We start from the raw sequence: 144,179 nt of genomic DNA, 5'->3' as shown, positions 1-144,179 counted from the left end.
CATTAATGACTTATGAAATCAGTTTGACAAAGCAACTACAAGAAAGTGAAGACAAAAAGAAGAAAAGCATAGCTCTCAAAGCTACAACCAAGGATGAAGAAGATGTTGAAGAAGAAAAACCAAGTGAAGAAGATGATGATTTAGCTCTCATCACGAGAAAGCTTAACAAGTACATGAGAGGTGAAAGGTTTAGAGGGAAAAAGTTTACCTCTAGAAGAAATCCCTTAAGAAGGGAATCCTCATCACATGGTGACAAGGAAAAATGGGAAGAGAAAGGAGATTTGATATGCTTCAAATGCAAAAAGCCGGGACACATTAAATATGATTGTCCTCTCTACAAAATTAAGCCAAGAGAAGAATGAAGAAGGCAATGATGGCCACTTGGAGTGAGAGGGAAGAATTTTCCGAGGAAGAAAAGGAGAAAGAAGTGGCAAACATGTGCTTCATGGCAATAGATGATCTTGATGAGGTAAACTCTAACTCTAGTGATGAAGATATGCATGTTATTTTTGAAGAACTATATGAAGATTTTGAAAAACTTAGTTTGAAAAATAATTCTCTTAAAAAGAGAATTCAAGAACTTGAAAAAGAACTTGAGGAAGTGAAAGAAAAGTTTTCAATTGATGAAATCTCTAAAACTCATCTTGAAAAAGAGAATGAGATTTTAAGAAATGAAAATGAAATTTTGAAAAATAAAAATGAATGGTTGACCTCCTCTATTTCAATTTTCTTTTGTGGACAAAAGTCCTTTGAAATGATCTTAGCAAGCCAAAAATGTGTTTTTGACAAACAAGGACTAGGATTCAAATCTTCAAAGAACCAAAAGTATTTTAAAAAATATTTTGTAAAAGAATCCTCAAGTGAATGTCCTTCCACTATTTGTAACTTTTGTGGAAGAGGAGAGCACATTAGTAGTACATGTCCCTTAAGAAATGGTGCTCAAAAGAATTCAAATGCTAAGGTTAAAAAGGTTTGGATTGAAAAATCCAAAGTCACTAACCCTCAAGGACCCAAAAAGACATAGGTACCTAAACCAACTTGAATTCTATTTTGTAGGGCTCAAAGGAGGATAAGTGGTTCTTGGATAGTGGGTGCTCAAGACACATGACCGGGGATGAATCCAAGTTTGCCTTCCTTACAAAGAGAAAAGGAGGATATGTCACCTTTGGAGACAATGCAAAAGGAAGAATCATTGGTCAAGGTAACATAGGTAATGGTACATCCTCCCTTATTGAAAGTGTTTTATTAGTAGATGGTTTAAAACACAATCTTTTGAGCATTAGTCAACTTTGTGACAAAGGTTTTAAATTAATTTTTGAAGCATCTCATTGTATCATCAAGGATATTCAAAATGACAAAACCATCTTCACGGGCTATAGATGTGAAAATGTATATGCTATAAATATTTCAAAATATGATGGCCATGATAGATGTTTTTCAAGCATGCATGATCAAAGTTGGTTGTGGCATAGGAGGTTGGGACATGCTAACATGGACCTTATTTCCCAACTCAACAAAGATGAACTCGTTAGAGGCCTTCCCAAAATTAATTTTCAAAAAGACAAAGTTTGTGAAGCTTGTCAAATGGGAAAACAAATAAAAAACTCTTTTAAAAACAAAAATTTCATTTCAACATCTAGACCTCTTGAATTGCTACACATGGATTTATTTGGTCCTTCTAGGACACCTAGTATAGGAGGAAAATCTTATGCTTATGTCATTGTAGATGATTTCTCTAGATACACATGGGTCTTGTTTTTAAGCCAAAAGAGTGAAGCTTTTTATGAGTTTTAAAAATTTTGTAACAAAGTTCAAAATGAAAAAGGCTTTACAATCACTTGCATTAGAAGTGATCATGGGAGAGAATTTGAGAATTTTGACTTTGAGGAATATTACAATAAGCATGGTATCAATCACAATTTTTCGGCTCCTAGAACTCCTCAACAAAATGGGGTAGTTGAAAGGAAAAATAGAACTCTTCAAGAAATGGCTAGAACCATGCTAAATGAAAACAATTTGCCAAAGTATTTTTGGGCCGAAGCGGTAAACACTTCTTGCTATGTTTTAAATAGAATATTGTTGAGGCCCATTCTTAAGAAAACTCCCTATGAGCTTTGGAAAAACAAGAAACCTAACATTAGCTATTTCAAAGTCTTTGGGTGCAAATGTTTTATATTAAACACCAAAGATAATCTTGGAAAATTTGATGCAAAATCCGATGTTGGAATTTTTCTTGGCTACTCAACTTCAAGTAAAGCTTTTAGAGTTTTCAACAAAAGAACCATGGTTGTAGAAGAGTCCATCCATGTCATTTTTGATGAATCTAACAATTCTCTTCAAGAAAGAGAAAGTTTTGATGATGATTTAGGATTGGAGACCTCCATGGGAAAATTGCAAATTGAAGACAAAAGACAACAAGAAGAAAGTGGAGAGGATCCCAAGAAAGAAGAATCACCTTTGACACTACCTCCTCCTCAACAAGTGCAAGGTGAATCAAGCCAAGACCTTCCAAAAGATTGGAAGTTTGTTATCAACCATCCACAAGATCAAATCATTGGTAATCCATCAAGTGGGGTAAGAACTAGATCATCCCTTAGAAATATTTGTAATAATCTTGCATTCATCTCTCAAATTGAACCTAAAAACATAAAAGATGCTATAGTTGATGAAAATTGGATGATTGCTATGCAAGAAGAATTAAATCAATTTGAAAGAAGTGAAGTATGGGAACTAGTACCAAGACCTTCAAATCAAAGTGTTATTGGAACCAAATGGGTCTTTAGAAACAAAATGGATGAAAATTCCATCATAGTAAGAAATAAGGCAAGATTGGTAGCCCAAGGGTATAATCAAGAAGAAGGAATAGACTATGAAGAGATTTTTGCCCCCATAGCTAGATTGGAAGCAATTAGAATGTTGCTTGCTTTTGCATGCTTCAAAGACTTTATTTTATATCAAATGGATGTGAAAAGTGCTTTTCTAAATGGCTTCATAAATGAGGAAGTATATGTTGAACAACCACCTGGTTTTCAAAGCTTTAACTTTCCAAACCATGTTTTTAAACTTAAAAAGGCACTTTATGGTTTGAAACAAGCACCTAGAGCTTGGTATGAAAGACTAAGTAAATTTCTTTTGAAAAAGGGTTTTAAAATGGGAAAAATTGACACAACTCTTTTCATAAAAACCAAAGAAAAGGATATGCTCCTAGTTCAAATATATGTTGATGATATTATTTTTGGAGCTACTAATGACTCTCTTTGTGAAGATTTCTCTAAGTGTATGCATAGTGAGTTTGAAATGAGCATGATGGGAGAACTCAATTTCTTCCTTGGACTTCAAATCAAGCAACTAAAGGAAGGAACCTTCATCAATCAAGCAAAGTATATAAAGGATCTTCTCAAGAGGTTCAACATGGAAGAAGCCAAGGTGATGAAAACTCCAATGAGCTCATCCATCAAGCTTGACATGGATGAAAAAGCTAAATCTATTGACTCAACTATGTATAGAGGCATGATAGGATCCTTGCTTTATTTGACCGCTAGTAGACCCGATATCATGTATAGTGTATGCTTGTGTGCTAGATTTCAATCTTGTCCTAAAGAATCTCACTTAAGTGCCGTTAAAAGAATTCTTAGATATTTGAAAGGGACAATAAATGTTTGTGGTATCCTAAGGGTGATAACTTTGAATTGATTGGTTTCTCGAATGCCAATTTTGCCAATTGTAGAGTTGAAAGAAAGAGCGCTAGTGACACTTGTCATTTCCTAGGACACTCACTTGTCTCATGGCATAGTAAGAAGCAAAATTCGGTAGCTTTGTCAACGGCGGAAGCTGAATACATAGCAACTAGTTTGTGTTGTGCACAAATCCTTTGGATGAAACAAACACTTAGTGATTTTAACTTGTCTTTTGAGCATGTTCCTATCAAATGTGATAACACTAGTGCCATAAATATTTCAAAAAATCTCGTGCAACACTCTAGGACCAAGCATATAGAAATTAGACATCATTTTCTTAGAGATCATGCACAAAAGGGTGACATTACACTTGAATTTGTAAGCACAAAAGATCAACTTGCCGATATTTTTACAAAACCTCTAAGTGAAGAACAATTTTCTGATATTAAAAGACAACTAGGGGTTATTTCTCTTTGATCTGATGTTTGTATAATGAATTCTTGTTGGAAATCCATTATGATTGCATAAATTTCATCTCATACGCATCATATAGCAATTCCTTAGGAAATAGGTCAATTTTTGACCAAAATTCAAAATTCCCTTGGCATTGAACATAAAAAATTGGGGATTTCAACTGAAAAAGCCAGGAGGAGGATCACGAGACAAGAAAATGCAAGAAAATTTGGAAAATCTAACCGTTGACCGTTGACCAGGCGGTCGACCGGTTCGTCGGGGCTGGGAATTTAAAAGGCCCCCGCGCGTCAGTTTTTTCCACTGTTCTCCACAATTCCTTGAAGACTCTTCATCTTCTCGCCTTCAGAGACAAGTTTGGGCTATTCCTTGGACCGATTTCAGGTTTTGGAGTGACTTTTGACACGATTTTGAGGCTAGGGTTTCATCTCTGGACGGATTTGGACTTCGGATCTGGACGGGTTCCTCTCTGATTGCGCGCCATCTTCTGGTTTTGTTCCTTTCCCGCGCGCCTAGGGCTTATTCGGTTTGGTCTTCTCTCTTTCTTGCTCGCTTCAGTTCTCCGAGCTTATCTCCATTTTTTTGGATTTTGGATGGCTCCTCGAAAGGAGATGGGTACTTCCAGGGCTCAGGGCAAGTGCCCTGCTGAGACATCTCAGCAGCCTGAGCAGACTAAGGCTCGCCGAAAGGCGAGGTACGACATCGCACTCTTCAGTTCAAATGAGGACTATTAGCACTACTAGCAAAAATTTGCTCAGAGGAAAGTCGTCCTAGGGAGAAGTGTCAGTTTCTCCCAACTTCAGCACTTTGGCTTTGAGGGGTTGTTCGGACGGATGGGATGGCTGCCCTTAGTGACGATCTTTGAGCCGGTCTTCTCGACTCTGGTGCGGGCTTTCTATTCTTGGGCGACCTACGGGCTTGGAGGACCCGTATTATCCACTGTGAGAGGCATTGAGATTCGTTTGAGTCTCGAGAGCATCTGCCGCATTCTCGACATTCCTTCGGTTGGACTCCATGTTTATGAGGCCAAGGCATGGCCCATTGTGCCGGGATTTGAGCCTAGAGAGGTTGTTCAGAGGTTGTGCGGACTTGCCGATCCTCAGGGGATGGGCAAACCATCGGCTCACAGCTTGACAGTGACTAGCCGAGTCCTTCACCATATGATTTGTTCAATTCTCTTGCCACGTGGAGGACATCGAGACGAGGTCTCCTACCTCGAGGCTTTCATTGTTGACTCGATCCTCATCGAGAGACGGATTCATGTTAGCTACCTTATGATGATGCATATGAACTCCTGTGTTGAGGCTCGACACAAGTACTCTCCTATGGCCGCTTCCTTACTTGTGCTTTCAAGGATGCCGGGGTTGACTTGAGTAGAGAGACAGATTTTGAGGCACCCACCACCTATGACACGTATGATGAGCAGTCTCTGGGGCGCATGAAGTTCGAGAAGGCTCCCGATGGCTCCTAGGTTAGGAAAGCCGAGCGACAGGCCCGGGGACATGATCAGATACACCCCGGAGTAGAGGAGGAGATCGAGATCAGAGAGATGGAGGATGGGTTGGATCCTTAGAGGGACTTTGAGCAGAGAGGGCCCGAGCTTGACATTCCGCCTCCACATCAGTCAGAGGGCATTCATGTTGAGGCTACCTTCTCCGAGCCTATGATGACTGAGCCGTCCTTCACAGCAGGCCCTTCATCTCAGCCATCATTTACTGAGCTACCATCTCAGGCTCCTCATGCTCCTGATCATCCATCTTGGATGGATTTGTCGGCACAGATCAGCTCTCTTGGGACTCGTATGGAGGAGTTAGCCGTAGTCCATGATACTCGCTTTTCTTCCATGGAGGATCGCATCGATCAGTATCAGGCCGGCTTCATATCTCAATTTGAGCATCTCGTACAGAGGATTGAGCGTCTTGAGAGCCTCCAGGAGAGTCAGCACGAGGAGATGATGGCTTACCTACGTTCTGTGTTTCCACCACCACCTCCTCAGCCTTGAGTTTGTTTGGGATCCCCCTTCGTTTCTTTTTTATGTTCCCAAAGGGGGAGATATGTTAGGATAGGGACCTTAGGAGACTTTTTCATTTTCATGCATATCATACTTATGCTTTCATGTACTCTTGCTCTTGCTTATATATGATATGACACTCTTATTGATTTACATTGTCTTCTCGCTTTAAATTTCCTAAATTTTGTGTTGATTATCCCATGGTTGGTTTGAGGGGGAGATTTCTCTGTCTCCTAGATAACCAAGGTTTGTCATCATAAAAAAAGGGGAGATTGTTAGCCCAAGGGTTCTCCTAATCAGGTTTTGATGATTACAAACCATGGTTAAGTGACTAATTGTTTTAAATTGTTAAGAATCTCAGGCATAATCTCAAAAATTCATCAAGGACTAAACGAATACGGGATTGAGATCATTTGGAAGACTTGTGATCATAGGAAATGAATATAAGATGATAGCATGAGTGCACTTAGGATGTTCATACCTTTTCATGCATTTTAGAAAACTCGGTTTATTCTTTAAAACTTAATTTTCTTTAAAACCCGAGTTTTGTCAAATATATCTTAGGCAAATTGATTCAAAATTGGCATATTAACTCACCTAAAGACCTTGCCTAAGTGTTAGAAAAGAAAGGAATCAAAAAATAGGTTTTTTGGGGCCAAAAAGGGTCAACCGGTCAAGGTTATGGCTAACCGGTTGAGGAACCGGTCGACCGGTTGAGGTCGTCTGGTTGAGGACCGGTCGAGGAAGGTTAAAAACCTTCTCTCTCTCCCAGTAGACTTGGATATTGCTTTGGACTCCTTAAATGTATGAAATAAATTATGTTTGAACCTAAAACACTTCTTTCATTAATAGATTTAATTTAGTCTTTTAGTAGATACAGTTTAAGAACTATTTTGGACACCCGAAATGTCTTTACAACATTAAATTATTAAATGACCTCTTTAATTTATTTAGATATTTTTTCTTTATTCTAGACTTCTTGAATTTAATTTTAGATACATACAATATTAAAAAATTGTTATTTTTTCTTTTTGTATGTACTACACGGGTTCTCTTTTGAAGTTGAGAAATGTTTATTTAATTTTAAATATGTTACGTACATGATCATGTCTTGGAATTATTTTTCCTATATATAAAATAGACATTTTAAATACATTATACAAATTTTGGTAGGATTTTTGCACATCTCTAGGTTGGTTAAATAAATTAGTTTCTATATGTCATGGAAAACTACTCTATTCTGGACTAATTGTGATTTTTGTGAGAATTGGTACTAATTGAGCCATAATTAATTAATTTGATGTTTTAGGTTGTAATCTAAACACATAGGAGAGGTTACCTATTTTTTTCATGGTAAGTTTCATCTTTAAATAATTTTTTAGGATTTATTTTGCAAAGTCTCTTGTTTTTGTCACATGTTGATTTTTATGTGTAGTAACCCACTTGTGATTTAATTCATATTAATTGAGATATGATTAATTAATTCAACATTTTGAATAATGATTTAAACATGTTAAAGATGCTACCCAAATTTTATTTTGATGAAATAACAACTCTTGATATTTATTTATAATTTATTTTGTGAAAACCTCTATTCTGCCCTGTTATTGATAATTCATATGTTTTTGACAATTTTGATCACTTTAATTCACATTGTAGATGGATTAAGTATATTAATTGGACTTTTCTCTAGATTAAAATCTTTCCTTTGATATTTTATGTGAATTGATTCTTATAGATGAATACAAGTTAGTCAATCTTAAATTTGTAAATAATATACCTTTTTCCCTTGAGTTTATTCATTATTATCTTTTATTCCTTGAATTGAGGCATGCTATGTATAGATAAATTTAAACTTTGATTTTTTAAGCTCATTATTATCATTCATGAATTAATCTCATCTTTATGCACGCGCTTTACATGCCAATAAGGTATGTGTCTTCCTTTCTTTATCCCCTTATCTTCATTAGTATAGATGTTATATTCTCATGACTAAACCATCTTGCTTAGCTTAATGTTTATGTTGTCCTATCCTTGCTTCATGATTTGGGTGAAATGCATAATTAGACATATTATGATATTATTGCTTGTGAATTAACTCCTTTGTTTTATGGAAACTTTTAACAAGCTAACAAGGTACACTTTTTTCCTTTGCTTTGTTTATTGATTTATTGAGTGTGCATGGCTTGACTGGATGTTCCTTGATTATGTTTTTGTTATTGCCTTAATATATTTCTTGATTCATGGTATCCACTGGTTTACATATCAATTGTCATAATTATCTCAATTTATTTAGTAGAAACCTGTTTTAAGGCTTAGAGGGATGTTACCTTAATATTTTCCTTATTAATGTTTATTAAATGTAAATATTGTGTAAAGCATCACATGGTTTATATGAAAATAACAATGTTTAAGTTATTTTCTTTGACTTATTGAACTTATATTTAAATTTAAATAAAAAATTTAAAGCATTAAAAGAGAGGGATTACGATGTGTTATCTTAGTAAAAGTTCCAAATCCAAAATTTGAAGGACAAGCAAATTATTGTTTATGTCTGCATTATGTACATGAATTGATATTTTGGGTTGGTAAAAATCCTTTTTCTACCTCAACATTGAAGTTGTGAGATACTTGTTGAGTTTTGAAAGTGAGTTTCCATGTGACATCTTACCTTCAACTAAATCTCCATATATTTTCAAGCTTGTCTAGTGCATAGAAAGTGAGAGATGACAAATATGGAATCTAAATGACCTCCCAATTCCCTTTACCCCCCACCACAAGTAAAGTTCAAGTTAAAATGGTTAAAATGTTAATAAAATTCAAACAAAGGAGTGTTATTTCAGTTAATTAATCAATATTGAGTCAACTCAAACTTGACATTTTGGCAACTTTTTTATTTTTTATTTTTATTTTTATAGAGCTTTCTAAAATCAAACAAAATACTTGCCACTGATTTAGTGAAGTTCAAAATTCAATGCACTTCTTAACTATTATGCAACATTGCTTGCATCTACAACATATTATGATGCATTAGTGTGTTATTATACATTACATATTCTTTGGTTTTGGGTATTTGTTTGAATTTGTTGGGCTAGCTAACATGCCATTTGATTGTAAAGTGTTAATAGACTTGTCTTTTATGTTCTAAATTTGAATAATTTCTTATTATTTATCTCAATAACTTTTTTGTGTTCTAGGGTGCATTTAGTTGCCAAGCTAGGTTGTATATTTGTTGCTAAAAAGTTGTTTGGTGAAATGTCTTAAATCGGTTAGTATGAGTTGAAATTTGGGTTTTTGGGTGATCTACTTTTATATATAATAGGTTGTTATATTTCTTTATCAATGATCCAGTGTTTTAGTTTTCTATTGAATATGAAATCTTTGAAGAGAATGTATGTTTGTGATATAATGGATTCTTCAACTCAATTTGTCTGCCACATAAAATTTATGATATTTTTTTTTCTTTCATATTTTCACTTTTGATTTCTCTCTTTATGAGTTTTTTTATATCCATAAGAGTCTTTAAAGAAGCCAAATGGGGAAACAAGGAAGAAAAAGGAATCAACTCTCGTCCATTTAGTTCTATTGGTAAAATATTCAATAGTAATGAAGAATCAGTGGGGACAGGTCAGTGTTCATAGTGTTGCATGAGAATGGTTCTAAACTTTTCCTCACTTATTTGATAATTTTGTATTGTATATTTCCATTTCTTCAACTTGTATTTTCTTTATCAATTTTTATCCTTGAACCTTTTTCTTGCCTAAGTTCTTCACACAACCTCTTTCTTGTATTTTCTTGTATAATTTTGTTAAGTTAAAACACAATGTTTTGAGTTGCAGAATTTTAAACAGAAATGAACCAAAATGACATTGTTTTTACATTTCTTTATTTTTATTTTTCAAGGGGCAAAATCATGTTGTTTTGGCATTTTTTTTCTTTAAAATTCTAATGCTTCAAATGTTGCACTTTGACCTAACAAAATGAAAAAAAAAAAAAAAATAGCCCAAGCCCTAAATTACGGTTTCTCGTATCTCAAGTGTGTTGGCTACCACTGAGTAGAAGAAGAAGAGAAGAATGAGAAGAAGAAAAAGAAAAAAAAATGCGTACCTTTCCAAGCTTATTATATAAAATTATGTATGTAAATTAGGGTGCACCTCATTTGACAAAAGCTCGAGCCTTAAGCATGCCTTACGCCTTAGGCTTCAGGAGGACTTTGCACCTTAATGCCCTTCCAACATTTTAGAACTATACTTATAGCAATCATTACCACTAGCTTCACTACCACGTCAAATACTTAGGATATTAAAATCCTTGCTAAATTGTTCCTATTTCCAAAAGAAATTTGGCTCCTGATTTAGTTAGTTTAAAGCAAATGAAATCAAAAACAATATTTTAGATTTCAATTTTGTGACTGAAGATATAACCTTTAAGCTTTAGGGATTGAAACCTTAATCACTTTGGATTGTTGATCATTGTTGTTTTACACAATATTGAATTCCCTCAAGTTTTTCAAAAATGTGTCTCCAGTGATGGAACCAATCCTTACAAATATGGTAGTAAACCAATTGGGGTTTCCACCCAAATATTAGAACCTTGTTTTGTGAATAATTTTTCTATCCATAAACAATTCTTAGTTCAAATATGGTCATGCTTATCATAATTTTTCCTTACTTATTTGATAAATCTATCAACCATAAGATCTTTTTTTCCTTTTTCAAGAATAAGCACCACTAAGATGTCTATACCAACCAAAAAATGTTGATAACTCAAGTAATGAACATGGTCATCATTTGAGTAGTGGTGACATTGGTGGCAGTAATGAGTTAGGCCTTTTTGAGCAACCTCATATTTGGCAAACCATGGATTTGCAAAATATTGTGGATCATTCAATACAGTTGCATCTTTATTAGCTTTGAACAGAAAAATGTATTTATAAATTTCTGAAATCACCTCTATAAGTTGAATCCTTACAAATACTTAGGATCCTTTATAGATGACTTAAATATAAGACAGGGGATATTGTAAGTGGCAGAGTGGTCTTGCTGTTGTGATCCATTATGTTTTAGCCTTATGTCATTCTGATTCGTTCCCCCTCCCGTAAACCACCCTACAACACTCTCACTCCATTTTCCCCGACCGCGACTCTAAGGTTTAGAATCCTTTAGGAAGGTGCCAGGTATGCCTCCCCCCCCCCCCTTGACCCTTCAATGCATCTGTTGATTGCACCCCTCCCTCCCCTTCCTTTTTTCCATGACGCTCAAGCCCTTTAAGACATGGACAAGGCATGGAAACATGAAAACTTGGAAGCATGATTGTTCAATCGATCTGTTGGTCACCCCCTTCCCAAGGGTGAGGCACATGGAAACACAGAAGTAGGGAAACTTAGAAAATGGTGGTGCCACGACTTGAGCCAAGACACGTGACGGCTGCAATGACACAACACATCACACATGCCACTGCTCATTCCATGATGCGTGCCATGGTCCCTAACATGGTGCCACAACCTGAGCCAAGACATGTGACATGGTGCCATGGCCCGTGCCAAGACATGTGACGCATGCAGGCTCATGCCATGCCATGTGCCACAATCCCTAACATGGTGTCATGACTCATGCCAAGAGACGTGGCGCTTGCCATTGTCTATGCCATGATGTGTGCCATAGCACTAAGCATGGTGCCATGACCCAAACAATGACATGTGATGCATGTCACCGCACATGCCATGACATGTGCCACTACACCTACCAAGGCGCTATTACCCGAGCCAAGACATGTGACTTGTGCCACTGCTCATGCCACGACCCTTGCCATGGTTCCATGCCCCATGCCAAGACATGTGACACATGTCACTACTTATGTCATGACGCATGCCACGACCCGTGCCAAGATACATGATGTGTGCTACTACCCATGCCATGACGCATGCCACAGTCTATAACATGGTTCCACAGCCTATGCCAAGACACGTAACGAGTGCCACCACTTGTGCCATGATGCATGACACAACCCCAAGCATGGTGCCACGACCCCCATGCCATAGTGCCACAATCAAAGTCAAGACACATGACGCATGCCACAAAATGTGTCATGATGAATGTCACGACCCCTACCATGATGCCATGACCCAAGCCAAGACATGGGATGTGTGCCACCGCTAGTGCCATAATGCATGCCATGACCCCCACCATGGTACCACTATCCATGCCAAGACACATGACGCATGCCACTACTCATGCTAAGACACGTGACGCGTGCCATCTTCCTTGCCATGGCCTATGCCATGTTGCCACGGCTTAAGCATAGACATGTGACGCATGCCACAACCCATGTCACAACGCGTGACACCGCCCCTACCACGGTACCATGGCCCAAAACTATACACGTGTCGCATGCTACCTCCTATGTAATAACGCATGCCACAACCCCTTCCATGGTGTCATGACTCGAGCTAAGACACATGATACGTGCCACCTCCCATGCCATGACAAGTGCCTCGTCCCATTTCATGGTGCCACTACTTGAGCTAGGATATGTGACGCGTGCCACTACTGATGCCATAACCTATGCCAAGGCCTGTACCATGGTGCCATGGCTCGAGCCAAAACACATGACGTTTGTTACCACCTGAGCCATGACCCCTACCATGGTGTATGACTTGTGCCAAGATGTGTGATGCATGCCACTACTTATCCCATAACCCATGCCATAATCCCGGCCATGGTGCCACAACTTGAGCCAAGACATGTGACATGTGCCATTGCATGTGCCATTACCTGTGCCACGACCCAAGCCAAGACATATGATATGTACCACTGCTCGTGCCACGACCCCTGCCATGGTGCCACACCTCGTGCCAAGACATTTGACCTGTGTCACCGCTTGTGCCATGACATATGTCACAATCCTTGAAATTGTGCCATAGCCAAAGCCAAGACATGTAGCACATGCCACGACACTTGTCAAGACACGTGATGCATGCCACCACCAATGTCATGACGCGTACTGATTCATGCCTAATTGGTGTCTCAGCTGATTCGTGTCCAGCTGGTGCTCCTTGATTGAGGGAGTAATCAACAAAATTTATAACCTATTACACCATTTACTAGGGTAGCAAAGACAAAGCTACTATAGCATAGTGGCTCTAGGATCGTTCACTGGGATGGGTTTTCACTTCACAAATGATGTTAATTCAAAGTTGAATTGGTGCTTTTTCATTTCAAGGTTAGCTTTAAAAGAAAACATAAAGATGTTTGAATGAAAAAAGTTTGGTTTTAAACTAACCAAAAATAGTAACTGATTTTACTTATAAAGAAAAATGTTTCTTGGAGTTTCAGATCACTAGGCTCAGATTCCTCATACAAAAAGGGAGTTCCGGTCACTTGTTTCTTTTCCTCGCATTAGAGAATTAACATATAGTTCCTTCTCCAACCGGTGTTGTACAGATGCTTCCCATTAATGGGTTCAAACACTAAATCCCTCTCACTGATGCACCTTGCAATGGCTCATGCCTCTCACCTAGCACTTGCCATTCAAGGTGATCTTTAACCTTGGATTACCCGTTAAAAGCTCGCAAGAGATAACTAATGGATGTCTCCTTGGAGTCCAAAAGCTTACCAAGTGTTGGCAATTCTAGAAAATCCTACCTTCAAGTCACCTCCCAAAAGCTCGCAAGAGATAAACTAGTGAATCTCCACGGACGGAGATCACTTGCCTTACCAAGTGTTGGCTCAGGTGAATTGAAGGCGTTTTAAGTTAACTAAAAAGATAAAAACCATTAACGGGTCACACTTTCTCTTCATTAAAAACTAAAACAACAAAACTTCTAATTTATGCATATGGAAACTTACCTGGCTTTCCTTACTCCAAGAGACAAAAAGCTTAGCCTCTCATCCTCTGAGGAAAAATCCTCAAAGTTTGGTTGGCTAGAAAGAAAACTAACGAGAAAACAAGAATATATATGAAAAACAGAGCAAGTGCTCTGTTTGTTGATTCTATATATGCTATATCTATATATTGATCGATTACATTCTTCTATATCTATATGATTTACAATGGATGCAAGGGAATATATATAGAGACGTTTTTCCAACCTTCCTAGCTAAGAAATCTTATGGTTGGTGGATTACAAGGAGAAGAATGGAAATTTATACAAAAATATCTGAAGAAAAGATCTAAAAGAGTCGGTGCACAAATATCTGGAAGCACTAAGGACCATTTCGCAGGTGAAAACGAGGTCTGCGAGATTTCGCAGATGCACAAAAAGGGCTGCGAAATCATTTCGCAACAAAAGGCTAATCTCGCAGTGCTGTGAAGTTGGCTTTCATCTTGAGGTGCTCAACTTCCAGCGTGTCGCATATATCGGGTAACTTCAGGAGGAATTTCAAAACACTGTACAAAAAGGTTGCGAAATCATCTCGCAACAAAAGGGTGATTTCGCAACACTTTGCAAATTTCTTCTTTTAGCTTGGAGTGATCGGCTTGCAATGGCTGTAACTCCTTCATTTCAACTCTGAATTGCGCACCGTTTGAAGAATTGGATTCTTGAATTCCTGAGCTTTAAAATGGTATATAGCATGTAGAAAATGGACTTCGGGAAGTGCTCCAAAAGTGCGAAATAAGACTGCAGCTGCTGTCCTCTGTTTTCTTCACTCTGTTTTCCTCTCTCCAGTGCTCTTTCCTTGCATACTTTGAACGACTAAGGCAAAGGACTATGAGCCTCTAAAGCTTGGTTTCTTCATGAATTTGAGCTTCCAAAAGCTTTGCCATGAACTATATACAACTCTCCCTCAATCTCGGATTGCTTTGGTGATCAAAAAGCTATCAAAACACCAAAACTTAACATAATTTGATTAGAATTGATTGCAAGGGTCCTTAACATGTTAATTGGGTTAAAAGGAAATAACTAATACTCAAAAGTGTTTAAAAGAGTTAATTACAAGCTATCAAATAACACTTTTTGAGTAGTAATCACGTACCACTGCTCGAGTCAAGATACGTGATGCGTGCCACCACCTGTGTCATCGCTTATGCCACAACCCATGCCATGGTGCCATAGCCATACCTAAGACACATGACACGTGCAACCACTCATGCCACAGCCCGTGGCAAGACACGTGACATGTGACACCACTCATGCCATGATGCATGCCATGACCCATGTCATGGTGCCACGAACCTAGCCAAGACATGTGACGATTACTATTGCCCATGCTAAGACACATGATAAATGTCATCGACCATGCCATGACATGTGCCATGGCCCATGCCATGTTGCCATGGCCCATGCCATGTTGCCATGGCCCATGCCATGTTGCCATGGCCCATGCCATGTTGCCATGGTCTGAGCCAAGACACATGAAGCGTGTCACCACCTATGCCATGACCCATGCCACAATCCCTACCATGGTGCCACGACCCAAGCCAAGATAAGAAAATGACTAACCTATTAAGACATAATAATCATGCTCATATCTATATGCAATTAAATAAGTTGGGTATTGAGTAGACAAGTTCCATACTTTCTCAATTGTTCTTCAAGCTATAGATTCATCCTAATTTAATGCCAAAGGTAGGTCATATGATTGAGACCAAAGAACTACCTTTGGTTCAAAAATAAAGTACCTAAGGTTAACAAATGAAGTATCTAAGGTTCATAAAGGTAGTACCCAAGGTGCACTTGGGTAGTACCCAAGGTTCATTAAGGTAGTACCCAATGTGCATTAAGGTAGTACCTATCATCCCAAGCTTTCATTGTGTCTAAAAGACACATAATCGAGTACACATAAAATAGTAAGCATGATTGGTAGTCATTAGTCTCAGTTCACCCAAAATAGTAAGCAATGACTTCATTACGCTATGATATATATATTTTAAAGAAAATAAAATAGATATGTAAAACTTTTAAATTTTATATTTGTCTTATTTTTCAATTTTTGTATAGAATAATTTGTTGAGAATTTGTTACAAAAATAAGTTTTACAAAGAGCAAACCCTATTTGACCAATTTTTTTTTTTATAAAAAAAACAAAGGTTGTTTGCTTTCAAAAACAATTTTTTTTTAAAAAATAATTTTCTCTACAAATAAAAACAATCTTTATATTTTAGTTTTTTTAACAAAATTTTATTCTTAAAAATATTGATAATTTTTTTTTGAAAATTGTTTTTTAAAATACCTAAGTTTTGGCTTAAAACTAGCTTTCAACTAAAACAATTTTTTAAAGAATCCATTCCAAAAAAAAATTAAAATAAATTTAAGATGTTTAGAAAAATACTTTTTTTTCATATTTGGTTTTAACGGAGAAATTTATTCTTAGAATCAAATAAAATAAAGTTTTTAAAAATTAGATATACAATATTGTATCAGTCCCAAGAGCACAAGTTATCAACAAATAAGATAACCACTTCCACATTATAAAAAAATTTACAAAATATCCAAGTTTTTAATAGTTTTTAACATTCTTAAAATCAATCCCAAGAGCTATTGGAATTCCAATATATATATAACATAAGGGGTTCTAAATATTCAATCAAAATTGGGAGGCCAAAAAAACCATTGGATGAAATAGACCATTTTTCATCATGGGAATATTTAGAGTAGCATTCCTACACCTAACAATTTGAATCTTCAGTATCTTTATATTCCTTTCCTACAATTTTCCAACATACCAAACAAGAGGTCAAACACATTGAAGCTTCAATATTGTCTTTATATTATTTTCTCAAAATCCAATGAGAACTAGCATTCATAAAACATACCATTGTATGTTTTGTGAAATTAGTGCTATTGAGATACCCATAAAGATTTTTAAGGTACCCTACTAATATCCCTCTCTTTTAGTAATTTTTAAGGGAGTTCTATGACTCTCAGGTTTAAACACATACAAACAAAATGAAATAGAAAAAAGCTAATTAACTATGGTTTCTACAACACAAGATATATAAATAATGCTTTCATACTAAATCGATTCATAACAGAAGAACAAATTTATTGTGGTTTTGAACAACACCCATAACATAAGATTTAAGATTTTGAAGGATTCATGGTCTGTTTTGAAGCACTTGAACTCTTGAACTCTTGAATAATGAAATAAAGTATAGATCATGGGTGAATCAAACATATATGGGCTCATAGTGTAAGATTTTATTAGGAAATTATGGTACCTGAAGATAAGTGAAATGAGATGGGATTTATAGGATCTAGTCTACAACAGCCAAAGCCTTTTTCTCACACTAAATAATCCGGCTTCAAAATGTATAAAATTCACTTGTGAAAGCTACAATCCTCATTGTATCATGGAGATGAGAGTTTATGGCCTTAAGAAAATAAGAATGACAAATGAGAGCAAGAAGCGATGCATTAGGGTTTTCGCATTGTCAATCTTTTTAGATAAACACAAAGGTTAGTTCACTGGATTTCAATTTTTGAGAATTAGAGAAAGAAGAAGAGAGATTAGGCATTCATGGGATTTTGGGACTTTGGGAAAGGGTTGAGAGGTTAGGGTTCATGGGATTTTGGGTTTTCTAGAAAAAGAAACAGAGAGTTCATGCAAAATTAGTTAAGTGCTTGGTGAAGTTTTAAGTTTTTGTTTTTGTTTTTGTTTTTTTTTTTTTTTCATACGTGGCAGCCTTAGTTGGAGGCTTGATTGGCAAGGTAGCTGACAACTTCAGTATTGAAATACATATCAGTAAATAGTGCATGAAATTCCAAATATTATGGGAGTCGAATGGGTAATTTGAAATATATAAAGTTGGGATTCCATTTTGCTAATATTTTCATATTAGCACATGAAAACCTACTTTTCACTCATTTTATTTTATTTGATTCATTATATTTTTAATTACTAAATAATTTTTTGCCATTTAAAAGTTAAAATAAAATGCAAGCTTCAAAATTTATATACTTTTATTAAATTTTTAGAAATTTCATTTATTTATTCAACTTTAGAATTGTTAAACTCACATAAAAATATCAAATGACTATTTTTTTTCTTTTTTTTCACTTTTTATCAACAACAAGCTTTTTTTAGATTTAATAAAGAAAAACTATTTTTATAATTAATGACTATTTTGTATAATACTTTTATAAATTGTTAAATATAAAATATTAATTATTTAATAGTTCTATTTAATTTTTAATTTATTATATAAAAAGTGGTGTATATATAATTAAAATAAAAGGTAATTGTCTACTACAAATTAGAATGCAGAAAAAAAGTAGAACAAAAATTTAAATTTATAAGTATTTCCTTATATATTTTTTTTATTAGAAATAAGTTTGAACTAAAAAGTAAAGTTTTTTGTAAAATGTCACATATTATGTGAGAATTATTCTTATCTTAGTTTTAAAAATGAAATGCAAATTTGTGGCTAAAAGCGATATTTTTTGCCACAAATGATTTTGAGGCAAAAAGTGGAGTTCATGACACTATGTCATATATTGCATGAGAATTATTCCCGTCATATTTTTAACAACAAAAAGTAATTTTGTAGCAACAAATAATATTTTATCATAAATAATTTTATGGTAAAAAGTATTTTTTTTAAGAATTATTTCAACTATTTTTAGTGACAAAAAAGGAATTTGTGGCTAAAAGTGACATTTTGCCACGAAATTTTGCTTATGGTAAAAAAATTCGTGCAAAAAGCGATATTTGTTGTAGTGTGTTATTATTTTCATGAATGTTTCCAAGACATGCATTCAATGGTTGGGTCTTTTTTGGATAAGCTTACCCATCTTCCAATTTTCTTCTCCAACAATCAAGTTCTGTATATTGTTGGTATATTAACTTGCCTAGTCTATGCATTATAACTATAAATTTGGAGAGTTGAAAGAACTACTTGTACATCATATTGCTATCATGATTGAATTGTTGGTAGATGCTAACATGCACATGAATTAGATGTGGGCATTTGATAGACATGAAACATAATGAAAATTAAGTTTGAACTCAATTTTTGTCTCCATTCTTTGCAAATTTATACCTTTTTATATAAAGAAAGCATATTTGGGAAATATCATAAGTTTTTAACTATTGTTTCATTATATTTCATTTCCTTCTTTTTTCTTTGATAAAGCAAACAAGAGAACATGAATTTCCAAGATCCACATAGATGGCTAGTTTCCTAGCTAAGGTGAAAATGGGCTTGACAAGTTTTCTCTAATCTTGACTCCAACTAGTTGCTATTTCTTTTCCTTTTTTTTTATAAGTAAATGGTTGCTATTCCTATAATTAACTCTTAATTAGAATAGTAATCAATTAATTATTATTAATTCTACTAAATAATAGGTTCACTCCTAGACAAGATACAATGAAACCCAAAACTTTGTAATTATTTCAACTATGCCCATCCATCAACTAATATCCATGAGTGACTTTGGAAGGAGATAGATTTTTTTTTTTATCAAACTAATATGCATCTACATCTAATAATACTAGAAGCTTAATTAAAAAAATTTTAATCACCGATTACATTTTAATAAACAATTCATTAAAATCATTGGCTGGTCACTAGCAATTTATTTAGTATTAGCTCTTGGAATACTTTACTCCCTCCTAAGAGAAAGGGTGGGTTCTATACAAAAAAATAAGTGTTGCCATAGTCTTAACATGAGCTATGTAGGTTGTTGAGGTGTTTATCTTGGACAATTTGCTTGTTAGTAAAACAAAACAACTAATAAAAAGAAATGAGTTTATTACTTTTATGAAACATAAGATCTTATTGAATTTAGCAATTATGAGAATTGTTGGAGTGCATGATATACATTGTGTGCCCAAATCTTATAAGCTTAAGCTTTTAGGAAAATTAGTTGTTCGACATGGCATCAATGTCTTGTTTGGCGAGAGGTCATTTATTTGAACTCCATCGCATGTTTATTTCCCCATTTTATTAACCTAGAGGATGATATTTGTGGCTTGTTTGCCTATAGGTTTGTGTATTTCTCCACTAGGTGTTACAATTACTTCTAGTTAGTGTTAAGCTTTTAGGTGTTAGGAACCTCGGATTACTCTATTCCCATGCCTTGGATTGTGTAGGGTGCATGCAACAATCCTTAGGGCTCTCTAGATCTATTGCAACAAATAAACAGGTATTAAAAAATAATAAGGATACCATAGAAAACATAGATTTAGAGAATAAAGTCACACACCTTTGATTCGAATGTTCTAGGATTGATTCCAATCCATAGATAACTCCAAAGTAGTAATGGATCTCGTAAACATCATAATCTTCTGCCCAATGAATCTTCCTTGTGTCTAAGCATTGAGATGGTAGAAATCTCAAAGATGGAGGGTAGGGTTCTCTCTCTAAATTGAAGGAGAGAATGGTAAGACTTGGAAACCCTAACCCCTAAAGGGGTATTTATAAGTTTCCTACTAGGCTTAAGTGACTTAAGCCCACCATGGGCTTGGGTCACTTAATCTAGCCCAAAAAGGTTACTAATTGATTAATTAACCATACAAGGTCTAATTAATTAATTAGCCTAATCTAAAGATACCACTCACTTATCCCTGTGCAACCTTATGTAACTACTAAAATGCCCATATGCACAAAAGTGAACTAAAAACCCATTCAACCCTCATAAGTTGTGCCAACAAGGAATATGAGCTCATGGCGAGGACCACTAGGACCCATAGGTGTACTAGCTCCCTCAGAATCAAATTTTGAAATTGACTCAACATCCCACTACAGAGAGTCAACTACACTCCCATGTCTTATGTATATTACAACGAAACGCCAAGTGCTCAGATCTGTGACCTACTATCCACTGTATGCAAACTCTCCATGAATTGGTGTTCATAATCTAACAAGGTAGTGTTATCACCTATCAAGATTAGCTCTCAAATCCTTAAGTTACAGATCCCACTTATTATGTGATCAAATGACATACTCTAATTCTAAGGAGCATATGTCAAATTCTACTAAAGGAATTAATGTGGCCACATATTTTATGATCACATGTTCTTTGGATCACCCAAGGGGACACACTGTCTCAATCTCATGAGATATCATGGTACCTTTATTGAGAATACCTATTACCACCGACCTCTATCAATACTGACCCAATCCATATGGATATATGACCACTTTAGTGTCTCACCCATAGGTCAAAGTCTCCTATTGATTTTGGCACATGCTCAATATCCTCTTAAGGTTGAGAGTCCATGCAATATAGTAGCTTGGTGAATCATGACAGTTGTTAACCTTGCATCATGATTCACCATAGGTCTCGTCTATTGTTCATCACATACACTCACCATGAGAAACTCATCCCAATGACCAAGACAAGTCATCCCTCTAATTAGGAGGTGGTGCACTACAACCTTTATTGGATTGTCCAAATCCATGAACCAACTATGGACAACTTATCTGCTTACAAGGAACCGATGACTTGTATTTTCTGTGCAACTCCTAATGCATCCAAGTCATGTATAATGTAAAAGACATGAGTTGAATGCTCAAATCAATGCCAATATACCAAAGAGATAGCAAGAGGATAGTTAAGTCTAACTTTGTTACATCATGTCGTGCTTTTTGAGGCTCAATCCCAACATTAGGAAGTTCATTTTCTATGAGTATGTGGAACTGGAACTTTCACTTTATATTAGTTGTTTGGTATTGATTTGTTGAAGTTGAAGTTATGCTTCTTTTTATGGTTTTAAATATTTATGTTTTACTATCTATTGTTGTCTAGAAGAAGCTTATTTTTCATATTAGAGTGATATATTTGCTACTCATGCAGGTTTCTACTAAAAGGAAGGTTAATAATAGGAAGAGAAATGTTGCTAAAATAAACGAGTCAGGACATGTATCCTCAAAAAATGGGCATAAAACTACATCATTGTCAAGACTTATAGTATCAAAATAATCATTGGTTGTTAATTAATTAATAATTATTTCTATCAACAATTTACTGAATGGTATCATATGCAAGTGATTTGCATATGTAATGACCTATATGCACCTACCTTGAGGTCTTTTGAGTTAGGTAACGAAGTGAGTTTTTCTTACTTACCGCAAATAACATATTATATGAAACTTATGTTGGCTTCTCTTTGTCATAATTATAAGAGGCTATAATAGGGAACTCTAGACCTCCTATTTATCGAGGATGGATGTGTGAAGAAAAAATTTAAAATAGCAAATAAAGGCACTACAGTAGATACATTTCAGAATTGTACTTGTAGTTTATCATTGTATGTTGCATAAAGTTAGGTTGGGTTCCTAATATGTGTTATGATTTAGCTATGGATTATTTTTTCCTTGTTAAATCAAGTTTGTGTTTTGGCTAGTAGAAAACATAGGCTTAATATATTTTGTTTAAAGAAATATTTCATCTAGTTCTCATTGTTTTGTGTTGTGATCCCTATATCTTTTTGTGTTGTTTTCCATAAATATAAAAATATTGTTGATATGTTGAAGAAGTTCTATGCTCAAACATTTGAAAGTACGGTTAAAACAATGTTTGTAATTGGGTTGAAATGTCATGTCATGCTTTGTCCAATTGTGTTGTGTAGTGCTAGATCGGTTGACTATTCATATTAATGCTTCACTTCACCAGTTAATAACAATAGTGGAAAGGCTATAGCTATGAATGGAGTAGTGTATCTTAAAAATGCATTGTTTCCTTATGGTAGTGATCTTGGTATGATAAACATAATAGAAATTGGTTCAAATAAAGCGTGATACTTTACCTGTGACTCAATCAATGAAATAACCTCTCTCTCCAAAAAAACATGTTATTTTTTTTTTACCACCCCACACAGAAAATATTTTCTTGTGAATGAACAAAATATTAAGGAATAGTCTATATGGGCTTTTTCCACACAAAAAAGGAATATTTTGTTGTAATAGAAGCAGAAGCAATGTGGATTATTCAAGAATTGAAGTCGATTTTCTTTATAAAAAGAAAATATCAATGAACTTCTATTAAATGGTTTCATGGGATTTAATGAATTGTTTTGATTGTGGGATATCATTGACAAATAGGAATCCATGTTATCAAAGGATTTCCTACAATTATTTCTACTATAAAATGAGTCAATCATCCTCTTTGGTATTTTGTTAAACAAAAACAAGGATATTGTTCCTCCATTGATAAAAAAATTTGATTTTTGGGAAGTATCATGATCATCCAATAAGAAGAGTTTCCATTTTTTCAAATGTTATAGCATGTTAATAATTGTTACCTTAACAAGTGATTGTTATAATTACAGGGTTCACATTTTTGTTCAACCGATAATGAGTCGCAAGTAGGTAATGATTTGCTAAAAACCATTACTGTGCTATTGTCAAGTACTTTCAAGCTTATCATGGTGCCTTCTTGTTGAACAACAAAGTCATTTATTTACTTAGGTTTAGCTTGAGACTTGATCTTGGCCATGGTATCATCAAAACTCAAGATTAGTGACATTACTCAGTTGATTTGCTATGAGTTATGAAATAGTAGTAAAAAATGCAAAAAAAAAAAAAAAAAAACAAAAAAACAAAAAAACAAAAAAACAAACAAAACTAAAGCCGGTTAAGACTTTCGATTCATCGTATAAAAGAGGAGTAAAAGGCTCAAGCTATGCACTATAATGTTGATCTTGAATCATGATAACATATAATATTTAAATAACAAATATTAGTTGTTATTTTTTTTTAATAATGAGGGATCCACCTTGATGGCAAGACATTTATCTTGACTGCTAGTGAATAAACTTTGGGTGACATTGGCTCACCCATTTATGTTACACCACTTAAATACTAGGGAGGCTTGAACTCAAGACCTCCAATTCATTACTAGAGTGCATTATGGCTTAGCTACACCTTTGGGGGCTGGCTCTTATCAGAATATTTTCATATGTATGGCATCTTATTTTAAAAACCAAATTGACCTTCCTTCATTCTCAAGATAGGAAATTATTTTGAAATAATGATGTTCAATTTTCTCAAAGAATCTTCAATTTCTTTTCTTGTTTCAGTAGTTTAAGGGAGGGGGTTGGGGAGGATAGAATCTTATTTCAGGCACTTGGGATTAAATCATTGATGAGTTGATTTGAGAATGGATCTTTTTATTATTGCTCACAAATTATCTAGTGCTCCTAATATTGTTTTATTTTTCCTTGTATTAGAATGTGTTAGTGGATAATATTGGTATTTGCATAAAGTATTATGGCCTTTAAGTATTGAGAACTTGCTTGAGGCATTCTCTATCTCTATTTCTCTCCCCTTATCTGTTTTTGTCTCTTTCTCCCTCTCCGTCTCTCTCTCTCTCTTCTTTCTACTTATTTTATACATACTATAAATCTAAATCAGATCTAGTTAATACCAATATGAGTTAGGCAAACCATCTTGGTATTAGCTCATACTCTCTATAATGAGTTTTTAGTGTTGTCTATTTCTCATTTTTACTATCTATAAGACAAGTTCCATGACACTTACTGTACTTATAGAGCATACTGGTCAGTTACTGTCTACTTCCATTCTATTACCTGATTTAGCCAATCAAGGTATTGAAGGTTGAAGTAAGAAGAGAAAACAAAAGATAAAATGATAATAGTAAGAATATACAGTATGACAAAAACCATGAAACAAAAGACAATACAACTATTCATATAAAAACTTGAGGTTTACATTATAAAACCGTCAATTTTGTAAATATAAGAATCAAAGTTCAAAATTTTTTAACGACATTACTTTGATTTTATAATAGATCTTAAGAAAAGGGGATTTCTTAAATACTTAAAATGAAACCTTAAAAATTAAAATCACTAATGATAATTTCTAATATACCCAAATGAAACCCTAGAAATTCAAATCACTATAAAAGGAGATTTTCATATGCTCAAAATAAAACCTAGAAATTGAAGTCATTGTAAAAGGAATTTCTTAAACAAAAATGAAAATCTCTATAGAGAGAAATAAATTAGCATACCTTTTGAAGAAGGGTTTTCTTGAACTTCTCTATATTGCCATTTATAAAAAAGGATAACAAGACCACAATGGCAAGAAGATCAAAAAGTGAAAACTTAAAGCTTTATTGTGGTTTCCTTCTCTCTTGTTTATAACAAGTAATATGCTGGTTGAGTTGCAAATTTAAATCATAAAGTGAAGCAAAGAAAGATTTTTTTTCTTCTTCTCTTATTTCTAATAAGTTAAAGTTTAAAAAGTCATTCAAAGGGTAAAAAAGACCAATAATAATTTTAGTCCTTTGTGGGAATTTAAGAGATAAGTAACCCTTTCGAGTCATTATCACCACCAGCCCACCCTATTCGATAATTTTCCCTTAGAGAAATGCGTCCTTATCTACTATAATTATAACATTCTATGTTATTAGATTTGGATGAAGTTTTCTTGTTTCCCTTATTCTTCGTTGAGTTCTTCTTTCCTTAGAGTTATCTTTATTGTTTTCGTTCTTTTGAAGTTTCATATATATCTTGAATTAGTTGCATTCTTCTTTCCTTTCTTAGAGTTATCTTTATTGTTTGCTTTCTTTTGAAGTTTTCATATATGTCTTGAATTTTTTAGCAAACAAGATATTTCTAATTAAGTCAGAACTCGCTCACTTTTATCCTCAAACTCTACTTTTTTTCTTTAGTAGAAGCTTTCAGGGCTAACCCTTTAGAATTCTTTGAAGAGGTAAAAACACATTTCATAAGTTAGTAAAGATCTCCTAACTCATGTACTCTTAGGGTGTCTATATTCTTATTCTCTTTCATGATTGTAACCTTAGGCTTAAATCTCTTAGGGAAAGATCTTAGAATTTTTCTTATTACCTTAAATTCATGAACCTTTTTAAAAGATTAAAGCATGAATTTACAATACCACTTGATTCAATATAGAAATTTGTGAAGCTTTTATATTTTTCCATTCTAATGCTCTCAAATTTGGCACTTAAAATTTGTACTTTGGACAACTTCAAAGAAAGTCCCCTCATAAGTTTCAATCAAAATGTCAAAGGCTTCTTTAGGGTATTTGCATGCTAGTATTCTACAAGTAGGACTCACACCATTGAAAATACATGAAAGAGCATTGTCATTGGCCTCATTGCCTCAATAGCAGTTTTATCACATTCTTGTTTGGTTTAACATCACTAGTTGATCTTGCATTTTTTTTTTTCCATAAGAATAGGAGGTAACCATCCAAATTCCACTGAGTTCCATACCTATCCACCTTGCATTTTTAGGAAAAAAAAAATCATTTGAACCTTCTAATAGGGGGGTTATTCCCATTAAAGAATTAACAACAACTAATGAATAATCCTCCTCTTCAAGATTTCATAAGTCAAGATCCAAATATATATATATATATATATATCTTTGTGTGTGTGTGTGTTATATATTTTATTTTATATGACCTTATTTTATATGTTCATTTATAACATTTTATAATCATTAAATAAATAAAATACTTATACATACATAATATTTGATTTCAAATATATATATATATATATATATATATATATATATATGAGATAATGTTTTATTTAATCAATATTTTTCTTTAATATATATCATATTTATATTCCTTTTATATTGTAGGTCCCATGAAGTCTTCTATATGATTTTATTCCTTTATTTGGTTTTAGCTTTTAAGACAACATTTTTCACTTTTTTTAAGAAAATTTTGAAAACATCAAATTGGCGTTTTCATTTTTTCCCCCATTTTTTGAGTTTAGTTTTCTAGAAATGAAAAATAAGAAAGCACCACTCCAAACAAGGCCTTGGTTCCTTAAATGTTTTGTTGCTATGATACTAATTGAAAGTGTGTTTTTAATTCACAAAAATACCTAGAGGAGGAAAATAGGTGAGGGGTGAATAAGTAGTATAAGCTTTTTAATGTTAAATTTTAAAGTTTTTATAAGCATTTTTTTTTCCACAACTAATAGAAGGTTACATTAAATGAGGTAAGCTATGTGGAAATTTTCCTACATTGTCTCAATAGAAACTCTATAGGTGAAACACCATGAATCCAACAATTATAGGTAATATACACTAATTATAAAGAGAAAGTAGACGAACCAAATACCAAGTGTCGTATACCATCGATCAGTACTTACACTTTTTTTCTCATGTTCTTGATGCAACATCTTGTGCTCCTTAATGGATTACTTGAACCCCATGCTAAGGCATGTGGATAAATATACTAATGCCTTCTACCAAAAGATTTTCCAAGACTCATTCTTGAAAGCTTTTGGAAGTTTGAAGATTAAGGTAGAGCTTTTGGAAGTGTAATTTTACCAAAAGATAATTTTATGACATTTAAAACCATAATTTTCCAAAATAAATAAATAAATAAATAAACAAAAAAAGAAGGGAAAAAAAAAAAAAAAAAAAACCTCAAACGTTCAAACCATTCAAGGGGCATGTTTGAACTCTGAGAAGGCATTTGAATGTTCCTCACGGGAACATTCAAACACTGGGAGGACATTCAGACGTTCTGAGGAAGGCGTTCAAAAATGCCCCCTAGCAACTTTCTATTTTCAGCTTTTTCTTGTGATCTTCAACGTCATTTCTTCATTTCATCCAATGAAGTAAAGAGGGCAGAACTGGAACAAAATTATCAACCTAATATAAAACATGAACAAAAACTATATCGTTTATTAGTTAAAGAACAGTGTCAGGTTAACCACTTAGTGAAGTTTGGACTAATAGGGTGTCAAATCCCTCTTTAATCAAACAATTTTAGTAATCCTAAGTATCTGCTCTTTAGGTGAGCAATTTTAGCAATCAGAAGTATAGACGTAAAATTGCATATGTTGCAATTTCATGGCCCAAGAGGCATTTCCAATATAAGAAAATAGTGTAGGAATTCACTGAAATGAGTCCTCAAGATCAATCACAATGATATCATGACTAGAAGACGAAGCTCGGTGAAGATGGATTAAAAACAAGTTCATCATGTTGATATAGAGGATAAAAAGGTGGGAATCATGGCCACAGCAAACTTGGAGTTTGGTACTAGTAAACTCCATGTAGTTGGAACAACATTTCTGTCTACACTTGAGACAGCCCAACATCAACATTGAAACCAAAAATTCTCCATGCTTTTGACTCTAGAGTTTTGAGGCCATCTTCCCTGTCAAGAATTTTGGAACTCTCACACCACCTTTGCCAATGTGTTATAAACTTAGTGTTATGTTTGTTTGATACAAGTTAAGACTACATCTCTATGGCCAAAAGTGGTGAAAAACATAGCTTCAAACTTTTGAATTTAATTTGATAGTTTGAGATCACAAATATGAATCTACAGGCTCCAACTGACTCTTTAGAACCTCAGTTGCAGTGTTGAGGTCAATTTATACTTTAAAGTTCACAGGTAGTAGCATGCTAAATAGCAAGGAAAAGAAAGAGCATAGATGAAACTTGGTTGGTAGCCTATAGGCATCCAAAATGAAATATAAATAAGAAATAGGTATTGACATGCACAACAGGGATAATGAACTATTCCCTTTTACCTAAAAATTTTCAATCTCGCTAAATAAAATGAATGCCTGGATACTACAGAAATTTCACCTGCAAAAGATTTTTTCTCTTACGATGTTAACCTTCTGATTCAATAAAAGTCTATATGTTTTGAGGGAATATTATTCCTAGGAAACTAACTGAAATATTTTAACTTTAAGAGGATTTGCCTCAAAAAGCTCTAACCTTCTGGTAAACACTGATTTGCATGCACAGAAGTTAACACCGCTTTTGTACCAATATAATAATCTGCAAAGGAAATCAAGGATTAGAAGCTGTGTTACTTTGTATATCTCCACCTAGCAACCTGGATACTCCAGTTTTTCTCCACTATTGACTGCCTCTCTATCTAGAAGGAGAATAAGAGTGCTGCTTCAGTTTTTCCTTTTGGTCCCCAGGACGATCAGGAACTAAATAGGCCTTGGAGTTTGGAGATGCTTCATAAATTTGCTTCTGTTTTGCAGAAAATTTGGATCTCAGAAGCAACGAATTTGTCATGACCCCTACTGAACTCAAACCCATGAGGGCTCCAGCAATAGATGGAGTCAGCATGGTCCCAGTTATAGGCAGCAACATCCCAGCAGCAATTGGAATTCCAACCTGTAAGTGAATATTTGGTGTGTGAGACCAGTTATTGTTCAAAGTGTAGCAAATCTTATCTTAATTATCAAAAACCTAAATGAATAAAAATGAAAAATGAAGAACAAAAAACAGTTTCAGACATCCCTCTCCCTGAGAAAGGAGGACGATGCTTGATCCATGAAGATCATTTGGCACCTTGTGGATTGTAACTATACTTCATGAGCAAACCAAAAAGATTTTATCATCTGATGATTCATATCAGCTGATTTTTGTGATTTTAAACTGACCTTTGATGTGGATTTCAGTTTAAACATCCCTGTGAACAGGAGGTTCCCTCATATAACAGCTTCATTAGTAAATGTCGTACTTGAAATCAAAATACATTAAGTTAACCTTCACTTTAAGCGCCTCAATAATGAATAAGCAGTTTAGATAGCCTTTCATCTTCCTTACAATTCTCTTTCTAGATTGATTTTCTCATTGCACAATTTGACCCCAATCTATATTGGGTTCATAAATCGAAGCATAACAGTTATCTCAATGAAAAGCATGGCAATTTTATTTCTAATTTTGTCCCCATTTTCTAATTACTATTTTCAAGAATAACTTTTCTTTTTCCAAAAAATAACCAAAAATAGGAACAAAAAACAAAATGTTTCATCTCAAAAACAACTATCATCTAAGATTTCTGGACTGTGGAGTTCAACTCTAATGGGTTTAGAGAACAGAAGTTTCAAAAGAAAGGCAAAATATGGAAGCTAAACAGCATACATAATCTCAGTAAACTCATTATTTCTGTCACGATAAGAATTCTATCCTAATTCATAAACAAGTATTGATTTGGCTCCAATTCTGAAATAAGGAAAATCAAACACTAGAAAGCAGATTAAAAAGGGAAAGGGGAGAAATGTGAACTGCTTGATTATTTTCAAGGCACTTATTAAATAAATAAATAAACAATTCATTGTTATTTGGGTAGGTTTCAACAAGGAGAAATGAGTAGATGAAATTGTTGTATGATGGAAGCATATGTCCACAGAGATGTGTAACTAACAGTCCACTTCTACAGAGAGGGTAGCTCATAGGAAAGCATAACAATCAGATAACTAGAATCATTAGATGAGAAACTCAGGTTTATTCATGAACTTCCTCTAGAAAAGAAACCACTGAGAGCAAATAGTAATATGGATCAGATCATTAGACGCAAAGAGTGATCACAGGTTTTAAATCTTATTGGGTTTACCAGTAGATTTGAGGACTGAATTTAGCTACATGAAATCCTATAATCAATTTCATAGTCCTACTTTTGGGTTCTTCCCCCTCAAAAGTATTACAAAAGCTTTTTAATCATTTGGCAATAACAAAAGGTTGCAAGTTACAACAAATTCTCTACCTCTTAAAAATAGGTTTGGGCATAAAAAAAAGAAATGCAATATACTTGTATGTTGCAAAAGAACTTACAATGTTATATGCAAAGGCCCACCAAAGATTTTGTTTCACGGTCTTCATGGTTAGTCTGCTTAGTTCGAAAGCATCAAGCAACTGCACAAGGAGATCCAGGTCAATTTTTCATAGCACAGTATAGGGCCCTAAATCCAGAAACTCATTTAGGATGAGAAGCATCCACATCAAACCAGAGGTAGAAAAGAAGCTTGAGATAAATAAATATTTTGAAAGAAAAAATTAAAAAAGATAAAGAAAAACAGCAGAAAGACCTACATATGAAGACACATGTGTAGATCTTCCTTACTAAATCATTATCAATCCTTCTTTCTCACCCATAAAAAATTGCCTCAGACCTGGCCCAATCAAAGAGAAGAGTCTGTATTCCTTTCTGTTTGAAGTAACCGCTTTTGCCTTTTCAAGAGTCATGTTCCCTGGGCAATATATGTAGTTTTTTTTTTTTTTTTGAAAAGGCTTTGTTTTTTATCATGTTTGGTTGGAATTAATTTCCTCTTCTATATTGTTTCGTTAATTTCTTAGTGAAAGAACATACAATTACCAGGAAAGGCTTGTCAAATTGAAAGGATACATTGACAGAAAATACCTGTGAAAGCCTGTTGCCCATCAGGACAATAGAAGACACCTCACTAGCAGCTCCAACACCCCCACCCATAGCGATTCCAATATCTGATGAAGCCAATGCAGCAGCATCATTGATTCCATCACCAACCATGGCTACTGTGTTATGAGCCTTCTGAAGTTCTCTTATGAACTTACTCTTTTCATTTGGTTTAACTCCAGATAGCACCTGCTATCCACAAATTATTTCTGGCATTTAATCATGTAAATCCTCTAATGTTCAAATATTTTTTTTGTTCTGAAACATGGGTTTGTTTAACAGCTTCAAACTAATTTGTCTAATGCAAAAATCCACCTTTCTGAAGCATGAGATTTTTAGGATTCTAGTGCTTAAAATATGGTGGCAAATTCCATACCACAAGTATGTGATGAAGAGTCAAATTTAACATCAACCAATTAAATAAGAGAAATCTTTGAGGATTTGTCCAGGATCCATATAACATTGAAGAGACCATTGCATCTGGTAAGTGACTTACAGACCTTTTGGTCACTTATTTTTAAGTTAAAGGTCTTAACTAAAGCAATTTGAAGTTGGTTGAAAATTCAAAGCCAAAAGCAATAAAGTTCTTAGAAATTTAAAGCTCCAATCAATCAATTGAAGGGGATGTGCTCAACCAATCTAACTAGTACTCTCCAATCAATCAAGCCATGTCTACTGGTTGAAACACTTGTGTTTCAATCTAACCACTGTTGAGAAAGTGAAACAACAATTAGAGAAACTTGAATCTCCAAATCAAATGGATGAAAGTTCATGTAAGGACTTTGCAAGTAACCTTCAATTGATTGAAGGGGACTATGCAAAGTACCCTTCAACTTTTAAAGTTTTCAAAAATTTAAAGCTTCAATCAATCAATTGAAGGGTATGTACTCAATCAATCTAACTAGTACCTTTAATCAATCAAGCCATGCTTATTGTTTGGAACATGTATTTTAATCCAACTGTTCTTGAGACTTCTAGAGCCTTGCTTTTTCATGATAGAGATTGTTTTAATCCAATTCTGTTTAATCCAACTGTTCTCTATCACCTCTAGAAATAAAGATGATAGAGATTGGACATAAGAAAAAGAGAAACACAATCAGAGAAACTTGAGTCTCCAGATCAAATACGTGAAAGTCCATTTAAGGACTATGTGAAGTCTATGACAACCTCTTGTTGAAAATCTTGAACGAGAAAGTTTGTGAGAAAAAAAGTAAGACTTGGATTTTCATCCCTTAGTACTTCAGGATATCAACAGGTAGAACTAGAAAACCCCAGGCTATTGTTTATTTCTTGTAGTTTCGAGCTGTGCCCATGGACTCAAGAGATTCAAAAGATTCCAAATTGGATATAGTTTTGCTTGGACAGATTATGTATTCAATTTGAGGTGCAGTGTGGATGTGTGCAATTGGAAGTCAATAAACTCATGATGATAGCCAAGATTTGAGGAAGTCCTTGTTGAGAGAGAGAGAGAAAGGAGAAAAACCTTAATTCTCATTCATATGTTATCTACTTACAATTGAGAGATATATATATACAAGGCTAGGAGACCTAACTACCATACATGTGACCTATATTAACAAGGAAAGATAATATACTATAAATACATTATATTCAACACTCCCCCTCAAGTTGGAGCATATACGTCATATGCACCAAGCTTGTTACAAATATATTTAATCCTAGGACCTCTGAGAGATTTAGTGAAGATGTCTGCTAGTTGATCATTTGAATTAACAAAACTTGTAGCAACACATCCTGATGCGATCTTCTCTCTAATGAAATGACAGTCAACTTCAATATGCTTGGTCCTTTCATGAAAGATTGGATTGGATGCAATATGTAATGCGGCCTGGTTATCACAGATGAGTTTCATCTGTTCATCATTTCCAAATCTCAACTCCTGAAGAAGATGTCTCAACCATATGAGTTCACATGTTGCCAAAGCCATAGCTCGATACTTGGCTTCAGCGCTAGATCTGGCCACTACATCTTGTTTCTTACTCTTCCAAGATATTAGATTACCTCCAATAAAAACACAGTACCCTGAAGTGAAACGTCTATCTGTGGGTGAGTCAGCCCAATCTGCATCTGTGTAACCAACAACTTGAGTATGACCTCTGTTCTCGTACAATACACCTTGGCCTGGTGTACTTTTGATATATCGAAGAATACGGATTACGGCATCCCAATGGCTATCACATGGTGACTGTAGGAATTGACTAACAACACTCACAGGAAAAGAAATGTCTGGACGAGTAATGGTGAGATAGTTCAATTTACCTACGAGCCATCGATATCTCCCAGGGTCTCCTAAAGGCTCCCCCTGTCCTGGTACAAGTTTGACATTCGGATCCATAGGTGTGTCTACCGGTTTACAGTCTAACATACCGGTTTCTTCCAGGATGTCTAAAGCATACTTCCTTTGGGAAAGGACCACACCAGAACTGGATTGAGCTATCTCAATTCCCAAGAAATACTTGAGTTTCCCCAAGTCTTTGGTCTGAAAGTGGGTAAAAAGATGTTGCTTTAGTTTCTGAATACCATCCTGATCACTGCCTGTAATGACGATGTCGTCCACATAAACAACCAGATAAATACACTACCCCAAGGAGTTATGATGATAAAAAACTGAATGGTCTGCTGTACTGCGAAGCATGCCAAACTCTTGAACAACAGAACTAAAACGGCTAAACCATGCTCGAGGAGATTGTTTCAAGCCATATAGAGAACGGCGTAACCTGCACACTAAACCAGACTCCCCCTGAGCAACAAAACCAGGAGGTTGCTCCATATAAACTTCCTCGGCAAGATCACCATGAAGGAAGGCATTTTTAATATCCAACTGATAAAGAGGCCAAGAACACATAGCTGCCATGGAGAGAAGCAAGCGGACAGAAGCAATCTTGGCAACAGGGGAGAATGTGTCACCATAATCAGAACCATAAACTTGAGTATAGCCTTTAGCAACTAAGCGGGCCTTAAGGCGATCAACCTGACCATCAGGACCAACCTTAACTGCATAGACCCAACGACAACCAACTGTAGATTTACCAGAGGGTAAAACAACAAGATCCCAAGTGCCATTAGAGTGCAGAGCAGCCATTTCATCCACCATTGCCTGTCACCAGCCTGGATGGGAAAGAGCTTCATGGGTGCTCTTTGGAAGAGAAATAGAGGATATAGCAGAAACAAAAGCAGAATAGGGTGAAGATAATCGATGATAACTCAAAAAATTGTAAATAGGATGAGGATTACGAGTAGAGCGAGTACCTTTCCGAACAGCAATGGGTAAGTCATTAGGAGAAGGCAGAGCCGGGGCAGGTGAAGCCGAAGGGATAGGAAGTGAGTCAGCAGGTGCCTCAGGAAAAGGGAGAGGAGCAACGACACGAGGGCGACGATGATAAACCTGAAGTGGTCGAGGGGGCATAGCATCAGGTGGGGAGACAATGAGAATGGGCAAGACTTCAGAAATAGGAAGAGACTCAGAAGTGGTGGAAAAGAATGGTGAGTCCTCAAAGAAGGTGACATCAGCGGAGATAAAGTATCGATGAGTCTCAAGGGAATAACAACGATAACCCTTCTAAAGTTTGGAATATCCCAAGAAGAGGCACTTCATGGCTTTGGCGGAAAGCTTGTCCTGTCCAGGAGTGAGAATATGAACAAAGCAAGTACAACCAAAGACACGAGGAGGAAGGAAATAAAGTGGTTGGTCAGGGAAGAGAAGGGAGTGAGGAATCTGATCGTGTAAGACAGAGGAGGGCGTACGATTAATCAAATAACATGCTGTAAGAACAGCGTCCCCCCAAAAACGAAAAGGAACGTGACTATGGAGGAGGAGAGTACGAGCTGTCTCAACAAGATGTCGATTCTTGCGTTCAGCTACCCCATTTTGTTGAGGAGTATGGGCACAAGAAGACTGATGAAGAATCCCATGATGAGACATAAACGAAGTAAATTGGGCTGAAAAATATTCCCTGGCATTGTCACTGCGTAACACACGAATAGAAATATTGAACTGGGTTTGGATTTCAGTATAAAATTTCTGGAAAATAGAGAATAACTCAGCTCGATTTTTCATTAAAAATAACCAAGTACATCGAGAATAGTCATCAATGAAAGTGACAAAATACTGAAATCCTAAAGTAGACGCAGTCCGACAAGGACCCCAAACATCAGTGTGGACAAGCTCAAAAGGAGACTTTGCCCGATTATTCAAACGCTTTGGGAACGAGACACGAGTATGCTTCCCAAGCTGACATGACTCACACGGAAGCGACGACAAAGTGGAAAAACGAGGAACCATCTTTTGGAACTTGGAGAGACTAGGGTGGCCCAGACGATTGTGAATGAGGAGAGGAGCATCAGTGGAAATGCAAACTGCAGGAGATGAATCTGAGGTGAGGTGATAGAGGCCTTGAGACTCACGTCCTATGCCAATCGTCTTCCCCGTACTCCGGTCCTGCAAGGTCACAAATTTATCAGAAAAGGTAATAGAGCAATTAAGAGTACGAGTGATTTTGCTGATGGAAATAAGATTAAAAGGACATTCAGGAGTATAAAGGACAGAAGTGAGAGGTAGAGAAGGCAGAGGAAGGGCCAAACCAATACCTTTAGCCACAGTTTGAGAACCATTAGCTAAGGTAACAGTAGGTAAATCAGAGGTAGTAGTAATAGAGGAGAAAAGATCCTTATTACCAGATAGGTGATCAGATGCTCCAGAATCTAGAATCCAGGGTCCAAGAGAAGATGTGTGGGTAAGGCAGGCAGAGGCATTACCAGGCTGGGCAACAGAGGCAATAGAAGCCTGAGATGTCTGAGATGCGGAGGAGCTCGGAGGCTGAGGCAGCGGAGAATCAGAGGACTGGGCCATATGGGCAGTGCGAGGAGGTCTTCCATGTAACTGATAGCAACGATCGCGAGTGTGGCCAAGTTTATTGCAATAGGTGCAATGAGGACGTTGGCCTCTACCTCGGGTACCACTGCGTCCTCCTCGAGAGGTAGTTTGAGAAACTAACACAGAAGAATCTGAAGCACTATCAGATGACAAAGTCTGAGTGGACGAGATACGGAGGAGGCGAGCAAACACATCATCCAAGGACGGAACTGATGAACTACCAAGAATCTGATCACGAATAGGCTCAAGATCCGAACGGAGGCCAATAAGAGTAAGGACCATAAAGAACTTGTCAAGCTGTGTTTGTTGAGCCCCAACATCAGGAGTAAGAGGCATCACAGTCAAGAACTGTTCCTTAAGAGAGGCAATCTGACCAATATAAGTAGATAGATCCAAGTCCTGTTGGCTGATATGGACAATAGCAGAAGCCACCTTATAAAGGCGCTGGATATCATTCGTGTATAATCCTTTGGCCTGAGTCCAAAATTTAAAACAAGTTTTGTAGGCCTGAAGATGAAGAAGAATCCTGGGATCAACCGATTGCCATAATACACTACATAACTGTGCATCTATCTTCCTCCACTGTACGCGGTCAATCTCAGGGATATCTGCCTCCTGGGTAACCAAGTGATCCTCATATCCTTGACCCATAAACCAAAGTTCAACAGAGGCAGACCAGGAGCGATAATTCTCACTGCCAACCAATTTCTCTGAGGTAATCATAGGAGATCCAGAGATAACAGAGGTAAAGATCTGATTTTTTGTGGTCATATTCACGTATTTGGATCGAAGAGAGCCCTAAGACGGGTTCAGATTTCGGCGGAGAGAGAAAAAACAGTGAAACCACGGCTGTGAGAGGTGCAATCAATGGAGAAAAAAAGGTCGTGACGTGCCTGGAGAGGAAGAGAAGCAGCACCCAAGCCTCGGAGATGGAGGGGGAGCCCTGTCGGAGATGGCCGGAATGGCAAGAAAGCCAAAAACAGGGAAAAAATGGAGATGCAGGGCTTGGGGAGGACTGCCGGAGGGCTAGAAGGCCAAGACGGCGCCGGACGAGCCTGGAGAGGTGTCGGAAGTGGCTGGAAAGTGAGCCACGCGCCGTCACGCGCCGGCGCGTGGGTGACAGTCTGGAGGAGAAGAGCGGCGCGTGGGGGCGCGTGAGATGCCGGTTTCCGGTGGGGTTTCCACTGGCGTGTAGATCAGCCTCTAGCGTTTTGGAATATGTGGTCGTTGCCCGGAAAATAGGTCGCCGGAAAATTTCGCCGGAAAAGGTTGCCGGCGTGGTGGAGATCCGACGGCGATGAGGTTGTCCGGAGTGATTCGGGAAGAAAATGAGGGGACCGGAGTGAAACACGGTCACTGGACGGTTCGCCGGAATTGATTACACGGCTAAACCGAAAAAAGATTAGGTTTTCTCCTTTGGCTCTGATACCATGTTGAGAGAGAGAGAGAAAGGAGAAAAACCTTAATTCTCATTCATATGTTATCTACTTACAATTGAGAGATATATATATACAAGGCTAGGAGTCCTAACTACCATACATGTGACCTATATTAACAAGGAAAGATAATATACTATAAATACATTATATTCAACAGTCCTAATCTCAAGTTCTCTTGTAGACCTTGTTCTGATATTAATGTGCTTCTAGACTGTAGGGTTGGCACTTCTATCCCAATTATCAGCTGGCCTTATTGACTGGTAAAGATCTTGTCTTAGACTATGATACTCCAACCAAAATACAAGGAGCCTCAATTTCAAGTTCTCTGACAGATCTTGTGATGATGCCAGTGTGCTTCTTGACTGTAGAGTTGGCACTTCTAACCAATGATTAGTTGGTCTTATTGACTGGTACACATCCTGTCTTAGACTATATACTCCAACCAAAATACAAGCCATAATGGCTAGGGAAGCTCTCATTCCTCCAGACAACTCTTCCAATAACTTAATTCCCAGATGGGCCTTCCATCAAGGGTCCTTGTCCCAATGCTAAAATCTAAGTCAGCAGCACAATAACCTGTTGTGCCAGTGTGCTTCTTGTAGAGTTGGCACTTCTAGCCAATGATTAGCTGGTCTTATTGACTGGTTTACATCCTGTCTTTTAGACTATATACTCCAACCAAAATATAAGCCATAAGGGTTAGGGAAGCTCCCATTCCTCCAGAAAACTCTTCCAATGACTTAATTCCCAGATGGGCCTTCCATCAAAGGCACTTGTCCCAGTGATAAAATCAAAGTCAACAGCACAATCACCTATTTTGTAATGAAAATACTTTAAAGACTTGTACCACTGATTTCACAAAACTAATATTTCAAGCATAAGGTTTCCAATCAATTTAGATATTGAAAGTGGCTTGGAAACCTTAGGAAGTAAACTGCATAAATCAAATTGTATAACTATTAATGTTTTAGTGGGATTAGAATTCAAATTGGAGCAAAACAAGCAAGTTTCTGGCACTTCAACTTGAAGTAATCAATCTTATGCTTGGATCAACCAGAGACACATTTTAGGTGCTACTAATGTATGTTATGCGCAATTACTTGAGCAAAAGCTTAGGTCAGATTGACCGAGTAATTACTGTATGGATCTTGCCCCACTGAAGTGGCCAAACCTAGTAGGTTTAACCTTCAGATGTTCTGATTTCTCTAGAATTCTATTCTAGTTCAAGTTTCTCTCTGTTAATGTCAGATCTGAAAGAGAATTAGTGAGAGAGACCAACTATTTTCACAATGTAAAAATTGCTCCATGCTTAAGGAGACGACACATTTTTTTAAGACAATTAAATATTCTCAAACTCCTTAGATATACAAAAAAATCTGTGGATAATGTAGAGACATCAGACAATTTCCCATTAATCATGGATTCAGTTTGCCTGCTGATTCAATTATCTAGATTGCTAAATCAAGTGCTTCATTATTTTTTGTGGAATCAAATGGCTGCTCATAGATTCAAGAATAGGTCTTATGGACTCTAAACTGGTGAAGCTGCATAATACAGGTTGTGGGCTCAACTTTCTACAGCACATGACTCGTGTTGGAAGAGTTGAAGAATTCTTCAAGGCAGCAAATTAGATAATTAGCCACACCAGTAGGTATTTCATCTTGTTTCTTTTTTCAAACCTATTGCTTTAATCTGGAAAGGTCCAGAATCCAACCTAGCAATGATCATTCATTTATGTGCTTTTGTGTTCATGCAGTTATCTTTTGTACTACTCTGTTCCAAGAATCTTACAATTATTTCTAGTAATATACATAGAGCTTCACACATAACCATCATGACTGATACCAAGGGTTCATTAAAAGGTTGATTTTAAAACATAAAACTTAATCGAAATCGTACCTTGTCTTTCGGGATGCCAACACTTGATGCAACATGTTCAGCAGCATTTCTTTTGTCACCAGACAACATGTACACACTTATTCCTTGTCTAGACAAAGATTCAACAACATGTCGTGCATCGTCCCTGATCTGGTCCTCAAAATAAATAAGACCAGCAAGTGTGCCATCTACTCCCACGTAAACAACAGACTGATTCTTAAGCTCATCCACCTCTTGAAATGGATTCTCTTGAACTCCATGCCTGGAGAAGGGGAAAATATGACCAAAAAAAAAAAAAAAAGAAGGAACAAAAGAAAGAAAATGCTCATAATCTAAAAGTAAGATATGTCATGCATTTTAGGAAATAAGGAAGACAAGAAACTTGTGGCCATTATGGGGGAATCTTTATTCTACTTCTGAGTCCTTTTAGATAAACACATAGGCAAGAATCTTGGACTGTATATCAGCCTAGGTAAAAATTTTGAATAAACACCTAAGCAAAAACATTAAGCTAATTAGGGATGGGCTAACAATGCATATCAGCTTCATGCTAGCCTCCTTCCTATGTAGGCTCAACAAATGGGGGAATAAACAGAGAGAAACTCAGAAACAAGACTTCCAGGAACAAAAATTCTGGATTCATGTTAAACTATCAAGTAGCCCAAAAGCTTAATTATTATGAAATTAGCAAGCATTTTTTTTTTTTTTTGATGAATAAAGAGAAATATATTAAAAGAAAAGAGGCACTTCAAGGAAGCACCCCAGAGTATACAGGAGGTATACAAAAGAGAGAAAAAGACCCTTAACTAGGGCCTAACCAATCAACAAAATCTACAACGGAAGGGGGACCAGAACCAAAAAACCCCCTAGTCCATGCTCACAGATTATAGAGGAAAAACGATTTACACTCATGAATTGAATGCTCTTCATTTTCAAACGCCCTACTGTTTCTTTCCTTCCAAACAATCCAAAAAAGGCACAAGGGAGCTGAAAACCACACTTTCTTCCTTTCCTTTCCCACACAAGGCACAAACCACCCCAATGACGCCTCTCTAACTGAAGAGGGGAGCACCCACGAAACCCTAAAGAGGGAAAAAAGTAAGCTCCATAAACTTCTGGCCAACCCACAATGCAGGAGGATGTGATCAATAGACTCTTCCTCTACCAGACACAAATAACATCTATTAGCCAAGGAGAACCCTCTTTTCTGAATACGATCCAAGGTTAAGGCCTTTTTCCACGAAGCCTCCCAAGCAAAAAACTCACCCTCGGAGGCACCAAAGAATTCCAAAGAATTCCAAATAACTCTAGCAGGAAAATCTCTTAGTCTTTCCGGTTCCAAAGCCTTGTAAAGAGATTTAACAAAAAATCTTCCATCCTTTGCCTTAGTCCAAATTACTTGATCTTCCACATCACTATAAACCCTCCTCCCTTGCAACCTTAAGAGAAGATGCTCTACATCGAACACTTCCCAATCATTAATCCGCCTAGAGAACGTAGGAGCCCACACTCCCCCTTCAGAATGGCTCCACACATCCGCCACCCAAACCTCCTTATCAAGGATATAGCAAATAAGGAGGGAAAAGAGGTACACAAAGGATCATCTCCACACCACTTGTCCTTCTAAAATCTAACCCTCCTACCATTTCCCACAGAATAAACCAAATTGTCACCTAACACATTAGCAAGCATTATAAACAAAACTAACATTTAACACTAGCCCTCAAAGTAAATATATAGACCAGAATCCCTGCACTGGTGCCAACAGCATGATGCCAACTCTGAATTATGTCTTGGTATAAAACAGACAAGTTTGCCATTTCCAAAATAATAAATGAACTGATTCTTCATTATGTTGGACATTTTATTTCATTGGATCTCTGCACTCCAATATCCTGATACAGATTAGAATTATGTTCTCATGTCGAAGAAGGCTTGGACTGAAGCCACCAAACAATTAATATAAGCTTCCTAGTCAACAGAAAAGAAAGAAAATTTGGAAATCCAAAATTAAAATATATATATATATATATATATATATATATATATATATATATATATATATATATATATATCTAAAAATGCTAATAATTCTTGCTATGCATCAAGGAAATCCATAAGCCTCATAAAAATCATTCAGCACTGTGTCAGACTAATGACACAAGTAAAACATTTTTTCATTAAAATACAAATTCCAATTTAGGGTAATCAGATTTTGTGATATATGAGCCATGTGCCCAGTATGAAGAGATCAATACCACAATACCTTTGAACCCAGTCAAATGTACCAACAGAAACCTTTTTATTCTCAACAGTTGCTACAGCACCAGACCCAGGTTCTTCCACGAATGTTCCATCCACTACCTGTAATAAATAATTTCTTGCGTGAGATATCTGCATGTTTGATATCATTACCATAAGATAATGACTAGCTGATGAACTACACAATCCAGGAAAATCATAATCCATTTTGCCACTAAATATAGTTATGGCATCAAAATAAATATCTCAATGCAACATGGATTGTCTTGACTGATTATGATTGATTCATGGCTTGATTGACTGTGATTGATTGAAATTTACAACTTATACAAGATGTAGATTAGAGTTGTAAATCAGTGATAAAATTAGGACAATAAATTAGGGATTCTTTCCTCGTTTGTATAGTTGATTAATGGTGTTTGCATTCAATGAATTCTAAGATTATTTTCCTTTATTGTTTTCCCTGTATACTCTATATATATTCCTTGTAAATTCCACCATCAATACAAGAAATACAATTCTATGCTTGTTCACATGGTGTCAAAGCAAGGTTTTGGTTAAAATTCCTTCTTTGTTCTTTGACTTTCGTTGTCATAACCAAGAGCAGTCTTCTTTGCTGCAGTTTTAATGATTCTTAGCCTTCATTGCTGAAATCGACCTAGAGAAAAACAACCTTCATTGTTGGTTCTCCCATGTTCTCTTTACTTCTAATCCCTTCCTCTACTTTTATTTGCTTTCTCAATATGTTTGAAATATCTACTAATGTCTAACTATCTCCCTCCACCCAAAATTTTGATCAAACAGTAACCCACTCTTCTATCGGTGCATACCAAAATCTTCAACCGTCATTCAGACTTGTTGGCTGGAATTATTTGGTTTGTCATCAACTCAGTCATTCCTTAAAGGAAAGGGGAAGCTAAGCCATTCATTTAGACTGGTACCAAGCCCAAAAGTCCCAAAGTTGCTGCATGGGATGAGGATGTTTCAATGATAATGTCTTGGTTTTGGAACTCGATGCAACCAGTGCTAGGATAGAACCCTTAAAAGCATGACATAATGTAATAAACTTTGAAACTTATTATCTATTAATAAAGTTTCTATTTCACTTTTATCTACCCTCATTCCATGCATTATACTTTGTGAACATTTTCGCCCACATCTCTTGCCTTGTATGTGATTTGGGTGCATTTAGAAGTTGCACGAAAGATCCAAATCATGGATTCCTTGCAAGTATATGATTAATTCACAATCGGTTATGGGCTTGGGTAACCCATTAAAGGTTATAGTGCACTACCTCCTAATTAGAGGGAGGGTTGGTCTTGGCTATCGGGATCGGTTTCTCATGGTGAGTGCACTAGTGTGTATAGTTACATATTGGATAGGACTTACAATAAGACATAACATAAGGTAATCAAGTAGTCATGACTTCACCAAATTGCTTCATTGTGTTGTTTTTCAACCTTGGGAGAATATCGAGCTTGTGTCAAAATTAGAAATGGCTTTGACATATAGGTGAGGTCCTAAAATGATTATATATTTCCTTATGGATTAGGTCACTATTAATGGAAGCTGGTAGCACTAGGTATTCTCAATAGAGGCACCATAATATCTCATAGGATTGAGACAAAATGTGCTCTTGCGTGATCATAAGGAGGTGTGTTCATGTAAACTATGGCCATAATGGTTCCTTAAGTGGAATTTGACATAATCTCTTTGTGAGCTAAGATATGTCAAATGATCACATAATAGGAGAATTTGTAACTCAATGATAGTAGAGGTAGTTTTGAGAGACTGATAGTTTTCACCTCGTTAAACTATGGACACTAGTTCATGGGGGAATTGAATGCAATGGATAACAAGTCACAGACCGAGCACTTAGTATCTCGTTGCTATTTACATAGGGCAATGGAATGTAGTTAATTTTGTTCGCATCTTAGATCTATGCAATAGAAGTAATACCAATTTTTTTTAAAATTGATCTTTGGGGTTAAAATACTAATCTATAGGTTTGGGTGTTCCCAAACCTCTTTTTTTTTTTTTTTAGGTAAAAAAACTTGCATTAGAAACGCCTAGAAGTGGCAAAAGCAATACACACAAAGTATACAAATAATGCCCCAAAAATCGAAATAGTAAGGAGACAACTTCCCCTTACTTTAAGAGCAACCAATCTATAAAATCAATCATAGATACAGTGTGATCTTCTATATAAACCCTTACTCAATTCACAAAAGTATACATAAATAAAGACTTAATCGATTGGTCAGACTGCTCAACGTTGTTGAAAGCTCTTCCATTTCTTTCCTTCCATAATGTCCACATTAAACATAAAGAGGCAGCCCTCCACACATTCTTCCTTTTTTTACCCAGAAAAGGACCATGTCAACCTAATAAATTCCTCATAACTGAGGAATGCAAAACCCACTGCACGCCGAAAAAGGGGTAGATCAAACTCCACAACATTCTAGCCTTGCCACAAAACAAAAGTAAGTCGTTGGTGGTTTTCCCCTCTTCTTTACCCAAGTAACACCTATTCGGGATAGTCCACCCCCTTTTTTCAACTGATCAAGAGAAAATTCTACTCTAAAATGCTTACCCTCATTGCAGCCCAAGACCTCCAAATCATATCCCACGGAAAAGGAACTTTAGAGACCCTCGTGTAGGAGCAATAGAGGGACCTAATTGAAAATTTTCCATTCTTTCTCTCCAACTCAAAATGTCCTCCACTCCTCTTCTCACTGCCAAGGGTTGTTGTTTGCTGAACAAAGACTCCACTTCATCCATCTCTCAGTCATTTAGGTGTCTTGAAAAGCAGGGATTCCAACAACCTAAATCCCCACCTTCCTCTCAAGCTTCTAACACTTAATCGTCTTTATTTACAACCAAAAGAAATAAGTTAAGGAAAGCTTCTTTCAAGGATTGGTCCTCACACTACAAGTCTTTCCAAAACTTAACCCCTCTCCCATTCCCTACCATAAAGCGAGATCTACACCTTATGCCTTCTCAATCATTTCTAATGGCTTTCCACACCCCCACACCATAAACTCCCCTCATTCCTTTTGAACATCACCCTCCTTCTACTTCAAACTTCCCGATGATGACTTGTTTCCAAAGAAGCTCCCTTTCTTTTGCAAATCTCCAATTCCACTTACCAAGCAAGGCTTTATTTAGGGTCGCTATATTGCAAATTCCTAAGCCTCCCTTCTTCTTATCCACACAAACTAAATTTCAAGTGTTGAAGAATTAAATCGATGTCCTCGGAAGTCTCATAAACCCACAATCTTTCATTCAATGACTGAACCTCATTCTTTGGTACACAAATGATGGGTAGTTTGGGAGGCTAGAGGCTAGAGGCTAGGACTCTCTCTTCTCTCTAGATGGTGGAAGACAAAAGTGAAAACCCTAGCCTCTAGGGAGTATTTATAGAGTTCCTAACTAGGCTTAATTGACTGGAGCCCATATGGGCTTAGGTCACCTAATCTAGTTCAAATTGGGTCCTAATTAATGAATTAACCCCACAAGACCATCCAATTAATCAATTAGCCCAATTCAGAGATGTTGTTCACTAACCCTGGTGCAACCTTGTGTACTAACCAAAACGCCCTTATACACATAAGTGAACCAAAAGTCGATCTAACTCTCATAAATTGTGTCAACAAGGTATTTGAACTCAAATGAGGACCACTGAGAGTCATAAGACAGTATTGTGTCACATATTGTTTGTTTGGTGTATGTGAGCATAGCAGAGGTGCTGATTAAGATTAGTATGTTGATTGGTTTGAGCTGAATGTAATGGGAATTGCTCTAGGGACAGGCTGTGTATGTGATGTCGGATGCTTATTCAGAGTTCAGGTAGGCCGACCCGGTTAAATTTGGGGAGCTTGTCACTAGTCAAGGACTTGGCAGTGAAGAGGAGCTTGACCATCTCCTACACAAACTGGTCGAGAGCTGAACCCATTCCCCTAATGAGTCCATGGTAGGACGAAACTAATCAGCATAGTGGCATTGAAATGCATAGCATGCAAGCTGAGCCCCTTTGATTCTTGCCCACGGGGTCGCTGCATGGGTCGTGCCATTATGTTGGAACTCTAGGCCCGTGAAAAGTGGTATCAAAGCAAGGCAGGAGGTCAAGCATGGCGGTGTTCCCTTTTGACAGTCTATGGCCGACGAGTTATCTCTCCCGATGGCAATACAAGTAGCCTATGAAGCCTAACGTAGCGACAGTGCGAAGGTGGGCCCTGTGGCATGAATCGAAGCTACACTTATGAGGACCCGTGAAAGAGTATGGGTGCCTCTGGATCACGAGGTGTCGCTGGCTGTTCTAGTAGTGCACATGACTGTCGCCTACTAGGGGTGGAAGTTAGTGTTTAGGTGCACACTTCTGGGGTGTTATCGGGTTAACACGACCAATGGATGTCGTGTCCGAGGTGTGGACGTCCCCTTTGGCCCAGCCGCCCAGTGGGTTTCAGCAACGAACCTCTGGTGATTAATGGCTCATGGGGAGCAGCAGCATTCGAAGGCATCATTTGGTGAAGACATAAAGCCTTACATGAGGGCGTGCAAGAGATTGAGTGGGGGAGCGTCATGGATTGTTTGTTTGGTGTCTATGACCGTAGGCAAGGAGCTGATCAAGATTAGTATGTTGATTGGTTTGAGGTAAATGTAATGGAAATTGCTCCAGGGAAAGACCGTGTATGTAATGTTGGATGTTTCTTCAGAGTTCAAGCAAGCCGACCCGATTAAGTTTGAGAAGCTTGTCACTAGTCAAGGATTTGACAATGAAGAGGAGCTTGGCCATCTCCTACACAAACTGGTCAGGAGCTAGAGTCGTTCCCCTAATGAGTCCATGGCAGAACGAAACTAGTTAGCATAATGACATTGAAATGCACGGTGTGCAGGTTGAGCCCCTTTGATTCTTGCCCACGGGGTCACAACACAGGTCGTGCCGTTGCGTTGGAACTCTAGGCCCGTGACAACTAGCTCTCTTAGAATTCAATTTTAAAGTTAATTCAACATCCCACTATAGATAATCAATTGCACTCCAATACCCTATGTAAATGATAACAAGACGCAAAGTGCTCAGATCCGGGATTTGCTATCCATTGCATTAGTCCCCCCATGAACTGACATTCGTGGTCTTTAGTTCCTTTAGAAGAGATTTTAACCATAGGAGTTCACAAATTCCTAAGGTCATTGATATAAACCCAACTTTTTCACTAAATCTTGTCACAACTGATTGTTTTTTGCTTCTCTGTGTCACCAAATTGCCTTTAACAAATGTACAGTACCTATAAATAAATTGTTTTTAATTAATACTGCCTACCCAATTAGCATCAGTTTATGCCTCTACCTTTGGGTTGTTGTTTTTTGAAAATAGAAATCTTTTCCTAAGTGCTCCTTTGAGATATCTAAAATTTCTCACCATTGCATTCATATGTACTTCATTTGGTGCATGCATGAATTGATTGACAATTTCAATGGCCAAGGCAATGTTAGAATAGGCAATAATTTGTTGCAATAGACATTTTTTCTATAAATTAGTTGTATATTTACAGCTATATTATTCCCATTGATGAGTTCTGCTATGTATAGGATGTTAGGATTTTTTTTCCTTGTTTAGAGCTCTATAAGTCAACTAGTGTATTCTATATATCTTGAAATATTTTTTTATAGGTAACAAATCAGTTTTTTTTATCACTCTTTCACAAGTCTACATGGTATCAGAGCCATTTAGGCTCTTGGGTTTACACGTAGCCTTCATTGTTGTTTTGTTTAGGTGGAGTTAATTGCCACCATTTTGTGTCCTACTTCACAACCTTCATTGTCATTATCCTTTCCACTTATTTCTCAATTCATAGCCTTCATTGCTGTTATTTATTTTTTATTTTTTTGTCACCACCTAAGAAAATCTCCTTCTCATTCAGTTCCTACTATCATATTCTCCTTCAACCATGTTTAAAGCACCTAAGCCCACCAACACCACTTCTGCAGTAGCTTCTTTCAGCGCCCAAGCATCCATACACCCTGAAAATCCTACCCTTCAAATCACCACATCAAAACTAAATGGAAGGAACTTTATGGAGTGGTCCCAATCTGTAAAAAATTCTCTGAGAAGCAAAGGGAAATTCAAATACATTATTAGGACAGCAAGACCACTACTTGAAAGTGATCCTAAGTATGAGATTTGGGAGGTAGAAAACTCAATGGTAATGTCTTGGCTACTACACTCCATGCAACCTGCGATCAGTAAGACATCTACTTCTTCCCACGACTAAAGACATTTGGGAGGCTGTTAATAAGACTTATTCAAAGGTTGGTTTCACCGCCCAAGTTTTTCAGATCAAGCGACAGATTAGGAATACCATGCAAGGGATTTCAAGTGTCACGGAATACTATAACTCTCTCAAAGGGTTATTGATGGAGTTAGATCTCTACCAAAACATGGAGATGGAATCTACTGCTGATTCAAAGAAGATGGAAGGACATGATAGAAATGGAACGAGTCTTTCAATTTTTGTTGGGACTTAATCCTGAATTTGATCAAAGCATGTGAAAGAATACTAGGAAAAGACCTTTTTCCTGATCTTGATGAAGCTTTTTCACACATTCGTAAGGAGGAAAGTCGAAAAGAATTGATGGGCAACAAAACTGAAAATTGTGGAAGTCTTACAACAGAAAATTCTGCTCTAGCAGTAACCAAACAAAATCAAAATGCAAGTGACAACAAGAAACCAATGGACAAGGATAAAATGTGGTGTGACTATTGCAACAAACCAAGACACACAAGAGTCATGTGTTGGAAGCTACATGGAAAGCCTCAAAACCTGAAACAAATTGGCAACAAAGGAAGAAATCAGCCTACTAGATTGGGACAAGACAATCACACAGCTATTGTTGAAGAAAAATCAGCATAGTTGGGATTCAACAAATCTGATATTGAGAAGCTAAAACAATTGTTGAACCAATTCGAGGATTCTAATGCAAACCCCTCATCAAATTCAGGTTCATGTTCCATGGCTCAATCAGGTTGTTATTTTCAAGATCATTTGGGGAAGACGATTGGGCATGGTAAGCTAAAAGATGGACTTTACTTCTTGGAGACCAATTGGAGAAGTGGAGGCAAAACACCATGACCACTTTTTAGTGGGAGCTCTATTCCTTGTAAGGATACCTTTAGACCAAATTCCCCTCTCACTTCAATCTATATACCTAAATTTAACCAACCAATTGGATGATATACACTTGCCTAAAGTGGCCAGGAGAAACCTTTTTGGATTTTCTCAACTCCTTGAAGGATATTGTTAAGCGACTAGATTAAACCAAAAGTTCAAGTTATTTGGTGAAGGGCCAAAAATAGATTTCAAGCCAACTTGGGCTAAAGCCCTAACACCCTGCTCACAGGGAGCCTTCTTTGAGCCTTTACATGGGCTCAATAAATAGGGAAAATAAACATTGGTGAGACTCAAATTCATGAGCTCCCTAAGCTAAGGCTTTAATTCCACATTAAGCTACCAATTTAACCTAAAAGCTGAAGTTTTTGTTAGATACAAGGCCAACTATGTATATAAGCCAACTTAGGCTAAAGCCTTAACAAATGTTAAAAACTTGAACAAAACTTTAATGATGGTTAGGCGTTTAGATTTTACATAAAAATAAGAACAAGGAAAGATTTAATCAAGGTGAAAACAAAAGTTGAGATACTTAACATTTTATCAAACCACTATATCTCAAAAACCAATTGGTCGAAGATTTTCACTTAGGAAAACTGAAATACTTTCTAAAGCAAATAGCTAATCGGCAATCGCATGACCCAATATTATCTTCCAACTTTTTTTTTAGATATTAATAAGCTTGAATCACTTCATAGTATTGTGTAAGATAAACACAAAAGCTATCAAATTGTTTGATACAACAAAATATTAACCTGCATATAGTTTTTAGAATCTGTAGTGCAGAATTAATATTTCAAACATAAATATTGATACTATTTGTCTAATATTGTATACTTTTATAACATATGAAAGTTCATATGCAAAGCATGAGTCAGCCTAGTAATAGTTAGACTAAAGAAAACTGGAGAGAGAATAAAAGGAAATTGGGAAGATCCCCTAAAATAGGGATAGTAAACACAATGACAACACAATGTGGTTGAAAAGCAGCTAAAAGATTACCATCACCATCACAAAAATGGCTAAGTTTCTCCCTTTGTAGAACTGCCCAAAATCAATTACAATGACTCAAAACTATTTATTAGTGTTATCCACAAAAAAATGCAAGTTCCCAGCTGTTGAGAAATTATTTTCTTGAATTTCTTTAAAATAAAAATGAATTTCTTAAATAAATTAGCATTAAAAAAAAGATATAATCTAAAGCAGCAATGCACTGTGGCACAACATTGTTTCAGACAACCTAGCTTATTCTGCAGGGAGACCTAAAGTACTTTGGCTGCTTCAAATGATTTAGACATTAAGCAACACTGCAGTTGTCTCAACATTTAAACCTTTCTAATCAAATTGGTGGATGATATAAAGTGTTTCAGCAAAGAATATTCCATACATTATCAAAAATCCAAATAGTTCAATTACAAAACAAACAAAAAAAAAGAAAGAAAAAAAGAAAAATCTAAGTAGTTTTACCATTAGGAAACAATTAAAGGTTCCTGGACAAAAGAATAAATGTTTACTTCATGGACCGTAGATTCCAAAAGAAAATTCCTTCAGTTTTGGACCCCTGTCCAATCCTTGTCCAAATACACCTTATTCCAACTTGTCTTCATATCCCTTCTAATGTGTTTGGTTGTTTGCTTTATTTTTTACTTTTTGATAGGCAAAGAAAAGTATAGTGAAGTACACATGAAGTATACACGAGGAACCTAAAAGAAAGGCCTTGAAAGAGAAGTCACAAAAACTCTCAAAGAGACCCCACCCAGTCTATAAAATCAAACAAAGGCATTGAACCTTCCCTTATGTACATGCTAACCCAAGCTTAAAGGTTGTAGAGGAATGAAAGATTTAACTTTTGGTAGTCTTTCCCCATTTTCAAATACTCTTCAACTTCATTCCCATCAAATTGTCTAAAAAATTTCAGAGGAGAGGCTCTCCACGCCTTTCTTTCCCTCCCTATAAAGGAACCATGCTTAACAAAGTTTCTTTCACCATAAAGGGGATCACCCAAACTACACCGAATAAAAAGAACAACATATGTCATAGAATCCTTACTCAATAGATTCCCCCTCAAGTTTACGAAGAAAACATCTATTCATTAAGAGGCCACCTTCTATTTTAGAACTAATTTGAAGTTAAAACTTTTCCCTATCTAACTTCCTAAGAAAAAAAACTCACTTTGAATAGGACCATAGATTCAAATGATGTTCGTTGGAAAGGGGAGTAATCTCCTAGGCTCCAAAACCAAATAGAAAGATTTAACTAAAAACACACCCTTCTTAGCATCCTTCCTATCACCCTATCATTCTCTTCCCTCCTAACCAAAATCACTAATAGTCTAGAGAAAAGAGTCTCAACAATGTCTAGCTCCCAATCATGAAAGTGCTGATAGAAGCACAAATTCCATTGATCCGCTACTCCTAAATCCTCCAATAAATTTGTTACCCAAGCCTGCTTAGACAAAGTCATCATACAAGGAGGGGAAGGAAACACATAAGAGCTCCTCACCACACCATCAGTCCTTCCAAAACTCAACACTCCTACTATTACCTACATCAAAGGAGGCTCTACTAAAGAAAAGATCTCACCCTTTCCTTATAGCTTTCCATACTCTTTTAACATTGTAACCATCTCTTGCTTTGCAGGAGTGGCAACCCACTTCCTCCTTCTTGTACTTCTCCTCTATAATCTGCTTCTCAAATACTTCCCCTTCAAAACAAATCTCCAACACCACTTACCAAGGAGAGCTCAATTCAAAAGAGAGAGACTTCTAATGCCTATTCCCTTCTTCCTCCTATCCAAGCAAACAATAGGCCATCTTACGAAACGAAATAAGGCTTATTCTCTAAAGTTCCACCTCCCCAAAGAAAATCTCTTTGTATCTTCTCTAACCTTACCCCGACCCTTCGATGGACTACTAACAAGGACACATAATGGATTAGTAAGCTGAACAATGTGCTTCTAATCAACGTTAAGTCTACCCCTTTTGGAAATATATTGTCTTTTGCTCATTGAATAGCCTTTTATGAAACCTCTTTTTCACTACATCCCATACTACAAATTGATATGAAAGGGGCACCTAGTGACAAACCTAAGTATATGGAATCTCCCTTACCTTACAACAAAACATCATCATCAAATCTTCTACATTTGCAACCAACCTAATGGTATAAATTCACTTTTTTCAAGGTTAATTTTAAGCTTTGAAATTACTTTAAACCACATGAGCAACCAACTTAAGTGAACCATTTGATCATGAGAATCTTAACAAGAAACTAAAGTATCACATGCACACAAAAGGTGAGACACCTCCACACCATCTCCACTTCCCCCTTCCTAGCCCTCTCTAGAAGGCAATGCAACACCTTCATAGCCAAAACAAATAAATAAGGCAAAAGAGGGTCCTCTTGTCTCAGCCCCCTCGAGATCTAGAAAAAAAAAAAAGTCTAATTGACAAACATTGAAAACTTTGTAATAAATATGCACAAGTGAATCCAAACAATCCTTTTTTTGATCGAATCCCATTTTCATAAGAATTACCAGCAAGAAAGCCTAATTGACAAGGTTGTAAGCTTTTTTAATATCCAATTTACAAATTATACCACTAGTGTCGTCCTTCAACATGGAATTGATTGCCTCCTTCACTATGAGAGTTGCATCCAAAATTTGTCTCCTCTCCACAAAAGCATTTTGAAACATAGCCACGACTTCTCTTATCACCATCTTTAATTTGTTGATGAAGATCCAACTCTTGCCACAAAATTTTTAGGGTATTGTAGGAGGTTGTTGTGAAAAGAGAGAAAAGGGAGAATCCCTAATTCTTGTTATTGAAAAACTGTTTATAATACACATTGGACTTAGGTATTTATATACATGTTAGTGGGACCCACAATACAATAAGGAAAGAAAAAAAAAAGGAAAAGTAAATAACCTAAATAACTGTACACTATCTAACACTCCTCCTCAAGCTGGAGCATATATGTTATATGCACCAAGCTTGTTACAAATGTATTTAATTCTAGGACCTCTGAGAGATTTAGTAAAAATATCTGCTAGTTGATCATTTGAATTGACAAAACTAATCGCCACACATCCTGATACGATCTTCTCTCTAATGAAGTGACAGTCAACTTCAATGTGTTTGGTGCTTTCATGGAAGACTGGATTGGATGCAATATGTAAAGCGGCTTGGTTGTCACAGATGAGCTTCATCTGTTCATCCTCTCCAAATCTCAACTCCCGAAGAAGATGTTTCAGCCATATGAGTTCACATGTTGCCAGAGCCATAACTCAATACTCGGCTTCAACACTAGATCTGGCCACTACATCTTGTTTCTTACTCTTCCAGGAAATTAGGTTACCTCCAATAAAAACACAATACCCGGAAGTGGAACGTCTATCTATGGGTGAGTCAGCCCAATTTGCATCTGTGTAACCAACAACCTGGATATGATCTCTATTCTCGTACAACACACCTTGGCCTGGTGTGCTTTTGATATATCGAAGAATGCGGATCACAGCATCCCAATGGCTATCACATGGTGACTGTAGGAATTGACTAACAACACTTACAGGAAAAGAAATGTCTGGACGAGTAATGGTGAGGTAGTTCAGTTTACCTACAAGTCGCCGATATCTCCCAAGATCTCCTAAAGGCTCTCCCCCTGTCCTGGTATAAGTTTGACATTTGGATCCATAGGAGTGTCTACCGGTTTACAGTCTAACATACCGGTTTCTTCCAAGATGTCTAAAGCATACTTCCTTTGGGAAAGAACCACACCGGATCTGGATTGAGCTATCTCAATCCTTAAGAAATACTTGAGTTTCCCCAAGTCTTTAGTCTGAAAGTGGGTGAAAAGGTGTTGCTTTAGTTTCTTAATACCATTCTGATCACTGCCTGTAATGACGATGTCGTCCACATAAACTACCAAATAAATACACTGCCCCGAAGAGTTATGATGATAGAAAACGGAATGGTCTGCTGTACTGCGGAACATGCCAAACTCCTAAACAACAGAACTAAAACAACTAAACCATGCTCGAGGAGATTGTTTCAAACCATATAGAGAACGACGTAACCTGCACACTAAACCAGACTCCCCCTGAGCAACAAAACCAGGTGGTTGCTCCATATAAACTTTCTCAGCAAGATCCCCATGAAGGAAAACATTTTTAATATCTAACTGATAAAGAGGCCAAGAATGCACAGCAGTCATGGAGAGCAATAGACGAACAGAAGCTATCTTGGCAACGGGAGAGAAAGTGTCACCATAATCAGAACCATAAACCTGAGTATAGCCTTTAGCAACTAAGCGGGCCTTAAGGCGATCAACCTGACCATCAGGGCCAACCTTAACTATGTAAACCCAACGACAACCAACTGTAGATTTACCAGAGGATAAAACAACAAGATCCCAAGTGTCATTGGAGTGTAAAGCAGTCATTTCATCTACCATTGTCTGTCGCCAGCCTGGATGGGAAAGAGCCTCAGGGGTGCTCTTGGGAAGAGAAACAGGAGATATAGCAGAAACAAATACAGAATAGGGTGAAGATAATCGATGGTAACTCAAAAAATTGTAAATGGGATGAGGATTACGAGTAGATCGATTACCTTTCCGAAGAGCAATAGGTAAGTCAGCAGAAGGAGGCAGAGCCGAGGCAGGAGAAGCCGAAGGGATAGGAAGTGAGTCAGCAGGTACCTCGGCCAAAGGAGGAACAACGACACGATGACGGCGATGATAAACCTGAAGTGGGCGAGAAGGCACTGCATCAGGTGGGGAGATAATAGGAAGGGGTAAGACTTTAGAAACAGGAAGAGACTCAGAGGTGGAGAAGAACGGTGAGTCCTCAGAGAAGGTGACATCAGCGGAGAGAAAGTAGCGATGAGTCTCAGAGGAATAACAACGATAACCCTTTTGAAGTTTGGAATATCCCAAGAAGATGCATTTTGTGGCTTTAACAGAAAGTTTGTCTTGTCCAGGAGTGAGAATATGAACAAAGCAAGTACAACCAAAAACACAAGAAGGAAGGAAATAAAGTGATTGGTCAGGGAAAAGAAGGGAATGAGGAATTTGATCGTGTAATACAGATGAGGGCATACGATTAATCAAATAACATGCTGTAAGAACAGCATCCCCCCAAAAACGAAAAGGAACATTACTATGGAGAAGGAGAGTACGAGCTGTCTCAACAAGATGTCGATTCTTACGTTCAGCTACCCTATTTTGTTGAGAAGTATGAGCACAAAAAAACTGATGAATGATCCCATGTTGGGACATAAATGAAGTAAATGGTGCGGAAAAATATTCCCTGGCATTGTCACTATGCAACACACGAATAGAAATATTGAACTGGGTTTGGATTTCAACATAAAATTTCTAGAAAATTGAGAATAACTCAGCTCGATTTTTCATTAAAAATAACCAAGTACATCGAGAATAGTCATCAATGAAAGTGACAAAATACTGAAATCCTAAAGTAGACGCAATCCTACAAGGACCCTAAACATCAATGTGGACAAGTTCAAAAGGCGACTTTGTCCAATTATTCAAACGCTTTGGGAACGAGACACGAGTATGTTTCCCAAGCTGAAGGGACTCACACGCAAGCGACGACAAAGATGAAAAACGAGGGACCATTTTCTAGAACTTGGATAGACTAGGGTGGCCAAGGCGACTGTGGATGAGGAGGGGAGCATTAGTGGAAATGCAAACTGCAGGAGTTGAAGGTGAGGTGAGGTGATAGAGGCCTTGAGACTCACGTCCTATGCCAATCGTCTTCCCCGTACTCCGGTCCTACAAGGTCACAAATTTATCGGAGAAAGTGATAGAACAGTTAAGAGTACGAGTTATTTTGCTGATGGAAATAAGATTAAAAGGACACTCAGGGGCATGAAGGACAGAATGGAGAGGTAGGGAAGGGAAAGGATGAGCGAAACCAAAACCTTTAGCCATAGTTTGGGAACCACTAGCTAAAGTAACAATAGGTAAGGCAGAGGTAGTAGTAATAGAAGAGAAAAGATCCTTATTACCAGATATGTGATCAGAAGCGCTAGAATCTAGAATCCAAGGTCCAAGAGAAGATGTGTGGGTAAGACAAGCAGAAGCATTACCAGTCTGGGCAACAAAAGCAACAGAAGCTGACTTGGTGGCCTGATGGCGGAGATAGTCATCATACTCACTGTCAGTGAGGGATATACCCTGAGACGTGGAGGAACTGGGAGGCTGAGGCGACTGAGGATCAGATGATTGGGCCACGTGGGCAGTGCGGGGCGGCCTCCCATGTAACTGATAACACCGATCACGAGTGTGGCCAAGCTTATTGCAATAGGTGCAATGAGGACATTGGCCTCTACCTCGGTTACCATTGCGTCCTCCTCGAGAGTTAGTTTGAGAAACTAACACAGAAGAATCTGAAGTGTTATCAGACGACAAAGTCTGAGTGGAGGAGATATGAAGGAGGCGAGCAAACACATCATCCAAGGATGGAATGGAGGAACTGCCAAGAATCTCATCGCGGACGGTCTCGAGATCTGGACGGAGGCTAATAAGTGTAAGAACCATGAAGAACTTGTCAATCTGTATTCGTTGATCCCCAACATCAGTAGTAAGAGGCATCATGGTCAAGAATTCATCCTTAAGAGAGGTAATCTGGCCAATATAAGCTGATAAATTCATGTCTTGTTGGCTGACATTGACAATAGAAGAAGCCACCTTATAAAGACGTTGGATATCATTCGTGTATAGCCCTTTCACCTGATTCCAAAACTTAAAGCATGTTTTGTAAGCCCGAAGATGAAGCAGAATTTTAGGATCAATTGATTGCCATAACACACTACATAACTGTGCATCTATCTTCCTCCATTGTACTCTATCAACCTCAGGGATATCTGCCTCCTGCGTAACAAGGTGATCCTCATAACCTTGACCCATAAACCAAAGCTCCACAGAGGCAGACCAGGACAAATAATTTTCACTGCCAACCAATTTCTCCGAAGTAGTCATAGGAGATCCAGATATGACAGAGGAAAAAGTGGAACTTTTAGTAGTCATATCTACTTATCTGGAGAATGAAATATGTTTGGATTGAAGAGAGCCCTAATACGGCTTCAGATCGCGGCTGAAAGAAGAAAAACCGAGGATCCGCGACTGTGAGAGACCAAATAGTAAAGAAAAATAAATGTGGCACTATTGGAAGGGTAGAAGAACACTTCCTAAGACATGTGCAGGGCTCAGGGTGGAGAGGAAGTCACTGAAGGTCGCCGAAAAGGCTGTTTAAAGGGCCGACGGAGACAAAAAAACCCCAAAAAATGCACTTTCAAGGCTCGGATGGCACAAGCACAGATGGAGGGTGGCTAGACAGCGTCAGGCGAGGCTAGAGGTGGAAACGCGTGGCCGGAAAGTGCTCCACGCGCCCTCACGCGTCGGCGTGTGAGGTTCAAGCTGTCAGAGAAGAAACGCGCGTGGCCGGCGCGTGGCTGAGAATCTCCCTCCGGTGCTTTGAGAAAACTTGAAGATCTCCTCCTTGCGCACCTGGTGGTCTGGTCGATGCCGGAAAAGGACGTCGCCAAAAAAAGGTCACTGGAAAAGTCGCCGGTGGTGAGGGTTTTATGACGGCGATATGGTTGATCGGAAAGCTTTAGGAGATGGGAAAGGTGACCGGAATGAAACACAGTCAATGAAAGATTTCCCATAATGGATTCACGGATAAACTGAAAATAATTAGGGTTTTTTTTCTCCCTAGGCTCTGATACCATGTGAAAATAGAGAAAAGGGAGAATCCCTAATTCTTGTTATTGAAAAACTGTTTATAATACACATTGGACTTGGGTATATATATACATGTTAGTGGGACCCACAATACAATAAGGAAAGAAAAGGAAAAAGGAAAAGTAAATAACCTAAATAACTGTACACTATCTAACAGTTGTTATAGTGAGATCTTTTTGCTTTGTATTTTGGATCATATTCTTCAACTCATAAATTCACATAGCATTGAATAGGTTTCCGAGATAGCATCCCAAATTTCATTAGTTGAGGAGAGATACAAGAATGGTTTTCCAATTTGTAGTAGCATAGAATTCAATAACCATGACATAATCATAGAATTCTTACTTCCTATGATTCATAACATAAATCAAACCTCTTTAGTTCCTTAATGGGACCCCATAAATACTTCGTTTTTCCTTTACTTGTGAGAAAATATTTTGCTAATTGTGAACACTCAAAGAAATTTTCTCCATTCAATTTTTCTATTGTAATCTACAATGCCGGATTGTTTAGAGTGACAAATTTAGTTTGAGATGAAGAGACATCAAAAGGGATATTTTCAAAGACTTTTGACATGGTCAAGGAAGACAAGACAAAAAAAGGAATAAAAAAGTTTATGGCAATGAAGTCCAAAAATAAGAAATTTAATCTAGGCAATGAAGGCTAAGAACGAATTTTATTTTTTTTCTTCAAAAGAGAGCAAATTGCCAAAATTTATTTTCCACCTCTCATACCATGAAATGAAAATGAACACGAGATTGTTTAAATGAGTGATAGAGTTAGTATGAGATGAAGAGACATCAATAGGGGTATTTTCAAAGATTTTTGACATGGTGAAGAAAGAAAAAGCGAAAAAGGTATGAAAAACTAGTGGCAATGAAGGCCAAAAACAAGAAATTTAATATTGGCAATGAAGGCCAAGAATGAAGATTTTTTTTCTTCAGAGGAGAGTAAATTGCCAAAAATGAATATGAAGTTTTTGAATAATTTTGTATTCTCTAAATCAAAGGGATTACAAGGTAATATAAAAACAAATTGTAAATAAATAAATAAATAAATAAGAAACTAAATCAAGTTTGATCCTAAAGTATACAATTTCTAAAATCACTCCCAAATCTAATATTTGCCTAAAGTATAGAATATAATCAAATCAAAGAAAATAAAGGACAAATATAATCAGATCTGTTAAGTCAACCACATATTCTAACACTTAGCAAAGTAGGGAGCCATACATTTGATCTCTTTTTTAGAGGACTTCTACCTTGATGAATAGGGAGTCATACATTTGGGCAATTACCTTTGCTTTCTAGAAGAGACAATTTTTCCTTCTTTTGATCAGATTTGTGTAGCAGATTGTTATGGGGTAAAGATTTCTCATCGTTTATTTAATTTATTATTTCATGGGAATAAAATGCTTGTTTCTTATCTCCAAGAAAAATGGCATGATAATCACTTTTATATCTATTTCAAAGCAAACACAATAGCTTTAAAATGTTATTTCTGTTTTAAAGCAAAATGACAATCATTCTGCATCTGATTTCAAAATCTTTTTCAAATGTTAGTCGATGAGGATTCAAGATGGAGGATTCATGAAAAATAGCATTTCCAAGTATTACAAATTCAAAGGAGAAGTAATTGACCATCAAGCTAGCCAAAAAGAGGATATTTTTTGGAAACTAGGAGAGAAGGTACCTTCACATTCTGACAATTAACCGCACGAGCAGCCTCTACAATGGCCTTCCCAACTGGATGAATGGTATTTGATTCAACACCAGCAGCTAACTTCAGAACCTCAACTTCCGACCAAATAGATTTAGAACTTTTCCTGTAGCAAAACACAATGTTTCAGTATTTTTCTAATTTGTTATACTCTAGCAAACAATAGACATCAAATTATTTCAGGAATATTTCCTAAAGGGTTAAGCTGTTAGGGAGAGACACAACAGTAGTTACAGATTACAAATAAATAGATAGGGACGGTAGCTGTAGTAGAGACTCAAACTCAAGAGCTCTAGCTAACCATACTTTGATATTATGTTAGGTTAACAACTATCTAAAAACTTAAGCCTTTAGGATATGGGCCCACACTATATATTATGCTAACAAGCTACTAATTATCTTTCACAGCAATAGCCACAACATATATACTGCTTTATATTGCAAAAGATATTCTTAAGGATACTAAGTGCCATAAATTAAAAAATCTGTAAAACATCCGAGTATCCTTTTGAGGGAAAAAATAATCAATTCTATCTCAAAAGAAGTAATTCATTTATAGGAGACAAAAAGATATCTCGATAACATAAAGGAGAGAAGTACGGGTATGAGAGAGCCTTTGTGAACAAAAGGTGAGAGGAAAACAAATCATCTCTAGCTATGTACATAATAAGAAAAGAATCAGAAGCCTATTTATCACCATCAATCTAGTATGTGCAAGTGAATGTGTGTGGGCTGGGAGCAGAGCAATGAAGGAAGTCAACAAACTCCAGCCAGGAAGCACCTATCATGTATTCTGAAGGCATTTACTAAAAAATTAGTGATTTTTACCTCAAAAAACTATGATTGTTATTTATCATTACTGTGTAAAAAATTATATGACCATCATTGTACTGTTATGAAATCCTAAATGATAGCTTCCTTTTCAATTGATAAGTATCATAAAATTATGAACTGATTTTTAAAGGAAATATAGTTGATAATGATAGAGATGTGAAGTTTAGTTGAGCAGGTTTTCCACAATAAATAATTGCCAGTCCATCTATGATAGGGCTGCCCTCATACCTCTTGCTATCATCTCTCCTGTTTCTCAACTGTTTTGAACTTGTAGCTCGAGACAAAACATTATAACTTCCACAGAAATGGGCTCTAATAATGTAAATAGACTCAAACATACACTAAAATGGGTCCACATGAACTAGCTAACCTAGACAGGAAAACAATATCGAAAGAGAGAATTCTATTCAAATTAGTGCACATGAACAAGAAATCTCATCTAGACAAACTTCAATCTATAGACTGATCCAAAAAAAAGCAGTAAAAGAAATTGAAAATCAAGACCTTCCTTCCAATGTTTATGGCTTCACTCTTATAATATATATATAATTTCAATGTTGCAAACATGAAAATTTTAATTTTAATTTTTCATTTAAAATGATCTGATATAAGAAAGGATATTTCCGCCTTCACTCAACCTTGAATCTGTATCTTTCTCACATCCAGGAGTAACAACTTTTGTCACAACAGGTCTGCCAATGGTCAAGGTCCCTGTTTTGTCAAACACAATTGTGTTCATCTCTGAAAACTTCTCTAGAATATTTCCACCACGCAAAAGCAACCCTTTTGTTGCCCCTAGTGAAGTCCCAACCTGGAATGTTTCTAGATTTGATTAAAATCTGTGACAAAATATAAACATGAAACACATGAACCATATCAAATATTTCCCATGAGTGTACAATTACCAGAATAGCCGTAGGTGTGGCCAAGCCAAGTGCACATGGGCAAGCAACAACCTGAATTCAGAAAATAGAGATCAACTGCTGCATAGAAAAAATAGGTGGTGATTTAAGGACAGCACACAAAAGCATGGGGAAAACCAATCAAAACAAATGTAATGGAAAAACTTTACTAGGCAGATAGTTATTATTATTATCCATAGATATTGTGGAAAATCATAAAATTTGTGGGAGATTTGATTTAGTGTTGTAAATGGGATGTTGTGATTTGATTTAGTGGAGTAAATTAGAGTAGAGAATCAGTTGAATTTAGTTTTTTTTTTTTTTTTTCTGTTTTTAGGGTAGTGAGTATTTGCATAGCTGTATCTTTTTATTTTTTTTAATTTTGCATGTACTCAAAAGTAGTCCTATATATATATGTTGTAATCCTAAACCTTTTTTTTTTTGTATCAGAAAAGAAATATATATTGATAATAGTAAAGTTCAAGAAAAGGATGAGAGGTGAGAGGTCCTTCCTACAAAATACAAAACCTGATCAAAGTAAGACTACACTCCTCCACTATACAATGATAATTATAGATGAAGACATGTGCAAAATATCACAAGAAACCAAAATCAAACTCTCTCAAATGTTATCCACCTCTTTCGAATTACAAACCGATATTCAACTAAGTTGAATAACATTAAGCTGAATATCACAATTTTTTTCTCTAAACTTTCAGATATCACTAATGAACTTCAGAATTTTAGAGAAAATGAGTAAAGAAATTCCTCATCTGCATCAGAAGACTACAACATAGCTTAAGAAGGTGAACAAATTACTGCCTAACTATCTAAGAATCTTGACCAACTTAATCTTCTCTTTCTCTTTTTATAACATAATTCATTTCTGGTTATTTCATTTATGGAACTCTTTATCAACAATTAGTTAGGAGGCTGATTTACTCTTTGCAGACAAGACCAGACATTGCTTATGCTCTTAGTGTGTTTAGTCAGTTTATGCACAATCCAAAGGAGATTCATCTTCAAGCTGTCAACTAGATTCTACACTACCTTAAAGGTACTCTAGGTAAGGGAATTTTGTTCAAAAAAGGCTCTGAAATGAGGCAAGAGGTCTATACCAGTGTTGATTATGAAAGATCGATTATGGACAAAAGGTCTACAACAAAATATTGTGCCTTTCTTAAAGGAAACTCCTCTTGGAGGAGTAAGAAGCAAAATGTGGTGGCACAATCAAACTCGAAAGCAGAATTTAGAGCTATAGCATGCAGCATCTGTGAGTTGTTGTGTATGAAGATAATTCTTAGAGATCTCATAATTAAATGGAATAGTCCTATGAGGCTCTATTGTGATTATAAGTCAGCCTTCGTATTGCACATAATCCCGTACAACACGACCGAACTAAACATGTTGAAATTGATAGACACTTCATAAAGGAAAAGTTGGAGAGTGTTTTGATTTGTACTCCCTATATTCCTGCAAGCAATCAACTAGTTGATGTTCTCACAAAGGGATTGGTTGGCTTAGTGTTTCATGCTATAGTAGGCAACCTAGGAATCGATAATATCTATTCACCAACTTGGGAGGGAGTGTTGAAAATCTCGGTATTTTCTATATAATGAAAACTAATTTGTGTACAGAGTGTATGTTTTGTACTTATTATGATAAAATCAAATCCCTCAATTATAGGGATTGAGAGATAAGAGTTTCCTAGTTGGATAGGATTCCGTATCCTTCAATTATAGGGATTGATAGATAAGAGTTTCCTAGTTGGATAGTTGTTAAACACACACACACACACATATATATATTCCTAAGATGTACCGTTTTGAGATTGAGAAAGAATTCTATTAAACATTTTTTTGTTAAAAACTAGTTACCCAAATTAGTGAGGCCAACACTCAGCTACCATACCCCATAATGGACAAAGTGGGCCCACTGAATTCAGATTTTCTTTATAAATTATACTACTTTGCTAAGAGTGCTGGAATGGATTCTCTAGGAAAAAGAAGAAAGAAGATATTGTTTAGGAAGAACAGTAACAGAATATTTGTAAATAAATGCAGGTTATCCCCAAGTTGATTCCCACCGAGTCTGTGGCACTTGAGTAATCCATATGGATCATGTAACCATCCAGAAGCCATGTGATTAGTTAATCCTGAGTAGGGTCCAACCTGGGACCTCAGGTTCCTGAGCCATGGTCCCCAACTGCTTCAGTGGTTTTAACTTATGCAGCTGTAGATTATACTTTTACCAAATGCTGTATATCAATCCTTTCCAACCATAAAAACCATTTAAATACAAGGGAAATTAGAGAACAGTAGAAAAGTAGAATAATAAATTGGTCTAGCCAATGCATGATAGCTAAGGTAAGGCTTACTGGAGCTAATCCGGATAATGAGGATCAACCAAAGGAACACAAACTTCCTTGGCGCAGTTGAACAAACCCAACTTAAGTTCATATATAAATTCAGATTATCTTACCAGAACACTGCAAGAGAGCTGCAGAGCCAATGAAACTGAACTTCCTTGATGAAAAGCAGCAGGTAGAATTCGTGCACCAAACAAGTTCCAGAACATAAATGTAGCAGCAGAGAGTGCCATTACTCCGTAAGTGAAGTGCCCAGCCACCTGGTAGAACAAAGTCAATATTATTAAAAGGTTAATGTACATTCCAGTTATGTGGATAACACACCTAAAGGCGTTGACCAATCAAATGCAAAGTTGATACCGATGAGGCTAACAAGTGCAAAGTTGATACCAATGAGGCTAGAATCTGTTCCAGAGAAGAAGGCGAATGAGATCATGTAGCTTATTTCAGACGCAGAGGGGCTGGTGTTTATTCCCAAAAGAGTGTCCTCCAAAAAAAATTATCTTGTAGGTCAGAGTTCTTATCATACACTACACAAAGGCAGGAGTATATTCCTTAAGGCTCCATTTGGCACCTCAAAAGTAATCAATGGAAGAAAAGATAGGATAGGGTTCTATATACACTTCTTTTCTAAGCAGATTCTTCATTTTTTGCACCTTTTCCAGGAACCAAAATACTGAAAAAATTTGTAGTATAAGATTTCCTAGAAACTAGATTTGTTTATCTGTTGGCTAGAGAATATGGTAAGGACGTTGAAGGTCTCTGTGGAGAGGAAGACCTTCTTGGTTAGGTTGGAAGGCGAGCACAGAGGAAATTGGTGTTCGATCACAGAGCACAGCAGAGGCTCTGTTTATGTCTTAGGATTTGAAAAGGAAGAAGTCGGGTGGTTGATCAAACATTTAACGAAAGCCATCGAAATGAAGAGTCACTAGGGGTTTAACAGAAAGTTCAGGGGAAAATTTTGCGTCCATTTGTTGGAAGTTTGCTTCAACAACCACGGAAGGTTCATAAGGATTTTGGAGTTCACTACCAATAGAAAACAAATTTTTCTGGTTATTCCTGAGGGTGAGAAGGGCAAAGGATGGGAGATTCAAAAAAGCACGCTGTCTTCAATGTCGGTGGTCCCCCCATCGAATGCATATGAAAAAGGAAGACATTACAGTGTGGAAAGGGTTACCCACAATCATGTGGGTCCTCTATACTAGTCTTTTGCGAACGTAGTTAGAGACGAAGGACCAAGGAGAGGCGGACTTGTTCCTGTTGGGAGATGAGCATGAGCCGTGGTGTGTGAATGCAATGCAGATAGCGTTAAATGGGTTGAGGTTGGCCGAGTTGTGGCGAGAAGCTTAAGGAAGAAAGGAGTGGCTAAGATTGTGCCCTTCTTAGGCGGAAAAGGAGTTTTTTTTTTGTAGAAATGATAGAGGAAGCTCTCTTTCTCCAGGATTTAAGGTTTATTAAGAATGAGAGAGGGAATTCAGTTCAGTTGAGAAGATGGTCGCCAAAGGAAAATTCGAAAGTTGAGGGGAAGTTCAAAGGAGGTTGGATTGAGCTACGGGGTTTGCCATTTCATCTTTGGTTTGAGGTACATTTGAAGAAAATAGTGGAGTAGTGGGAGACCGTGACTGAAATTGATTGGCGAACGTTGAAATTTTTTTATCTTAGCAAGGTGAGGATAAGAATTGCAATGAAGGATCGGTCAGTTCTCCCAGCTTTGATTAAGGTGATAGACGGGGATTGGGTGTTCACTATGTTTATCGCAGTGATCGGAGATGAAGAGGTCAGGAAAGGCATAGCAATGGGTGAGTCGACTCGGGTGGTTCTTGAATCTCACTCGGGGACAGGTGGTGGAAGGCGGGAGGAGAGACTTAGATCAACGGCTGGAGGTGGTTTTCGTGTTGGGGAAGTTGGCAGAAAGAAGAAGGGAGAAGAAAGGAGGTCAGCTGATGTTCTTCCAGTGGGGACACGTGCTAAGAGTGGTCAAGCTATGGGGAACAGTTGGTTCAGTTCGAATTCAAAAAAACTGAACTTTGGGCCTGTTGGGACAGAGATGACAGGCATAGCTACGACCGACGGGGACGAGGCCTTCTCAGACGAGAATGGCCAAGCTGTTGAGAGAGAGGCCCAATTTCTCCTCAATTTCAGCCCACTAAATGTTGCAAAATTAGGTTGTAACTTAAAAGGCCCGTTGAGGCTGGGCCAAGGAGAAGGAGAAAAGAAGACCTCTGAGAAGCAGGTTCCGCCACAAAGAGAAGAAGCCACTATAGGGGGAAAGGGGAAAGGGGAAAGGAGTTCCAGACGATCATGATGTTCAGACGAGAGGATCCGCGAAGAAGGAAGTGAAGTTTGGTTCAAAGAAGCTGTGGAATACCCTATTTCCTCCAAGCTCCAATCGCCGACAAGGTTCTCGAAGTTACAGCGAGCCTCTTTTGCTCGAGAAGCCTTCGTCAGATAGCGAAGAACTTCCAAAGGAGGAGGCTTTCAGGGAGGGAGCCCAGTGGGAACGAGGATTCAGTGCGAGTCTTATCTTCTTTTGCCGATCGCCAAGGATTTGATGTTTGGGGGAAGGGGCTTCGTCATCTAGAGACGAAGAGGTTGTGCGTGATCTGCAAGTGCGCAAACCTTTCTTTGAAGAAGACAGAGAAGGACTCTTGGGCCGAGTGGGGTCCGATGTTCGTGGTTCTTCAATTACGTTCTTGCCTTCTAATCCAGAAATCAGAGGTAAAGGGCTTAACTTTTCGGGGATTTGTGGAATGTCGGTAGCGGAAAACTTGGAGGTAAACTCGTCCTCTCTTTCTTAATCACTCTTGTCTTCTTTTCCCACTTATTCTGGGTTGGCAATTCCATTGTTGAGCCCTTCTGCTCTCGATCTCCCTAAACCAATCATTCAGTCTCAATTTCCTATGGAAAATCGAGTATTTTCTGAAATTTTTTCCAAAAAAGACAATGTGGGTTCTTTATGTCAAAACTATGTTGGCAATCCTAACCATGTTGCGGTGGGGTCCTAGTCTGCTTGTTCAAACCAATTGCCCGAGAGTTTCAATCCCATTAAGACTAAACCCATTTTGCCCAGTGAGGTATCCAACCGAGTTACAGGTAGCCAGGGTGATGTTGGGGTCTCCCCATCAGGCGAGTTCCAAATTGAAGGCCTGTCTCCCAGGAAAATGGCTAAAGTGTGCGAGGTTTTATGCTCTCTGGATATTAAGGTATATTCCAGAAGGAAGAACAAACGCTCTACAGGTTTGTGAGGCCTATTGGAATTGGTTGGGGGTTTAGGGTCTATGTTGTTTTTCCACGAAAATAATTAGTTGGAATACCAGAGGTTTGGGATCAAGGAAAAAGCGAAGGGTGGTTAAAGATTTTCTAAGGTTAGAGAATCCGGATGTAGTGATGATCCAGGAAACAAAAAAGGTGGAGTGTGATAGAAGGTTTGTGGGTGGTATCTGGTCGATCAGAAATAAGCTGCTCTCCCGGCGTGCAGGGCTTCAGGTGGGATTTTGATTATTTGGGAGTCTAATAAATTGCGCAATGAGGAGGTGGTATTAGGATCCTTTTCGGTCTCAGTCAAGTTTGCTTTGGATGGTTGTAGACCTCTTTGGCTGTTCGCAGTTTATGGTCCTAACGACCCCTTACTTAGGAAGGATTTTTGGGTGGAGTTGTTAGACATTTTTAGTCTATCTTTTCTGTTATGGTGTGTGGGCGGTGATTTTAATGTAATAAAGAGAAGCTCAGAAAAATTAGGAGAATCTAGTCTAACTTCAAGCATGAAGGACTTTGATGGTTTTATAAGAGAATGTGAATTGCTTGATCCACCTTTACGGAACGCACCATTCACTTGGTCAAACATGCAAGAGTCTCCCGTGTGTAAAAGATTGGACCGATTTCTTTACTCAAATGAGTGGGAGCATTACTTTCCACAAAGCCTTCAAGAAGCTCTTCCTAGAAGGACATCGGATCATTGGCCGATAGTTTTGGAAACCAACCTGTTCAAGTGGGGCCCAACTCCTTTTAGGTTTGAGAATATGTGGCTGCAACATCCTAGTTTCAAGGAGTGCTTTAAAAGTTAGTGGAGAGGTTTTCAAGGAACTGGGTGGGAAGGTCACAAGTTCATGAGGAAATTACAATTTGTTAAGGCCAATTTGAAAGAGTGAAACAAAGTTTCTTTTGGAGTGCTAAACGAAAGGAAAAAAAGCATTCTGAATGAAATAGCTAACTTTGATGCCATTGAGCAAGGAGGGGGTCTCACTTCTGAACTTTTAGTTCAAAGAGCTTTAAGAAAAGGGGAACTAGACGAATTAATTTTGAGGGAAGAAATTCATTGGAGACAAAAAACTAGGGTGAAATGGGTTAAGGAAGGGGATTGTAACTCAAAGTTTTTTCATAAAGTGGCTAATGGTAGGCAAAATAGGAAAGTTATCAAGGAGTTGGAAAATGAAAGAGGAATAGTGTTGAATAATTCAGAGAGCATCACAGAGGAGATTTTACATTACTTTGAAAAGCTCTACTCGGGTCCTACTGGAGAGTCTTGGAGAGTTGAAGGTTTGGATTGATCCCCTATATCTGAAGAGAATGCGTTTAGGTTGGATTCCCTTTTTACTGAAGAAGAGATTTATAAGGCCATTTTTCAGTTGGATAGGGATAAGGCATCGGGTCCTGATGGCTTTACCATTGCAGTGTTTCAAGATTGCTGGGATGTGATCAAAGAGGATTTAGTGAGAGTATTTGCAAAGTTTCACAGTAGCGGGATTATCAATCAAAGCACTAATGCCTCCTTCATAGTTCTGTTGCCCAAAAAAAGCATGACAAAGAAAATCTCAGACTTTAGACCTATTAGCTTGATCACTAGCCTTTACAAGATTATAGCCAATGTGTTATCAGGGCGTCTAAGAGGGGTACTTCATGAAACTATTCATTCTACTCAAGGCGTGTTTGTTCAAGGAAGACAAATATTGGATGTAGTTCTCATAGCCAATGAGATAGTGGATAAGAAAAGACGTTCAGGGGAGGAAGAAGTTGTATTCAAAATCGACTTTAAAAAGGCTTATGACCATGTGAGTTGGGATTTTTTGGATTATGTGTTGGAAAAGAAGGGGTTTAGTCCAAGGTGGAAGAAATGGATGAGAGGTTGTTTGTCCACGGTATCTTTTGCAATCTTAGTAAATGGAAACGCTAAAGGGTGGGTCAAGGCATCTAGAGGCTTAAGACAAGGCGACCCTTTGTCCCCCTTTTTGTTTACTTTAGTCGCAGATGTACTGAGCAGAATGTTATTGAGAGCAGAGGAAAGAAATTCATTGGAAGGTTTCAGGGTGGGTAGGAACAGTACAAGGGTGTCCCATTTGCAATTTGCAGATGATACCATTTTTTTTTCTAACACTAGTGAGGAAGATTTGCAGACTCTCAAGAGTTTATTGCTAGTGTTTGGGCATATTTCGGGGCTTAAGGTTAATCTTGACAAGAGTAATATTTATGGCATCAATCTTGAACAAAATCATCTTTCTAGGTTGGCCGAGTTGCTAGATTGTAAGGCTTCTGGTTGGCCTATGCCCTACTTGGGTCTTCCTTTGGGAGGGAATCCCAAGGCTTGTGGCTTTTGGGATCCAGTGATTGAGAGGATCTCGAGAAGATTAGATGGGTGGCAAAAGACTTATTTATATTTTGGAGGTAGGATAACTCTTATCCAATCTTGTCTCACCCACATGCCTTGCTACTTTCTTTCCTTATTTAAAATACCCGTTTCAGTGGCTGCAAAAATTGAGAGATTGCAAAGGGATTTTTTATGGTCAAGGGTTGGGGAAGGTAAAAGAGATCATCTTGTCAATTGGGATGTAGTGTGTAAGTCGAAGGCAAGAGGGGGTTTGGGATTTGGAAAGATTGTTCTAAGGAATGCCGCTCTCTTAGGGAAATGGTTGTGGAGGTACCTTAGGGAGGGTTCAACTCTATGGCATCAGGTTATTTTAAACATTTACAGATCACACTCTAATGGTTGGGATGCCAACACCATAGTCAGATGGTCACATCGTTGTCCTTGGAAGGCTATTGCACAAGTCTTTTAGGAGTTTTCCAAGTTTACTCGGTTTGTGGTAGGAGATGGGGAAAGAATTCAGTTCTGGGAAGACTTGTGGTGGGGGGACCAACCTTTGGGATCCCAATATCCAAGACTATTTAAAGTAGTCACGGATAAAAATATTCTTATTTCTTCAATCCTCGGATCTACTCGTCCCTTATCTTGGAACTTTAATTTTCGTCACAACTTATCCGATTCTAAGATAAAAGACTTAGAAAGCCTCATGCGGTCACTGGATTGTTTGCATTTGTCATCTTTGGTTTTAGATGTGAGATCTTGGTCTTTATCTTCTTCAAGGCTTTTTACAATCAAATCTTTTTTTCTTGTCTTATCCCAATGTTCTGGATCTCTTCCAGTTTTCCTTACTAAGTTTCTTTGGAATTCTCAAATCCCTTTCAAAGTCAAGTCCTTTGTCTGGTTGGTGGCACACAAGAAGGTAAATACTAATGACTTGCTACAATTGAGAAGACCCTACAAAGCTCTTAGTCCGGATATTTGTAAGTTGTGCATGAGGCATGAAGAATCAGCAGATCATCTTTTCCTACATTGTTCTTCGACGATGGAGTTATGGCACAGATTATTTCAGTTAGCCAAGACGGATTGGGTTCCCCCGATGAGCATTTCCAACATGTTGTCCATCAATTACAATGGTTTTGGTTTATCTAAGGGCGGGACAGTTTTGTGGCAAGCTACGTGCATAGCTATAATTTGGGTTGTGTGGCGGGAAAGAAACGCAAGGATCTTTGAGGATAAAGCAAGGAATTCAGAGAATCTTTGGGATTCCATTCATTTCCTTGCTTCTCTTTGGGCTTTTTGTTCCAAGGTCTTTAAGGGGACTCCTCTTATTGTGTTACAACTTGATTGGCTAGCGACGTGTAATTCCTTTGGGTTGGTTTAGTCTAGAGTGTTTGTTCGATATTACATTATATTTCTTTGTTTTCGTATTCTCATAGTTTAGTTTTCTTTGGTGGGAGGATTTCTCATCCTTCTCTTGTACTTCTTTTTTCTATTAATATATTCCTTTGTCGTTTCCTATAAAAAAAAATTGTAGTATAGTTAGGACACCATAGCATATGGCACAAGGTTTTAAATGTATGAAAACAAAACATCCAAAATTAAGATTTTAACGCATACACTCTATACCACCATACACTAAATATGCATCCTCATATGCCATGGGAAGGTCCCATATGCAGCTTAGGGAGTGATTGTCAAGTGTCTGGTGTTAGGTGTGAGCATCAAGTGTTAGATATCCATGTCGGGGGCAAGGATAGGGTGCAAGTGTTCTTTTAGGAGGCATCCAACCCTTCACAAACCCAAATATTAAGATTAATGGCATTTGGTTGTAAAGGATCTCAATTGCAGGTACACGTTCATTGACTTCACATAAACAAATCAAATTAACTTAATCTAGATTTTAAATTCACCAAGTGTAACAACTTACTCCCAACCATGTAGATATTGTTTGTTATAAGTCTAAAAGCTCTCACAGCTTTAAAATACATCTCCAAGGTTAAGAGGAGTTCATACATATATATCATCACGTACTTTTTCCCCTACAAGGTCAAACAAACAGACATCCCTTATGAGGCTAAAACAAACTCCCATATTAGGGTTAAGGATAGGCATTGATACCATTTGTAATGACCCACTCTCAGCCATGTAGATATTGCCCGCTTTGGGCCCAAGGAAATGTTATGTTTGCATGGGTGGGGGTGTAATTGTGATATCCCACATCAAATAGGAAATAAATAAATAAATAAAGCTCTTGGCGCTATATATTTATGGGCTCTTAACCATGTACACGTATTTTAAAACCATGAGAACTCCGTAGGCCTAGAGTAGACAATATCTACATAGATGGAAGCAAACTATTACATTGAGGATTCTAGATGGGAATAATATGGCAATTTCACTTTTTAGATACATATATTTCAGTTATCCTCATTAAATTAATTAAAAACTTCAAATCCTTAAATCGAGTCAATATGAAATAAATAATATAATTATAGTTACACATTTATTTATCATTTATTATAGCTTTTTGTTTTAATTTGTTGGCTGATTTTGAAAATCGATAGCTTCAGTAATTATGATTGATTGACAGCTTGACTGATTGTGATTTATTGAAATTTACCGTTTATACAAGCTGTAAATTAAGACTGTAAATCAATAATAAAATTAAGGTTATAAATTAGGGATTCCTTTCTTGTTTGTATAATTGACTAATAGCGTCTACATTCAATGTATAATATGATTATTTTTCTTTATTATTTTCCCGATAAACCCTTTATATATTCATTGTAAATTCCTTCATTAATACAAGAAATAGTATTTCTTGATTGTTCACAAGTTAGTTATTTATTTATTTTATAGACGGAACAAAGCAAAGAAGAGAAGTTGTTGAATAAACTATAATTTTTTCATAACCAAATCTCTTCCATCTCTCCTCTCCTTTTACTTCTTGGAATTTAATTTGGCAAAACCTTATGGATCAAGAAAGTAAGGAATTTGGTCCTTACCTCTTCTAGCTTGTTCTTAGTTAATTCATTCTTTAAAGGTCTTTTTCTCTACTTCTATCCTTTTTGCTATGACTAATTTTATTAGGAGATCTAAAGTCCATCTTAAAGTAAAGGCTTTTGCGTGACTTATGGCTACTAACAGGGTTAATACCAAAGATATGCTCTAGAAGTAGATTCCTTTCAAAGCTCTCAATCTTATGTGGTGTGTCATGTAAAAGAAGAGTGCAAAATTAATTGATCATCTTTTCCTTTCTCATTCAACCACTTTGTGTTGTGGCATAGATTGTTTAGCCTTGTTAGGATTAACTAGTTCTCATCCTATAAGAAGGCTGAGATGACGAAAATTTCTTTAAAAGGCTTCATTGGTCATTCTAGAGGCAAGGTTCTACAAAAAATTGGTAGCCTCAATTTAAATTGGATGATACGGTAAGAAAGAAATACAAGGATTTTTTAAGTTTTTTTTTCTTATAAGGCTTTTTTAGGATGCTTAGAGAACAAATGCAATTTGAGACTTGTTTTACTCTTCTTCCTCCCTTTAAGCCTCCGTTAGTGAAGCTTTCACAGGTATTCCCTTGAGCCTTATATTATTAAATCGATACCTTATATGCAAATCCAAGAGGTTGGCTAAGAAGACCTCTCAATTATGGTTATTGTCATCTAAAGGTTTCGCCAAATTGAACTTTGATAAATGTTTTTTAGACACCCTAGGAGAACTTAGAATTGATGGAGTGATTGTGTGGAGAGAGAGGAATGCTAGGATTTTTTAGGATACTTGCAAGACGCCTAAGATGATGTAAGACTTGATTCATTTCTTTGCTTCTTTTTGGGCCTATTGCACTGATGTTTTCAAACCTTTCCCTTTGAGTGTTATTCAGTTTAGTTGGCTCTCAATATGTACTCCTTAGGGTTCGGCCTACTTGGTGGGGAGTTAAGTTATGCTTTCGAGTTGTATTTTTTTATAGTCTATTTATTCTTTTTTGTACAAATCTCCTTGTAAAACGGAGGTTTTCATGGGTGTGTTGATCATGCTTGTATTTCATGAGGATTTATCATCCTTCTTATGTTTTATTATCTTTAATTAATACATCTTTGGTTTCTAATCCAAAAAAAAAAAAAACAAAAACAAAAATGATGAAGCCCTATTCTAAAACTGCAAGAGTTTTGCTATTAAGCTTGAGATTCTAACTCTATTGGAGGGCATCAATAAAGCTTTTGTCTTATCAAATCTTGTAATGAAAGATGATTTTGTTGTTGTCATTTCATGAGTGGCTAAGAAGGAAAGAGACTCATGAATGTTTGACAAGTGGCTTTACCAAATATTTGATATTATTAGAAAGTTAGGATGCTCCCTTTGTTGAGTTTCTCACTTAGCCAATCAAGCAAAAAACCTTTCTACCAAAAATGGGCAGACCACTTGGCGCCTTTTTTTTTTTCCCTTTTTGGACACTTTTTCCCTCCTTGAGTTGTAATTTGGAGTTTATGATGTTTCACTATAGAATCTACATAAGCTTTTTTGTCTATTCTGCTTGCATGACTCCTTTTTAAGGAGTTTTTTAAATCTTATTTTGACCAAATTTGTATATTGTGGAAGGATGTCTCATGCCTTTTTATCTTTTTAATTAAAAGATCTGATATGTTTTTTGTCCAAAAGAACAAAAAAAAAATCCACAATTTAATCCTAAATATCAAAATATTCAAAATTCTCTCTACTTGTTTTCACATCTCACTTTTCCTCACCTCAATTCACCATGCAAATCCATTTTTTCTTTCCGATTCTACTTTTCCCCACCCTAAGTTCTCCATACAAACTATTAATTTCTCTTTCTTTGTCCCTTGCTACTTCCAATACAAAGTGAAACTCCCTTTTTAATGTTTCCAAAAACCTTTATCCTTCTTAGCTTCCTTTTTTGGATAAACATTTTTCACTATCATTTAACTTTAGAGTGCAAACTATGTCCTTTAATACGTGAAAAATCAATTGAATAACCAATTTCCTGTCTGAACTAAGAAAGCCATATCTAATATAGATCCCACACCCATGTCTCTTCACCATGTGGTATCAAACACAAGTACCTTGGATGAAATGGAAGAATCAGCGTGTGACAGAATTTCATTTTTTTTTTTAATGGTAGTAATTAGCCAATTACTAAATCAACAATCTCTAATAACCACAAGTTAATGACCTCAAGACAACCAACTTTTTAAATGAACCATCTTGGTTCTATAAAGCATATTTGAAAATTCTAAACAAGGTTCTTTTCTAGGTAATAACAAGCAAATTCCAATGATTGAAAAGGAAAGCTAGCTAGTTTGGTTTCTAATCTTGGTTGTGGCTAGCTTAGCATCTAATCTTCTCCATTCTTATATTTTTCCTTTAAAAAGGTATTGAAAATTAAGACTGAAGTTTAAGTTTTACCAAACATAACATTTTTGTGATCATGGAAAGAGATTCAGTAAAGGCGAGAAAGAGATTCAGTGTGAGGCGAAGACATCACACGCAAGGATCGTCATCGCTGGCAGAGACAACAACAATGGCGAAGGCGCAATTTTTGTTTCATGATGAGTTTATGATGGTGCGAGGGTGGAAGCTCTAGGTAAAGAGAAGGCTAACAGCGAGGAAGATCCAAAGGTGATGACGAGGTTGAGACAAGGGGGTGACAACAACGGTTTTGCGGAGGTCTCCGACTGCTTTCACAATGAGTTTACAATTGGTTTTTTTGTTTTTTTTCTTTTTTTTAGGCTTTGACTGCAACAATGCATGATGAAAACAAAAGGCAAATTCTTAAGGTCGACTATGATCTCCAACTCAACAATGAAGGCCGAAAAAATCTTCTCTTCCTAGATGTACGAGCCTAGGGCTCTAATACCATGTAGAAGATGAAGGATTGGAAAAAATAAAATATATAAAGTTCTTCCTTAACATCAGTATGTACAAACCCACCTATTTATACAAGCATTCCTAGCACAGAAAAAAGAAACTTCCCTAATCTAATTATATCTAAACAATTTGATTATAGGATTGTCATAATCCTATCCTTGATTACACAAATATATAGTTATAATCTTTCTTAATTACATTCTTCTACAGTTAGAAATCACCAAAGCCCTACTTTTTTTATAAAAAAAAAAAAATGCATATATCATATTAGGGAAAAGTTATCCTAACTACAACTCATTTGATTACCCAATTACCCTCAAAAGTACTTGAAAATAAAACTCCATTGGACACACTCTCCAATTTTTTTCCCACATCTCATTAGCTCTAGTAGACTTCCTCCTAAAGTCTTTGGTTGCGTGTCATTTGTTCATATTTATCCTCCAAATCACATCAAACTTGATCATCAAGCTCTAAAATGGGTATTTGTGGGATACTCTCCAAACCAAAAAGGGTTCTTGAATATTCTTCAAGACCATTGATCTCAATTTTGCTTAAAATCGATCATTTTTTCCTAATACTTATCTTCAAGGGGAAAGCTTAGATGAAGATTGTTGAAATTTGGCATTCAAAGTTAGGGTTTTAATTTAGGAAAGTATTTTAGGAATAAAAAAGGAGAGATCATTTAGGATGATTTAGTTTCCTAATTTTAGGAGAGAATCAAGCTAGATTGATATTTTCTTATTCAGTCATTTGTGTATATATATGTGTATGGTGTGTACCTAAAAAATTAATAAAGGAATTCAGAAATTCTTCATGGTATCAGAGCCAGTTTTCTGAAACCCTAATCCCTTCTGGCCACCTCTTATTCAGGCCATCATTCATTCCGGCCAAATCTCTCTGGCCATCTCTCAATCCGACCATCTCTCTCTCTGGCCATCTCTCATTCCGGTCATCAGTCCCTGTTCTCAGAGCCAAGGGAGAAAACGCTTTCCGGTCGGTCGAATCGTCGTCAGAAAACATTCACCGCCGGCAACTTTTCCGACGACGGTTTTTTCTACACCGCAAGGAGCGCCTGGAGGAGATCTCCAATTTTTCCCAAAGCACCGGAGCCAGAAAACCATCCAAGCGCCGGCCATGCACGTTTTTCCGACCGGAGACTGCATCTCACGCGCCGGCGCGTGAGGGCGCGTGAGCCACTTTCCGGCGACGCGCTTCCTCCTCCAGGCTCGCCTGACGCCGACCAGCCACCCTTCTTACTTGTTTCTGCCATCCGAGCCCTGCACATGCCTCTCTCGGGGTTCTTTTGCCTCCGCGGGCCCTCCAATCAGTTTTTCCGGCGTCCTCCGGCTATTTTTTCTCAACTCCAATCCCTGCACGTGCCTTGGGAAGTGTTCTTCTACCTTTCCGGTCCATGACAAAATACGGAATGGCATCATCACAAGTATCCAGCGTCACATCACCAGAATCAGGGGGCAGATCTGAAATTCCAAACCTTGGTGGCAGTGATTCCTCTCCTATTCTCATCACAAGACACAAATTAAATGGCCATAACTATTTACAGTGGTCACAATCTGTGTTGCTGTTCATTTGCGGTAAAGGAAAGGATGAGTACCTCACTGGAGAAGCAGCCATGCCAGAAACTACAGAACCGGGTTTCAGGAAGTGGAAGATTGAAAACAGCATGATCATGTCATGGCTTATCAATTCCATGAACAATGACATAGGTGAAGATTTCTTGCTGGTTGGGACTGCAAAGGACATATGGGATGCAGCCAAAGAAACTTACTCAAGTTCTGAAAATACTTCAGAACTTTTTCAGGTTGAATAAGCCCTACATGACTTCCGCCAAGGAGAGCAGACAGTTACTCAGTATTACAACACACTCACAAGGTATTGGCAGCACCTTGACTTATTCGAGACTCACTCATGGAAATGTTCTGATGATGCAGCAACATACAGGAAAATTGTGGAACAAAAGAGATTATTCAAGTTTTTCCTAGGACTAAACAGGGAATTGGATGATGTTAGAGGCCGAATCATGGGCATTAAACCCCTGCCAAGTCTCAGGGAGGCTTTTTCAGAGGTTAGGCGTGAAGAAAGTAGAAAGAAAGTGATGATGGGATTAATATGCAATTTATGGCAAGTTTGAAAATATCAAAGGTTTGGATGGGAAAAGTTGTTATTAAATTAGAAGTCAAAAGGTCAATTTTTGTTATTAAAGGTTACTATTTTTTTTTTTTTTTTTGATAGGTAAGCAAAGATATATTAAAGCGCTTGCAAAAAGGCACAAAAAAGTACACACAGAGTATACAAATTAGGCCCAAAAGCAAGCCAAAGAAGGAAAAGAGGAGAAATACCCACCACCCTCACAACAAGCTGCCCTAACTAAACAGAAAAAAATTGAAAAACAAAACCAATGAGAGAACCCTACAACCAGAAGCACCTTCTTTCCTCAAACCCCAGCCCCACTCCCCTTTCCCCTAGCAGTGAACGGAGAGCTATTATAATTAACTGAGCACTCTAACTTTCAGATTTCCCTCTCAAAATGGGAAGAACCCCTTTTCTTACCCCCTAACATCCATATCCCCCGCCCTTTTCTTGACTCCATTTTTCTGATTAGAGCACAAATTTCCTTCTCAAAGCCCGCTATTGGCATCCCTAAACAATTACTAAACTCAACAAACCCACTGGGAAGGCTGTTAAAATTCTCCCCCTCCAAGACCCCGATTTCCATATCCCTTGGAAGCTCCATCTCCTTGGCCCTGGCAACTAACTCCATATCAGAGGGTTCCTTCACAGCCTTCCTCAAGAGATCTAACATGCTGCCATCTTGTAGAACCATCTTCAGCAGCTAACAACCAGGGCTTTGAGGACCCAAGGAGAGGGAAGAACACCCGTAAGCCTATTCGTCTCCACCACAAGTGCATCATCAGTAATCGCAACTCGAGAAGATAACGAATCCACAGGAAAATGCTCACTGCTCCCATCATGCAGAAAAAGGATATCAGGAACATGGGGCAACTTGACTCTGGGCTCCTCATCTGAAGCCATACCCTGCCCTCTTCTCCCGACTGAACCACTAAAATTGTCCCCTCCTCTGCTCTCTCGCACAAGAAGAACATGCCCCTCCTGCACCTTCTCTGCAGAAGAAACGAGCCTTAGCAAGCTCGCTCTACCTTTTAAAGCTCCACTTAAAGGCTCATCCTTCACAGAGGCCTTTCCCACCTTAGCTTCAGTACCAGCTTGGGCCAGGCCCAAAAATAGTGGACCCACCCCTCTTGAATCCAAAGACAAAGATGTATCCCCAAATACACCACTGTGAGCCTCTTCCAGCCCCTGTCAGCCCAAGAACCTCCCCATCATCCTTCACAAAGGCAACAGGCCCAACTACCCCATTTTCTCCCATTACGGTTGTAACCTCTTGTCACGTCCTAGAAAATCCTCCCACCTCCCCTCAGCAAAAATTGCTGCAGAGTTCACTGTAGCCTCTCCTACCAACCTCGGCCTGCAACAAGTCAAACCTACTGCAACAGCTTTTGCGTCAAAGCCTGCAACACCCTCTTCCGCTGCTTCAGACCTGCAGCAAAGCAACTCGACAACTGCTACAGTACTCAAAGGATGCATTCCCATCCCACTCGCTTCGTCAACGCATGAGGAGACCTCCACTCCTCCCCCAACCTCTTGCTCACTGGCAACACAGTTTCTTCTTCTTGGCTCCACAAACAAAAAACCCGGCAGAGCTTCCCACCAAAAGTGTAAAAAGAAGCTGGTCTTGCCCATTACCAATTGCAACAAACTAGGTAAAGAACTCCCAACAGGATGCACCAAAATCCTGGCCCAATGCAGATTAGTCATTAGAGTTGTGTCTTCATCCACAGCGACAAACCCTCCACATTCATCCCCAATTTTCTTAAACACCACCCGACTCCAAAGATGTAACAGGAAACTCAACACCCTCACCAACATCTCCTTGGCATGACCCCCCTTGCCCAGATAACCAGCCTCGGGAGTCCACCTCACCAAGTGCAGCACTCTCTCCTTCACCCTTCAAGAACCTCTAGCAAGCACCCTTTCTGCCTAAGCAAGAATCTCAAAATCAAACAAGAGTAAGGTACCTCCAAAACCAGAAATCCTTAACCACCCCCCCCCCCCCCCCCTTTTTAGAGACCAAAAGCAGCAAAAGATTTCAAAAAGGATAAGTCAAATCGCTGCTTTGACCCCTCATCAAACCAACTGACCAAACATCTGCACAGAGACTCCTCCTTGCCTCGCACCTCGCTTTCTCCAATCTAAACCCAGACCGCTTCCCCTGCCACTCCACGAGGCTTCCTTACAGCATCAACAAAAGACCCACAGATTGTCTCCTCCCTACAGGCGCTCCTCGCCTTAGCAGGGGGATTCACTCTCCTAGCCTCAGTTGAGGGGGCTACACCTAAATAATGCAGCTTCTCCACTAGAATCGACCATCCCCCATGAAAACCCCTCCCTTCGAGGAAAACCAATGAGAACCTCTTCTCCTCTTCAGCCACAACAGAGCAAAGTAAAAACCTCCCTACCTCGTTCGAGTGTCATTCCAACTTGAGCCTCCTACCCCCCTCCACCCAACCTTTGCTCCATCTTTCCAAATCCTCATCCTTGCAACAATCTTCTACCTCTTCCAACAAAAGTCGCAAACTCAAATCCCCGAACCTAATCCAGTCAGAAAAACCTCTGCACTTTCCACAATAACCCCTCTCAGTTTTCCCCAAACCTCCTCTATAAAAGGTCAAAAGTTTTTTACTCCACTACAAACCAGCACCGTCCACCTCTCATGGCCAGCAACCCCCTCACTATTAAAGGCTACCAATTATGTCTTGGAAACCTTTAGAAAGTAGTTGAGGGTTATTATAAAAGGGAAAAACTTGCTTATTGTAAAGACTTTTGATGATTATCTAGAAAAAAATACAAGAAGTGATTAACAAAAACTTTCTGGTTTCGGCTTACACACAGGGTTTTTCCTAGATTTTTCCTTAAGAAATCTTAGCTCCTACCGGTGTTTGGAGTAACTTGGTTGTAGTCTACTTGGATAATAACTATAATAGCTTTTCAATTTTCATCAATTGGTATCAAAGTCTTTGTTTCATATTTGTTCTTGTTTTTTGAATCAATGGCTAGGTCTGGGGATCATTTGAATGCTACAACATCACAACCAGAGAGAAGTGGCCTAACTAGAGAAGAGTTTGCAAACTTGCAGTAACAACTTAATCAATTATGTGCGAGATTGGTGCTAGCTGGTATTTTTGGTGCTCCTAATTCCACCATTGGAGGCCAAACAAGGCAGAATTTTCAAACTCACCAGCGAAGGAATTTGAGAAATCAGTCTGCTATGGAGGAGTTCCAGCAAACCGAAGGGTACTTTTCGAATGAAGGTGGAGTTTCACCTTTGAAGAGGCAACCAACATTTCATCATACTGCAGATCATGATCAAAACCTAAACATTAAGGTAGACATTCCACATTTACTAGAGAGGAGCAACTAGAGGAGGTCTTATAGATTGGTTGAATGAAGTTGAAAGGGTTTTTGAGTTTCTAAATCTTCCAAAAAATAAAAAGGTGAAGTTGGAGGATATAAAATTGAAAGGGTATGCTTCCTCTTGGTGACAAGAGTCCAATCTGGAAAGGAGAAAATCCAAAGTTGGACTAAAATGCAGCAACAAATCCGAAGTCAATTCCTTCCATTGAACTATGAAGGAATTATTTTTCAGCAATACCAAGCACTTCAGCATGGCCAATGTTCTGTGCAAGAATACACTAATGAGTTCTACAAAATGCAAACTAGAGTACAACTAACTGAAACAAAAGTGCAGGTCATTCATCGTTATTTGATGGGATTGAGGCCAAATGATAGAAATTTGGTGGAGCTACAGCCTTGTTGGACGCTATTTGGTGTTGTTCAATTGGCAATGAAGGTTGAAAGTCAACAAAGACGATCAAACAACCACCCGATTAGAAGTGTAAGGGGGCATCGCGTGCCTTATGGATGAAGCTTCCAGGTATTCCTTATTTTCGCCTCCTTTTGTTTGCGTTTGGGGGGGACGGGACTCTGCTTCTTCTTCACCTTTCTTTGGGGTGAAGGGGGCTTTGATCGAGGTAGAGGAGGGTCATGATGCTGATGTCATTTTGAAGGAAAACGAAAGGGAGCTGTTTGTAAATCCTTTTAGGGTGTTGTTGGCGGAAGAAAGGGTTTTTGAGAAGGGCGATGGCGGGTCTTTCCCGATAAGGAAGGGGAGGGTTGAGGAAGAGGGAGGGGATGTCGAGTCGTGGAGGTACAACAGTTTGGCAAGTTTTTGTCATTGTTTGGGAATGCCCACTAAGGGATTTGAAGAAGAGATTTTGAAGCTTCTTAATAGAATGAAGGAAAGAAGAGAACGATTTGAGAGGGTAAGCAGAAAAAAAGGAGAGTACAAAGATCCTCTAGATTTGACCGAGAGCTAAAGAAACTTGAATGTTCGATAAATTACGATGGGACAGGAGGGGATCGGGGTCATTCGAAGTGTGTTGGATGAGGCTTCGAATCCTTTCGTGGAATGTAAGGGGGGCAAATGATAGAGACAAGAGAAAATTGATAAAGGATGTTATTAAAACTCAGAAGGTGGATTTAGTGTGTCTCCAGGAAACAAAATTCAGGAGATAACTAGTGGGAATGTGAAGTCTCGGGTTAGGAAGATGTTTGGAGTGGGGGGCTATGAATTCAAGGGGTGCGCGGGGGAAGGGGGGTGGGTTTTGGGATAATAGGGTGTTACAGATGGTGGAAATGGAGGTAGGCAAATATTCAGTCTCTTGTCGCTTCAAGAATTGTGAGGAATGGTTTTTGCTGGATTTTCACAAGATTGTATGGACCAACTATGAAGTTGTAAAGAGGAGATTTTTTGAGTGAGCTGGGGTCATTAGAGGTTTGTGGAATGAGTCGTGGTGCGTAGTAGGAGATTTTAACATGATAAGATTCCCCTCTAAGCATAGTACAGGAGGTTGTCTGTCCTCAGCAATGAAGAAATTCTCAGAGGTGGTTGAGCACTTAGAACTAAGGGACTTGCCTCTGCAGGGGGGGCTATTCACTTGGAGTGGAGGACTTAATTTTTTTTTATTTTTTTTTGATAAATAAGCAAGGAATATATTAACAAGAGGCAAACAGCCACAAAGCATACAAGGGGTATACAAGGTAGCTCAAACCTCACAAACAAAAAACGAAAGAGCCCCGTCACCTCACCAACCCTTAAGTGGATGCTAACCACTCCAAAAAGCCTATAAGGGAATGCGACTCCTCACCAATATACAATCTAGCCCAACTCCATAAATTACATACAAAAGAATTTTTGAGTTTCTAAATTGCTAAAGAACCCCCCCTAAAGGCAAGTCTATTCCTCTCTTTCCAAACTGTCCAAAATATGCACAACGGGATGGATTTGCAAATCTTTTTCATTTTTTTCCCACAAAAGGGCTCATCCAGCTAATTAAAACCTCCTTTACAGTTTCTGGAAAGACCCACTGGATACCAAACAAAATGAGGACGATTTCCCAAAGAACTCTGGCCACTATACAATGTATAAGAATATGATTTACAGTTTCTTCTTCACAACCACACAAAAAACAGCAATTAGGGATCTGCCACCCTCGTTTCTGGAGTCTATCTAAAATAAGCACCTTCCCCCATGTAGCCTCCCAAGCAAAGAAAGCGATTTTGGTTGGAACTCTACCCACCCAAATGCAATTTTTCGGGAAGACGGTGTCTATTGGATTAACCAGCAAGTTGTACGCTTCTTTAACTCTAAAGTGCCCGTTACTTCCACCCTTCCAAGAGACTGAGTCTTCCTCCAATGTAAGTCTGTAACCCCTCAAGACATGGAGCAAATTTCCTACCAAATCCAACTCCCAATCATTAAAATCCCTAAGTAATCTTAGATTCCATCCTCCTTGACCGAAATTCTAGTCCCACATTTCCTCCACCGTAGCGTTCCTATGTGCAGCCATGATAAATAATTGTGGGAATCTTTGAGACAGCGATGTACTGCCGCACCAATGGTCAGTCCAGAATCTAATTTTGGTGCCATTTCCAACTGTGAACACTATATTTTCCCAGCACCATTCAGTTTCCTTCAAGATCTCCTTCCAAACCCCTACTCCAAACACTCCATTAGCTTTCTTCGTCCTCCAACCAAAGCCCTCTTGCCCATATTTCGCCAAAATACCTGCTTCCAAAGATTTTCCTTATCACAAGCAAATCTCCATATCCATTTGCCAAGCAAGGCCCTATTCAAAAGAGCTAGCTTCTTTAAGCCTAACCCACCCTTCTCCTTATCCGCACAAACCACCTCCCAATTAACTAAGTGGGCTTTTCTCTCCAAGTCTCCCCCTCTCCACAGGAAGTCTCTTTGCAGTTTTTCTAACCTTCTTGCTACTACCTTGAGTATACAGAAAAAAGACATTTGATAAATGGGCATACTAGCCATCGTACTCTTTATGAGAGTAATTCTCCCACCTTTGGAAATATATTGACATTTCCAAAGCGCAAGTCTCCTCCTCACTCTCTCTTCCACTCCATCCCACGCCGATAGAGCCTTGTTAGGAGCCCCTAAAGGCAGTCCCAAATATGAAGAAGGCAGAGAACCCACCCTACACCCTATCTCTACTGCCATCACATCCAACTCTTGCACCTCACCAACTGGGATGATTTCACTTTTGGGCAACTTAATCCTTAATCATGATGCGGCTTCAAACCAAAATAAGATCCAACTCAAGTGAGTTAGGTACTCTCTCTTTGCCTCACAGAACACAACTGCATCATCAGCAAAAAAAAAAAAATGCGAGATATTCAAATCCGACCTTCTTCCTCCCCAGATTTTGTACCCTGCTAGGTAGCCCCCTTCAACAGCCCTCCTAATGAGAGCACTCAACACTTCCATTCCCATGACAAAGAGGTACGGAGATAGTGGGTCTCCTTGACGAAGCCTCTTAGTACTAGGAAAAAAACCTATTGGCAACCCATTAACCAAAACTGAAAATTTAGCTGTAGAGATGCATCACCACATCCATCCCAACTACCTTGACCCAAACCCCATCTTTTGCATAACCTTCATCAAAAACTGTCAGTTAATGCTGTCATAAGCTTTTTCGATATCCAATTTACATATAAGCCCTTTTCTCTTATCTTTTCTACCAAGAATCGATCACCTTGTTTGCTATTAAGGAGGCATCCAAAATCTGTCTACCAATCACAAAAGCATTCTAATCAGAGGAGACCACTTTTCCTATCACTTTCTTGAGCCTATTAGCTAGCACCTTAGCCATCAATTTATACAACCCCCTCAACAGGCTTATGGGTCTAAAATCCCCAAGGTCCTCAGCCCCACCCTTCTTAGGTAAAAGAACCAAAAACGTGGTGTTGAGACTCTTGATAAAAGAGCTTTGCTCATGGAACTCCTTAAACATTTCCAAGACTTCCTCTTTTACAAAGTCCCAACAATTTTTCCAAAAAGCCATTGTGAAGCTATTCGGGCCTGGGGCTTTGTCTCCATTCATAACCATCAAAGTAGAGTGTATCTCTTCCTCAGAGAAGGGAATCTCCAGATTCTCCGCTTCTTGATGGCTTAGTTGATCTAACTGCAACCTCCCAATATCGGCCTTCCAATCTGAGTCTTTAGAAAGCATTTGTTGGTAGGCGTTGGCTACCCCTTCCCTCACTTCTTGCTCCTCTGACAACCACACCCCATTATTTTAATTTTGTCCAAGAAGTTATTTCTACGATGGGCATTTGCCATACGATGGAAAAAGCCCGTATTTCTGTCCCCTTCCCTTAACCATAACTCCCTTAAAAGTTGTCTCCAATGTACTTCTTCCAAAGACACCCACTTTTTATAATTTTCCTATGCTTCCTTTTTTAAATTTGTTTGCTCCTTTGACAGGCTTCTCTCACTTTCCACCTAGTCCCAAAATTCCACTTGTTGTAGAGCTAAAGCTTTATTGCATTCTAGCCTTTCGAACACATCCCTATTCCAAACTTTAAATTTTTGTTTAAGTTCTTTCATCTTTGCAGCCAACCTAAAGCTAGCACTGCCCCTAACCACTCTCCCTTGCCACCAACTTCGAAGAAGATCTTTAAATCTCTCTACTTTAAACCACATGTTTTCGAACCTGAATGGAGAGGGACCTCTTATTAAACCACCACCCTCTAACAATATAAGGAAGTGGTCAAAGATAGGCCTAGGCAGCCGGCTCTGGAGGACACCACTAAACTAATCCAGCCAACTGGGAATCACGAGAAATCTTTCCAGTCTAGCCTAGGATTGATTATTAAGACCCCCACTCCAAGTAAACAATCCCCCTTGCATAGGGAGATCAACTAGCCCTAATTCATCAATTATCTGAGCAAATCTCCTCATCGTTGTTGTTATTCTCCCTTGTCTGCACCTTCCCTTTGTGATATAATGATATTGAAGTCACCTCCTAAACACCAGGGTTCTTCCCAAATTCCTCTAATCACCCCAATCTCTTCCCATAAGCATTCCCTTTCCTCTTTGGTGAACAGACCATAGACACCCATGAACACCCGGATAACACCATCTTCCACATTACTGAATCTACAAGAGATTGAAAATTGGCCCTCCTCCCAATCCAAAATTCCAAAGACCTTTTGTCCCAACAAATCAAGATACCTCCCGCAGAGCTAGAAGCATCCAGGGCCCTCCAATCTAAGAATCTCCCCGTTCCTAAACTTCTCACCACACCCTCGGTCATTGGTTGAATTTTTGTCTCCTGAATACTCAGCAAATCTACCTTCTGGTTTCATATGAAAGCCTTTCTTAATTTCCTTTTGGAGCTATCATTTGCTCCTCGCACATTCCAACTCAACAATTTGAGCTTCATTTGACTTTCGAAAGCTGACACCCTCTACCTTGCAAAGGGCTTTTCTGTTTTTTCCCTCCCTCATAATTAATTGAACACTCTGGCCTCTTCAACTCCCTTTCGAATTTTGATTTCTCCAATAATCCTTTGCTATGAATCCTCTCCCATCTTTTTCTAATTTTGACCAAGAACTCTAGAATCTCCTTTTCCAATCCCTTTGTCAAAAATCCCAGAAAATGGCTGAATTTTGCCAGACTGCTTTCCTCCCATCTATTCTCCTTCCCACCCCTAACTTCTTGATGCTCGGGCTGAGTTGAGCTCCACTCCAATCCCCTACCCTTATTAATGTCTCTATTTACCTCTACCATATCCCAACAGACAGTGCCATCCACTATAGCCCCATCTACAGTAATCATAAGCAGCGGACTCTTTTCCTGAATTTCCTCCCTTAATGCCCCAGAAAGATCGTAATACTCCCCCACCGGAGTCCAACCAAAAGAAAGAGAAAAAGAAGGAGAAGACCCAGAAGCCCTTTTTCCCTAAGAATTCAGAACAGACCCATACCTCAAAGCTTCTTCAACTAATGCACGGTTTGTCGTTGTTTGGTGGTCTTCTATTTGTTGCTTCCTCATGACTTCCATCTCCCAGAGTTTGAAAAACTTTGCCTCTAGGTTATTCCAGTTATTGAGACCTTGCCAGGCCGAGGGACAGGCCTTAACCAAAAGGGCTCTGTCTAGTAATTGGACCTGGGAAGGACCTGGGCTTGTGACCCCTTCCAATCCAACTAGCCCAAGAGACGAAGGGCTCTCTACTTCGACGACGGCCCATCCGAAAGCCTAGCTTCGTCCACTGCAACACCTTTTAACTTTAAGTCCACTGTTAGGCCTAGCGAAGATAGCCCACCAGCCCGCTTCAAGCCATTTAAGCACACAGACGGGTCTGAATGGTAAGGCCCGTTCGCCAGCGGATCAAAAGAAGGTTGGACCACCGGCCCAACTTAGATCCGGCGTGAGGACATAATGCGCCCCGACCCACTCACCTGCCCACCCGTCCCGTCTGCTGATAGATGCAGAGCCTCGAGCTTGGAGTGGAGGACTTAATAATCGGTTAAAGTCAAGAATTAATCGGTTTCTCATTTCTGAAGATTGGGAAGTTCACTTTCATGGGGCCATTCAAGTTGTTCTGGCTAGGTTGGTTTCTGATCACTCTCCGATTCTTCTTGATGGGGAAGGGATGAGGACAGGGTCCACACCTTTTAGATTCGAAAATATGTGGCTGAAAGAGGAAGGCTTTAAAGAGGTGTTAAGAAAGTGGTTGGAGGGGATTCAGGTTAGTGGGTCAGCCAGCCTCATTTTGGCTTAAAAGTTGAAGGCCTTGAAACCGATTCTGAGAAGCTGGAATAAAGAGGTATTTGGTAAGGTTGAAACTAAGAAACAGAGTGCTTGGAATTTGGTGGATTTTTAAGACAAGGAAGAGAGTGCTCGCACATTGTCTATGGAAGAAGAGGAAGTTAGGAATGAGGCAATAGAGGCTTATAAAAAGTGGGTCCTTTTAGAAGAAGCATCGTGGAGGTAGAAGTCTAGAGAAATTTGGCTAAAGGAGGGAAATAGAAACACAAGGTTTTTTCATCAGATGGCTAATGCTCATAGAAGAAGGAACCAGTTGACTAGAGTAAAAGTTAATGGGAGATGGCTCACTGAGGAAAGTGAAATTAAAAAGGAAGTGGACAGAGCTTTCCAAGGTCTATTGGCAAATCCCGGTGGTTGGAAGCCTAATATAGATGGTTTGATTTTTGAGAGGCTGGAAGAGTTAGATGTGGAAGAGTTGGAGAAGCCTTTCTCGGAGGAGGTCTTTGGTGCACTGTCAGGTTTCTGCGGAGAGAAAGCGTCAGGCCCTAACGGTTTCTCAATGGCGTTCTGGCAGTTTTCTTGGGATTTTGTAAAGTAGAGGTGATGAACTTCTTCAGACAGTTCCACGAGTCTGGGAGCTTTGTAAGAAGTCTGAATGCAACTTTCTAGTGTTGATTCCTAAGAAACGGGGGGTTGAGGACTTGAAGGATTTTAGGTTAATTAGCTTGGTGGGAGGATTGTACAAGTGGTTAACCAAGGTGCTAGCTAATAGGCTGAAGGGGGTGTTAGCTAAGGTGATCTCAACGTCTCAAAATTTGTGAAGGGGCGGCAAATTAGGGATGCAATGTTGATTGCTAATGAAGCAATAGACTCAATTTTGAAAAGTAGTAGAGGAGTGATTCACTGCAAATTGGACATTGAGAAAGTCTATGATCATGTGGATTGGTCTTTTCTTTTAGCAGTGTTGGAGTAGATGGGGTTTGGGGAAAAGTGGCATAGATGGATAAAGTGGTGTTTATCCACTGCTAGATTCTCTGTTTTGGTAAATAGAACCCCTACTGTTTTTTTTTCAAAGCTCAAGGGGTTTAAGGCAAGGAGACCCCCTTTCACCTTACTTGTTCGTAATTGTGACGAAGGCTTTCACCTGTCTACTGAAGAGAGCAGTTTCTTTGCTTGGGAGGCTTCATGGGGAAGAGTTCTAACCTTGGACCATTTACAAAAGAGGGGTTGGGCTTTGGCTAATAGATGCTTTATGTGCCAAATGTGTGAGGAGTCAATTGATCACCTCCTTCTTCATTGTGAAAAAACAAGGGAAGTGTGGATGTTACTCCTTTCTTTATTTAGAGTGTCTTAGGTGTTTCCTTTTTCGGTAAAGGAAACCCTTCTAGGGTGGAGGGGCTCTTTTGTGGGTAAAAAGAGGAAGGCGGTGTAGCAAGTGGGACCATTATGCTTATTTTGGGTCATTTGGAAGGTAAGGAATAAAATTGCTTTTGAAGATAGCGTGTTGTCCATCTAAAGGCTAAAAGCTTCTTTTGTGTATTTACTTTGGTCAGAGACCAAATTGTGGATAAAAGGTGGTCCTTTGACCTTAATAGATTTTATAGATTGGTGGGTTTGCAATGAGGGAGAAGGTTTTTTGTTTTTTCCTTGTTTTGGGTCCAATTGTAAGGGGGCAAGTGTCTTTATACTGTAATTTTGTGGGTCACTATTTTAGCCTCTCTTCGTAATACAGTTCTTTTGCTTATTGATAAAAAAAATAATCAATTGGAGGATAATAGGTGGCAGGGAGATGTCAAGCAAAAGTCAGTGGCAGCGACTAATGATTTGTAGAATTCTAGATCAAACACTCACTCCCAAGCTCGTAACCAAGGCCAAGGGCATGCAATAATGAGAAATCATGTTCTTGGAAATAGTAGCAACTCATTTCAGCCTGCGGGACGTAGAAAAATATGTTATAAACGTGGAAAAGAGGGTCACAAATCTTTTGATTGTCGAAAACAAGCCAACAACTTATTGATTAATGAAGATGAAAGGGAGAATAATGATGAGGAGGTAGCAATGGAACCTCAAGGCAATGGAGGGCAGCTGGAATTCATGGAAGATGAAGTCACATATGAAGACCATGATCTTCCAAATTTAGTGCTAAGACGTTCCATATTAACTCCAAAAGCATCAAAAAGCGATTGGTGGAGAAACAACATTTTTAAAACTAGATGATCTTCATACGGGAGGCTTTGCAAAGTTATTATTGATAACGGAAGTTGTGAAAATCTTGTTTCTAAAGAAATAGTGACAAAGCTCAACTTGGAAGTGCTACCACACCCAAAGCCATATCAAATTGCTTGGTCCAAGAAAGGAGGTGAAGTAGAAGTAGTGTAGCAGTGTCTTGTTCCCTTCTCAATTGGGAAAAACTATTCAGATAATGTTTTATGTGATGTGGTGGAAATGGAAGCCTGTCATTTGTTACTTGGAAGGCTATGGCAATTTGACAATAAAATTGTCCACCATGGAAAGAAGAATGCTTATGCTTTCTACAAAAATGGGCTTAAGGTAGTACTTGCCCCAATGAAAGAATAAGAGTTTGTTAAATCTAAGGTCAAACCAGAACAATCTTGTGTAACTGTATAATGCTTTTTAAATGAGTTTGAAGCTAATGGAGTTGCCTTTTTGTTGTTGGCAAAAGAAATCTTAGAAGACCAATAAGATTGTTTCATGGGTTTATAGGTGCTTCTTTCTCCCTGAAATGGTTTATGGATTCAATCAAAAAGAGGAAACATGGTTGCTTCAGAGGTGAGAGGTGGTAAATGTTGGTTTGCAGTGGAGTCCAATACCTTCGAAATCTCCATTGAAGTAGTCTGAGGTAAACCTAGAGGGATTATTCTAGAAAGGAGCAAAGGCTTATCCTCTTGGATAAGGTTTGGAGAAAGGATTTTGAGCTACCTGTTGGAAGGTGTGGAAGCTTGGTGTAAAGGAGAGTCAAGTTCGAGGTGTCTAAAAGTTTGGGAAGATGGGAAAAGAAAGTTCAGGCTGGAGTGTCGATCAAATGAAACTGGTAGGTTTTTACTCGGCTCTGTGTGAGATGTGGAAGCTAAGAAGTATTGTCTTGTCTTTCCAGGGGGCAAAGGTTTAGTTGGGGGTTGGTTCTTGTTGGTTAAGAAGTTGAGGGCCCTGGGAGTCTCCACTCCAGCAGTGAGCAAAGTTTTTCCTAGTGTTCCCACCTCTGAAAAGGTTGGGAATAGTTTCAAAGAGAAAGTGAAAGGAACTTATGCAAATGCTACGGGGTCCATGCAGGGGGGTTCATTTACTTGGAGGGGTGGGTTGAATAACCAATCCCAATCTAGGCTCAACCGGTTTTTAGTGACAAATAATTGGGACAGCCTGTCTAATGGGTCTGTGCAGGGTATTTTACCCAGACCGGTTTCTTATCACTTTCCCATTCTGCTAGATGGAGGAGGTATGAGGGGACCCTCTCATTTCAGATTTGAGAAGTGGTTGGTGGAAGAGGGGTTCAAAGATCAGGTTAAGAATTGGTGGGTGAGCTTTAATTTTACTAGGACTTTCAGCTTTGTTTTAGACGCAAAATTGAGAGCCTTAAACTTGAAGACTTGGAATAAAGAAGTGTTCGGCTTCATTGAGCCTAAAAAGGGAAAAGCTCTCGACCAGGTTATGTATTGGGATGAGAAGGAGAAAGTTTCAACCCTAAATCTGGAAGAGTGTGAAGCTAGAAATGAGGCTAGGGAGTCTTATAAGACTTTCTGAGGTAGGAAATCTCTTGGAGACAAAAGTAAAGGGAAGTGCGGTTGAAGGAAGGGGACAATAACACCAGATTCTTCCACGGGATGGCGAATGCTCTCAGTAGAAGAAATTGGTTGTCCAATGTGAAAGTGAATGGTTGCTAGTATACCGAGGAGAATGATTTAAAAGTTAGTGTGGTCGGGGCGTTTCATAACCTCCATTTAGTAGAAGGGGGGTGGTGTCCCTATATTGACGAGTTATCCATTGTGGGGTTAGACAGCAATGAGATTGAGAGGTTGGAGCTTCCTTATTCAGAAGAAGAGGTGTTTGTAGCTCTCTCAGATCTAGGCAAGGATAAAGCTTTAGGTCCGAACGGCTACACCATGGCGTTTTGGCTTTTTTGTTGGGATGTTGTGAAGGAAGAAGTTTTGGGTTTTTTTAGAGACTTCCATGAGGATGGCCGATTTGTTAAGTCTTTGAATGCTACTTTCCTGACTCTTGTTCCTAAGAAGGGAGGTGCAGAAGACCTGTAAGATTTTAGGTCGATTAGTCTTGTGGGCAGCCTTTATAAGTTGTTAGCCAAGGTGTTGGCTAATAGACTTAAAAAGGTAATGGGCAAAGTGATTTCAGAGTCCCAAAATGCCTTTGTAGAGGGTAGACAGATTTTAGATGCAGTTTTGATTGCAAATGAGGTCGTCGACTCAAGGTTGAAAAGCAAGGAAGGTAGTGTGTTGTGCAAGTTGGATATAGAGAAGACATATGATCATGTGAATTGGAAGTTCTTGTTTGCAGTGCTTAGAAAGATGGGTTTTGGAGAAATGGATTAAATGGGTAGAATAGTGCATCTCTATTGTGAAATTTTTTGTTTTAGTAAATGGATCTCCTTCTGGTTTTTTCCAAAGTTCGAGGGGATTGAGACAAGGAGATCCCCTCTCCCCTTATTTATTCATGATAGCCATGGAGGTGTTTAGTTGTCTCTTGAGGAGGGCTATTAGTGGGGGCTACTTATCTTGTTGGAGAGTGAAAGGTAGGAGTGGTGAGAGGATTCTGATCTCGACTTGTTATTTGTTTATGATACTTTGGTGTTTTGTGAGGCGTCTCAAGACCAGATGGCTTATCTAAGTTGGCTTCTTATGCAGTTTGAGGCTTGCTCAGGTTTGAGAATCAATCTAGAGAAAAGTGAGCTAATTCCAGTGGGTAGGGTGCATAATATAGAGGACTTGGCCTTGAAGTTGGGGTGTAAAGTGGGTGGTCTCCCTTCCAACTATTTGGGTCTTCTTTTGGGAGCCCCCTTCAAATCAGTGTGGTGTGGGATGGTGTTGAAGAGAGATTCAAAAAAAGCTAGCAATGTGGAAAAAACAGTATATCTCAAAAGGAGGAAGAATCACTTTAATTCGAAACACTTTGTCTAGCATGCCTATCTATTTCATGTCCCTTTTTTGCATGCTAAGACAAGTGAGGTTGAGATTGGAGAAGATTCAAAGGGATTTTCTCTAGGGTGGTGGAGCTCTTATGTAGAAACCGCATCTTATTAGGTGTAACACGATTTGCTTGGAGAGAAGGAAATATCGTTTAGGTGTGAGAAATCTCTCTCTCATGGATATAGCTCTCTTAAGCAAGTGGAATTGGCGCTATGCCAATGAAAGAGAGCCCCTTTGGAAGCAAGTTATCAGTCAAAAGTATGGTGAAGAGGATAGGGGGTGGCGCTCCCGCGAGGTGAGTGAGAGATATGGTGTGGGATTATGGAAAGCTATTAGGAAGGAGTAGAATTATCTGAGTGGTAGGTTGGCTTACCAAGTGGGTAATGGGCAGAGAGTGAGATTCTAGATGGACAAGTGGTGTGGAGATGAGCCACGTTATGAGTCCTTCCCTTCCTTATTTACCATTTCTTTGTCTAAGGAAGCTTAGGTGGCGGATGTTTGGAACCCTGATGGTAATGGAGATGGATGGACCCCTCTTTTCTCAGGGGACTTTAATGATTGGGAGTTCAGGTTGGTGGAGCGTTTTCTGCAAAAAAATGCAAGCTTTTAGGGTGCACAGGGATGTGGAAAATAGAGTGATTTTGACAGTTTCAAGGTGTGGCATCTTTTCAGCCAAATCTCTTTATTCTATCTTGAAGTCAGGAAATTCTCTTTTGTTCCCTAGTGGTAGTATTTGGAGATCGAGCACACCTCCTAAGGTGGCTTTCTTTGCTTGGGAGGCTTCTTGGAGGAAAGTCTTAACGTTGGACCAACTTCAAAGGAGGGGGCACTTCTTGACAAATAGGTGTTTTCTTTGCCTCTCTAAAGTAGAGACGATTGATCACCTTCTTCTTCACTGTGAAAAGACTCGGGTTCTTTGGAATCTTCTTTTCTCCCTCTTTGGTGTGTCCTGGATTCTTTCTTGTTCAGTGAAGGAAACTCTTCTTAGGTGGCATGGATCATTTGTGGGTAAAACTCGTAAAAAGGTTTGGCAAGCGACCCTTTTATGTATATTTTGGACAATTTGGAAGGAAATGAATTTGTTAGCATTTGGCAATGAGGAGATTTCTGTCATAGGATGATTCAAATGAGCCTCCCCATGGGCTTATATAGAGCCAGGAAGCTTCTGGAGACTCCTAGAGTGGGAAGAGTGTGGAAGGTTCTAGAGATGTCTGGAGAAATCCACACAACTCTACACTATGGTGGAAGGCATGAGAGGAGTCCAGGGCTTTCTAGAGAATTCTAGAGGTCTCTTGTACATAGGCTTGTACATAGAATGATGTAGGACATTCTAGAATATTCTTGAATTGTAAGGAACCCTCCAAGGTTCCAAAGAGTTCCATTGGTGCCTATAAATAGATGAGGGCCTCATTTGGCCAAGGCACCAAGCAAGTGAGCTTCCAAGCACTTGTAAATGCTTCCTTGAGTTAATAAGAGCTTCCATTCTTTAAAGAGTTGCCTATTAAGCTTCTTAAGCTTTCGAGTCGTGAGCGTCTTAGCCTAGCAAGCTAAGCATTGGGAGCAAGACTGACTTAGCAAGATCAAGCGTCTTGACTTACCTAGTGCCGCACGAGCTTAGTGAACGACTAAGTCCGTGACAAGTGGTATCAAAGCGCGGTTACGAAGTGGGCATAGCAAAGGAAGCATGTCGGGCTCTAACGTGGAGGAGACTAGCGAGCAAACCCGTGGAAGGGAGATGGAGCATATTGCAAGAGGCAGAGGCATGAAGGATAAGTCTCGTGATGCCTTAGCCAACATGGAGGCAAGGCTAGCCAAGGTGGAGCTAGCCATGGCGGACACCCGGGAAGGGGTGGACTTGATTGAGCAAGGCATGGAGAAGGGCTTAGAGGATCTAAGGGAGCAGATCCAAGACCTTCGCGAGGGGGTGCTAGGCTCACAAGTTCAGCCGGTGTCACACGAGGAGTTCATGTCCTTCCAAGACAAGGTCATGAGCATGTTTGCTAGTGTGGGGTCAAGGATGGGGGCCTTGGCTACGCACATGGAGACCCGAGACCAAGAGATTCGTCAAGAGCTGGCCATCTTCAAGACTGCGGTATCAGCACGAGTCATGGCCACTCATGAGGCACCAAGGGTGGAGGTGCCCAAGCCACACACGTTTAGTGGCAAGAGGGATGCTAAGGAGCTGGATAACTTCTTGTGGCCCATGGAGCGCTACTTTGAGGCCATCGCACTGACAAATGAAGCCACTAAGGTACGCACCGCGACCCTCTACCTCACTAATAATGCTACTTTATGGTGGCGTCGACAGTTTGCCGACATAAAGAAAGGGACATGCACCATAAACACATGGGATGCCTTTAAGAGAGAAATCAAAAGGCAATTCTATCCCAAAGATGTGACTTACCTAGCAAGGATGAAGCGTCTCAAGCACACGGGCTCAATCCGTGAGTATGTCAAGGAGTTCTCTACGCTTATGCTTGAGATACCCAACATGTCCGATGAAGAGCTACTATTTAACTTCATGGACAACTTGCAAAGCTGGGCCGAGCAAGAACTGAGGAGACGCGGTGTCCAAGACCTAACCATGGCCATGGTAGTAGCAGAGTCCTTGGTAGATTATAGAAGGGGAGATTCCTCCAAGCCTAAGCCACCATCCAAGGGTAACCAAGCCAAAGGTGGGGGAGACAAGGGATCACGCGGCTACGCTTCTAAGGAAGGATCAAGCAAAGGCCCTAGTGGCAAGGATGGCAAAGGCAAGGATAAGCGGAAGGAGTTCACGCCCAGGACCAATTGCTTCCTATGTGATGGTCCACACTGGGCGCGGGACTGTCCTAAGAGGAAAGCTCTAAATGCTATGATCGAGGAAAAAGAGCAGGAAGGCGATGCTCAGGTGGGATCGTTGCAGCTCCTAAATGCCCTTAAGGCCAAGCTGATGCCTAAAACACCTTAAAGCAAAGGGCTAATGTATGTAGAGGCCCTTGTGAATGGGAAGGCCACCAAAGCTCTGGTGGACACTGGTGCCACTCATAACTTTGTCTCGGAGGATGAGGCAAAAAGGCTAGAGCTCCAAGCATCCAAGGAAGGAGGATGGCTCAAGGCAGTTAATTCAGCTGCTAAGCCATCACATGGAGTAGCTCGCGGGGTGACTATGCACATCGGCTCATGGGAAGGAAGGGTCAACTTCACAGTGGCACCCATGGATGACTTCAAGATGGTGCTAGGAATGGACTTCCTACAGAAGGTCAAGGCCGTGCCATTACCTTTCCTGCGCTCAATGGCTATCCTAGAGGAGGAGAAGCCGTGAGAAGCCGTGCATGGTCCCTACGGTCACCAAAGGTACGCCCAAGACCCTTATGTTATCAGCTATGTAAGTTAAGAAGGGGTTAAAGAGGAAAGAGGTGACCTACCTTGCCACCCTAAAGGAAGAAAGGGATGATGGGTCAGGAGAACCCATGCCAAAGGAAATCAAGGGAGTCCTTGATGAGTTCAAGGACGTGATGCCGTCCGAGTTGCCTAAGAGACTTCCTCCTAGGAGAGAGGAAGATCACAAGATTGAGTTGGAGTCGGGAGCCAAGCCCCCTACTATGGGGCCATATAGGATGGCACTGCCTGAGCTGGAGGAGCTAAGGAGACAACTTAAGGAGTTGCTAGACACGAGGTTCATCCAACCATCCAAGGCTCCATATGGCGCGCCAGTTTTGTTTCAGAAGAAGCATGATGGGTCCTTACAGATGTGCATAGACTACCGGGCACTCAACAAGGTGATGGTAAAGAACAAGTATCCTATTCCGCTCATCGCTGACTTGTTCGATCAACTTGGTAAGGCAAGGTACTTCACGAAACTAGACCTAAGGTCGGGCTACTACCAAGTAAGGATTGCGGAGGGGGACGAGCCGAAGACTACATGTGTGACCAGGTACGGCTCATACGAATTCTTAGTGATGCCTTTCGGACTCACCAATGCCCTAGCAACGTTCTGCACCCTCATGAGCAAGATCTTCCACCCATACTTAGACAAGTTCGTGGTGGTGTACTTGGATGACATAGTCATCTACAGTAACACCCTGAAAGAGCACGTAGGGTATTTAAGGAAGGTCTTCAAGATCCTAAGGCAGAACGAGTTATATGTGAAGAAGGAGAAGTGCTCATTTGCTAAGGAGGAAGTGAGCTTCCTAAGGCATCGCATCAAAGATGGCAAGCTGATGATGGATGATAGCAAGGTGAAAGTCATCCAAGAATGGGATCCACCAACCAAGGTACCTCAACTCAGATCTTTCCTTGGTTTAGTTAATTACTACCGGCGGTTCATAAAGGGTTATTCGGCAAGGGCAGCTCCACTCACTGATCTTCTTAAGAAGAATAAGGCATAGGAATGGGACGAAATGTGCCAACAAGCCTTTGAAGATCTTAAGAGGGTTGTGACTGAGGAGCCGGTGTTGGCACTACCCAACCACACCAAGGTTTTTGAGGTACACACAGATGCCTCAGACTTCGCTATTAGGGGAGTCCTTATGCAAGAAAGGCACCTAATCGCATTTGAGAGTCGCAAGCTAAACGACACGGAGAGGCGTTACACGGTGCAAGAAAAGGAGATGACCGCCATCATCCACTGCTTGCGCACCTGGAGGCATTATCTTCTGGGGTCTCACTTCATAGTGAAGACCGACAATGTTGCCACTAGCTACTTCCAGACACAGAAGAAGCTAAGTCCTAAACAAGCTAGGTGGCAAGACTTCCTAACCGAGTTCGACTATACGTTGGAGTATAAGCCAGAAAGTGCTAATCATGTGGCCAACGCCCTAAGCCGCAAAACGGAGCTAGCGTCCATGACGAGTCAGCCCCAAGGAGACATAATGGATCTTCTAAGGGAGGGACTGCAACATGATCCAGTGGCTAAGAGTCTCATCGCCCTTGCTCATGAAGGGAAGACTAAGAGGTTCTGGGTGGAGGACGGCCTACTCTACACTAAGGGGAGACGACTCTACGTGCCTAAGTGGGGGAACATAAGGCGGAATCTAATAAAGGAGTGCCATGACACCAAGTGGGTTGGGCACCCTGGACAACAACGCACGAGGGCACTACTCGAGTCGGCTTATTACTGGCCTCAAATACGGGATGAGGTTGAGGCCTATGTGAGGACTTGTCTTGTGTGCCAACAAGACAAGATGGAGCAACAACAACCTAGAGGCCTGTTGGAGCCGTTACCTATAGCAGAGCGCCCATGGGACAACGTCACCATGGACTTCATCATTGGGCTACCCAAGTCGGAGGACAGCGGCTCTATCATAGTAGTAGTAGACAGGTTCTCTAAGTAAGCAACCTTCATAGCAGCCCCAACTGACTGCACTGCGGAAGAGACGACGAGGCTATTCCTAAAGCACGTAGTCAAGTATTGGGGGTTGCCTAAGTTCATCATCAGTGATCGCAATCCGCGTTTCACTGGGAAGTTTTGGATGGAGCTCTTTAAGCTTATGGGTTCGAAGCTTCACTTCTCCACAAGCTTTCACCCACAGACGGATGGGCAAACAGAGAGGGTGAACGCCTTACTGGAGCTCTACCTAAGGCACTTCATGAGCGCCAACCAGAAAGATTGGGCCAAGTTGCTAGACATAGCCCAGTTCTCATACAACCTACAAAGGAGTGAGGCAACCAATAAGAGCCCGTTCCAGCTAGCCACAGGGCAGCAACCAATAACTCCTCACACTCTAACGATAGGCTATACGGGGAGAAGTCCAGCGCCTTCCAGCGCCTTTTAAGTTCACGAAAGGGTGGCACAAGCAAGCTGACATAGCACACTCATATTTGGACAAGGCCGCTAAGAAAATGAAGAAGTGGGCTGACAAGAAGCAACGTCACACGGAGTACAAGGACGGAGACATGGTGCTTGTCAAGCTCCTTCCTCAACAATTCAAATCCCTAAGGCCGGTGAATAAGGGCCTTGTGAGGAGGTATGAAGGACCATTCCCCATACTTGGGAAGGTTGGCAAGGTGTCCTATAGAGTTGAGCTACCACCGAGGTTGAAGATTCATCCCGTCTTCCACGTAAGTTACTTGAAACCCTATCACAAAGACAAGGATGATCCGAGCCGAGGGTTGTCTAAGAGGGCACCTACAACGGTCATGACCTCCTATGACAAGGAGATGGAACACATCATTGCAGACCGGGTCATCAGGAGACGAGGTGTACCTCCTACTATGGAATACTTAGTGAAATGGAAGGGACTACCAGAGAGCGAGGCTAGCTGGGAGCCAGCAAATGCCCTATGGCAGTTCTAGGAGCAAATTGAGCAGTTCCGGGTAGAAGGCGCGACGAGGACGTCTACGGCTTAGGTGGGGGAGAGTGTCACAGGATGATTCAAATGAGCCTCCCCATGGGCTTATATAGAGCTAGGAAACTTCTAGAGACTTCTAGAGTGGGAAGAGTGTGGAAGGTTCTAGAGATGTCTGGAGAAATCCACATAACTCTACACTATAATGGAAGGCATAAGAGGAGTCCAGGGCTTTCTAGAGAATTCTAGAGGTCTCTTGTACATAGGCTTGTACATAGAATGATGTAGGACATTCTAGAATATTCTTGAATTGTAAGGAACCCTCCAAGGTTTCAAAGAGTTCCATTGGTGCCTATAAATAGGTGAGGGCCTCATTTGGCCAAGGCACCAAGCAAGTGAGCTTCCAAGCACTTGTAAAGGCTTCCTTGAGTTAATAAGAGCTTCCATTCTTTAAAGAGTTGCCTACTAAGCTTCTTAAGCTTTCGAGTCGTGAGCGTCTTAGCCTAGCAAGCTAAGCATTGGGAGTAAGGCTGACTTAGCAAGATCAAGCATCTTGACTTGCCTAAGTGCCGCACGAGCTTAGTGAATGACTAAGTCCGTGACATTTCGCTCCAAATATTGAAAAATTCTTTCGTATGTAACCTATGGTCTGGGGTTAGGGTGTCTGTAGATTTGAGTCATTTCTTGCTTGTAAGCTTCATTGATTGGTCAGGCTCTAAGTAAGGGTAGGTGATGTTTTTTGTTTCTATCCCTCCCCCTCTGGTTTGAACCTTTTGGCTTCTTTTGTATACTTTGAGGGTAATGTTTTTGGTGTCCCCTCTTTCTTTTTATACAACTTTTCTTTACCTATCAAAAAAAAAAAAAACCAGTAAGATTGTTTCTAATGAAGCAAAGGCATTGCTGGAAAACTTTTCAAAGGTAATTCCTATAGAGCTGCCAAGTGGATTGCCTCCAAAAAGAAGCATTCAACACCGTACTGATCTAGTACCAGGGGCCAACCTACCAAACCTACCACATTAAAGAATGCCTCCACAAGAACATGAAGAACTTCAAAGACAAATGGAAGAGTTGCTGCAGAAGAGATACATAAGGAAATCAATGAGGCCATGTACAGTTCCAGCACTATCAACTCCAAGGAAAGATGGGTACCTAGAGAATGTGCATCGATAGTCGGGCAATAAATCGGATAACAATAAAGTATTGATACCCGATCCCAAGACTAGATGATATGCTGGATATGTTGCATGGAGCAAAGGTATTTTCTAAAATTGATCTTAAAAGTGGCTATCACCAAATTAGGATCCAGGAAGGCAATGAGTGGAAAACCGCTTTCAAAACTAAACATGGACTTTATGAATGAATTGTGATGCCTTTTGGTTTGTCAAATGCACCTAGCATATGTATGTGTTTGATGAATCAAATTCTAAAGCCATTCATTGGAAAGTTTGTGGTGGTGTATTTTGATGATATACTTATTTATAGCCCATCCAAGGAGTCTCATTTGCAACACCTAAAGGGAGTATTAGAAGTTCTCAAAAGAGAAAAGCTTCATGTCAATATAAAGAAGTGCAGATTTTTCACTAATTCTTCGTTGTTTCTGGGATATATAGTTAGTGCTGAAGGGATAAAAGTTGATGTCAGTAAGATTGAAGCAATTAGAAGCTGGCCAATACCAAAAACAGTGGGAGAAATGTGCAGTTTTCATGGTTTAGCCTCATTTTATAGACGCTTCATCAAGAATTTCAGCACCATAATTGCTCTTGTAACCGATTGCATGAAGAAAGGGAGGTTTCAATGGTCAGAACAAGTTGAAGAAAGTATTCAAAAGATTAAAGAGATGCTCAGCTCAGCCCCGGTACTAGTGCTGTCAGATTTTAAAAGGGTGTTTGAAGTAAAGTGTGATGCTTCTGGAATTGGGATTGGAGTTGTTCTGAGTCAAGAAGGCAGGCCTGTGTCATTTTACAATGAAAAATTGAATGACAAAAGGAGATATAGCACTTATGATAAAGAATTGTATGCCATCATTCAGGCTCTTAAGCATTAGGAGCATTACTTGATACAGCACGAATTTATTTTGCATACAGATCATGAAGCTTTAAAGCATCTCAACAGCCAGCAAAAGTTAAGCAAGAGGCATGCCCATTGAGTTTCTTACTTGCAACGATTCACATTTGTGATAAAGCACAAGTCCGAAGCAAGTAACAAAGTGGTAGATGCACTTAGTCAAAGAAGTTTGTTGTTGACTAGTATGACTATTACTGTTAAGGGTTTCGATTTCTTTAAGATCTTTCTCCTGCTGACCCTTTCTTTGGTTCAATTTGGAAGGATCGTACTAATGGGCAGTCAGAAAAGTATTTGTTGCATGATGGCTTCCTATTCGAAGGGAATCAACTTTGTGTTCCAGATTGCTCTTTGAGGGAAAAGATCATTCAAGACATGCATGGTGGAGGCTTACGAGGACATTTTGGGCAAGATAAGACATATGCTATGATTGAACAAAAGTTCTTTTGGCCAAAAAATGAGGAGGGATGTTTACAAATATGTTAAAAGGTGTCAAACATGCCAAGAATCAAAGGGAAAAGTTCAAAATACAGGTTTGTACACTCCACTACCAGTTCTTGCAGCTCCTTGGGAAGATGTAAGTATGGACTTTGTGATGGGATTACCTAGAAGTAAACGGGGAATGGATTCCATCTTTGTGGTGGTCAACAGATTTTAAAAAGACTATGGATGCATCAAATATAGCAAATCTCTACTTTAGAGAGGTTGTGAGATTGCATGGAGTCCCAAAATCAATCACCTCAAATCGAGACTCCAAGTTTCTCTCTCATTTTTTGAGAACTTTATGGAAGAAGTTTGGAACCAGGTTGTAGTATAGTACTTCTTATCATCCTCAAACAGATGGACAAATTGAGGTTGTCAATAGAAGTTTGGGTGATTTATTGAGGTGCCTGGTTGGAGAAAATCACAAGTAATGGAACGTTGTGGTTGCACAAGCAGAATTTGCCTTAACTATTCCAAGAATTGAACTACAAGTAAAAGTCCTTTTTAAGTTGTTTATGGAAAGCGGCCATTGCATATTTATGATTTAGCTCCTTTACCAGAAATGGGAAGAAATAGCTTAAAGGGTGAAAACATGGCTGACTTAATGAAAAAACTACATGAAGAAACCAGATTGAAGATTGAGGAGTCAAATGCAAAGTATAAGAAATATGCAAATCAAAAGAGGCACAACCAAAGCTTTCAAGAGGGTGACATGGTGATGGTATACCTACGCAAGGAAAGATTTCCAGCTGGCTCTTATTCCAAGCTAAGTAAAAGAAAGATAGGACCTTACAAAATCATCAAGAAGATTGAGGAGAATGCTTATGTGGTAGACCTGCCAAAACATATGGAAATAGATTCAACATTTCAGATATATATTCGTACACTAGTGAGAGTGTAAAAGAGGTTTCCAGCAGCACCAAACTTGAGCACGAGCATCTTCCAAGGAGGAGAAAATGATGCAGTAATTAATAGGCAATTTATAGCAAGTTTGAAAATATCAAAATTTGCATGGGAAATGTTTATTATTAAATTAGAAGTCAAAGGGTCAGTTTTTTGTTATTAAAGGCTACTAATTGTGTCTTGGAACCTTTAGAAAGTAGCTGAGGATTATTATAAAATGGAAGAACTTGCTTATTGTAAGGACTTTTGCTGATTATCCCAAAAAAAATAGAAGAAGTGATTAACTATTATAGCTTTTCAGTTTTCATCACCAAGGTTCTACCTCATTGTCACCTAGTCAAGAACCTTCATCAAAAATGGATCAAAGGGAAGTTAATGCAGCTGCCATGTCAACGTAGGTTTATTCTAGGTGAAAAAAATTCGGATCTAATCAAATGTAAGTTCAAGAGTCTAAACCCAAGCCAAGTAATGAACACACAAACTCCACTAATCCTATTTTAGGTGTTATTTCTCCTACTACTTCAAATTTATTGCTTTCACTAGAAACTCATGATCAATTCATTCAAAATGAAGATTCAAAAGTGTTTCATGATCTCCTTCTACCAACTGCCTTAGGAAAGCTACTAGAAAATGCACTTAATACCCAATTTCCAATTTCATTTCATATGAGAAGCTATCCCCATCACATAGAGTTTTCCTTACCCAATTAACTCCCATTGAAATTCCTCCAATAGTCCAAAAAGCACTTAGAATTGAAAATTAGAGGAAAGCCATGGAAGAGGAGATGTGAGCTCTTAAGAAAAACCAACTTGGGAAATAGTTGAATTACCAAAGGAAAAAAAAACCGATTCGATGTAAATAAGTATTTACAGTTAAATATAGAGCTAATGGGGCAGTGGAGAGAGATTTAAGGCTAGGTCGGTGGTCAAGGGGTATATGCAAACTTATAGGCTGGACTGCCAAGAAACCTTTGCTCTAGTAGCAAAGATGAATAACATTCGTATATTACTATCCTTGGCAACTAACTTGGGTTGGTCTTTGCTACGACTTGATGTTTAAGAAAGCATTCTTGCATGGTGATTTAGAGGAAGAAGTGTATATGGAAACACCATTGGGGTTTCGATAGAGGCTTCAAGAGAAACAATGTTTGCAAGCTAAGAAAAGTGCTTTATGGCCTTAAACAATATCCCCGATCATGGTTTGGAAGATTTGTAAAAGCCATGAGTGATATGGAATTTTAACAAGGCCAAGGAGATCATACACGCTTTTTCAAATGCTCATATATGGGTAAACTTACTACTCTCATAGTTTATGATGATGGCATAATTGTGACAAGAGATGACTTAGAGGAAATGGAAAGACTCAAGAATTAACTAGCTAAATAGTTCAAAATAAAAGACTTGGGAAGACTCAAGTACTTTTTGGGGATTGAAGTGGCTCACTCAAAGAAGGGCATCTTTATCACTCAACAGAAGTACATTCTAGATCTGCTTAAGGAGACAAGTATGATTGGTTGTAAGCATACTAACACCTCTATCAAACAAAATAATAAGTTAAGGGAAGCTTAAGAAGATGCAGTAGTCGAGTGTAGAATGTATCAATGTTTAGTTAGGAAGTTGATCTACTTATCGCACACAAGGTCACATATAGTCTATGATATTAGTGGAGTATGCCAATTCATTTATTCTCCCAAGGAACTTCATCTAAAAGTGATATATAGGATTCTACACTACTTGAAATCTACACCAAGAAAGGGAATTTTATTTCAGAAAAATGAAAAGTTAAGCCTAAGGGCATACACTGATGTGGATTGGGTAGGATCAATGGTGATCAAAAATCTACCTCCAGTTTTGTACACTCTTAGGTGACAACTTAGTGACATGGAGAAGTAAAACGCAATCCATGGTGGCTCGATCAAGTGCAAAAGCAAAGTTTAGAGCTATGGCACATGGGATTTGTGAGCTATTATGGATTAAGATTATCCTTGATGATCTAAGAATTAAGTGGGAAGGGAAAATGAAGTTATACTAGGACAACAAATTAACAATCAATATTGTTTACAATCTGTTACAGCATGACCAAGCAAAGGAAATAAAAGTAGATCAACACTTCACCAAGGAAAAACCTGATAGTGGTATGATCAGCATACCCTATGATTCAACAAAAAGGGCAGCTCTCAGATGTGTTGACCCAAGGATTGGCTAGTCATCAATTTCAAATGATTACATGCAAGCTGAGGATGGATAACATCTATTCTCCAAATTGTGGGGGAGTGTTAGCAAATTCTTAGGAATCTAATTGTGATCTTAGCCAATGAAATGATTTTGTATTTTTTTCTTTCCACTTTTTTTCTTAGAAGAATCGGATCCCTGATTTATGGGAGAGATTGTAGAATGACAGATGGAAGGTGAATCAGATTCTGATTTATGGGAGAGATTGTAGGATCATAGGTGGAAGGTGCATCTTTCCTATTTTGGTGTCTAGGGTAATTGTGCATAAATAGAATGTCCAGATTGTATTCCAATTCAATACAATTCAAGTGAAACAGAATTTGTTTCACCTCTAAATTTAAATACCCAAATTCTATAGAAAGATCTATTTCCCCCATTTCACGAAGACCACCAAACCTTTCAGATCTAATATTAGAAATAGAACAAGAAAAGGGGAAAAAACATGCATGCATCACTTAATTTAAATAAGTAAAAAAATTGTTAAAATGACAGCTTTTGTAGCTATATAACAAATGTAAATAAAATATAATTACACTCAGGTAAAGTATATGCCTCATTAAACCAAGATGTGAAAATGAAAATATCTTTAATCTAACCCCATTAGAGTAACAACATGTATTCTTCACAGGTAAAGTGAGACAGGAAAAACGACCTTGTCAGCCAACCGCTGTACAGGAGCTTCCCTACTCTGTGCTGCTTCCACCAGGCGGACAATGTCTCCCATAGCAGTTTCACCACCTGGCCTCCGCACTTCAACTCTAAGAGTTCCATTTAGGTTTATGCTCCCTGCTGAAACTTCAGCCTTGCAGAGAGAGGAAAAAAAAACCCATGATAATATGACTGTGCAAAAAAGAGACCAATTTTTTACACTAAACTAAGTGCCCCTACTTATGAAACAATAAATAAATAAAAACAAAAGAAAGAAGCCAACTTCCAAGAAGAGTAAGCATGTTAGCATGCACCCAGCTATTAGATGCCATCTGAATTCAAATATAAACTTTTTTCTTTTCTTTTCTTTTTTTTCTAATTTTTCTTTAGCATCCAACTAGGGGTGTTTTGCAGAAAACAGTAGTTATATGTAATAGACTAGTACCCCAGGTAGTTTTGTCACAGGCAAAGGCTCCCCTGTGAAACTTGACTCATCAACTGTGCTTCTACCAGCCCTGACAATTCCATCTGCTGGAACACGGTCCTGAACAGAGAAAACATGTTCAAAAGGATTCAAATTGAAGGTCACAGGAAAAGAATCATGAAGACAAATTAGAAATATAGTATCCTGAACTGGATAAAGTTAAAAACCATCAGTAACCTAGTTTCTGCATTAGTTGTAAAGGAACAACAAAACTGTGCATAAAAGCAGACAGAAATGAAGGTCAACAACCATGAAAAAATATAACACAATAACTCTTCTTAGAGCCTTTCAATGCAAGAAAACACAAGGAACAAAAGATCAAAAGAAGAGGAAAGTACACACAATAAGATGGAAAAGGAAAAATAAATAAATACATAAAAAGTATACATCTTACTTACACCAGGTAGCACAACAATTTGATCACCAACAGAAAGATTGTTGCAAGGAACTTCAACAGTAGAACTAAATTCTTCTGAATCTCCATTAATAAAAAGACGAGCTTTTGCTGGTAAAATACTCAGAAGGCCTGTCATATCACTGGTAGCTTTAATTTTAGCTCTCTGTTCCAGATTCCTTCCTAGCAAGACAAATGCTATTAACATGATTGGTTCTTCAAAAAATGCCTTCCAGCCCTGCACGAACAACATATTCATTCAACAGACAACAGCATCAACCAACTTTGTCTTCCACAAGCTTACTTTCCATTTCAAGGCAACTACTACCCTATATCCTAAAGAATGAAATGAAGAATGCATTCTTTATTCAAGGACATGAAATACAAAAATTCAAGTTCTCTAACACTGCCTCAACAAATCCAATTCCAATAGCAAGATGAAAAAGGGGAATTTAGTACATGATTTAGTATAACCCTTCATTCGAGGTCCATGATGGTAACATTTTTATTTTATTTTTTTGATAAGTAGGTCCATGATGATAACATAATCATATAAGACCTATTTTACAATGAAATTTTGTTGTCATTGGGACAAGTAAAACATAGATCACTGAAATACCATCTCATTGAATCAATGATAATCAAAATCAACTCAACAAAGCCTTAAACCTACTAGGGATCAGCTAAATGAATTATTTTTCAACACTGAGCTCTATCTATAGTCATATGCACAGTCATATCCTTGACAATCAAGTCATATATCACCATCTCTGCCCACATCCTTTTTGCTTTTGATATGATCTTATCATTTCAATCAACACTCTTCCGTGCATTTTTTTGTTCTTTGTTACACATGCCCACACAATTTTAGTTCATTGTTGCACATGGCCAAATGAACTTAAAAAATATACAGCATGAAATTACATGCACCAGAATTTTTCACTTTTGATAAGAGAGCAAAATAATGATCCATTAGAAATGCCTCAATGGGGCCCAATCCAAATGCATAGGATGTGCACATGGACCACCAAACGAAGTAAAGGATGGGAGCAAATGGCCATCAAGGAGAGGCTTAGGCCACCGTAGCCTATCAATGAAATCTATAATTGACAAACTTCCCTTCCCGAGGAAGTCTTGACACCAAGAAAATGAAGAACCAGTTTAGTGGTAGAAATAAAATGGTTCTTTGGAAAAAGCTTTCATTTTATAAAAACTAATTCTTTCTTGGAACATTTTCAACTTTAAAAAGTTCTTGCATTTTTAGAAAACATCAAAATAGGTCATTTTCAAGAAATGTTTTGAACGATGATTTTCCAAAAAATGCTATCAAATGGGTGTTTTGTGTCATCACTTTTTGGTTTTCAACAGCAGAAAACAGTTCACACTCCAGCTACCAAACATTGTCCAAGATTCAGGAATGTCTCTTTCAACTTTAATTCTGAAACATTTAGCCTTTCAAAGATTCTCCAATACTATTTCTGCAGAAAATAATGATGCATCCAGAACAAAGAATGTAAGATGGACTGTGGTTTCAAAAACAATAAAATTTACCCAGAAGATACAAAACAATAGGGAAAACTACCAAGTCACTTGTCACATTATATACTAGATACTCATCAATCGATATGCAATCACACCAAATATATGGAATTACAACTATCAGAGACATGGATTATTAATTACCAATTCAGGTATCAAGGCAGCTAATGAACTGACGGAAAATGATGATACAGCGCCAAGACCAACTAATGTGTTCATGTTTGGAGCCCCCTTAAGAAAGCTTTTCAGACCATCGAGAATAAGTCCACGTCCAGGGCCAAGCAATGTAAATAAAGACAAGGACAGATGAAATCCTGTGGAATGAAATGCATGGATCCATGAAGCCTTGGTCCCAAGGAAATGAGAAAGATGACCAAAGAGGCATACAGCACATAAAGCCCAGGAGACGGCAAGCTCACGACCTATAAAATTTCAAGCAATTAGCCTCACAGGTTGCTGAAGATGTATTGATATCAGATCATGATAAGTTTCATAAGAGTCATCCATAAAGCTCTAGAGAGAGTTAAATGAGTAAAACAAAAATGTGCCCTTTTGCCAAATAAAGGAAATAAAAAGAAGCTTACCACTTTCTTTTAACTTGTTGCGCTTTTCATCCATCTTTCTCTCAAACACTTTGAAGAAATTGTCTCTCACAGAATCTGCACATTAACAATCTCTCAAGCTTTTATATACATCCCTTGATAAGGTTGTTAACATATAACCAAGTTAAATCCACTTGGAGTGCAGATGAAAGACAGGTTACCTTATGTGCAAGCAAAATTTTAAGCTTTTGGCTTATTTAAGAATTCAATCAATCCAAAAGTGGGAGCAACTAGAGGAAGTTTAAAGAAGTTTAATAAAATATTAGGTAGGAAGGTTTTAATCTTTCATACAGATAAACTTCATACAGCCCTTAAGTAAGAATATTTATGGTAGTTTTGGAAAGTACAAAACCCTGTTGCATCAGACAAAGGAAAGTTCACAAGAAAATCCTTGTCCCTACTTCTCCTTATCATGAGATTTAACTTATTCCTTACAAAGGCATGGTATACAATCTTTGATATAAATAGGTATTGAACACCAAAAATAATATTGAATGAGAGACTCCAGAGAAACAGAAAGAGGATAGAATCTGAGGCATCCTTAACCCAAAGAAGAAAGAAACAAAGAGCAAAAAATACTCAGAAAATGAAACAGCAATCCAGGGCATATCTTCAACTAGACTATCCAAATTATAAATAGAGTTCTAGATCCAAACTTTAAAAATACTGCCTGCATCTTCAGATAAAGAAAACTATTTTTATCACCATGAAGATGGAAACCACTTTATAGTTGGATTAAACATCATGCAAAAATAAAAAAACCCAAACACATGGAGCTTTCTTTTTATTTCGAATTTATATATTACATAATAAAGCCAAGTGTCCCTACTTATAAATATGTCACAAAGAAAGTAGTAAAAAAAAATATGCCCTTATCTTTCACCCTCCAACACAGGACCAAAACCAAAATTTGCCTGGTGTATCAGATATTCTCCCATGACCGAAAAATTAAAAAATTGAAAAAAAAAAATCAGTCATCTTATAATCAAAAGAAGCACCAGAAATTCAAAAACAGAACAGGAGAATTTACACAAACCAAATTTTGCAACATTTGACAAACTGTTAACAAACATTACACTAATTGGAGAGCATGCAGCTATTGCTAATTACTATTTACAAATTTCATTCTCCATGGAGAAGAGTATGTTAGGACATATATTAGAAAATCTATCAGTCAAAATTCCAGCAATTTATGCCTTCAAATTTAAGCACAGAGGTAGATCTTCAAATTCTACAAGAGCATGATTTGATGAGCTTCACGATAACAACAGACCGAAGTCACATTCATAATGTAAAACAGATTTCAAATGTTAAACAAAAGTAAAACAAAACAAATGTTTCCCAAACTGAATATGGTAAAATATTGGATGTCAATGGAATTGCAGTGCTACACGCACTTGTGTAATTTACATTTATTAGCATATTTAATGACTCAGTTGGGCATGTCCTAATATGGTCCTACTATATTAGGACAATATAGTGTAGAACCTACAATTTTGTTGGGATTAATTTGTTTCCTTGTATAGATTCTAGAGTCAAAAGCTTGTTTAATATATAGCCTTGTAACAAGACCTTAGAAGAAATGAGAAAAGAATCAAGACCTGTTTGGTAACTGTTTTTTAAAACAATTTTTGAAAATTGTTCTCTGATGTTTTGTAGAACAAAAATCTATTTGAAAACCTAAAATGTTTTTAATCTGTTTTTAATATTTTTAAATATGTTTTAAAAATAATTTTTATATCTAATGTTTTATTTTTAATCATTCTATATGTTTGTATAATTATTTTTTTAAACAATTATTAAAAAACAAGAAAAAACAATTAAAAAAATTTCTCTTAAAACATTGTTTTCTGTTCTTAAGAACAGAAAACAAAAAACAGTTTTTGATTGCCAAACGTGTTTTCCTGTATTTTTGTTTTGGAGAACAGATAACTATTATCAAAAATAGTTACCAAACAGACCCTTAGTTTCTCTCCTGTTTCCTCTAACTTCAACATGGTATCAAAGCCCATCTATGGTTTCTAGGAGTTCTATTTAAAATTATTCTTTTGGTGGCCTTCATTGCCATCACATCTCACCCTAGCAGCCTTTATTGGTTTCACTTTCAGCACTGTTTGGGAAGGTTTTCCTAACCTATTTCACAATGTTATTTGATCTACCATTATCACTCATGTCTAAAACATCTAAGTCTATTACGTTAATCAATATGTCATCCTCCAACCAAAAGCTTTCATCCTCAATGAAAACTCAACCCTTCAAATCACCACTTCCAAGTTGAATGGGAGAAACTTCATGGAGTGGTTACAATCAGCAAAGATATCATTGAAGAGCAAGAGAAATGAAGTATGTGATGGGGACTGCAAAACCACTAGCAGAGGATGACTTGAAATATGAAGTTTGGGATGCAGAGAATTCCATGGTGATGTCATGGTTGCCCTACTCTATGCAACCAGAAATCAATAAGACCTATTGCTCCTACCTACTACTTAAGACATTTGGGAAGCAGTGTCAAAAACCTACTCCAAGGCATGTGTTTCTTCTCAAATATTTGAGTTGAAACAGCAGATAATTAACACCAAGCAAGGGTCCTCAGGTGTTACAAAGACTACAATACTCTCAAAGGCTTGTTGCTGGAACTAGATTTATGCCAGAACCTGTACATGGAATCAACCACTGATACAAAGAAATTGAAAGAAATAATGAAAAGGGAGAGAGTACCCCAATTTTTGGTAGGTCTTAGTCAAGAGATTGATCAGGCCAGTGGTCAAGTATTAGGCAGAGAACTGTTTTCATCTATGGATGAAGCATTTGCTCATGTTCGAGGGGAAGAGAGTTGTAAGGAACTAATGGTTGGAAATTCTAGAAATCCTATATCTGAAAATTCAGCTCTAAGAGTCTCTAAACCACCCCTTCTATCGCTAGAAAATATAAGGGAGAAAGCAAGAGGATGGTGGACAAGGATAAATTATGGAGTAATTATTGTCATAAACCAAGACATACTAGAGAGATGTACTGGAAATTGCATGGGAAACCTCAAAACTTGAATGGAGTTAGCAACAAAGGAGAATACCACACAGCAAAATCTGGAGAAGCCCACCAAACAACTGCTATAGAGTATTCTCAAGAGGCTACAATGTTCAGCCAAAGCAACATTGAGAAGCTAAGAAGGTTGTTAAACTAGTTTGAGAAACAAGCCTTGAACTCAATTCCAATTTTGAGTTCTTGTTCCATGGCTCAATCAGGTAATAGCTATACCTTAGTTACCTCCGAAAATGACTTTCTTACTACATGGATCATTGATTCAGTTACTTCAGACATGACTAGCTCCTCAAAAATTTTCTCTACATATTCTCCTTGTTTAGGAAAACAAAAAATCAAAGTGGTCGATGGATCCTTCTCTCCTATAGTTTGGAAAGGAAATGTCAAAATATCATCAATTTTATCTCTAAAACTTGTCCTTCATATTCCAAATCTATCTTACAATTTGTTGTCCATAGGAAAATTCACTAAAGACCTAAATTATTTTGTTCTATTCATTTCCACTGGTTGCATTTTTCAGGACTTTGTTACAGGGAAGATGATCAGGCATGTTGAGTTAAAAGATGGGCTCTACTACTTAGAAGCAAATCTGGGGAATACGAATCTAAGGTCTCAAGGCTTCGTTTATACTACCTATCAAAAGAGGAAAGATCACGTTTGGCTATGGCATAGATGTTTAGGACATGCTCTAATTTCTATGCAGAAAAAGTCACTTCCTTGTTTGAAAACGATAATGTAGAAAATTTCAATTGTAAAATTTGTGAGTTTGCCAAACATCATCGTGTATCTTTTCCTTTGAAAACTCCAAAACTTTTATCTCAATTTAGTTTGATAGATTCCGATGTTTGACATCCTTGTGTTAATAACACTTCTAGTTCTAGACAGTTTGTCACCTTAATATATGATTGTTGTACTCGAACTACTTGGGTATTATACCTGGTGAAATCTAAATTTGAGGTTTCAACAATTTTCCCTACCTTCCATAAATTCATAAGCACTCAATTTGGGGCAAAAATACATACACTAAGATCCAATGATGGCAAAGAATACTTTAATGAAGACCTCATCACCTATCTTTAAAAGGAGGCCATTTTTTATCATTCATCTCAAAATGGGGTAGTGGATAGGAAAAACCAACATCTTCTTGACATTGCTAGGCCACTTCTTTTCCAAATGAAAGTCCTAAAAATTTATTCAAGGAAAGCTATTCTTACAACTGCATATTTGATAAACCGAATGTCATCTCGTGTTCTTGAATGCCTATCTCCCATGAGTAAACTCTCAACTTTGTTTCCTAATTTCCAAGGGTTTGGGTCACTCTATCTTCAAAAATATTTGGGTGTGTTTGTAATGTGCACATTCATAATCACTAGTGGGGGAAATTTGATCCTAGAGCTATTAAGTGCTTGTCTCTAGGCTATTCATCGACGCAAAAAGGATACAAATATTATTATCCTCCAAAAAAATAGAAAGAAAATATGTCACTATGAATGTTACCTTCGTGGAAAATCAAGCATACTTTGGGAACACCTATCCTTAGAAGGAGAGCAAACTAGGAGAAAATAGATGCTGGGAGTCTAATCAACCTTTACCCATACCAAGTCTAGTACATAGCCCTAAATAGAGTCCTACTTCTAATTTAGGTAGAAATACTGGTCATAATTCCAAGTCTAGTGCAAGTACACAATCTAGTACTGGTACTAGTACAAGTACACATTCTGGTGTTAGTGTTAGTACTAACCTTGGTCCTGGTTCCATTCATAGCACACTCGGTTCCACTTTTGGTACAAGCATAAATTATGGTCCCATTGAGTCTTTCAGTCATGATTCCCATAGCCAAAAATCCATCTATTGAGTCCATTGAACCAACTAAGATTTCAAGTACTGCAAAGTTTCCGAAGATCAAGAATGAGAGGCCTAAAACTCCTGTCTCCAATGTGTATTCCAAAAGGAAGGAGTCTACAATCACCTCACATGTTCCAATCTTTGACCTTGTGACAGGTAATGAAAATGAAACTCAAGCTTTTGACACTAATAATGATTTGAATTTGCCTATAGTCATCAGGAAAGGAATTAGGTCATGCACCCATCACCTTATCTCTCAATTTGTTTTTTTTTTTTTTTCAGCATCTTTGACCTCAGTTTAAGGCCTTACTCAAATATCCTCTCATGAAGTTCCTTCTACCATCCAAGAAGCTATCATGTTAAAGCCATGGATGAGGAAACGAGAGCCTTGGAAAAAAATTGAACTTTGCAAGATAGTGGAGATACGAACAGGGAAGAAAACTATAGGGTGTAAACGTATCTTCAACATTCAATACAAAGCCAATGGCACCTTGGAGAGCTACAAAGCAAGATTGGTTGCTAAAGGAACATATGGCATTGATTCCTACCTTTGCTCCAATAGCCAAGATGAACACTATTAGAATTCTACTTTCATTGGCAACAAATTTTGACTTGCCCCTACAACAATTTAGTGTAAAAATTACTTTCCTCCATACAGATCAAGAGGTGGAAGTATACATGGATATCCTTCCAAGATATGAAAAGGAGTCATGGAAAAATAAGGTATGTAAACTCAAAAAAATTCACTATATGGTCTTAAGCAATTGCCTCAAACATGGTTTGGAAAACTTATGAAAGCTATGGTGCAGAGAGATTATCATCAAAGCCAAGGTGATCACACATTATTTATCACACTCTAATCTAGGGAAAATTACAAACATTGATTGTGTATGTTGATGATATTGTTATCACTGGAAATGACCAAGAAGAGATTATAGGACTGTAATCATGCTTAGCTAAAAAATTTGGAATCAAGGACTTGGGCAAGCATCAATCCTTCCTTCGCATTGAGGTGGGTAGATTATAGTAAGGATTATTGATTTCTCAACAGAAGTATATACAAGATTTTACTTAAAGAGAGGTATGCATGGGTGTAAACCAACCAAGTCACATACTAAATAGAATCACAAACTAAAAGAGAAATTTGAAGGTTAACTGATTGACCAAGGTAACTACCAACTGATGGTTGGAAAGCTAATTTACTTGTTGGACACGAGACCAAACATTGCATATTCTGTGAGTGTGATAAGTCAATTTATTCATACTCCACTTAAACCCCACTTAGAAGTTGTATACCAATTTTAAGATATCTGAAGGCAACTCTTAGCGAGGGTCTCTGGTTTAAGAAGTGTAAAGAGGAAGTTGGAAGCCTACATAGAAGTAGATTGGGTCAAACCTATTATGAATAGACAATCAACTACCAGATATTGAACTTTCTTAGGAAGTAATCTTATCACTTGGAGAAGTGAAAAACAATCAATAGTAGTTCATTCAAGTGTGAAAGCAGAATTTTTTTTTTTTGATAAGTAAGCATATAATATATTGAAAAGAGGCCAAAAAGCCACACGCATACAGGGAGTATACAATCTAGCTAGAGCCTCAAAAAACACAGAGAAAACAAAAAACAACAAAAAGCCCACCAGCCCTTATATGGCGGCTATCCACTCCAGGGATCCTATAAGAGACAACGACCTCTCTCCACTATACATTCTCGCCCATCCCCATAAAATACAGACAAAAGAATTTTTTAATTTCTGGATATCTAACACCCCACCCCCCCCCCCCCCCTAAAAGCAAGCCTATTTCTTTCCTTCCAAAGAGTCCAAAAGATGTACAACGGTATAGACTTCCATATCTTTTTCCTTTTTTTCCCTACAAAAGGGCCCCTCCAGCTTAATAGGACCTCCTTTACAGTTTTTGGAAAGACCCACTTAACACCAACCAAAGCACATATCATATCCCACAGGACTCTTGCCACTATACAATGTATGAGTATGTGATTTACAGTTTCCTCTTCACATCCACACAAGAAGCACTGATTAGGGAGATGCCACCCTCTTCTCTGGAGCCTATCAAGCGTGAGCACCTTGCCCCAAGTAGCTTCCCAAGCAAAAAACAAAATTTTTGTTTGAACTTTATCCACCCAAATGTTGTTCTTCGGAAAATTGTTAGCCACAGAATTTACCACCAAGTTATAGGTTTCTTTAACTTTAAACTTTCCATTTTTCCCCCCTTTCCAAAAAACAGCATCCTCTTCTAAAGTAGGATTGAACCCCCTCAATGTATGAAGCAAATTCCCTACCAACTCCAACTCCCAATCATTAAATCCCCTCACAAATCTTACATCCCAATCACCTTGGCCCACATTCTGGTCCCACATATCCTCTACTGTACCATTCCTATGAGCAGCCATCCCATATAGATGAGGAAACCTTTGGGACAGCACTGTACATCCGCACCAAAGATCATTCCAAAATCTGATTCTGGTACCATTCCCCATCCTAAAAGCCATATTCTCCCAACACCAATCCTTTTCCTTCATAATTTCCTTCCAAACCCCTACTCCAAAAGTCCCATTAGTCTTTTTGGTCATCCAACCAAACCCCTCTTGCCCATATTTCGCCACAAGTACTTGTCTCCACAAATTTTCCTTTTCACAAGCAAACCTCCAAATCCATTTCCCCAACAAAGCTTTATTTAACGGGACTAGCTTCCTTAAGCCAAGCCCCCCCTTTTCCTTCTCCGTACACACAATCTTCCAATTAACAATGTGCACTTTCCTTTCTAAATTTCCTCCTCCCCAAAGAAAATCCCTTTGCAATTTTCCTAATCTTCGCGCAACCAACTTGGGCATACGGAAAAGAGACATTTGGTACAAAGGTATGCTAGCCATCGTACTCTTAATGAGAATAAGCCTCCCACCTTTGGAAATATATTGTCATTTCCAGTGCGCTAGTCTTCTTCTCATCTTCTCCTCTACCCCATCCCACACGGCTGCACTCTTGTTACGGGCCCCCAATGGCAGCCCCAAATACACAGAGGGCATAGAGCCCACTTTGCAGCCCAGTTCCGCTGCCATCTCCTCCATCTCTTCCACCTCGCCAACTGGGATTAATTCACTTTTCTCCAAATTAATCCTTAATCCTGACGTGGCTTCAAACCAGAACAGAATCCAACTGAGATAAGTTAGATACTCCTTCCTAGCTTCACAAAAAACTATAGTATCATCCGCAAAGAGCAGGTGGGAAACATGCACTGGCTGCCTTCCTCCTCCTCGGATCCTACACCCTAACAAAAAACCCCCTTCAACAGCCCTTCTGATTAGATTGCTCAGCACCTCCATTCCCATCACAAAGAGGTAGGGAGAGAGGGGATCTCCTTGCCTCAACCCCTTAGAACTTGGAAAGAAACCGGCCGACACTCCATTCACCAACACCAAAAATTTGGCTGTGGAGATACAACTCCACATCCATCCCAGCCACCTTGAACCGAACCCCATCTTTCTCATGACTTTCATCAGAAACTGCCAATTTAGGCTGTCGTAGGCTTTCTCTATGTCCAGCTTACAAATGAGACCTCTCTCTCCCCTTTTTTGCCATGCATCAATTGCTTCATTTGCAATTAATGAGGCATCAAGGATCTGCCTCCCCATAACAAAAGCATTCTGATCAATGGATACTACTCTCCCTATCACTTTTTTCAGTCTATTGGCTAAGACCTTGGCCAATAGTTTGTACAGCCCCCCCAAGAGACTGATTGGCCTGAATTCCCCAAGGTCCTCAGCCCCCCCCCCTTCTTGGGTATCAAGACCAAAAATGTACTGTTCATGCTCTTGATGAAGGCACTTTGCTCATAGAACTCTTTAAACATCTCCAAAACCTCTTCTTTAACTATAACCCAGCATCTTTGCCAAAAGGCCATAGTAAAGCCATCCGGTCCTGGGGCTTTGTCCCCATTCATCTCCATCAGGGCCCTATGAATTTCCTCTTCAGAGAAAGGTTGTTCCAAGTTCTCTGCCTCTTGCTGATTTAGTTGCTCTAACTGCAGCCCTTCTATGTCCGCCTTCCAATCTGAATTTTCCGTAAGTAAATGCTGAAAGGCATTGGCCACCCCTTCTCTCACATCCTTTTCCTCAGTCAGCCACACCCCACCTATCTTAATTCTGTCCACATGATTGAATCTACGATGTGCAGCCACCATACAATGGAAGTATCCTGTATTGTTGTCCCCTTCCCTTAGCCATAACTCTCTAGAATGCTACCTCCAATGAGTTTCCTCCAAAGAGACCCACTTAGCATAACTATCCTTTGCTTCCTTTTTTGATATTGTTTCCTCCTCTGATAGTCTTCTCTTACATTCCACCCTGTCCCAGTGATCCACAAGCTGCAGGGTAGCAGCTTTATTGTCTTCCAATCTCCCAAACACTTCCCTATTCCACTCTTTAAGCTTCTGTTTCACTACTTTCAATTTTGTAACCAGCCTAAAGCTAGCACTTCCTCTCACCTCTATTCCCTGCCACCAGCTATGGATTAGCTCTTGAAACCCTTCTACTTTAAGCCACATGTTTTCGAATCTGAACGGGGAAGGACCGCGTCTCATAGTACCACCCTCCAGCACCACCGGGAAGTGGTCTGAAGTTGGCCTGGGCAGTCTTTTTTGAATCACACTGCTAAATTGATCCATCCAACTTGGGGTAACCAAAAATCTATCCAACCTGGCCCAATAACGATTATTTGGCCCCCCACTCCACGTATAATCACCTCCTTGCAACGGGAGATCAATCAGGCCTAACTCATCTATAACCTGAGCAAATTTCCTCATTGCTGCAGAAATTCTCCCTTGCCTATTCCTCTCATTCTGAGAGCGAATGACGTTAAAGTCCCCCCCTACACACCAGGGCTCTTCCCATAGACCTCTGATAGCCCCTATCTCATCCCACATGCAGTCCCTTTCATTTTTGGTGAACGGACCATACACCCCCGTGAATACCCAGACAGCCCCATCTTCCACCTTCCTAAACCGGCAAGAAATAGTGAATTGCCCCTCCTCCCAATCCAACAGCTCCAGCAACCTTTTATCCCAGCAGACCAGAATACCTCCTGCCGTACCCGAAGCATCCACAGCCCTCCAGTCTAAGAATCTTCCCACTCCTATGCTTCTAACCACCCACTCGGACATCAGATTAATTTTCGTTTCCCGGATGCAAAGTAAGTCTACTTTCTGACTTCTCACAACAGCTTTAATTATTTTCCTCCTAGAGCAATCATTTGCTCCCCTCACATTCCAACATAAGATCTTAATCTTCATTAACTTCTACAAGTTGGCACCCTCTAACCTGAGAAGAACTTCTCTGCTTGCTCCCTCCCTCGTAGTTTATTGAGCATTCAAGCCTTTTCAGTTCCCTTTCAAACTTTGTCTTCTCTAAAACACCACTACTGTATATCTTTTCTCTTCTCTTTCTGATTTTTGCCAGGAAATTCACGATTTCCTTCTCCAATCCTTCTATCGGGAAGCCTAAAAACTGGCTAAATTTGGCCAGATTGCACTCCTCCCATCCATTCTCCCTTTCCTCTCTAGCTTCTTGAGACACTATCAGCATTGACCCTTTCTCCCACTCCTTGTCATTATCATTCACAGTGATGTCTTCGGCCAATTCCCATCTCCCACCACCATTCACGACAGGTTTGATCGTATTCAGCGGGATTTCATTTTGAATCACCTCACATGCCACCCCAGAATGATCGTAATACTCCCCCTCCGGAGTCCGATCAAAAGAGAGAGAAGAAGAAGACAGGTACCCCGAGTCCCTACCCCCCCTTTGAATGAGAACAGACCCATACCTCGATTCCTCTGCAATTAACGCCCGATCGGTCACTGAGTGTGACGGAACCATTTGCTGCTTCCATGCGTCTTCCTTCTCCCTTATTTTGAGAAATTCAACTTCTCTATTTCTTCCCTCACTGAAATCACCCCGCTTCCAGATGGAGCCCCTCTCTGGCTTCCCTTTTCTGCTCTCAGGCTGTAACGGGCCTAACTGATCCCCCTCCCCTCCATTGCTCCCAGACAAAACTGGGCTCTCACCAACCCCAATCCACCAATCTGACTTTGAATAGGACGGCCCAATCCCAAGCCCAGCCTCCTCAGACACCACCCCTTTTAATTTTAACCCTTTTAATGGGCTCGGGCCCTTTTTCTCCCCCCTTTGGGCCTTAGGATATAACGTCCTACCTGAAGATGGGCCTGGGTGGAGAAGCCCATCCACATGATCCAACTCCGCAGAAACCCGGGCCCCATACCCTGCTCCGACCCGCTCGCCAGTCCCCTCTCCAACTACCCCTCTGACCTGCTCATCTGTCCCGTCAGCAGCCCGCAGCAGCGCCTCGGGCCTAGCGCTTCTCTCCTCTCCTACGCGCTGGGTAGCGCGTGCCATAGCGTCACCCCTGACCTCCTCTCTGTAGTTTCCCTTCAAGCTACTTCCAGAGATCGACTTCCTCATCTCCGGCCTCACTTCCCACCATAGGTATAGTGAGTAGCAAACCTCCTCCACCACTATGTCTACCCTGCTCGACAAGCCTCCATTCTTCCTCTTAACAAGGATTCGAGCCCCTTCCAGGTCCACCATCTTCTCCGTCAGGGGATCCATGGCTACAAACCCTCCACATTTGTCCCCCACTTTCCGCAAAATGGACGGATCCCATAACGAAACTGGAAGTCCTAAAATCTTTACCCACACTTCCTTCCTGCTCCCACCTTCGTCTTCGCAACCACACCTAGGTCGCCATCGTTCCAGCCCTAACTGGACGCCTCCCACCCGCCTGCTTCCATAGGCAAGGATACGCTCGGCTTCACCCACATGCTGAAATTCCAAAAGGACTCTACCCGTTTCCATCCTTGCCAAGCCTAGATTACCCTGCAACCCCCATGTCCTCGCCATTAACCAGCCGAACCTCTCCATATCCATGCCTTTGCTAAGCTAGGGCTCCAACTGCCTACGAGACAATACTCCAGTTTGCGCAGGTTGCCCCTGATTTCCTCTTCTCTCACTTCCACTCTTACCACTTCACCCCCCCTGCCCTCCGACCCCTTCACCATTTCTACAAACGACTTATTCATACTTGTTTCCACCATTGCCCTATCCTCCTGCTTTTTCTCTTTGACGCCATTATTTCCTGCCACCTTCTGTAGCATCTCCGCCATAAGATTCCACCCCCCTCCCTCACCTCTGCCTTTCGGGATGAAAATATTATACCTCCTCTTCTCCTTATCAACCACCCCCAATCTAATAAACATACCTGCTTTATTCTCATCCCGCACCAGAGAATAGACTCTCCCATTTTCCCTCCAACCCCTTTCCCATTTTCCCTTATCCTCTGCCTTAATACACTAATTCAAGCTATCCAGGAGAGCTTCTACGCTCCGCGGCCCCAAACGGACCCAAGATGAAACCCCTCCCTTACTCTCTTCAATAACAACTTGGAATCTGCCCTGTTTCTCCTCCACCCCGATCTCGAAGAACTTTGACTCCACCCCAAATCTCCCCTCTTTCCTTTTTTTCCTACCTCGCTTTTCTTCTCAAAAACCACCCTCGTCGTCCTCGCTCTCTCTCATGCTGTCCACTCTGTTTTTACAGGAAAAGAAAGCAGATTGTACAGCCTTAAAGCCCAGAGATCTATCAAAAACGACTTTGATTATCGGCTTTCATCCAAAGAATTTTGATGCTTTCCACTTTAATATTCCCCATCTGAAATTCAAGTGTGAAAGCAGAATTTAGAGTTATGCCAAATTCTGTGGCATAAGCAGAATTTAGAGTTATGCCACAAGGTATTTGTGAACTTCTTTAGACGAAAATCATACTTAAGGATCTCAAGATCAAATTTCAAGAACTTATGATATTGTATTGCAATAATAAAGTTGTCATCAACATAGCTTACAACTCAATCCATCACAATGGAACCAAGCATGTGGAGGTTGATAGACATTTTATAAAGGAAAAGTTGGATAGTGGTTAAGTGTGCACACCATATACGTGTACTACTAATCAGCTGGCCAATGATCTCACTAAAGGACTCCCAAGTTTAGCATTTCAACAAATGATGGCAAGCTGAAATGCAAAACATTTTTGCACCAGCTTGAAGAGGAGAGTTGGAAGAATTGGTACTAGGTTGGTGACCATGTAATATAGTTTCCATAGTTAAGTATTGCATAATTGTACATTATTTTGTAGATCCTAAAATTTTGCTTGTATTAATTTGTTTCCTTGTTTAGATTCTAGAGTCAAAACTCAAAAGTGTCACTCAATATATAGCCTTGTATCAAGATCTTAGAAGAAATAAGAAAAGGATTATTTTCTCTCTGATTTCAATACTATATTTATAAATAAATAAAATAAAATAAAATAAAATAAAATAAAAAATGGACAAGAAAAATGAAGGGCATTCTGCACAGTATACCACAGGACCAAAGAACTCAAGAACATACGAACAGGAGATAATTGAACAAAGTAAGCCAAAAGAGGAGGGGGCAAAATGAAGAAAAAGAGGTAAACTAAAAGCTCAAATAGGTTCCCAGTTATACATCTTATTAGAAGCATAGCACAAAGCCTTTACTAGAATATGTTGAATACATCTTATAAGGAAAAAGAGAAGAAAAAAGAAAAATGTGCAGAACACAGAGATGTAGGAAGAATAGAACGTTCAAATATTCCTTCAGGAATAAGGGGAGAAAAGAAAAATTCAACACCAGCATCATGCATATAGATTTCAACTTAGTACAACTGTCAACTGCCACTACAAAAGACAACTGATACATTCAAATTTTTGAATAATATATGTCCTCAGTCGATAATTATGAACAAATTGATAAGCATCTCAGTTTGTGCAACAGCAAAATATCCAAACGAATGGGCTTCCCGGTGACAGAGATGCCTCTCTCCAACCAATCCACCACTTGCCGCCGAGACTCACCTATAGGGAGAAACTATTAAATTAAAGAGGACCCTTAGACCTATTCTTTCACATCTAAAATAGAGGATATCAGATTATTAAGATGATATTCATATAAAAAATTCACTGTGAATTAAAAAACTTAATGAAGCAGGGACATACCACAAAGAAGCATGGTTGCTCCTAATAAGAAATCTTTTTTTGCATTTCTATGGTGAAATCTCTCCTTCAATAGCTTCCTGACCTGCCACTTACCCACCAAGCTTCACATAAATCATATGAAAGCCTGAATATATGGTACGTCTACTCTCCTAATTTTACTTATTTATCAAAAAAAAAAAAATGGTATGTCTACTCTCATTTAAATTAGAGGTGCTCAAGACTACTAGTTAGAGATACATAACCTTTTTCATCTCATTGGAAAACTAATGCATCCAGATCAATCCTTTTTATCTGATTAGACAAAGATGATAATCATGGTATTTAAAAATTAGCACAAGTTTCCTATCAATTAATCTGTCCATCTTGCTGAAGATTGGCTACCTAAATGTTTTAAACTTCCAGGTATTAATTACACTTATACTTTGGGAAGCCAAAATTCAGCCCAAACTCCAAAAGAAGCTTAAGTTCAACACCTTGGTTACAAATCTTTAAATAAATCCAATAGACAGTAAAAGTTGAGACTAAAAAATAAAGTTAGATCAAAACCTTAACCAGTAATTTAAGATTCAATATACAGGGTATTTATTTCAAAAATGTTTTCAAGTCAATAAGAAGAATGTAGTGGTCAAGAAGCCACCACCAGATGATTTCTGCACTCTGACCTACTAATTAACACTTGGAACTAAGCGATAATGAGATACCAAGTGAGCATGACATGCATGGATTCTCATAGCTCAACCTCAACCATTCATAGAAGAAACCTTATACCCTGAATTATGATACTAGTCAAACACTAGAACAAAACCTTCCATTAACCAGCAATTTAAGATTCAATATACAGGGTATTTATTTCAAAAATGTTTTCAAGTCAATAAGAAGAATGTAGTGGTCAAGAAGCCACCACCAGATGATTTCTGCACTCTGACCTACTAATTAACACTTGGAACTAAGCGATAATGAGATACCAAGTGAGCATGACATGCATGGATTCTCATAGCTCAACCTCAACCATTCATAGAAGAAACCTTATACCCTGAATTATGATACTAGTCAAACACTAGAACAAAACCTTCCATTATTAGAATTCCCAATACAACGGAATATCTCTCTATAAAATAGTATTGATGGTAGAATCCTAATTATCGCCATACAAGCATTTCTAAAATGTCTCAAACTTGCACCCACCAAGGTAGCCCAGTTGGTCAGAGCGAACACTGGAAAGTGTGGTCCTAGTAAGTGGCACATGGTCCTGGGTTCGAATCCTACCACTGATGATACCCTAAATTTACCCAATGTTGGTTGTTGCGGGGCAGTCAGCACCTCGAGGTTTTGGTCTCCATGGAAATTCCTAAGGGCTTGGCCATGGAAGATTCCTCGACTATCAAAAAAAAAAAGTCTCAAACTTGCATTATTGCCAATCATTTAATATCACATCTAGGTCCAATTTTATGTCATCCTATACATAACCGTATTATTACAATATAAATGTTCAGAAACATGTTCCTTCCCATTTACCATAAAGTGGCTTGAAAATTCCCAACCATACATGCAACATTACAGTAGATCGTAAGGACACAAGTAACAATCAAATAAAACAATAATCATTATTATTATAAGCAAACAACACAAATAATGAGTAACAACATAATGGATGGGAATCAAAAGTATGATACTCCAAAAATTGCTTACCCCGAGGATTCGATTTAAAACCACAGTTAGTCAAATGCTTTGCAAGTTCCTCTCCTAACTGTTGTTGCCAGTTTGGTATAACCTTGGCTTCAGATACAGGCCACACAATTGCTGTTTCTGTGGTAAGATTGACACTGACTGAAGACACTTGTGGCTGTCAATAAGTACAAATGACATGTATAACTAACATCCGATTCAACAAAAACAGAGCATATCTTCTTCCATATATTGCAATGAAATTTAAAAAATCATTCCTATAAATATTTAATAGAATTTCCCCAATTCATAAATTAAGGACCAAAGATCTGTTTATGGGGAAAATGGAGCCAAAGTACCTCATCTTTTCAGCTTAAAAAGATCCTTCAAAGAAAAAAGGACATCAGAAACTTTTCTATCCTGCCTGGTGGCAGCAGTAAAAGAATAATGCTTCACAATTGAAAGACCCAACTCAACTAGGTCTAACCTCTGTTTTAATTAGGCTCAATTTTCAGAAAATTTTTATTATCCGGCCCAAATGGGTGAAAAATCTAAACCTCAAAGTCCTAGTTCCTTTTCCTGTATTTTTTTTCCAGTAACCAAACACAGATTTATGAGAACAAAATACTCACTTGACTTTCCAGGATCCTCTTCACACTCGCTGCACATCCGCCACACGTCATTCCCTAACCACCATTTTCCCAATTTTGATCCGACATTCCAAAGAAACACAGCATTTTGAAAGAAAACGGAAGCAAAACAAGACAAAAACACTCACTCCAACGTCGAGTATTATCACATCAGGAGAAAAACCAGTAACCTCCTCAGCCGCAGCAGCCTTCGGATTAGTATCGCCGCCATCGCCGCCGCCTCCGTCACCGCCGAATTCTCCATTAGGGCCACCACCACCTCCTCCGGCCGCAAAGGAAGCGGCGGAGCTGGAGAAGCAGCGCAGGGGAGAACGGAATGCAGACAAGGCCCTGAGAGAAGGGGAGGAAAGGTTTGGAGAGGTGAGGCGAGAGCGAAGGCATTGGGAGAAGAGGGCTTTGGGGAAACGGCGGTGAAGGCTTGAGGTGAAGAAGAAGGGATTGGAGGTGGAGGCTAGGGTTTTGGACATTGTGCAGAGTGTTGACTCCATTGGAGAGTTTCAAAGCTGAATGTCGCTCTGTCTGCTTCTGCAAGGTTCAAAGCGGATTATCTTTTCTGACTTGTTCAGGTGGGCGGAGGTAGTTCAATGGTCATTGGTCAAGGAAGTTTTCTTTTATTACGTTGTCAGCCTTCCTTTCCTCATTTTTTTAAATTGAATATATATATAGAAAATAAATAAATAAAATAAAATAAAAGCCACTTATTGTAAAACAAAAGAATGGAAAAAAAAAAAGAAAGAATGGAGAATAATAGAATGGTTAGAAAAAATAGAATTCTAAGAAAGAAATTGATTCAATATTTCATTAAAAAAAAGTTATTCTTCATTAATTAAAAATTGCAAAGAGATTTTTATAATCCGATAAATTCTCATAATTTATAACAATTCTTCATAAGAATATGTCTCATTGAAATCTTATTAAAAAAAACCATATAGGAAAAATCTCAAGTAAGAAAAGTATAATATTTTTTTAAACTATTATGATTGCCTCGTTAAAAACATTACCAATAAAATCTAGCGGGATAAAACCTAAACAAAAAAAAATATAGTGTATATATGTATTCCCCTTCCCCCCTCATAAAACATGATCATGCTCTTTTCAATGCTTCAACCGATAAATCTCTCAATCTCCACATTCCAATATATGTGTTGGTTAAAAAAACTTTATCTTGAAAGCAAGTAGACAAAATATTACATCTAGTCATATAACAATCTACAATATGTATCAATACACTAATGACATTGAAATAAATGTATTTTTGGACCGAGTAGTTATTTATTATCTTCTTTAAGACAAAAAAAAAATCATTTTTACTTTAAGTGAATGAACTACATTAGAAAGCTTAATAAATGTGATTTCTCCATATGAAAGCACTTCAAGACTTTCTGTGTATGCTTATTAATGGACTAACATTATATTTGGAAAGTATTCGATCGATAAATTGAGACAAAATTTTGGTTTTCCAAGATCTTTTATTAGATAATTAACTACACTTATAAATTCTTAAGGAGTTATAATAAGATTGTAATTCTTATAAACCTCTATTTTAATCCATATAAGGACATAAATTAATCAAGTATATTATATAACATTATCTAAAATATTTTATGAGACATTAATTCCTCAAGGAATTATTTGATTTAGGCATGTTAATCCTTCATGGATTTGGTTGTTTCATGCATTTTGAATCCTTCGGGGATTTTAACATATCTATGGATTCATACACATTTCATAGTATATATTAAGTCCTTAAAGGACTATCAATCTTGATATTTAGGAATATGATTGAGTCATTAAAATAGTCAATACAAGGTTTCTATAGGAAACCTTAGGCTATAATTTTTGCATTGTCTCAAATACACTTTTGCATATTGGTATCAAATGACTTTTTTATCTTTAAACACTAGATTTTAGGTTCATTTATATTCAACAAGCTCAATGTCATCTAACATTTGGACTTCCAAATACTCCCCGTTTTATCAACGAGTCTAGTTTGTCTATATTGCATCTTCCATTTTGGCCATTTTATTTCCGTGTTGGCATTCTTGCATAATTCATGATTTGAAAACTGTCATTCCTCATGATGTCAAAGGCCATTTAAAAAGAAAATAGATACATTGTTAATGAAAATATTATTTTGATATCATCATCCTCCTATTATAATCATAACTAATAAAGGTCACTTTTACTTTTGGGCATGGAGATACTTGTATCTCTTTAGGGGCTATTCATTCAATTTATACCTCTTTAGGGATTATTTGTTTAATATATCTCTTTAAGGGCTATTTGTTCAATATGCACCTCTTTGGGGCTATCTACTTAATAGTTGCCTCTTTAAAGGCTATAAGTTCCTTAATTTTAGACTAATCAATCATTTTATGACCTCTTTGAGAATATCAAGTTTTTCATATATTATTCCTAATGTTTTTCTCTTCCAAGGAATTACATCATTTGAGCCAACAAATCAACTACGCTTCAAGCAAACCTTGTATTCATTTATCATTATAATAGTTACTTATCCTACCATGACATAATTTTTTGTCAATTATTTTACTATGCTTTAGGCATGTATCTACTATTATGTTAATTATTCTTCAAGGATATTAACGCTTGTATAAAAAAACTTCAAAGAAATTTCACGTTGTTCTCCTAGAATTAGCTTCCTCTTTCTAACAGCGGAAAATTTGTCTCATCAAAATAATAATTTGCACAATAGGTCATCCAACCTTTCATGGGTATAGATAAATAAGTCACTAGGTAAAAACTTTCAGTTTTATAATATATATCTACATGATTTGTAATGAGTTAATGCATTATTATTTACCTCGAAGATCATGCACTATCTAAAATTTAGAGTTATACATATATATAATTTTTTTTTTAAAATTAGTGAGTCAAAACCCACTTTTCGTTTTTATAATTTTACATATTTATTTTTATAATATTAACATTACCCTCTCAATATAATATATCATATTTTCACTTATGCTTTAATTTAATTTCTAAACTATTTTAAAGTAAATTCAATCCTAAACTATAATAAAAGGTTTAGGGATTCTTCTTCTTTCTTTCTTTTTTTTTCCATAAAAAATGGGTGAAAAAAGCCCATAGGATAAACATGAAGACATTACCCATTATGTGTATAAGTTTTATTTGAGATTATGATGTTCACGTGCTTAAATGACATAAGCTTTTTGTATCATTTTCTAATGAAAAAGCCTAACACAATCAGCTACTTAACATTTCAACATAATTTGGAGTTAACATTACTTTAAACAAAGAAGTTAAGATTAAATTGAAATACTAGTGAAACTGTATAAAAAGTTTTTATAATTTTTTATAATTATTTTAATTTCAATATCAATTTCAAATAAATATGTTGAGCATGAGCACTCGAGTTGTCATGTTTATGGTTCTCACCAAGCTAGGTTTTTAGTAATTAGCTGGTTTTTCAATAATGATCTTATCTTAAAGGAAGTGTTAGGGCATTCTGAAAGGGTTATTCTCATTCACTTCTCCTGAGATTTTGGCTAAATATACTTAACCCTTATTACTTTGAAATTTCATCAAATACCTCTCTTATTTTGAGGGGAGATGAATGAAAATAACAAACGAAAAAGGACATGAGAAGTATTTGATAGAATTTCAAACTAATAGGAATCGAGTGTAATTAGCCAAAACCCCAAAACCTAAGGAAAAGTAAGTAAAATTAACCCCACCTTGCAAAAACGCTAAAAGCCACTTAACATTGATATACAACATATAAGAAAACGCAATAAATTGTTGGTGTTTGAACAAACTAATAAAGGAATGATTGTAAGTTTGCTAGACAATGATCCAGAAATGGTTGGGTTATGGGGGTTGACTATGTAGGTCATATTGTGATGTAGGCACTATAAAGGGGACTGGGTTGTTAGGAAACCTTGAGTTATAAGATGACCCAATAAAGGTTGTTAAGGTGTCGTTTAGAGTGGGATAGCTCCTAAGGCACCTCAAAGTCAAAGGTCAAATACGATCTCTTACTCTTTTTATTGAAGACCTTACCTCATTTTGCTCGGAATAACAATCTGTGGGAACTATTGTTTGGTAAAGGTTTTGATCCAATTCTTTCAAAAGGAATTATAACCTTATAAACACCAAAACAACTTGACTACCTTTTTGAAAGTTGCTCATACCTTAAAAAGCTTCTAGGAGAGAAACAACCACATTTGTTCCCCTTATTTACAAGGTGAATTATAAGAATAAAAGAGATGTTATATAAGCTGGCCTTAGTTGTACCAAGTGGGGTTTTTTCGAGCCAATTGTCTTACTACGAGACCTAGATGTCTATGTATCCCTAGCCATTGTCACTGTAATTGGCTTTTCACTTCCTCTTGCTTTCACTTTTTTCTTTGTTAGTGACTTGAGGAGACTCGTATCTTCCGCTTGTTGCGCACTTGCAAAGTACTCCTATCCATTTATAGAAGGTCTTTCTCAGACCTTTGAAATTGAACACTATAAATTGAGAGTTAGCATCCATATAGGGGAAAACAAGGGAACTTAACTAGCTAAATGACCCTTAAAAACCCACCAGAGGTGAAGTAGAACTAGTGGCTCTACCCTTGAGGCGGAGATAACTATTTAGCTCAATAAAGAGGGGTATAGGAACAGCATTGATCGCTGTCCCAACCATAAGGTAAAAAGTGTACCATGTATCAAATACCAGTAAGAAAATAGACAAGGTAAAGGCCCCTTCCTATTCCTAATTTAAGAATAATAATACTTCCATCAATTACACGTCTTAACCTATATATCATCCAAGCTATAATGGGGTTGCCAGTATGTCAAAGTGCATTAAAAAAGGGGAATTATACCCCATGCAAAGTTACTTTTAAAACGACTTCACCTTAAGTAAAGCGCGTCATATATTTGTTTATACAGTATGTTTTTAAGTTAAGCATACTTTAATTCATATAGGTCAACCCTCATCCAATTCTTTTAAGTTAAGCATTGCAAGGCGTGGAAAATAAATCGTATGTCTTTTATACAGTACAATCAACACTTTAAATTTATTGCGGTATAATCAATACTTTAATTCATATCTATAGACAGAGGAAGCACACCTTCGAACCCGAGGAACAGTCATTAAAGAAAGATAGTTCCACTTTCCATCAACCTGATGATCAAAATCCTTGCGTGGTTTCATTTGGTTCATTGGATTGCTTTGTTTATACATCTTAGAGAGCACGAACACTCAAGCTACCACGTTTAGGTTCTTGCCAAGTAAGTTCTTTAGTGGTGACCTTAAGCCTGAAGGGAGGTTAGGACATTCCAACAACCATAAGGAGAAGACAGCGCATAAGGAAAAGAAGGCAGTCATTAGCATTCAGATATTGGTAGTAGTCTCCACCCAATGGGGCGGTTTTGTATGGGAATCGAGGAACAAGATGATAAAGGGTCGACTTCATGCCCTACATTCGCAACGTGCACTCACACCTTATAAAAATGAAAGGAAAAGACTGTTATTTAAGCTAGCCTTCGTTTTACCAAGAGAGGGGACCCCTCGTACCGCCTGTAACAATGTGCCATCTCCCATAACAGTCTGAAAATGCGGCTTCGAGATGCGATATTTTACCGGTAAAAAAATACATTTTATTCTAATCTTCGAGGTTGTATATATCTGTCACCTCTCCAAGTTCATACAACCATATAAACATCCATATCATTCATAGTAAATGCTATGCACAAAAGTTTGATAGGCGTCATTAATGGTAACCAATAGGGGCTGGTGCCTCATTCAATTTCTTTCCCTGGAAATGAATATCCTGCAGAGCAAGGACACACTCACATGTTAGCCTCCCAAAAAAAAAGAAAAAAAAAAAGAAAAGGAAAATGCATTATTGAGAACCATGGAGCATCATCTACCACCTTCATTCGGAAAGCAGAGAATATTTGTTACATCAGAAATTCTCACGTTCAAATAGCATAGCATCCCCCCACCTCCCCTTTTCCAGGTGAAATGTAGATTAAACATCTTAATCATATTTATTTACAGGAGTCGATTGGAAGATTATAAGGTAAATTTAAGTTTAGTTTTTGATTTGCCAATTGAATTGTCTTAAGCTATTTTTATCTTCGTTACGTTCTTAACCAATTCCACGAAATAATCTGCCCCCTCAGATATACATAGTAAGGAAAAAAAAAACAGTAAGAAAAAAGCTATAGATTATTAATAGAACCAAAACTTATATATCATTCCAGAAATGGCCAAAGTTGTGGAATGGTTATTCCTAACTTCTATATAACCTTGCAGGAACCATCAATCAATTTACATAATTCAAAATTTTAATTCATTTGCAGTATCCATTTAAGCCAATCAAGATGAGTTATAAAATATCATCTGTTCAAAGAACTGAAAGAAATTAAAGCGAAGATACCAAACAGCAAGCAAGAGACAAAACTAATATGATATAATTATGCACAGCTATTTCATACCGGAACTGTCTGAATCCCTCCTAGCAGTGCACCAAATCTGATGGTCACCCATCCAGGATCCAGATGCAATGCTGGCAGTACTTGGGATTCTTTGGGGTGACCTAGCTACAAAGAAATTCCAGTATATTCCAGTAGAGATCTAGATCCATGGAGTCACCATGGGACTCAGTTTTCTGCTCCTCTCTTTGGGCCTCAATCCCTCTTCCCTTCTCATATGTACCTTACATTTTTGAGAATTTTATACCATGTCCTCAAGAAAATAGCAGCATATATCTCTTGCAAGTATTTCCCATATCTAGCTTTCCCTAATATGAAAACAGCAAGAATGCAGTGGGTGAGAGCTGTAACTGCAAGAATGACACTCATTGCAGTTTTGCTCTGTCATTCCCATACAAGTTCCCATATCCATCATCAAACCCCGAAAATTTGGAGCAGCAAAATCTAAAATATCTAATGGGATGATCAATATTATTTTGTTAACTTAATATCCCTGATGTCTAAAGTGAGCTGAAGTCCTACATTTTACCCTAGGGTTTCATTTCTTACTTTAAATGTCACTATCATTGATCCCAGATTTTATTTTGACAATAGCATTGCAGTACTTGGCTCATTCAAACAGAACAAAGTACATAAGAAATTCAACCAAAATCAGAAGAAAAACCAAAAACATGCATTGAAATGGAGAAGGCTAGCAGTACTCACAGAAGCAAAATGATTGACATCTCGATGGTGAGCTTCATCAGCACGGATCACAGTTATAACATCCTTCAGGGTTGCGTCCTTGGGAAGCCTCCAGTAGTCTATAGCAATAGCAGGAGCTGGGACATTTTCTATTGCACCACTATCAATATCCTTCAAGAACTCTGTATATGAATGTATAGCCTCCTCTTCCAGATACCCAACAACTCTATGTGCCGCTTTGGGGGAGAGCACATAAAGCACAAAGAAGGCATTAAAGAAGACTCCCTGCACAGTGAGGACCAACAGCCTCTCATACCATTTGGGCCTCACAAGCTCTACCATGGTCATTAGGTGCATCCGTTCATTTTCTGCTTCTTCAAGCAATGCTTTGACCCAGCCACCACTATGCTCAAACTTGCGGAGAGATCTTAGATGCAGTAGCATCCCTCCCACCATACCAGGAACAGCTGCCACTGTTTCCAGCATCATTGCACGACACCCATATCTTCTCTGCAATGTAATTTCAACCATCGGTGTTGGACCAAGAACCAGTATGATGGAAGAAAAATTAACTTAAAAACTAGTATAATCAATAGCAGGCACCATATGCAGAAAAGAGTAGGCAAGACAGTAGCTTTAAAGCTTCTTAAGTTTCACAGAAAATTTGGTAGATTATCATTTGTTGCAACACAGAAAATGTAATTTACAAAACAAGCATTTATTTCATGTTACAAACTCTGCCATTAAGAGAAAGTGGGCAACACAGAACGCATTATGCTCACCTTCTTGTTTCATATAAAAATATAGAAATCCTCTCCAAACTGCTGGCAGGGAGATTAACCATCTTTCTCCCCATAGTGTTAAGTAAAATATTCCAAGTATATTTACATGTGCATGAAAATTAAACTCTGCATCCTACTCACACTTTGACGCCAAGGTTATTTTCCTTTTTTGATAGGCAAAGTGGCAAAGGTGTAAAAGCTCAAATAAGACACGATATAAGAATCGACATTAAGAAACCATGCAAAAGTTTAAAAAACTAATGAAAATAGTACTGTCAGCTATATAATTTCTAACAAACAGGCACCTTTCATGGCCTTGTTGGCCAAGGCTGCCACACCTATGAAAATTGATGACCTCAAGTGTCTAAAGATGTTGGAGTGGAGTTGAACATTGTAGCATTTGGCACAAAGAATATATCATAATTTATTTGAATGTACATGAAGGAAGAACCAGAAATTTTCTTACTCACTAGAATTTGACACCATTTTAGAAGTTGAAACCACCCAAAATGGAAGTAGAGGACAGATGGCATTACTTTAGTGGGAAGGAGAATTTCATTAAATACAAATAGAATCCCAAAAATCCATGCCATTGACATAATATGGTAGGTAATTAAGAGTGTTAAAAGAGAGAAAAAGGAGAAAAATCTTAATTCTCATTCATATGTTTTCTACTTACAATTGAGAGATATATATATACAAGGCTAAGAGTCCTAACTACCATACATGTGACCTATATTAACAAGGAAAGATAATATACTATAAATACATTATATTCAACACTCCTCCTCAAGCTGGAGCATATACGTCATATGCACCAAGCTTGTTACAAATATATTTAATCCTAGGACCTCTGAGAGATTTAGTGAAGATGTCTGCTAGTTGATCATTTGAATTAACAAAACTTGTAGCAACACATCCTGATGCGATTTTCTCTCTTATGAAATGACAGTCAACTTCAATATGCTTGGTCCTTTCATGAAAGATTGGATTGGATGCAATATGTAATGCGGCCTGGTTATCACAGATGAGTTTCATCTGTTCATCCTTTCCAAATCTCAACTCCTGAAGAAGATGTCTCAACCATATGAGTTCACATGTTACCAAAGCCATAGCTCGATACTCGGCTTCAGCGCTAGATCTGACCACTACATCTTGTTTCTTACTCTTCCAAGATATTAGATTACCTCCAATAAAAACACAGTACCCTGAAGTGGAACGTCTATCTGTGGGTGAGTCAGCCCAATCTGCATCTGTGTAACCAACAACTTGAGTATGACCTCTGTTCTCGTACAATACACCTTGGCCTGGTGTACTTTTGATATATCGAAGAATACGGATTACGACATCCCAATGGCTATCACATGGTGACTGTAGGAATTGACTAACAACACTCACAAGAAAAGAAATGTCTGGACGAGTAATGGTGAGATAGTTCAATTTACCTACGAGCCGTCGATATCTCCCAGGGTCTCCTAAAGGCTTCCTCTATCCTGGTACAAGTTTGACATTCGGATCCATAGGTGTGTCTACCGGTTTACAGTCTAACATACCGGTTTCTTCCAGGATGTCTAAAGCATACTTCCTTTGGGAAAGGACCACACCAGAACTGGATTGAGCTATCTCAATTCCCAAGAAATACTTGAGTTTCCCCAAGTCTTTGGTTTGAAAGTGGGTAAAAAGATGTTGCTTTAGTTTCTAAATACCATCCTGATCACTGCCTGTAATGACGATGTCGTCCACATAAACAACTAGATAAATACACTGCCCCAAGGAGTTATGATGATAAAAAACTGAATGGTCTGCTGTACTGCGAAGCATGCCAAACTCTTGAACAACAGAACTAAAACGGCTAAACCATGCTCGAGGAGATTGTTTCAAACCATATAGAGAACGGCGTAACCTGCACACTAAACCAGACTCCCCCTGAGCAACAAAACCAGGAAGTTGCTCCATATAAACTTCCTCGGCAAGATCACCATGAAGGAAGGCATTTTTAATATCCAACTGATAAAGAGGCCAAGAACACATAGCAGCCATGGAGAGAAGCAAGCGGACAGAAGCAATCTTGGCAACAGGGGAGAATGTGTCACCATAATCAGAACCATAAACTTGAGTATAGCCTTTAGCAACTAAGCGGGCCTTAAGGCGATCAACCTGACCATCAGGACCAACCTTAACGGCATAGACCCAACGACAACCAACTGTAAATTTACCAGAGGGTAAAACAACAAGATCCCAAGTGTCATTAGAGTGCAGAGCAGCCATTTCATCCACCATTGCCTGTCGCCAGCCTGGATGGGAAAGAGCTTCATGGGTGCTCTTTGGAAGAGAAACAGAGGATATAGCAGAAACAAAAGCAGAATAGGGTGAAGATAAGCGATGATAACTCAAAAAATTGTAAATAGGATGAGGATTACGAGTAGAGCGAGTACCTTTCCGAACAGCAATGGGTAAGTCATTAGGAGAAGGCAGAGTCGGGGCAGGTGAAGCCGAAGGGATAGGAAGTGAGTCAGCAGGTGCCTCAGGAAAAGGGAGAGGAGCAACGACACGAGGGCGACGATGATAAACCTGAAGTGGTCGAGGAGGCATAGCATCAGGTGGGGAGACAATGGGAATGGGCAAAACTTCAGAAACAGGAAGAGACTCAGAAGTGGTGGAAAAGAATGGTGAGTTCTCAAAGAAGGTGACATCAACGGAGATAAAGTATCTATGAGTCTCAAGGGAATAACAACGATAACCCTTCTGAAGTCTGGAATATCCCAAGAAGAGGCACTTCATGGCTTTGGCGGAAAGCTTGTCCTGTCCAGGAGTGAGAATATGAACAAAGCAAGTACAACCAAAGACACGAGGAGGAAGGAAATAAAGTGGTTGGTCAGGGAAGAGAAGGGAGTGAGGAATCTGATCGTGTAAGACAGAGGAGGGCATACGATTAATCAAATAACAAGCGGTAAGAACAGCGTCCCCCCAAAAACGAAAAGGAACGTGACTATGGAGGAGGAGAGTACGAGCTGTCTCAACAAGATATCGATTCTTGCGTTCAACTACCCCATTTTGTTGAGGAGTATGAGCACAAGAAGACTGATGAAGAATTCCATGATGAGACATAAACGAAGTAAATTGGGCTGAAAAATATTCCCTGGCATTGTCACTGCGTAACACACGAATAGAAATATTGAACTGGGTTTGGATTTCAGTATAAAATTTCTGGAAAATAGAGAATAACTCAGCTCGATTTTTCATTAAAAATAACCAAGTACATCGAGAATAGTCATCAATGAAAGTGACAAAATACTGAAATCCTAAAGTAGACGCAGTCCGACAAGGACCCCAAACATTAGTGTGGACAAGCTCAAAAGGAGACTTTGCCCGATTATTCAAACGCTTTGGGAACGAGACACGAGTATGTTTCCCAAGCTGACATGACTCACACGGAAGCGACGACAAAGTGGAAAAACGAGGAACCATCTTCTGGAACTTGGAGAGACTAGGGTGGCCTAGACGATTGTGAATGAGGAGAGGAGCATCAGTGGAAATGCAAACTGCAGGAGATGAATCTGAGGTGAGGTGATAGAGGCCTTGAGACTCACGTCCTATGCCAATCGTCTTCCCCGTACTCCGGTCCGGCAAGGTCACAAATTTATCAGAAAAGGTAATAGAGCAATTAAGAGTACGAGTGATTTTGCTGATGGAAATAAGATTAAAAGGACATTCAGGAGTATAAAGGACAGAAGTGAGAGGTAGAGAAGGCAGAGGAAGGGCCAAACCAATACCTTTAGCCACAGTCTGAGAACCATTAGCTAAGGTAACAGTAGGTAAATCAGAGGTAGTAGTAATAGAGGAGAAAAGATCCTTATTACCAGATAGGTGATCAGATGCTCCAGAATCTAGAATCCAGGGTCCAAGAGAAGATGTGTGGGTAAGGCAGGCAGAGGCATTACCAGGCTGGGCAACAAAGGCAATAGAAGCCTGAGATGTCTGAGATGCGGAGGAGCTCGGAGGCTGAGGCAGCGGAGAATCAGAGGACTGGGCCATATGGGCAGTGCGAGGAGGTCTTCCATGTAACTGATAGCAACGATCGCGAGTATGGCCAAGTTTATTGCAATAGGTGCAATGAGGACGCTGACCCCTACCTCGGGTACCACTGCGTCCTCCTCGAGAGGTAGTTTGAGAAACTAACACAGAAGAATCTGAAGCGCTATCAGATGGCAAAGTCTGAGTGGACGAGATACGGAGGAGGCGAGCAAACACATCATCCAAGGACGGAACTGATGAACTTCCAAGAATCTGATCACGAATAGACTCAAGATCTGGACGGAGGCCAATAAGAGTAAGGACCATGAAGAACTTGTCAAGCTGTGTTTGTTGAGCCCCAACATCAGGAGTAAGAGGCATCACAGTCAAGAACTCCTCCTTAAGAGAGGCAATCTGACCAATATAAGTAGATAGATCCAAGTCCTGTTGGCTGAGATGGACAATAGCAGAAGCCACCTTATAAAGACGCTGGATATCATTCGTGTATAATCCTTTGGCCCGAGTCCAAAATTTAAAACAAGTTTTATAGGCCTGAAGATGAAGAAGAATCCTGGGATCAACCGATTGCCATAATACACTACATAACTGTGCATCTATCTTCCTCCACTGTACGCGGTCAACCTCAGGGATATCTGCCTCCTGGGTAACCAAGTGATCCTCATATCCTTGACCCATAAACCAAAGTTCAACAGAGGCAGACCAGGAGCGATAATTCTCACAGCCAACCAATTTCTCTGAGGTAATCATAGGAGATCCAGAGATAACAGAGGTAAAGATCTGATTTTTGGTGGTCATATTCACGTATTTGGATCGAAGAGAGCCCTAATACGGCTTTAGATTGCGGCGTGGCACCACCGAAAAAGGGAGACGGCCTCAGATCGCGACGTGGTACCACCAGAAGGGTAGAAGAACACTTCCCAAGGCACGTGCAGGGATTGGGGTGGAGAAAAAGTAGCCGGAACTTCGCCGAAAAGGCTGTTTGGAGGGCTAACGGAGACAAAAATCCCCAAAAGAGGTACGTACAGGGCTCGGATGGGAGAACCAGGTAGGTAGGGATGTTGGTCGGCGTCAGGCGAGGCTGGAGGAGGAGGCGCGTCGCCGGAAAAGGTCTCACGCGCCCTCACGCGCCGGCGCGTGAGATTCAGTCGCCGGCCGGAGAAGTGCGCGTGGCCGGCGCGTGGAGGGTTTTCTGGCTTCGATGCTTTTGAAGAAGTTGGAGATCTCCTCCAGGCGCTCCTCTTGGTGTGGTCGGTGTTGGAAAAAGACGTCGCCGGAAAAGGTTGCCGGCGTGGTGGAGATTTGACGGCGATGAGGTTGTCCGGAGTGGTTCGGGAAGAAAATGAGGGGACCGGAGTGAAACACGGTCACTGGACGGTTCGCCGGAATTGATTACACGGCTAAACCGAAAAAAAAAAATTAGGTTTTCTCCTTTGGCTCTAATACCATGTTAAAAGAGAGAAAAAGGAGAAAAACCTTAATTCTCATTCATATGTTTTCTACTTACAATTGAGAGATATATATATACAAGGCTAGGAGTCCTAACTACCATACATGTGACCTATATTAACAAGGAAAGATAATATACTATAAATACATTATATTCAACAAAGAGGATAATTATTTTATCATTATATAGTTATTTTCTTGCCTTGGCAATGCAATTCGTAAAATATATAATTGAGTCCATATTGTCAGCTATAAATTCCATCCACATTCAAATATTACCTCAAAGCCCTGAGTATATACACAAGATGGCTTTCAAACATACTTTCCATAAACACAGGAGGATACAGCTAGCTGGAAACTTTGAACTTTGATACACCAAAAGAAAATGATCCAATGATCAGTGCCACCAATAAAATCCATCTTTACTAAAAATATAAAATAAAAGAACATACTAGGAGTTAATTCATAGTTGCCCTTTACACTTGTTGAAGATTTCAACAGGTGATCTTAGCAGTTCCAACACAGTTGACAGTAACTAAATACAGAAAAATGCTCCCCATAGCAGAGAATGGTAATTATGGGACTTTATTTGGAGTCAAAAGGTCAAAGTTCCACTCAGGTTTCCATTGTCCACAGTTCAAAACCAAGAAGAATGCAATTTGAAGACTCAATATTCTTTGCTTCAAAATTCAATGTTCAAAAGATCTAAACTTCAAACAGTTCGATTTTCTTCAATTCATAGGGTACAAATCTAATCAGGAGATCCTAAACAAGCTACAAAGTACACTCCTTTAAAGTATTACCATTGTGGTAGGTTTCCATCATGTTGATATGTTGAAAATCACACTATTACCAATAAAAGAAAATGGCAAAAAAAATTGACTAAAGTCAAGATCAAAGAGGAAATAAGTAGCACTCCAGCTGGTCCTGATGGATGCTCCATCATCTCTTCTGAGGTCAAGGTTTTTTTCGAGTTTGTAGTTCAAAGACCAAGGATAACCAAGAGAAGAATTACATCTTTTTAAAAAGATTCACATGGGCAGATCATTCATTGTCTTGGAACAACATGTAACCCAATAACCATAAAAACATCTTGAAAAGAGGAAGAAAAGACCAAATAAGATAGCACACCTGAAAAAATATATCAGTTGGAATACGAAGGAGTTTCACTGTCCTGTATGCTACTTTATCCACAAATGTCTTAGGCACATGGTGCTTACTCAGATCTATTGCCGTGTCTGCATGATACGTTTCCCATGGCTGCAAAACAAAAATAAAGTAATAACAAGTTATTTGAATGTAAACTTGAAACAAAAGATGTTATATCTATGTTATGTGCCAATACCATAACAAAGAGAAAATGAAGTAAATAGAATTAGAAAGCATCTTGAAAATACAATTGTTTTGTGCACCAGATCTCAATGATATAGGAGGAAATGACCACAAAATTGAAGACCAAAAATTTTGCACAATAGAGTACTTCTGAAAAATGTGCTGAGTCACTACATTTCCTACAGTGGAAGATAAAATTCTACACTCCCCTTTCATGCAGCTATGACAAACCTAGGTATGAGACTGAATATACCCATGTTCTTGAGCACTATAGGGAAATTTTGATTAGCATGGTGGGTTTGATTTAAAAACAATTGCGTTGTGAATTATTAACATGGCACATTAGAAATGGACACAGAATGTAAATCCTATCCAATTAGACGCTAATCCTTACATTGGTCACGCATGTAAGTCCTATTCAGGCCTAGCTCCCTCATCTCATTTGTCAGGAACCTCAACACAGCTCCACATTACTCTTATTCATGACTCAAAGAATATGGAAAAAGAGACAAAAAGAGAAAAAAGAGAAAAGGGAGAAGAAAAGTGTTCTCTGTTTCTCTATACACTACTCTGGCCTTGACTGCAACATATCTCTCTGGATTTTTTTTGTTTTTGTTTTTCTTCACAAGCCCTTATCTCTCATCATCACATCCTATCTTTTTCTTCACAAATCTCTCACTCTCACTCTCACTCTCTCCTCCCCCTCTCTTCTCTCATCATTCCATTACATATTCATTCCTTGAATGATAAATACAAAAAAGGAAGGCAATTCTCTGCACATAGCCTTCAGCATGGCTTAATGATGACAGAAAACAGATTAAAGATGACCAATTCACTGCAGCCAAATAAGCCAAAGGGAGGAAATATAGATATCATATAGAACTGTGAAAAGTTGATTTGTTTCCACAATAAGATTGTTGTTCAAATTTACTTTACTTTTGGATTTGGTAAGTACTGGCAATTAGTCACCCAAATTCTAATTCAGAACAGTTGCCTTAAAACACTATAATTAAATTTCGACATAAAAGTTTCAGCAATAGATTAAAAGACTAGATAGAAACAACAATTTAGTGGAAAACTGATAAACTCGATTGCTCTAATGGTTTTAGTTAATTTTGATGAGTAAATAAGAAATTCAGCAGGGAAGAAAAGTAGAAATTAAAGGACAAAAGCTCCTAGAAGCTAATTATACATCAACAATTCAGATTGAGGAAAAAAAAGGTGCCCTACGGACAAATTGAGCCAATTCCAAAGCAAATCATCATGATGAAATATAGTAGATAATTAAAAGACCCACTATAATTCACAGTGCAACTACCAAATAATTGAGATTAATTCTGGAGATCACGAATTGAGTGCTCTCCACACACAAACGGTTAACTAATGCACACAACAAAACTCAAGTAAGTAGCAATCCACAAAACAAACAAAAATGTCCTAAAATTCCCCGATAAAAAACTGAATATAAGCAAAACAGACTCATTAACTTTGGAATATACATACATTCAAAATAAAATCTGTGTTACCACGAAACTGTTCCAAGGCCACTCAGTTCCATCTTTCCTCACAATCTTAGGCCTTGAAATGCCACAATAGCTTGAGACATCAACCTCACCATTCTTCTCTGTTTTCGAAACAGATTTCTCCTTGATCTCCTTCTGCGGAAATGCCATCTTAGAGGTCATCGCTCTCCAAAACGCAGCACGGTTTCTGAACCGCAAAGACCTCACCACCGTGGTGGAGAAGATGCAACGGCGGCAGTTGCCGCCATTGCACCGACCTTGCATGCAACTGATTCGTCTTCAAGCGTTGCACATTAGGGTTTTGGAACGTTGAATATGAGGTTGTGGGAGCGTGGTTTTGTAACGTTGAATATGAGGTTGTGGGAGGGTTTTGGGCAGAAGATGAAGAGCCAGTTCGGTCATCAAAGAGAGGGCGGGAGGGAGTATTGTGTGTGCTTCGTGAGGTGCTGTTTTTAATTGCTCCTAGTGGCGGTCTATTTAGGCCGTCGAATACTTACTGATTTGGTTTTTTTAACGGTGGCGATGATAAGTTGGCGAGATGAGAGTTTAAAAAGGTGGTTTGCGAAGTAGAGAGTCCGGGATGGCGGTTGAGATCAGGGCAGTGACCTTGTTTAAAAGACTAAAATGCCCTTGTTTTTCATGAGGATTTGCGACACTGTGGTTGCTTGGACTCCAAGCCTGAAGGAAATGGACGTGTAGACAGCTTGAAATGCGTCTTTGTGCTATGAAATGTCTTAGGGCATGTTTGGATTTGGAATTCGAAATGTAATACTTATAAATCTAAAAACCTATTTCATTTTTGAAATTGAGAGTGAGATGCAGAAAGATTAGAAGAGCAGTTTTATTTCTACTACCAACCAAACAGGTTCTTTAAGAATTATTTCCATCAGTTCAATCTCTTCAAATCACATGATTCACATCTATGAGCAGATTTTTAGGACTCAGGGCAAACAATATAATAACAAAAATCTGTGAGATATATGGATCAAACAATTGATAATTTTTTTTTTCATCTTACTTTTTCCGAGAGAGAAAAAAAAAATTAGAAGATCACTCTCGAAAGTACCGTTCCTAGATCTTGAAGAAACCGTCCAAATTAAACAGAGAATGCTCCATAACTGACAACTACACCAGACTTAATATGAACAAATTAAATGAAAATGAACAGAAAAGAAGGATACCATGAAACAGTTCCAAGGCCACGGACTCCCATCTTCTCTGGTGATCTTAGGCCGCTGAATTCCCCAGTAGCTCGAGAACACAACCTTACTCTGCTTCTCCACTTCCTCCACCGACTTTTCTTTCTGATTCTTCTCCGCCAATGCTGTCTCCGTGCTCATCATCCTCCCAAACGCTGCCTTTTCATCCCTCAACTCTACTCTGGTTACCGAGCACAAAATGGAACGGTTGCATTTGGCGCCATTGATCAGGCCTCGCATCAGTGATCTTGCAACTAACTGATTCATCTTCAGAGCTGCCAACAAATTGGGAAACTCCACAAAACTGGTGAGTCTAAAAGTTGATTAGGGTTTTGGGGAGAAAAATAAGACGTGGGCTGTGACTTGTGGGAGGGGTTCAAGACAATGACACAAGGCGAGAGACGAAGAACTGCCGAGAGGAGAGAGTATCTGATGGTTAGTGACGTACCATCTTAATTTGCTTGTCCTTTTATCCACCGTTGATCACTTTATTAATGGGGTTTTGGACAGTGGAGAGAGAAAAAAATGTGGAGGGCAGGTGAGATCGGGTCATGGTCGGGAATTTTATAAACCCACGTTTCACAAGACCATAATGCCCTTGACTTTTCGGGAGAACTCTAGATGAGCGGGGGCTCTAACTTGGAGGCCAAGTCACGAGGATTTCGGGCTTGCCACGGAACATTGGCAGGAGACGGACTTCGTCATCACGTGACGCTTTTACTCTCCATGCTAAAGGCTAAAGCTCAATTTTAATTTTCCACTTGTTCTTTTTCCAAAAAAATAGAAAATAAAAAGCCTTGTTTGGTACAGGATATAACATAACATCTGTATCTATACGATACTAGGTGGGTGCCACGTGCAAGGCACATGGAGGAGTTAGGTAATAAACTTAATCTAATGCAAACTTCTCAACTTGCTCAGAAGACAACACCATGTACCATTATTTCATAAAAAATATGCTTTATATATTTATGAATTAATTCTTTCAAACCTTCCTCTATGCTTCTTTGAATGCCTGGATGACTCCTGACATGGGGTAGGTATCCAGTGGGCAACTTACTCTCACAAAACTTCATCATTGGCTGCTTGGATATTGACATCGGAAGCCTATATATGAGTTTCTGCCTCAGTGTTAGTTTCCAAAGACGATGCATCTCTTGAAGTGCTCCCAAATTTCTCCTACTCTGATTCCATGTTCTTGAGTTTCTTTTGAAGCTCAGTGATACATGTAATTGCATCTCCCAGCAAGGAGGCTTTGTCCATCTTAGAGATGTCGGGCACAACAACTCACAATGTATAAAACCGCTGGTTTAGTTTCTCATGCCTCTGCCTCTCTACTTCCATGTGATCGAGGGGTTCTTCTCTTCCATTTGTTGGCTTTTTACCCTTTTTCCGAGGCCTCCTTGTTAGCTTTTTTCCTATAATATGTGGTCATATATAATTATATTTATATGAATATTATTTAAGGGTATCAATTGATAGGTAGGTGAATCAATTGATTGGGCATCCAAGAGTCTTATGTATGGAAAACTCAAATTATAAATGGGGAGTTAGAAAATTTACTTTATATGAATGTGGTGTTACAACTTTTGTAACCCCATCATTATGAAATTTATTTTGTACATTATGTTTGAGTAATGGGGGAAAATGAAAAAATATAACTTAAGCAATTATATAGATGTATTCAAGTTCATAACCCACCATTACCCATTAATTTGTACATAATGGGTGTAAATAATGAGTATAACTCCCATATAGTCTTTGATGGGAAGACTAAGAAATATACAACTTACTATAAATTGAGGTCTCAAGCCACACTCTCATTCTTATGTCTTTTTCTTTCTTGTTATTTATTTTTAACAACATACACCACACAAGTGACCCATCGACTATATGAGAGTAGTGAGTTGAAGACCTTGACAATACAATTCACAAGGTGACTCAATCTCACTTCATGGATCAAGGTAAGAATATGATCATTACTTTAATACTTCCATTTATTTTGTTTTATGCATCCAAACTTGTTTTCAAAAATAATTATTTTCGCATAAAGTTTATGAAAGTTTGGTTAACAATTGGTATCAGAGCCAACCAATTTTGGATCATAAAACATATTTTTCCGTTTTTTGATTATTGTTTGATCTTATGGACAACTAAAATATATATGATGTGATGCATATGAATGATGTAGTAACACACATTTTCAATGTTTCATGATTTCAATCATATTTGCATGATTTTATGAAAGTTGCAAAAAAATATGATTAGTAATTTAAATGTGTGATTATGGAAATCTCAAGAAATAGTTTTTCTAGTATGCATGTTTATTTACTTGTTTGTTTGAAGATGATCATATATATATATATATATATATGTGTGTGTGTGTGTGTGTGTGTGTGTGTGTGTTGTTCAACTTATGAAACAAGTGTTGATCAACCCAACAGAGGATCATCACCATGTTTGATTATATGACAA

General features: G+C 38.5%; 2 protein-coding genes across 3 annotated transcripts; both read right to left on the bottom strand.

Moving 5' to 3' along the window:
• Positions 1-28,498: 28,498 nt before the first annotated feature.
• On the bottom strand, positions 28,499-124,872 carry LOC100257685 (copper-transporting ATPase PAA1, chloroplastic). The gene is made up of 17 exons (XM_002274461.5): positions 124,364-124,872; positions 124,218-124,271; positions 123,610-123,763; positions 107,915-107,989; positions 107,475-107,752; positions 105,796-106,029; positions 105,359-105,457; positions 104,918-105,067; positions 63,589-63,735; positions 61,111-61,161; positions 60,844-61,016; positions 59,345-59,477; positions 41,729-41,826; positions 39,484-39,724; positions 31,237-31,440; positions 30,651-30,731; positions 28,499-29,207 (listed from the first exon to the last, which is right to left on the bottom strand). The coding sequence occupies exons 1-17, from the start codon at positions 124,721-124,723 to the stop codon at positions 28,953-28,955; spliced, it is 2,787 nt and encodes a 928-aa protein (XP_002274497.1). The 5' UTR covers positions 124,724-124,872; the 3' UTR covers positions 28,499-28,952.
• A 4,968-nt stretch (positions 124,873-129,840) lies between these two features.
• On the bottom strand, positions 129,841-141,992 carry AOX2 (mitochondrial alternative oxidase 2). 2 transcript variants are annotated; one of them, XM_019217601.2, is made up of 4 exons: positions 140,509-140,769; positions 138,782-138,910; positions 131,409-131,897; positions 129,841-130,036 (listed from the first exon to the last, which is right to left on the bottom strand). In XM_019217601.2, exons 1-4 carry the CDS (start codon positions 140,767-140,769, stop codon positions 129,977-129,979), a joined length of 939 nt encoding a protein of 312 aa, XP_019073146.1. In that variant the 3' UTR covers positions 129,841-129,976.
• Positions 141,993-144,179: the final 2,187 nt, after the last annotated feature.

This window comes from Vitis vinifera, chromosome 12, assembly GCF_030704535.1.
Source record: "Vitis vinifera cultivar Pinot Noir 40024 chromosome 12, ASM3070453v1".
In the NCBI taxonomy this organism is placed as follows: domain Eukaryota; kingdom Viridiplantae; phylum Streptophyta; class Magnoliopsida; order Vitales; family Vitaceae; genus Vitis; species Vitis vinifera.
Note: the sequence above shows the minus strand (reverse complement) of the source record. Positions and strands in the feature narration are given on the sequence as shown.

Excerpts from the sequence above, each read along its gene's own strand:
- AOX2 (XM_019217601.2), bottom strand. The coding sequence starts at position 140,769 with ATGCAAGGTCGGTGCAATGGCGGCAACTGCCGCCGTTGCATCTTCTCC. Across the intron at positions 138,911-140,508 it reads GGCCTTGGAACAGTTTCGTG|CCATGGGAAACGTATCATGC; the intron begins GTAACACAGATT and ends TTTGTTTTGCAG. Across the intron at positions 130,037-131,408 it reads ATGTCAATCATTTTGCTTCT|GATATTCATTTCCAGGGAAA; the intron begins GTGAGTACTGCT and ends CTTGCTCTGCAG.
- LOC100257685 (XM_002274461.5), bottom strand. The coding sequence starts at position 124,723 with ATGGAGTCAACACTCTGCACAATGTCCAAAACCCTAGCCTCCACCTCC. Across the intron at positions 123,764-124,217 it reads AGAGGATCCTGGAAAGTCAA|CCACAAGTGTCTTCAGTCAG; the intron begins GTGAGTATTTTG and ends ACTTATTGACAG. Across the intron at positions 41,827-59,344 it reads TTAATTGTCAGAATGTGAAG|GTAGTGGATGGAACATTCGT; the intron begins GTACCTTCTCTC and ends TATTTATTACAG.